Consider the following 101,373-nt stretch of genomic DNA (forward strand, 5'->3'; position numbering starts at 1 on the left):
GTTCTGCTAAATGTACACCATTTGACACTACTCCCTAACAGTGGAAGAATCTCACAGCCCCGGCAGGTAAGTGTCACACACACAGGCACAACCTTGGTGCTGGGAGAGAGGAAAGCTTTTGTATTAGTGCATCACGAAGGGGAGGGGGAGAAATCCCAACTGCTGCTGTTGAGATACCGGGAATATGGAATTACATTCCTAAATACAATTCTGCAAGAAAGGCAAAATGCATCAACTATTTCCCAGATTCTATTCCATGTTCACAGCAATGATTTTCACCTCATAGGAGCATCTAAGAAGCCCCTTGAGTGCACCATAATTCCTAGTATTTACAAACTAGATAGGAAAATTAATTTATACACTCATTAACAAATCATCTCTCCTAGGCTGAAAATGTAATTCTTCAAAGAAGCTATGAAAACAAAATTTGTGTACAAAAATATAAATATCTTTACAATCTGCAGGCCCTTCACATCCAACAGCTTAACAGTGAAAAGTATCTACAGGTTATTGAGTAAATGGTGGCAGAGAATAAAAAATACATCTTGTGACTCAAATACTGCCCTATTTCCCTGGTAATGAACATATCTGGGGGGGGGGGGGGTTTGCTATACACATCTTGTGCAAATACAGTGAGAAACCTCTGAGTACCTTTCCTGAATCCATACAGAAATGGAAGGTTTGGAAGAATATATTTACATAAACACACATACATATACACCTCACTTAGCTTCATTTTTGGATTATAATAGGCCTAAAAAAGTGTAACTTTCTTTAAAAAGTAACATTTCTTGTAAATGTATCAGAAATCTCTACATCTGTGAGAACTAAGGGGAAGGGAGGGAAACAAAAAGAGAAATGAGAGAAATTAACACAAGTTACTTAAGCAATACCTTTTTAGATGTTTGCGCTCGGGTACTCAAATGCATTTCTCCTGTCTGAATAGAACCTATGCCCCTTTCTCCTGTCCGAAGAGTTTTTTTTCTCATCCTGGATTCTTACCCCAGGAAGAATATCGTGGTTTTATTTTATTTTTTAATTGAGGAAAATGTTCTTCTTTATGTAAGCTTTAAGATTTATTGTTGAAATATTCTAGAGAAGAGTGTTGGCAGGGGACTAACTCTCTCACCAAATGGGAAAATTCTCACTTCAGCCTTCTGGGTAACCTACACCAGCTCTTCCTTCCTTCATTTAGGGTAACTTGTGTGAACAAGGTTATTTCCATCTCCTTTCCACAGGTTCACCACACGCTGTGGGCTCTTCAAAAACTAAACAGGTGAACGACCCTACTTCTGCATAGATAATTTGACTGGTATAAAAACTAGCACCCCTGATTCCCTTCATCTAGAAGCAGCCAAGTCTGTTCAGAAACAAACAAACATCGCAACCATCTGTGCCCATCAAATCTCTGCTTTCCTAGACACCACTGGAAGGATACCACACATCCATCAATGGTTACAGATCAGCTTCCTTCTTTTCATGGGGAAGGGGGGGGAGCAGGGTTAATACCCCAAACAATACTGAGGTAAAATATGTTAATGCAATTAAAGTTTCATAGCACTGATGTTTTAGTCTGGGACCTGCCCTCTTTCAGAACAGAATGCTGATGCCATACTTCCTCTGCAGAACAACAAGAACAAGTTGTGGTGACACGGGAAGTGGTAAAACTCAGACACCAAATTTCTGTTAAAGGCCTAACTGCTCCAGATTTTCCTTTCTGTCTCTGAAAAATCCAAGCAGTCATTTGCTTGCAGTATTTGGAGGCAAGGTCCCAGTACTGTTCACTTTTGCAACCACAGGTGCCAAAATGGGCATTGTTTTGTTATCTTGTCCTTCTGGAACACCCGTAGGTAAAGAAGTTTTTAACCCAACTGGTGTCAGTTTTGCAACCACTGGAGCCAATAAAGGCATCACTTTAGTTCCCTGTCCCTCTGAGTCTAATGGAAGATTTGCTGCTTTTAATCCAAGTGGTGCCAGCTTTGGCATGGGCCTCCACAAAGTGTCAGTACCAGCTTCTGAATTAGTCTTCATCTGCAGGACTGGAGGAGTCACACTGGGAGGCTCTCCCATAGGTTTTAAGGTTTTACCACTTCTACCACCAGCCACTGAGAGGTTAGGAAGTGCATCCTTCATTCCAGAGCCTATCACTATTTTCAAAATGTCTGCTTCACTTGAAGGTTCTCCAGAGTTCTTCTCTCCATCAGTTATGTCATCATCTTCCAAGTGAAGCAGCAGAGGACTGATGGAGCCACTACCCTCTCGAACTTCAGAAAGGTCCGAAGGTCTGAAACTGCCACCCAAGTGGCCAAACTGGAAGGATGTGCTATCTGCAGCGACTAGATCACTGGCTGCTCCTCGTCGAGTATCTAAGTCTCCTGGAGAAAAGTCTGAGGTCAGGGTGCTAGGCAATTCTGACATGCTCGAATTGTCATCATTAAGTTGCTGATTGAGAAAGGCAATTTCATTGAGAAGCGAAGTGAGAGTTTCATCAGTGTCATCACTCTCCTCAATGCCCCCCAGAATCTCATTTGGGTCCAGTTCTGCTTCCTCTATTGCAGAGGCAACTTTTCTCAACTCCATTTCTATCCTGGAGTCTTTGAACTCTTTAATCTGCAGTTTACGGAATGGAGAATCCTTTGCCTTCAACCTTTCTCCTCCCTGATCAGCATCCTTCCTTCTCCCTTGGCATCCAATGAACTCTCCGAGGCAGAGTTTTGTGGTAAAAGGCTCTTGAGAGTCTTTTGCAGAAGATGCATTCCGTAGTTGCGAAATGCTGTTGTCTTTATTTTCAAGAAAAACTGGTGTGGGTCCTTTGGCACTTTTCCCATCTCCAACACTACTGCCAGAAGATGCCTTGGCTTTCTCTTCAGAAAGAATGCCTTCATTCTGCCTGCTTTCACGGAGTCCTGTTTTCAAGGGCTGCTCAGAAGTTTGGGCACTTGCACCAGGGGTTATTTGAGAACTCTTGTTTCTATTGAGGTTTAAACTCATGCCTCCTTCAGCAGCCAATGATGTCACATTAACAATTTTTGGCATCATGAACAAATCTTCACTCTCTATGAAATCAAAGAAGCAAAACCCATCAGGATCAGAGTGACTCCAGATAATTTGTCCTTTCCCATATCATATGCCCCGAACAGTCTCTGCCATCCTACAAGGTTTAAGGCATCTGACCAAACACAGTTTTGAACTTTTACCTTATTTTACTTTTTTCTACAAATCTGAAGTTCAGTTCTATGCTGAAAACCAAGTCAGTATAAACAACATGGAATCCCAGTATGTTGGCAACTACCTTTCATAATTATTTCTCTATTAAATGTGTTTATGTGAAAAAGTTACTCTCCCCACTCCCAACTGTGGCCAGACCTGCAAAGTTAGCTTGGCACTCTCTCTCATATTGTCATCAGTAAGACCAGTTAAGCCCTCAGTTACTGGAAGTCCAATAGCTTCTGGTTATGCTCTGTGGCTCTTCTACAATCTTTTGCTCTCAAGTTCTCTGCTCTGGATGGCAGCAGGAAGTACTACTAGTATAAACATCCACTGCCTTCTACCTAGATCCTATGCAAAAAATCTTCTGTTAAGCCTTTCAGCAATAATCTGACACTGTAGTTCCAAATCAAACTAAACTTCGAACCATGACTTAATCAACAATAGGATGTGTTCCTATTTTCGTATGTCCCCCTCACAGCTAAGAACTATGAAAGTAAAACTCAATGTTAGTTATCATCTTGAAAAACACCAGAATCAAGTTCTGCCTCAGAAGTATTTCACAAGCCCAAAATGAGGATCCCTGAGTATAAAGCTTACCTGAACTGGGCTCTACAGCTGTTACTACAGCTGGTGGTACTGGGTTTCCAGCAACAGCTGACAGAGCAATGGGAATGGTGGAGTTAGTGAAGATTCCTTTCACTTGAACAGGAACTGGTGAGCCAGGTAGCTGAATCATGACAGAAGTAATACCTTACCCAGGAAGAAAAACAATCTTTTTTAATGCTGGCATAAGAATGGGAAGTAAAACATTACAGCTCCTAAGGCAGTGGGGGCCAATCTTTTTTGGCAGGCATGCCACAAAACATCCCCCCCACCAAGTGATCCTCCCTCCTCTGCCTGATTTGCTCCTTGCCCAACCTTTTGCTCTGCTTTATCTCCTGCTTCCTCCCTGATCTGTCATGTGCCACACAAAGGCTGCCCATGATACTTGTGGCCACCCTTCCCTTCAGTTAAGGCATCACTTGAAAACAGTAGAAATATTAACAATAGGATAACCTATTTCTTAATAGGATCATCCCTGTATTCTCCTGTTTACACTCAGTTTCACAGATTTTTTTGCCTCTCTTATTTGGAATAATCAAACAGATTCTACTTTCCTGATGACAAATGGTTTATATTTCATTGCTTAATATTTTGGTTATGTTCTCAGGTGTTTTTGTCATTTGTATCAGATTATACATACTGCAGTCAGATCCAATCCCACTCAGCAATTATAAACAGGCAAATGAATGTAAGGATCCTACTGCTGAGGACAAGTGTTATTTTAGAAGCTAAAACGTACGGATCATAGTATCACAGTACTTAGGTTCAGAAGGGACCTAAACAGATCATCAAGTCCGACCTCCTGCCCTGGGCAGGAACAGGTGCTTGGATCATATCAACCCAGCCAAAAATCTGTCCAGCCTCCTCTTGAAGACCCCCAAGATAGGAGAGAGCGCCATCTCACTTGGGAGCCCATTCCAGAGCCTGGCACCTGTAACTGTAAAGTAATGTCTCCTGATGTCCAGCCTGAAACTTCTCTCTAACAATTTGTGGCCATTATTCCTAGTAACCTCTGGTGGTGCCCGGGGGAACAGAGCCTCCCCCAATTCCCACTGGTCCCCCCCGATGAGTTTGTAAACGGCCACCAGATCTCCTCTCAGCCTTCTCTTGTGGAGGCTTAATAAGTTCAGGCCCTTTAGCCTCTTCATAGGGCCTGCCCTGCTGTCCCTTGACCATGCGAGCGGCCCTCTGGACCCTCTCAATGCTAGCCACATCCTTCTTGAAGTGCAGCGCCCAGAACTGGGTGCAGTACTCCAACTGTGGCCTGACCAGTGCTGCATAGAGGGGAAGGATCACTTCCCTGGACCCGCTTGTGATGCATCTGTAGATGCACAACAAGGTGTGATTAGCCTTACTGATTGCTTCTTCGCATTGGCGGCTCATGTTCATCCTGGAGTCAACAATGACTCCAAGATCCCTTTCTGCCACCGTGTTGACAAGAAGGGTGTTCCCCAGTCTATAGGCGTGTTGCTGGTTCCTTCTCCCTAGACGCCTGTCTGCATTGAATTCCATGTTATTCTCATCCACCCACCTCTGTAACCTGTCTAGATCTAGCTGGATTTGGTCCCTCCCCTCCAATGTGCCCACCACTCCCCACAACTTGGTGTCATCAGCGAATTTGGACAGCATGCATTTCACACCCTCATCCAGATTGCTGATAAAAATGTTGAACAGTACAGACCCCAGGACCGAGCCCTGGGGGACTCCACTGCCCACATCCCTCCAGGTCTACCACCACTCTCTGGGTGCGACCATCTAGCCAATTTTCCACCCATCTGACTGTGTAGGCATCAATGCCACAGTCACCAAGGTTTTTTAAGAGAATGTGGCGGGAAACCACATTCAACCTCACATAAGCAAAAGCTACAGCTTTACCACCAATTCTTATCTTCAGCCTGCCTGGTCCCAGGTGGCCTTACCTGGTTGTGCTGTCACAGTGTTGCTGGCAGTTTGAGGCTTTAGCTCAGCTTGCAAGAGTGTGGAAGGAACAGCTGCCATCTGTCCTGGCATTAGGGGGCTCTTCAATGTGAGTACCTGCCCTTGTGGAGTCATCACTAGGCTGGCAGTAGTTAATGTCAGAGGAGGGGATGTGGTTTCCTCTGCATATAAATAATGAAAATAAGTCATTTGTGACACTGAATTCTTGAAGACCTTCAACCTGTATACTAATGCAAGCTGAAAGCTAATCTCTTTGGGATTGATGGTACTATCAAGTACAGGTGGACACAATCCACATTCTCAATTCAGGACGAATTTTCTTGGATCAAATGTGTTAATAACTGACAACAATGATTAAATTCTAGAGTACCTGTACTTCCTTTGAGATTTGGTGGCCAAGTAGGGCAGGCCTATACCATACCACTATTTAAGGCTGACAGTAAAGGTTGCCTCTATTAACCTGACTCACAAGCCACTCCACCTTCTGTATTAGCAAATGCTGCACCCAAAGCATAAGCAGGAAGAGAACCGATTCCTAGCAGGGTGTCTTTCTAGGAATCTGCTTGTTGTCTGCTTCTATTTCTGTACTGTGGGATGTAAAGGGACAGATGTCAGGCACAAGTTATAGGATTACTGTGGGTAAACTTCTTGTTTTTTTGTGGCTGAGAATACCCAGGAAAGTGCTGAACACACACTGAGGGAGCCTAACAGGAAAGCTCAGCCACATGGGAACCTTCTGGGGGCCGGCTGGGCTGCTGCCAGGGTGCATCCTTAGCACAGATGAGGGCTAGTCTGAGCTAAGGGGCAGGACAAAGTAGCATCAAGTGGTAGATAAACCCATATATTCCATTTTGGTGTGCCTGCGCCCCATTGGTGACCTGATTCATTTGAAAAGCAGTGTCTGTTAAGGCCATGCCTGTGCCTTGCATCCAAGTGCGTGAAGGAGCATGGCACCTGCAACTATCCTTCTGTTCCTTCAAAACCGAATCCAGGAATTTATGGGGAAAGGATGGCAGATTGCGGCAGTTGCAATCTAACTATTTTAAGAACTGCAGCTGCACCTACCTGAAAATTAGATTAAGGTAAGTGTACAATTCACAGAAAGCAGAAACTAAAGGGGTTGCAGCTTGCTACAATAGGAAGGAACTGACAGGCAGCTGTGGACATCCTGTCCTCTACATCCCTGGCTCTGGGGCACTAAAGGGATTACAGGAACAAGCACAAACATGACAAACAGCTTTTCAAAAGAACCTAATCTTGCATGCAAGGAGTACATAACCAGGAGATGTGCAAGTCACCTGGACAATCACACACTCAAAGAAGAGCCAAAAATATCACCTTAATTTTCCTGTGTTGAGGCCTCATACCCCATATAGCCACTTCAATAAGAAGTCATTGTCATTTATGTAAGTTGTCCAAATGTGATAGATTTTACTTATGAAGGTACAGCATATTCATACCTTCTTGTTCTAACAGTTTCAACTTTATTCTGTGGGATATTCATGAATTTATAGCATGGAGAAAGCTACATCAGCAAGATGCACCCCCCTTCACCCGACTCAGTATTATCCAGTAAACTTTTTTCTTTCCTTTTTTGTTTTTTTTGCAAGCAGATCATACATGCATATTTCCCAGCCTACCTGTAGCCTGGTTTCCCTTCCTAGCAAGTATCAGCGGCTTCCCTCGCCGATTTGTTACAATCATTTGTCCCAGCTCTCTGGAGGAAGCAATGGATCCTTCTTGCTGTCTATCGGGCATGGTGGTGACAGAAGACTCCTTTGGTTCTACTTGTTTCTTCTTTTGCGCTTCTACTGCTTTTTGTTTGGCATAAATGTATTCTAGCTTCTTCAGGACCACTTCCTCTGTTTTACCTACAGAAAAGTTAATGGAGACATAGCACCAAACAGGCTTCAAATACTGTTTGCTCTCAAAACCAAGAATGGAAATGGAAATCAACTAGGTAGGACCCAGCAACTTATCTGCTGACTGTTGGGCCAGAGAACATCATTTACCTGCGATTGAGAATGCCTTATTTTACACAAGGTGTCTTATAAACGAACCTTATTTGAACAAAGGCAATTTTGGAGTAAACTAGTAATTTTTTCATGCAGCACAGAGCCACAAACTAAACTATGAGACCAATAGGTAACTATAAAGAGGAATAATTTAATTAGACCTAAGAAAAATCAACTGCATTCAAAAGCTTGTCTAAATCTAATCCCAAAAACGCAGCTGGTCCAATAAATTATATTACCCACAAAAATCCTTCTCTCTCATGTAAAATATAACCAAAACTAAAAAAATTGCATTCAGGCTCTTTCTTGATTGAGTAAGTCTCAGTCAACAGCAGCCTTCCAAATGAAGTTCTGGGGAGGATTACCAGTTTTAATGCATTTCTAGAAGAATGGAAAGTACCATATTTACCTTGATCCCACAATGAGGTTTCCCCCCTGCATTTAACATGGGGGGGGGGAACCCCTCATCTTGGAATCGAGCATGAGGTGGTAGGAGGAGAGGTAAGCTGCAGCTGTGACTGCCCTCTGCCTCTGCACCCCCTGCTTCTCTCATCAGCTTCATAGCTGGCACTGCTGCTACTGGGCTGGGCTATGGCCATGCTCCAGGCTGCAGTGCAGATGGTACCTGCCAGTGCAAGAGCCAAAGCGAAATTAAGGCAGGTGGGGAGAAGGGCACAGAGGCAGCCCCTACCACTGTTTTCCCTGCTGCAGTGGTGGTAGGGATGAATTTGAGACAATCCTCCAATAATTATAATGGCTGCATACGTGGAAAACTATAGTACATTTATAAATTTTCCATTTTCTAATTGTTGGGGGGTTGTCTTAGGCTCAGGTAAAATATGATAGTCTTGTTACCCAGACTTAACAGAACATAGAACTCACTTTGTGTACCTACATGAATACTAGGATCATCCTAAGAACAAGTTATTCAGCATGGAATATAAAATAAACTTGTGTTCACTGGACAGAGCTAAATTAATTATCTGGCTGATGCAGCTACTCTCAAAGTTATGGGGTTAAGAATATAAAAGTTCCTCAGGGAGTTGAAAGCATGCAATGGAAGGCAACAACATCAGACTTGTGTCTAAAGATAATCACAGTTTTTGAAGGCTATCTGAAGATGTCTCTATGCCTAGAAGAAACAAAATATTCAAGAAACAAAATATTCTTCCTTCTAGATGTTCTCAGTACATCAGACACTACAGTCCTAGAGCTCTCTAGCAGGGAGACATGGCCACCCTCTCCTTTGCCTGTGTAGGCAAAACAAATGGGGAAGACTTCAGAAGGATGACTCTATTCCTATAACCCGATGACCAACAGGCCTGAGTTCTGTCGTCAGTCCACTCCACTACAGAATTCATAGACTTCAGTTTGAAGCATCTCCTCACCCTTTTTATTATGCAAACACTGAATCTGTTTTCCCAAATACTTTTCAATCCTATCTCTGCCTTCTAAACTCTAAATCTAAGATGACCGGTCTCCCACTCAGTTGAATGTCTACTGAGGTCCTTTCTTTTAGTATTTCAGCCGCTTTGTCCCTAAAATGATCTTACCTGAAAGAGTGGATACTTTGCGGATCAACGCATCCTGTTTGCGAGTCAGTAAGTTCTTTTGTCCAATCAGTTTATCTGCCTGATCAGTCAACCCTTGAATTTCTTCATAGGCCTAGAAGAATACCAAAGCACCAATTTAGAGACTAACCTTATGCATAATGCAAAAAAGGGCAGTTCTCCTGTCCTCCAAACCAGTGATTCTCAACCCTTTTAAGACTTGGGGCATCTCCTAGTAGACTGAAAGCACCCTCGTTAGACTCGAGGCACCCCTCAGCAAATACCAGCTCTTTTACTTGTTTTTTGACAACAGAAAAATAGAGCAGTTTCTCTGTTGCAAACAACCCAGGAAACGCCACAATAGGTCTGAATGTTTTTAACACTATGGATTCCTATTTGAAGTCTTCGGGTTTATTTTGCGAATCATGTTTGCACACCTAACAGAGTTAGCATTGTGTGGTACCTGCGGCACCCTTGAAAAAAATCTCAAGAAACCCCGGGGAGCCATGGCCCCCTGGTTAAGAATCACCACTCTAAACAACTGCATTAAAAACAAAAAAAAATCTCCCTGCACACATTTTTACCGATATTATTTTGAGAAACTAGGACACAGTTGAACGCAAGCAATGCTTTTACTTCAAGTCTGTGCACTTCTGTAAAGAAAACAGCAAAGTCCTATGATTCTAACGTAGGGATATGCATAATTATCTATCCATGGCAATTAGGCTGGAAACCGTTATGTTTGTGCGCTACCATAAAAATTATGGTGGCACATAGCACAAGCAAGTAGATATCCATACCCCTTGTTGAGCTACAATGCTGAAAAGAAATTGCGGGTGCAACGTATGCCGTATGAGCTTGTGTCATTATTTTGCAGTGGACCTCTGCTTTACACCAAGAGAATGCAGGCAGCCCAGGACTGCCCACACTCTCCAGCTGCCCTGGGCACACGCCCAGTCCTGCATGCCCTGGGAATGGGAATACTATTTGCACACATGGAAAGGGAATTTCAGGGGTGTATAGGATCAGGCCCTAAAGCCTCAGGGTGCCTGCCCAGGATCCTCTATTGGCGGAAGCATGGCCTGGCAGGGAACCGCCTGGGAAGGGAGTCTGAGGGCATATTGTACTGCTGCATCCTGACTTCAGGTGCCCCTGTGTAAACTGGGAACCCTGGGTCCCCTGCTTGCAGACATATGCCCTGAGATTCCCCAGGTATACATAACATGCTGTCGCGCCTCAATTTGGGGTGTACCTCTGCAAACAGGAAACCTGGAGTTTGCCCATTTGCAGAAGCACACCCCGAGTCAGATTCTCCTGACACACATCTCTGCAAATGGGGAAAACCAGGGTTCCCATTTGTAGAGGTGCATCCTAAGCATCGTCTCACAGGATCAGGCCCTAGCCACTCCCAGAAGGGTCCTGGCCATGCAGGATAATGGACATCTGTTTTGCTCAGTGAAGTAGAATATCTGTGCCAGGACATCCCCACACAGCTATTCCGCTTTATTTGGCATTATCTGTTTACAGCCTTATGGTCCATTTGTTTCCTGCCATGTATGCTGTTCTAATCAAATCCTATGCTAAAATATAACATTTAATGAAGGGAAATCTCTTCCACATCAAACAGGGATAATTCTCTTTAGTATACATTAAAATGTCCTGGTTGTAGAAGTTGAAACTTTTACCAACTTTATTGTGTTAAATTAATGAAGGTAGTAATGAAGGAGAAGGAAGCTAAATTCTTCATATTTTTATCATGCGAACTGATTTAGAGGGGACATACATTCACTATTACCAAAGGATTTTTATATCCTTAAAGTGCTTCTAAAAGACAATGCCTACTACCCCAACCGACAGGGTTTTTTCTCCATTTGAGTTCTCACTGTAAAATACTTACTTGTTTGAGGATGTAGCACTTGGAGACCTTTGGAATGTTGTGCAGTCCCAAAGCTCCCTTCAGCTTCTCAAAGAGATCCCTCATTTCATTGCGTCGTCGACGTTCATTTGCTGTGTGCGTCTGGCGGTAATGAGCAAAAGCCTCTGCCTCACTCTTTTGCTTTCTGTTCCAAAATTGAGGTTTCTGTTGGAAGAGAAACTATGTGATGAGATCAAATAAAACAGGAATTCAAGAGCAAATGAATACACACCAAACTTACAGTCGCTACAGACACATTCCTAGGGTGTCTGTGACCGAAAGCTTACAATTAAAGAAATTTTTTTGCAAAAATCTTGTTAGAAGTGATATTTTTTATTAGACCATCATGAGTCCCAACTGCTTTTTCCTCTAGACCAATACAGCTACAACTTGGATACCTAGATAACCCAACATACAGCAAGTCACAACACTGCTAAATAAAATCATAACATTTAGCTACCAGCTCTTCACAAATGCTGATGCATCCTGAGAATATGACATCCCGTAGTCATCCTGTAATAACTGTGTAATACAGTTGAAGTAACCAACCTACATGCTTCATGGAGACCAGGTTAAGAACCTGAGCAGCCATTACTATTTACAGCAGGGATGGGCAATTATTTTGGGTGGAGGGCCACTTACAGAGTTTTGGCAAGTCATTGAGGGCTCCATGACAGGCAGCGAGGGGCAGATAAATATTAATTTTCTAAACTTTTTAGGGGCCCCACAGGCTGGATAGAATGGCCTGGTAGGCCACATTGGGCCCGTGGGCATCATTTTGCCCACCCCTGATTTACAGGCACTCAGTATATTAAAGAACCTCTGTAATGTAGAGACACTGCAATACAAGGTAATATACCATGGGTTTCATAAATATCAGCATGCACTTGTAACTTACTCCTTTTACTTTTTTTTTTTTTAAAACTCCCCCACGCAAAAAACCACAATGAATACTGAAGCTACCAAATCAAATTTTGGACAAGTGACCTTCTAACTGTTAAACCAATTTAATTTATACACAGCTGGAGGAGTATGCAGGGAATGGGGGGCAAACAGACAGCTCCCATAAAAATAAGGGAGCTCAGAAAACATATTAATTTAAGTTACAGATAATTTAATTAAAAATGTTAAAAGCAGGCTCTGATTAATTTAGCTGCCACGAAGTAAATATACAGCTAGCTATATTTATGTTAGTAAATTTGTTGGTTTTATCGTTACTTTGAAGGCTTTTGAATGCAAACTTTTTCATTCTGCAATACAGCACTGTATCTCCTGACAGACCTCTTCAAGCTAATTATGGAAGTCATTTTGAGTCTGTTCCAAAGCCCAAAGTCAATGAAGAGTCTCACAGATTTAAAAGACTTTTGATTTAAAGCCCAGTTAAGAGTCCTCTACCTTAACACAGTATAGCTATTTAAGATATCATTTTCAGGAATCCAGATTCCCTTTGCCATTTCAGTAGTCTTGTCGATAAACAATAAATCCCTTTTACCAAACGAAGGAAAACCTAATTCCAAAATTTATTACATTACACACCCAGCAAATTATATATGCTATGAAGAGAAAAATCTGTGACATTTTAAGAGTTAAAAAGATATAACAGCAGTAATTTCCTACTATATAGTTAAACTTATATCCAAAGCCCTCAAAAGTTAAGGTCAGGCTTTTCACTTGAATGGGATTTTAATTGTATGAGCAACCCCTACCTGGCTTCTAGCCTTGTTAATCGTAAGTTTAAATATCACACATTTATGTTTCTCTGGTTATAGAAGTCTATGTTTAAAATGGGAGATGTGATATTAGAAGGGGAAAAAAAAGGAGTAATTGTATACCTTAGTAGACTTTTCTGTTGTTTTCTCATCTGAGGAGCTGCGAATATGGTATCTGGAAGACAGCCAAAAAGTTTTTCCCAATGCTAATCATCTCATACGCTCTTTTGTCATTAACTACCCTCCCAACAGCCTCAGAATTACCTGTGTTTATTCCCTGAAAATATGTGAGACAAATGCTTACTGCTGCTAAGATCTTTTCCAAGAAAATAGGCTACATTTTAGATACTGTCATACTTACAAAAAGCCAACTTTCTAATAAGTGTAAAATAACCAACCATACAATGCAAACAGACAAGCTTCTATTTCTCCACATGAAAAAGATTGAGAAATAAGTGTCTGTCAGCAACATCCTCAAATATGTTAAATGTGAACTCCAGAGCCAAAACCAATGTTTGTACTAAATAAAAAAACAAATTCAAGAGCAATTGAATATACACCCAAGTTACTGTGTTATTATAGTCTCAATCCTAGATATTAAAATAAAAACACCCACGCAGTTCCCCAATATTTTCCGAGAATCTTTTTTGCTTAATATATTCACATCTAGTAATAAATAATATCTTGATTTCCCTGTTTTTACTGAAATATTTCTCAGAGGACAGGGAGGTAAGTATATTTTCAGATATGCCAAGTGATCACCAAGATCCTTTACAGATTTTGTCAAAATCTTTCATCAAAAGAGGATGAGATACTGCTAACATAGCACATAAAAAGGGGAGAAATATAACTATTTGGTCAACTAGTTCATTTTCAAGCACCTCGCTATGGGAAAAAACTGCATTAATGCTTTCCATTAGTAGAGAAAAAAGCATACTTCTGCTTGGAAGGTCGAATATTAGCAGCAGTGGCCTTCAGACGGGCAATATTAATCTTCTCTGAGAGTTCTTCCACTGTTTCAATGTCCACCTGCTCTTCATCCTCGCTGTACTCGCATGAATTCTGGAATAGTCATTTAACGAAGTAAGTATCTAATTCTGGAACAAGAGTTCAAGCCAAACACTTTTTTCACTTTAGACTCAAGAGAGATTATAATATTATAATAGGAAACAAGACTGGTTTCTGCCAAGAAACAGAGGTTAGACAGGGTTTTTTAAAATAATCTTAACCATGACTTTCAAGGAAAACAGCTCCCTCCCACCATTTCAGAGCAGACTGGGAGTGATGGCAAGGCCAATTTTTGCTATTTAGTCATTTAGTATAAATTACACAAAGCCTGCATGGAGGTAGAGTCTTCTAATTTACACTTTCAGATACAAAATCAGACTGTCCTTAAGATGGAGCCTTATTCATTTTGGACCTCTGCCACTGACTCATTCTTGCTCCAATTAAAATTAATGCCAATTTGGAAATCTATGGAGATAGCAAAAATTACTGTAACAGAAAGAGAAAAAAACTTGTCATTTTTTACACTGTCAATTTAGCTTCTCTTAATGCTTAGAGTCAGTTTTACTGTTTTTTGGAGGCCCATGACATCTCTCTCATGTCCCTAATTCTCCCTAATTCTCCTACACTATGCGAGGAACTCATGCACAAACTTTCTTGAGTTCATGCAAAAATGAGTGCTTGACCAGTCACTCTGGTGCTCTTAAGAACACTGGCCCTACAGTTATTTTTAAATAAAACCAACTCCAAGGCAGATCTGCTTTAAGATTATCCCAACACAGTAACCTAAAAAATCCTATTCCAATTGTCACTATAGAGATTAAAAAGCTGTGTGCCAGTGCTTAGAATGCTGGAATGGCAGTCTTATTCAGTGTCATACAAAAACCTCAAACTTTAACAATTTACAAAAACAGTCTTTATTCTTTTACATTTGTCATCACTAATTCAATTACACGCTAATATTTCCTTCCTTTTTTGTGAGAAATATAATTATGCCTCCATTCTAAACTTCATTTCACCGAAGTACCCTGAACCACTCTTCCTGGTCTTCTCTTGTCTCTCTCTCTTTTTTTCTTTCTTTCTATCCCTTCCTTCCTTATAGGGAGCTGCTTCCTCTCTTCTTTGAATTGTATACTTACCTAAAACCAATATAAACATTTAATTACAGAAAATAAAATAAAAATTAAGTAAAAAGACAACATGCATTGATAACAGCACAGAAAAGCGAGAGGTCTGCAAAAGCTACTGCTTTATTTCAATTTGCAATTTATTCTGCCTATTACTGTGAATACACAGAGCAGTACTGGTATTTTAACTAACTCTTCTGGCTGAAAGGGAAAAAAATGATGCTGGATTACATACTCGAGATATTGGTAACTGGCTATAGATTAAGGTTGGCTAGGGCAGCATAGTCAATATGAATACAGAACCATCTATAACTCCATAACCACTTGGTGCCTGCTAATATAGTACTTCCAATTATCAGTAAACCATAAACTAAATGTAAACCAACAGTATGCTCTTGTTGGAAAATAAATAAATAAGCCAACAGCATCCTGGGTTATATTAGCAGGAATATCATTTCCAAATCAAGGGAAGCAATTCTTCCACTCCATTCAGAACTGGTGAGGCCTCACCTGGAGTACGGTGTCCAGTTTTGGACCCCACACTTCAAGGACATGGACCACGTGGAAAGAGTCCAACATGGATCAACAAAGATGATTAGGGGCCTTGGAGAAGCAAAGACTGAAGGGGAATTTGACAGCATTCTTCAAATACCTGAAGGGAGACTGATTACAGAAAGATGGAGATGGACTTTTCTCAGTGACTGTAGGAAAGGGGACTAGGAGCAATGGCCTCCAGCTTCAGCAGGGAAATTGAGGTTAGAGACTAGGAGGAACTTTCTGACTACAAGGGTGGTCAAGAACTGGAATAGTTTACCTAGAGAAGCTGTGGAAACTCCATCCTTGAAGAGTTTTCAAGAACAAGTTGGACATAGTTGTCTGGGATGATCCTGCCTTCAGCAGGTGGCCAAACTAGATGACCTTGTAAGGACCCTTCCAGCCCTACTTTTGTATGATTCTATGAACTTACTAGGGGAACATGGCACTTAAAGTGATCTAACTTAGAACAGGCAAGGGGAAATAAAGAGAATATTTCTTAGCTGGTAAAGTCCTTTCTTCTAGCAGCATCTCCCACAGTTGTATACTACACACAGCTTGTGCTTCTGCAGGTTGCAAAACAAATTCAGCACCACTGCTAATTTACTGTACACTTGACTCCCTCATGCTGCTCTACCACATGAGTTAATACAAAGATTTTTATATATAAAACTCTCAACAGGATATTATTCAAATTAAGTAGCTAAAAACTCTTGCAACTATGCACAGAAACACTTCTGCCATCTCATTTACTGACAGTAAGTTTCCCTTTGTTACAGAGATCTTATATCGATGGCAAAATTGTGGGATACATTGCTAGCAGAAGGGAAACCAGCAGTATACATATTTCAAACCCTTATGAAGCACAGCATCTCCCTTAATTATGTACCCCCAACATGAAAGGCAATAAGCAGAGGTATTATAAGGGATGGGAAGAAACTGAAGAGAGATGGTCCCTCTTCCTAGAAAAAATGAGAAACAAAATTTAACTCTCCATTATGGGACACGATCACACAGAACAACTGGAAGAAGAGTTGTAGTTTAATTAAGGGGAGCCAGAATGAACTACATGGAGGAGACCTTCCACTGCATTCTGCACCTCCTTTGGTCATCTCAATCTCTTTAGCCAGGTAAAGTGCCTCACAACCACTACTGTAACCATAGGGCACAATGCCTGGTCTGGCATGTCTATGACTGCTTGGAGCAAAGTCCCCGCCAATGTCTGCCCTTCAGAAGCAAGGGCTGAGAAGGCGCCTCTAACTTCGGCTGATAGGCTGGCTGTCAAAGTTACTTATATGTTTCTAAGCCCGAGCCAGGTAAATTGATAATTTAGCCTAAAGGCTTGTAGGAAAATAAGATTTTCTTTGTAACAGGTTCACAGCCACTTCTCCTTAAGGGTGGACCTAAATATCTTTGGTTTATTTATTCAGTAACAACCACCGAGTAAAGTGGAAGGTGGATATAAAAATATTATGGCCCTTTAGGGGCAACTGAGCACTTTCTATTAACCTTCATTGTGGCCTCATTAATGGGCAGAGACAGCTTGGTACAGCCAGATTGCTGCAGGATGACAACTTCAACCATCTGCCCAGGCCGAAGTGGAATATTTTGTTTACAGAAGAATAGAGGAGCCTGGTTTCTTGAGGCTCATCCAGTCTCTAACCTGAATATGGCAAACCCGCTTAATCTAGTAAATGCATAGTCAGAAGACCAGGAGCACCTGGCAGAGCGACCTATCTACTGCATGCAGAGTATGGGTAGAAAGGCTAGCTAAGAACCACGTAGCTACTCAGATGTGAACCAAGGGGTCTGAAGGCCAGAAAAGTCCTTGAGAGGAACCTCTAGCCCTACAGTGCAGTTTCACAGGCAGAACTGTGCTTCATATCAAAACCAGATCAGTACCTCAGCCAATCCAACCTTTGCAAGCTATGTACAAAGACAGGACAAAGCCATGGAAGAGCATGTCACCATGGGGAGCATAAGCTGCAATGTTGCAGAAAGGAGTGAGGCATTCAGGTACAGTTTAGAGCACTGGTAATCAACCTATTTAGACTCCAGGCACCCTTCAGAAAAATTAGTTCTCATTTATTTTCTGACTACTAAAAAAACAGTAGAGCAGCGTTTCTGTTGCAAGGACCTCAGAAAGGCCACAACAGATCTGAATGTTTTTGACACATTGTATCACCTTTGAAATCTCTGGGTTTAATCTTGTGAATCATGCATTTACAACAGTGCTAACATTATATGGCACCCCGTGACACACCTGAAAGGATCTAAAGGCACCCGAGGGTGCCTTAACATCTTTGTTGAGAATCACTGTTTTAAAGATAATGGATGGGAAAACAGAAAGGAAATACTCACAGTTCTTCCTTCCTTCTTCTTCAGCCAATATACATCATGTCTAACAGCAGTGGGGCTTCTCTCTGATGAGCTAAAGGAGACCTGAGCCAGTCATGAGGGAAGAGAAAACTGAATGAGATGTGGATTTTGTAGAAAGGGAGAGTTCTCAGGGAGTTTTCCCTCTTTCTCTGGACCTCCTTATTTCTACAGTAGAAGACAACCCCCATTCACACCATCTTTAAAGCCTCAGGTTTTCTGGTTCCCTCATAAGCCTTTGATGAAAAAAATTATCTTTGTTCCCCCCACTGAGAAGTACTTCTCTCTAGTGACTGGGTTACACTTTAGCCTTTTTTTTTCTTTTTTGAGAAGTAGATAGAGATGTAATTTTTTTAAATTTAAGCTTAGTTCTCTATATACCATGCTAAACTAAGCTTGCCCAGGCAGACTTTCTCCATCAACACTATTAACAAAAAATTTTACAACTTTTGTGATTCTATGTTAAACTGATAAAAACTTGGTTACACATACTAGATCTTAGGTAGAAATGTGAAGCAAGTGAGTCCTTCTTATAAAAAGGACAAGAAATGTCCTTTGCAATTTGGGTTAAATACTGCTGCTTTCTGGGTACTGTTTTTCAGGATTTTATTTCCCAAACAATTTCAAAATTTGAAGAAAAATTATATGGTGTATATGGAAGTAAAATAGTAATCTTGAAACAGATATTACTTTTCTGTGATTTGCAAAGAGAAGAAAGCAGGAAGGTAAACAAAATATTTTTATTTGAAAATGAATCCTGAAAAAATGATAATGACTATCCCAGACTTCAGCAAAGGATCTCATAAGAGTATAATAAGGAAAGTAAAGCCAAAAAGGCTATATTCCAAAATACAACCAATAATTAAAACTAAAAACCTGTTCCTGCTCCACCTCATATACCAGTATATCTGCAGTAAAAAACAGCAAGTACAGTTTTGATTGCAGAGATCCTTTCAATATATACACAATTCAAATGAGTACTTAAAAATCTCTAACTTTCTAGAATGAACTAAAACTAGAGGCAGGGAAGAGGGGAAAAAAAAAAAAAAGAGATAGCTTATGTGACTAGGAGCAAAGAACCAAACTAGATAACAACACTGAAGAGCCACTGAACTTACCAACATATAAGGATTTACAGGTCTATGGACAAATCATAGGAGAAAAAGGCCTGGAAGGGACCTCAGGAGGTCTCTAGTTCAACCCTTTGCTCAAGGCAGAATCACCCCTATCTAAACCATCCTAGACATATGTTTGTCTAACACAGGGGAGTCAAACTCACTTGGCCCCTAGGAACCAGTCCACAGGCCACATGAAAAGGCATGGGGCTGGCCCCAGGGGCTGAATCCAGCCCTGTGCCACACTCCAGCTGGTCTAAGATGCACACACATGACAGATCTAGCACCTGCAGCACACTCCAACCAGTCAGGGACATGAAGTGATTGTGGCACCCATTCTGGCTAGTCCAGGAAAGGCGCAGTGCAGATTTCAGACTACCCAAAGCAGGCACTGGATCGGGCATGCTAGAGATGCAGGCACAGTCCTCCTCCTCCTGACATGCCCAATCCAGAACCCAACTCTAGTCGGTCTAGAACCACGCTTCAAGAAGTGCTGCATGCAGTGTCTGCTTTGGACTAGCTGGAGTGGGCACCACATGTGGCACAGTCTCAGACTGGCTGAAGCAAGTGTTGGATCCAGCATGCAAGGGGAGTCCAGGACTAGCCCTACGTGAGTGCCACATGCAGCATGCATTGTGAAATGAACGCTGTGTGTGGCATGTATCCCAGGGACCTGCATGCAGGGTTGGTCCAGTGCCTGCTGCATGGCATGTGGATCAACTCAAGACCCAAAACCAGCACTGGGGGGCTAGATGCTTATGGGCTGTATCTTTGGCATCCCTGGTCTAACCTGTAAAACTGCATGAACAACCCCACTGCACCAACTACCAGGCATCATACCCAAAACAACCTCTGCCACAACTTGCTAAGGGTAAAGCACAGGAAAAAGGCACTATCAGTGTCCAGCCACAGCAAACAGTTAAAAACATGCTCAAGAGATCCAAGGAAGAGGACTATAGCCCCCACTACAGAGGACAGCTAGTGCTGTGGGGGGGTTTTGCTTATCTGGCTGAAAATCCCTTCCTGATCTGAAATGTAGTGGTCAGTCTGACCCTAAGCAGAGAAGCAAAACCCTTTTGACCAGAACCTTTAGGTTTTTTAAGTCTCAGCAGAAGCATTGGTACACCTGTCTTAAATCCCAGCCTTTGACAGCAGCCAACAATCAATGCTTCCATGAAAGACGAGCAAAACCCTGGCTTCTGCAGAACAGAAAAGGAAAAATTCCTTTGTAGCAATCAGCAAAGCTCAGAAACATAAAAAAACCAAATGCCCTCCACTCTGCAACCTGGGAACCATGAACACAAATTCACACCCTGATAGACAGCCAGAATTCCCCTATCATCCTATGTCCTCCATAAACTTATCCTAGATCCTTTAACCTTCTTTAATAACCAAGCTGATTGTGACAGTCTGCTTTATTCTCCTGTGCTGAGCAGTCCTCTCCAATTTCTGCTTTGGACTGCAGAGCTCTTCCCATGATCTCTGGGCAACGCATATAGAAGTCTTTTTAGTTTCCACCTACTGCTCTTCACAGCATGCTCCAGGCATTGCTACTTCTAAATTACCCCTGACTATGGCTATTTAACCTCTTCCTGAAAGCCTCCAATGAAGGAGACTCTGCAAACACCCATAAGCAGCTTGTGCCATTGCCTCACTTTTCTAACCTCTCTCATCTTCCCTTGATATCCAATCTAAACCTACTCTGCTGTACTATTAAACCACTGCCACACATCCTACAGTCCTCCAGATATCATGTCCCCCATTCATAGCCTTTTCTGTAAGCTTAACATGAAAGCATCATATCCCAGCACATAATGGCAGTAAAAATGAATCAACAGGTACTCAAGTGGGTTAACAATCTGAGTGATGCTACTCCCCCTGCACGCTCTTTGCACAATGAACAGACAACCTTCATAAAGTACTTCTCTGTATATTCACATAGAGGACAACAGAGATAAAAAAAAATACTAGGCCTGAAAAAAACAGAAACAAAATTTATCTCCAGCAGACTTTCTAGGGGTTTTCAGAACTATGAAAACATGTTTGATGAATGACAGCAATGCATTTATTTCATGCCATTTTAAAGGTTTACAAAAGTAGCAAGCCATCTAATGACAGGACTTCACTTAAGTACCTACAGTGGTCATTAATTAAATATGCTTGACTACTACTAGTCATATTGAAAGCTCAGCACATAACTGATTGTTTACTCGGGCAGGGTTTTCAGCCTATGCTGAGCTGTGTTGCTGCAGCTTCTCTGTTAACAGTACCTAAAGCTAGTTATATCTAGAGGAGCAGCAATATGGATATACAGATAAAGTCTTTCACAATTCAAGCCTGTGAAAGAATTTTGCTCAAGATACTTAGGCAGACAGACACTACAGAGGGAGTTCAAAGATCCTTCATATTTGCTTCTAGAAATGAGAAAGGGTCACCATGAGAAGGCAGGAAAATGGAAACTGATCAAATACCTTTTTCATGATCCTAAAAACTGTTATGTTCTAAAGTGAAAACCTGACTTGTCTGAACCAATATCAAAGGGAAGGAACATACTGTGTTTCTATCACTAATCTGTCAATGTATCCCATTTCCTTAACAGTGAAACAGACAACTCTGCCTACAATCCTGTCTCTCAAACAGAACACATACTGTTAATAGAGCCAAGTACTGTCAAGAGTTTGCTTAACTAGCCTGAAACCAAAAACTTTTTGACCTGTATTCACACCTTTCAAAGTAATTAACACCTAGACCATTAACAGCTTAGTGAGTTTCTAGGCTTGCGTATCTTGACACATCATTAGCTTGTTGTTTTTCAGGGGGAAAAATATTTCACAAATCAAGATGTTGCAGTTTACAGTTAGGTACCCACCAGTTTTTCAACATCCACTTCCTCTTCACTCTGGAAGTCAGAAGCTCCATCCAGCATCTCATCAGCAGAATCATCAGTTTTTTCATCCTCCTCATCCTCATCCTCCTCTTCCATGTAATCAAGAGCAGTATCAGCAGTGGGTATATAACCCTTTTTGTGATGTTTGAGTTCTTGTGCTCTATCTTCTGGTGTTAGGAGATAATCTTTAGCAGATTTCTCAGTTTTGCCATCATTCTCTGCACTACTTTTATTTTTGGAAGTGGTTGCATGACTAGATATTTTGTTCCCAAAATCACTGACGCGTTTTGAATCGACCTTACCAGTTTTACCTTCTTCCTGCAAATCAGCAGTGCCTTGTCCTTGGTTAGGTGTGCCATGGCTTTCTTGGATAACCAAACTTTTACAGCCCTCATCACTTTGTACATGTTTCTCTCCTGAGATTGTATACTTCTCCCCTGTGTAACTGATCTCAGATTTATTTCCTTCTTCTTCCCTGATACTCTCTGCCTCTGTAGATCCCGCACATTCTTTTCTGACCTCTGACTGTGCAGCACTGTCTTCAGGTTTTTTCTGGTTGTCAGGAGGCTGAGTCTTCTGCTCCTCTTTGCTCACCAACTCTGCATAATGCTCTTGCTTCTCCTGTGGACTCTGTGGCTGTGCAGCATCCACAGTGTCCTTCCCTTTGTTCCGCAATTGTGCATTTTCCTCCTGATTAGCTTCTGGGCTCTCTGCCTGTTCAGAGTTCATTTGTTCCACCCCACAGCTCTTTAATTCCATAGCCTCTGCAGCCTCTTCCTGCTTCCCGAAACTCAGTGGACATGTAGTATTTGCAGGCTCATCTGCTATCAGACCGGTTTGTTCTGATACTTCCAAAACAGTTTCAGCATTATTTGAAACCTCCCCTGATGCCTCTTCAGAATCTACAGGTGTATCTTTCTTCTCAGTGACAACTTTATTTTTCTCACTGATGTATGAGTGGTCTGATGATATCACATCAGCAGACACATCATGTTGGAAGGTGGAAGTGTCATTTGAGTAATCCTCCAGCATCTCTGACTCTCTGTCAGCTGTTTCGGATGCAACAGAGTTTATGTCAGATAACATCATACTAGCTGCTGACTCCCCACTACTAGTTAACTGATCTACTGACAATTCATTTTCCTCTGGTTTGCCGTCTGACACTGTGACCTCCGATTCCATGACTTCAACCTCTTCTGGCTTTTCATCCTCTTGCTGCTTAGTAGGAATGAACTCCTCTTCTTTCTGGCTTACATTCTTGGAATCCTTCTTTACCTGAAGGGATGCCACATGATGTAGAATGGAGTTTGGAACAGACTTCTGTCCTAGGAGCTGAAGTAAAGCAAAATTGCCAGACTGAAGTGGTATGAGATTGGCAGCACTAGTTGGCTGACCTCCTGAGCTTTGGGTTACTTTAGTTTCAGAGCACGTTTGACTTGCCATGGTGCTGGAAGCTGGAGGTGAGATCCTCAGAGTCAGAGTGCTTGCTTGTGATACAAAACAGGGCACTGGTGGTAGGACGGATGATGCTTGAGTGACCAGATTAGCTGCTTGTGGAGACTTGGACCCCACAGTCTGTACTACTGGGCTGGCTACAGGGGAAACAGAAGACACAGGAGTGGAGGGAGTAGGAGATACAGGCGTCTCAAGAGGCTTAGAAGGTCCAGGCAACCGAATTCCTACAACAGACCCTATGTGAGAGATATTAAATAGTAATTACTATTTCCAGAAATCAATCTCTCTTTGTGGTTCCAGCACATGGTACTATATAGTAAAACAGACAATTATGGACCATAAACTTAGGTATAAGAAACCTGCTGCTGCAGAAGTGGTACGCTGCTATACAATTTCTGTACTACGTTTCCTTTTCACAATTTTTTTGAATCAATACACAATGCAATCATAAACACAACTCAAAAAAAGGACATAATGAAAATATTTTTAAAAATCTGAGAAGTTTCTTTTAAATCAGAAATTTCAAATGAAATTTAAAAGTTCAATTTTTTAATTTCCTGTTGGTAGAGAAAAACTCCTTCCTCCCTACAATTGTTAAGAGAAGAAAAGTGGAATTCCACACCCTCCACCTTCCCCCCAAACAGATAAAAGGGAAGTTATGGACAATCTCAGTTTGAAATTTAAAAAAAATATATAATTTTTATGAAAATGTGTTCAATTTAAAAGTTAATGAATGAAATACTGTTGAAATAAATTGACCAGACTAAGAGGTTATGTTAATTTTTTTTCTTACTCAACCTTAGTAACTTGTGCACTTATAGGACCCCAAAGGGACATTTTTAAAAGAAAAAAAAGAGAGATGCCACCGTAAGCACCAATTTTCTCTTGCTGTTGTTGGTGGCATGTGGAGTCAGCAAATGCAAAGCATTTTTAAAAAACCTCCCCCTTGCAGTATTTTTCTATTTCAACCCTTACCCAGAATCTTTTGAGGGGCCAAGGCCTATCCTTCCATGCAAGTAACATTCTGGCCAATTACAGTATCCAGCATGTGTGGCATAAGGGGGTGCCAGTTATACAAAAATTCCGGTTTCCTGAAGGCAGGGGTTTTTTGGCCAGGCATGGAGCAAGGGGGGTGGTGGCGGCGGCTGTACATGGAGCGGAGGATGGGGGGCAAGTGGAGCAGTGGCAGTGCAGGGTGGTGAGTGGCAGAGAGCTTTCCCAGCCACTTGCAAGCTTCTCCCCTCAAGCCCCCGTGTCCGGCTGGCTGGCCAGAAATTCCCGTTAATACAGTGTTCTGGTTACTTAAATGCTAGATAACACAGCTTTTACTGTACTGCCCCTCCCCAGTCAATTTTACCAGGGCTTGTGCTTGCTGTTCCTACTTTGACTGGTGGATTTTGATTCTCAGTTTGCCCACCAAAGCTGCATTTACAGAAAAGGGGGCAGAAAAGGAGAAATTATGTTATACAAACACAGCATTCTTGAGAAGCAGCAGGACACTGCTTCCTGTCATCTGCCTGTCTGTTCTCAATTTCCATGTTGTTAAGAGAAAACTCTTATTTACAAGTGAGAGAGACAGACCTGCAAGATTTACCCCCTGAAAAATACATTTAATCAGTCAAGAACAGCTTGGGCTTTTTACCTGGATTACGGACCATTACTGGCTGAACGTTGGGTTGGGTGCCAGCAGCTCGGAGCTGATGCAGTGGGACAAGCTGGATGATCTGTCCATTAGGATGTCTGAACAGGTTTACCCCACCAGGGCTCCTGAGAGGCTGCAAGACCATCCTCTGTCCCTGAGCAAGCTGCACATTGTGGAGGGGTCGCAAAGGAGGAGCACCTTGAACTGGAATCAGTAGTAATCGAGGTCCCACACGCTTTTCTGTTCCAGAAGGCAGCCCCTGGGGATTTGCAGTTGTAGTAAGAGGAGCAGCATCTTCTAAAAAGTTATGTAACAATAATAATAAAAAGACTGCAAGTTACAACACTTGTTGACAGAAGAAAGTCATTAGGCATTGGTTATTACAGATGTAGGCAAACAAAAATTTCAGGGACAAGAGTAGCTCTTCAAGTCAATGTCCCTCCAAAACTACTTTGTAAGTAATGTCATTAAGTTTATCCACAAAACATGTAACAATATGAAATCCATACGGTACAATTTTCTCCACACTGTTCTAGTAACACTATTCAACCATGATGCAGAAATATCAACCCTAGGAATGGCAGTTGGGGTGACATTCTAACTGTGGTGGCCCTGGAAAAATGCAAAAGGCAAGGGGTTTTGTGGATGATTTCTTTTTTTGGGACAAATATATAGTTGAGAGGGACACAGACAAGCTTTCTGTGTATGACGTACCCTTTTTCTGAGATTTAATATAAAAAGATAACACCCACAAAAATCTAATCCTAGGAATAACATTTAATTATTTCCATGCCAACTTTGTATTCTTTTTGCCAAGACTGCCAGTGACCACACCAGCTTGTGGGAACTGTGGTGGTGATGGTTTTGTGATATGGACATTTATTAGCTGGGAAAATATCTTGTAATGTCTCAGCTCATTTCACCTTAGCTGCTGAAAAATCATCAGGTAACTATTTTTTGTTCACTATAAGCCTATAATACTATAATACCACCAGCTTACAAGTGAAGCTCTATATCCCACTACTGTGCTCTTTGTTTTTTTTCCCCTCAGACTGAACTGGTTAGTTGCAGATTTATTCCACCTAGGAAGACAGAAACTGTAAGTCTTTATACTAACCATCAACCCACAGACCCCAAGACTTACCCGGTCTTGGATTCAGTGAAGGACCTGTATTAATCCCCGAGAGTATAATAGGAACAGAACCAACAGATGAAGTGGGCGTGGTCACCGTGGATGTCACTACTGCAGTTGTCATCACAACTGTGGAAGTGGAGGTGGTGGGAACAGGATGAGTAACTGTTGGTGACGTTACTACAGATTTAGGAAATGATACCGTTGCTACTGGTGTAGCCATCTCAGTTGTTTTTGCTATGTTCACAGTGGCAGTAGGTGTGCTGGGTGAGGCAGTAGTACAGGAGTTGGTTCCAGATGTTTCAGGAGCACCTGTAATGGCAATGCCGGGAGGAGAGTAGGTAGATTCATTAGCTCCTGTACGGCCAGTTGTGGTCACAGTAGTTGTTGCCACAGTAGATGGTGCCACAGTGGTAACACTTTCTAATGTAACTGGAGAGGTGGTGGTGGTAGCTGCAGTGACCCCAGAAGAGAGTGTGCAGTATACCGGAGATGGCCTTGAGGGAACCACGGGACTGACGACCATTAATGGTGTAGGCCTGATATTGAACTTCTGTGGCCCTGTCAGGGGCTGTGGTGTGCTCACTCCAGGAATCTTCTGTTGCAGAGCTCCAACTTTACTCATCACAAACTGTGTGAACACACCACCAGGTGAGGGTCGAGCAGCTGCAAATAAAAACTTGCAGGTCAAAATTGCAACAGGCTCCCTCTGCCGTCCATAAGATGCCACAACAGCAATTTAGCAAGAAGTTAGCCCCTAGTTCTCTTAAAGACACCTTGTATATAAACTGAAACTTGAACAGGCTTTGCATTACATCAAAATGTATATATATCTTGGCCACGAAAAGAATCCAGCCTTAAGGGATTGCTCTTTATTTGTGAAACTACTAAGAGAGAATTCACTTTCAGGACACAAAAGTATAAACTAAATGGTAGGGCAGACTCAAAAGGAATTCCCTAAGTTTTAAATCTATCTTATAAAAGCTTATTTTTGATATTTTTGTCCTATCACTGCTTCTCAGTCTCCATCCCCTTTCTATTGCATCCAGTCTTTTTAAAAAGGTAGACATTATTTGTTTGGTTTTTAATTTGGAAGAGGGTCCAGCGTAGTCCCTTCAAACTGCAATCACCTGCCTACAGTTGAGGGCAAATGGGATCATTTTTAACCAACTGGAATGCGTCACTTTTGAGAAGCTTCTTCCACATATATTCCACTCTTCACAGATCAGAACACTGATTCCATAGCACTCCAGACCCTATAAACTGGAGAATAAAACCTGGATATGCAGGAAAACAGTGCGCGGGCATTACTATTAGGCAAACTCAGTGGTAACATCTTAATTACTTACTGATGTACATGTGCACATGCACACATACCCACCATTCTTTACTTCAGCATGTCAAAACATTTTGCAAAATTAGATATGCACAAATTACTTCACCCATCAAAAAAAAATACAGCCATCTCTTTAATGTTGCACAGATATACAGTACAAATGTTAATTACAAGAAAAGGAAAACAATATCTCCTGTTTATACTGTAGAGAAAATTTAGATAAGAAAGAACATTAACCAAAAATATCAGAATTTTGCCAGGACACAGGTTGACATCCCCTTCTCTTGCAAAAGAGTTTCTTGGAATCTTTAATAACCACGTGGTTGGGCCTCTTTGTTTTTCATATCCAAAAGATAGCACTTCTAATAAGCAGTTTGCTCATGCCATGCTGGGGCAACCATTTGATTACCAATTCAGATGAATGAGCATCACAACACTTCTTTTAGCACTCGCTGTTTACTTTGGAAGGTCTCCCATCCAACTACTCACAACTCTGCTCAGCTTGTGAAACCCAATGAGATTACAGGCTGAGGTGGTATGGCTGCACTTCTGTAATTTTCTTAAATCGGATTTCCATGGTTTCTCTTTATGCTTCTTTGTTCTTTTATACCTCCCAGTTACGTGACACCAGAGGTTCAAACGTAATGCCAACAGTAGAAAAATAGCAATGCTTCAAAGAACCACAAACTAGATTCATCCCATTTCTTTCAACTCTTTGGTTTGAGAAGTTCTCACCATAAAGGCTGATGACAAACAATATTAAAGGTTCACAATCAGAAAAAAATCCCAGTAAGAACAAAAGCCCAAGCATAACACCGAACCAGTACTTTTCCATCCACTTTTTGTCTCTACTATTTCTTTTTTTTTTTTTTTTTTTTAATCAATATACTAGGGTATCGTTTCAAACATTTGTAAAACAAAATACTAACCTAAAATAAAGCTGCATGTTTTAGGTAAAGAGGTTATTTATTGCAGAGGCAGTTTAGGTAGCCAACTCCGAGAGCCAAACGCAGCATGCACTGTTGGAGAGAAATCAACAGCAATGCTGTACACTCAACTCTGCATTTTAGTGTCAGGCAATTTAAAAATATAGCAAGTAAGTTCCAACCTACCTATCTGTCTCTGTGCTGGGACATGAGCTTTCAGAGTCGTCACAGTGGGGGTTGAAGTAGTGCTGGTGGAGGATGTAGTTTTGGGAGCTGATGTTGTGGGCACCTGGACTGATGGTGTCCTGGAAGCAGCTGCCTTAGCATTGGATGCTACCTTGGAGATCACAGTACTGAGAGTTGAGATATCAAGTACTGTGGGTCGCAGCCTGCCTGTGATATAAGCAGCTAGCCGATTGGCTGGATGCAATGCCCCCATCTGTCCCAAAAGCAGTTTGGCCTGAGGGTAACTTTTACCATTAACCTGAAAAAAGTGGAAAAGGGAAATTCTGTGAAAAAAGTTGCTAAATTCACCACCTTTGGACAAGGTGTTTCATTCCCTGGGATCTTCAAAAGTGCTTCTGAGTGTAACCTTGTTATTCAGAATGGGAAGGGCTCATTTGCTTTCTGCTTAGGATAATTCCAAGCAATTTTTTCACATATTACCCAGACTTTAGATGTCATTCAGACTCTAGGAGACAGGACATTCACCAAAGGCCTTGGAGTCCAGGGGGGCACCAGGAGATAGAAAAGGAAGTGCTAACTTCGCTCAACATGTCATCCCTTAACTCTGGCTTTTGCTGCAGACTTCTCTATAGAGGATTTTTCAAACTTGATGGCAAAGGAAGTTTGGAATATATTCACTTTTTAAATCCTATTACTTTTGGTGGCTGTCAAGAGCCACAGAAGAAAGAATACCTGTTGTCATGCACGATGGGACAAGTCTTTTAGAGAGATAACCACCAATTCATCTTCATAACGTTATCCCTTATCATCCCTAGTATCACCTGATACAGTTATAGGGAAGGGACCTACTGAAACTGCAAAATCCAGCATTGCTCGCAAAAACAAACAAAGCAAAAAACAACTTACTGAAAATAAAATGCTGGCTCCGCAGAGGGAGCCAGCCATCCTGACGGTGCTGTGGCCCTGCCACACAGCCCACCAAGAAGAGGGGCTGCTGGTGCAAAGGGGACTCCAAGATGGATGCCACCCCCTCCCCCCACCGTTGACTGGTTGTGAGGGTTGTCATGTAGCCCTCAGCCAATCAGCAATGGGGGGCAAGGCCACTGGACCCCTCATCCAGAGGCATGGGTGCCCCCACTGCAATCGGTGTGTGAAAGAACCAGCCAGCCCTGCAAACATCAGCCAGCTGCTTCCTTGAGCTGAGAAGACCTCTAGCTACAGGTGCCATGCCATGGGAATTAGCTTGTACTCTGTATGCATAGGATTAAAAGAATGGATTATAACAACAGCTGCCTGAAAAAGAGAAGGAGTAAAATGTTTTGAAGAAGGTTATGCTAAATGCTTGTGGTCAATGGATTCTGTCAAACTTCAAATCTGCTAAGTTTTACTGATTACTTTCATACAACATCAACCTCTACAGTTCCAGGATAAAGTTTGAACAAACCCTACTTAAGTTAATATTTTAAATAAATGACTGGAAATCTTGGGTGCACAACCTGAGGCACCTTAAAAGGGCACTGATTTGCAGAATAAACAGAGTACTTATCCTCTTAAAAAAAAAATCAGGTATCAGAGTGGGTCCCCAAACCTGAGGCACCAAAGATCGCTTGCCACATTTGAAAAGCCTGGCCTAAACAGCTTTCACTGATGACCAATATTTTTGGTCATCAGTGAAACTAGATATTTTTGTCCAGTTTCTCCTTTGTCTGGCACTGTATTTTTAAGTCTCCTGAAGTTCTCACCTTCCTCTCATCCCAGCCCTGCCCCGATTAGCTTGTTCTAAAAATGTTCTCACAGCTTTCTGTATCAAATATGTATCTATTTATTAAGGGGCTTCACCCCACACAACTACTTTCTACAATTAGCAGAGGGAATCCGCATCCTACAGCTAATTCATAATACTGAATTTATAATATCAGTTTCCATGGAATAGAGGGATTTCAAGTTTAGGTTTATGAAATCTTAAGATCAAATACCTGATCTGAAAGCGATGAACAGACAAACTGATAGTATGTATTAATGATAAGGCATTTAAAAAAAAAAGGTTAATTTCTACATAATCTCTTTTAAAAGATCTGCCCCAGTATACATCTTCCTCTAAGCTGGTTTCTCCTGTGGTCCTTGGCAGCCATCAAGTAACAAGAGAACCAAGTTCATCTCTGACAAGTCTTCCAGAGCGTGAGAAAGACTTTAATAAAAATTTGGCCCCCTCCCCACAATAACTTAATCCCAAACACACCAACAGGACTTTCTAAAACTACTGTGTTTCAGATTTCTAATCACCATACCAGACTTTCTACTATTTATTGACTCTTAACTAGCAACCTCCCCGATACCAAGAATGCATGTGACAGATAGTCACATTTAATATTTTCTGTTTTTGCTCCTTGAAGGAATTCAGGAACCTCAGAGGAAATGGAATCTACTCTCCACAGTAAAGGCAGACGGACCCACCTGAATCAAGCCTGAGGGGCTCATATTAGCTTTGCGTTTGTAGGCGACCAGCTTTCCTGCAGGAGAAAGCCCTGTATAAAAAGGCAAACCTTTGCCCCCATGCAACTTCTCTTGTTGTTTGTCCAAGGTGTCTGCCTGCAAGAACTTTAGATTCTCTGTTTTTTTGCATGATGACACTTCACTATCAGGAGTCTCCAAGACAGGTGTCTCGGGCATCTCTCCCTTGTCCTGGTAGGATGGCATTGAGATTTTCACTTTGGAGGAGTAGCTGGGAGGACTCTTCTCATCGTGGGATTTGTGTTCTGAAGCCAACTCAATAATGAAGCTACCCACTTTGATTGACTGTGGCATGTTATTGTTGATATGCTGTGATAGGATGCTCAATATCTTATTGCGATCCTCCTCCCAGTTGCAGTCAGAGATAATCTCGATAAGTTTGGTTGGCCCACCTGGAGTGGTCTGATGAACATAGGAGGTGGAGGAGGATTCCCCCTCACTACAGGAAGACCACCAGCTTTTCTCTGAGAAAGAATTGAAACAGGTTTCTGCAATACTATGGCATTTTATCACCAGGACATTCAACATAGTTTTATTCTCCCCACCTCCACCCTTGTGTTAGCAGCAGGGAAACTGAAGTCAAAACACCGCTCAGAGCACCACTCCCTCCCTGCAGTGATACAAAAAAACCCAAACCCCAAACAAACAGTACAGACACACCGTCAGTACAAAACTAACAATGACAAAGTTCTTATGGTTTATCCCTTGCAGCCATACCACCTTTTATTACAATCCCATCATGTTCCACAACAAAGCTGGGTTGCTTCAGTACAACATGGATGCAAGACCTCCAGGCAAACACCAACATGCAGCAGGAAGTGGTGATTCAACAGGTAGCACTTTTCCCTTATAGTCAAAAAAGAACTTATGTCCCATAATGGCTTTAGGGGGCAAAGTACTGCTAATGGTGCTGGCTTCAGCAGTCTTTAATCTTCTGTTGTCATTAGAGATCCAATGGCACTCTTTGCAAACTTTATGGATGTTGAGCCCCGTGTCCTGGCCGAGTTTTAATTCTGGTAATTATTTCTGGCCTATCCAATCTCAACATAATTTTCAACCGGATATATTATTTTTCACATGTCATCCTTATATGTAGATTAATGCTGTAAAAAGATGCCACATTTCACTTCAAAGGTAGCTCTATTTTCATGGTAAATGACATGGTCCCTCTAGTTCATTGCACCCTTTGGGACACTTTGGGTTGAATGATAACACATGAATACAATATACTATACCAGGTATCTATTTAATCTAATTCTTTATGAACTTGAAAAACAAAAATGCAATAAATACAGTACACCAAGAAAGCTTAGTTTATTTAACCTTTCAATCTGAACTAAGAGGTTGCTGTGAAATAGCTCCAAATATGCAGATACAGGGTACCCATAACTCTAGTTGGAGTATTGTAAGGGATCTCACCAGCCTGACAGTATAGCTTGGTATCTGGGAGTGTAATTTAAAAAACCCTACATGTGTCCCATTGTCACTGCTGCACAACAGATGTGTGTTCAAAAAAGTCTTAGGATGCTAAGCATGCCACTATAATAAACTGCCATTTTAATTTTAGAGCAGCACTCAGTCTGAAGTAGATACTTAACCTGTTTCATGTTCCATGATACATGTCATGCTGCTTGGCAAGTCAGAAGACAGCAAACACAGTATAAGATTATTTTATTAAGAGGTGAAGTGTTGAACATTACAGCTGAAGTACCCTGGCATCCCTTGTAAACGTACCATACCAGATAAAGTGGATTTCAGATGGCCTTAGAAAAGTTCTAGGCATATCACCTCCTTTGACTCACCCTGCAAAGCAGCCTTCTGTTTCATCAATATCTACAAGGGTTTTTTAAACCAGAATTGTATATGCAACAGACGGTTAAAACTCAAGACTTGAATCTTACCTTCTGACTTATCAGTATCTTTCTCCATTTCACAAGTTTCTCTTTTAGGAGACTGATGCTCAGAATCATTTCCTAAGCTTTCCTAGGATTTGGGGTGGGAGGAAGGAAAATTCAGATTTTAAAATTAGACATTTTCTTCATCATTAACAATATGTTTCTTCATTAACATAAATTTAGTTTCCAACATTTCAGTTCTAATCTCAGGATTACTCTATTAATGGATATTTAAAGCATAACATAATTTCACATCTGGCTGCAGAAAGACAGAAAAATTCTTACTGGTACTTCAGAAACAAAAATTCAAAAAAATATTTAAGTGACTTAGGAATGCAAGTGCTACCTATACAAATAAGTTGGGTCTTTGAGACCACACATACTTCAGAAAAACATTATCCTACATGTTAACATGAAATGAGGAGGCAGGGTTGTTTGCAGACACCAACCTTTACGCTACAGTTCTTCAAATTACTGATATTCTGGTTCTTCTGTTGTTTTTTCTCCTCCACCTTGTGTTCATATGCTCGGACCCGAGCACAAGTCATCATACTCTCAAAGTACAAGTAGACAGGATCCTTGTCCTCCTCTCGAATCTACAAGCCAAAAAGAAGGGAACCACTTCATTTAAGACAAACATCAGAGCTGCAAAACTGCACATTCTAAGAGTATACTCCTCAACTTCCATGTCTCACTGAAAATGCCAAAGAGAGCTTCTCCTTTTAAAAGCCAACTTGCCTTCCTAGTACCATACCACAGCTTAAGTTTTGCTTCTGAATTAGGTTTTCGTCTGAATGAAAAATGTAAATGCCATCAGTTATTCAGCTTGGCCAAGTAAGTGATGCAAAGCATTCTGCTTTAATAAAACCTGCTGAATTCTGATCACAGCTGAAAAAGCTTGTCCACCTGTGTATCTGTAGAATGTTTAACTTTTCTCCATTTCATAGATAAAAACCACAAGACAGGCTTTTTTGACCACTAAAAAGCAAATTTTTTTTCTGACAGGCTAGGGAAAAAACCCCCCAAAACCCCAAATTAAAAGTTATATCCTAGTTTCGCAAGTCATTAATTACATGAACTACATTAAGTAGCTCGCAGATGGCTTCGATATTTATGTGACCAGCATTCTTTTTATTTTACAAAATGTGATTTTATACACAAGGTTTAAAATGAAAAAACAAACACATGCAGCCCTTTCCATCTATCTTTCCACTGCTGAATTAGCCTCAATACTGAACTGAACCAGCACAGAACTACCAATTTTAGAACTGAAAAAAAAATGGTTTAAATAACCTCACCATATGAAAATTTTGTGTGCAAAAGCAACTCTTTATGGACCTAAATATCACATGATCCATTTCAAATACCAAGTATTGCTGTTTGCAGTTTGAGAAGAAATGGTTTTTGTTCCATTTATAAAAGAAAAGTTTTGCTCATTTACTTTGAAGGTAGAACATTTTCCTTTCTTACCACTGGGTTGGGTTTGGGAGTGTACACTCGTCCTGGTTTGACCGTACTGGAAGATCTGCTTCGACTGCAGGGCAAAACTTCTGGGTTAGGCAGCACCATAGGTTTTGCTGGTTCAATGACAGATGGTGTTGGGATGTAAATAGGTTCTGGATCTACCTCACCTTCAACTTTTACCCACAGTGGGCAGTTCCTAACAGGCTGCTCTGGTTCTGTATCACAAATAGCTGAACAAAGAAAGAAAACATGTTTGAAAAACAGCATGTTTTTAAATGAAGAGTCTAATTCAATTTTCCAGCTATGAGTTCACACTGGTTGTTTTTCAGAGCTCACTCTTGCCTAGCTAGAGTGACTGTGGCTTGTTCACACCAACTAGAAGAAGGACAAAAGTAAGAGTTATGTTCAACTACATCTTTATTTACCAAAGGGTAAAAGCAGGAGACTGCTATCACCATCTAAAAGGTGAAACAAAGTAAAAACACGACAGAAAAAAATAAAGTTCTACACATTGTATAATTTTCCTTGGTGCTGTGTAACACAACTTAGATGTCTAAGACTTTATTACATTACTTTGAAGTTGGAGAATCAAAAGGTGTTCCATAAACTAAGTTAAGTGGGACTTTACACAACACTGCCATCAAGTTTTAAGAGCAAGAACAAAATTAAGTTGCATCACTTTCATTCCATTTTTTAGTGTTTAAGGAACAGCCGATTTCTTGATCTATTTTACTGAGTATACCTTAGGGGCCAGATCATCAGCTAGTGTGAATACCAGCACAGAACTACTGATCTGAATGGAACTACACAAACCTAAATCAGTTGAATATATGGCTGCCAATGTTCAATTATTCAGGGGAAGGATGTAGGCATATGGAACAAAGTAAACAGGACAGCAAGTAAGTACTGATTTCAGTAGTGACAAATCAGTATGTCATGACCTCACAACCTGGGTCTTTCAACAGGTAAAGTAGGCAAGTGAATGACTTTCTTCAAGTGCTTTGAATAATGCCTTGCTCTATTACATTTCAAACAGACAAAAAAGCCAACAAAAAATTGACCATAAAAAAAAGACCAACAGATTTCTAAGATCAACATAGTCAAAAGTAGAACTTATTTCTGGTTGGTATCAAGGTAGGTGAAAGTTGCATAAGGTTACTGAAACTCACTGTAGTATTTGGACTCAATCCATTTAATACTAATACAGAATAAAAATCCCCTGCAAACACGCACAGAGTTGGTACAACTTTACGCAATCACTCTTTCCCTAGTAATACTCACTGTATTCCACTTTCTTTCTCTTCTTCCTGTCTTTCTGTTTCAGCTCATCTTCCCCATCATGCTCCCCTTCCACCTCCTCTTCTTCTTGATGCTCTTCCCCTGGTGTTCCATAGAAGACAAGGCTTCCACGCACGGCCCTCTTCAAGATTCTCTTGTGCTTGGAACCACCTTTTATCAGCAACACTTTTCTTTTCAAACATATGCAGCCAAACATGCAGTCTGGCCTGCGGCAATGGGTAGGCTGTCGCTTCTCCAGGGCAAGACTAGCACAGATGCAACCCAGACGGCAGAAATCATTGTTGCAAGGAGGGGCTCGCCTTCTGATTATTTTGTGGATAGGTTTATTTTTAAGAGAAGCCTAAAGGTTAAAAATACATTTGAAATGTTAATGAGACAAACAGATGTATGCACACCAAATCTGCTTACATAAAATTTATTTAGACCAATCATACAACCACATGATAGACTGTTTGCAGTTTATCTAGAATGACAGAACAGAGAATAGCTGCATTAAAAGTCTGTTGACAGTACCCAATACTATATGCAAGACACAAGATGCAGAATAACTCAAGTTCCTACTTAATGCTATATCAAGGAAATGACAAGATCAGGGCTTATTTTCACTTGACTGAACTAAAGCAAAACTCATCATTCATTCAACCAAAGCAGAAAAGTTGACTTCAACCACATTGAAGAGGACATATTGTAACAGTGTCATGGATACACATCCAATGCCATTATGGGTTCTGTACCTCCAAGGATGGCTAAAATATTATAACAGTCTATTACAGGTTAGAATTTCCTTCAGCAGACATAAGGGTACATTAGGAAACCCTGATTTTAAAAAAAATGGTATGTATTCCTGACACTTTCCAATGTAACTATTAAAATAATATTATTTTAATTTAAATTAATTAAAACAATTTCTAATTTTAATTATAGGTCTCATTTTAATCATACCCCACATGATTAGGCCAAGAGGAGAATCTGAAAGTCACAGTAGGGTGTACCAAGACCTGTAAGCTTTCCCTGTGAATCCTTTTTTCCTGAAGTGACAAACTTTTTCTATACAGTCTGAATGAGTGAATTTAAAATCAGTCTCAAATTACACTGCCTCCAAGGACAGAATGAGAATATTCTCTAAAAAGAGGCCAAGAAAAGTTGAACTAAAGAACGTAAATGCTATAAAAAAGCTACTGCTTACCCAGGAAGTTACTAGCACCAAAACCTTACTATTTAACTTTAAGCATCAGGGGACAGAACAAGCTAGTATAATGGAAGTAACGGAAAGAATGAGAGCAGCTTACCTGAGCAGTGAGCAGAGTCGCCAGAGATATGTCCGCTCGTTCTTCTGTGATATAGGTCCGCGGTTTTCCATCCCAAAGTGCACAGTCCTCCAAGTCCATCAGCTTCACTTGAGATTTGGACAAACCTGGTAGACGAGCAGCCTGCTGCTGCTGTGCCTGACGCAGACTAATCTGCTTTGGCAACATGTTTTCATCTAGAGCTGGCACCATAAAATTATCTCCTTGATTAGCAGCACTGCTACTTGCTGCAGACTTAGTGACTCTCTCACCTGACCCTGAAAAGCCATGTTTTTGCTTCACAACAACAGGTGAAGGCAGTATAGGTTTGTAAGATGGTTTTGAGCGGCTGTTTGAAGCAGCCTGTTTATTCTGAGTCTTTGTCCTCCTAGAAGTAGAAGACACTGATAAAGGCTTGAAAGTGTAAGATGTTGATGGAGTTATGTTGGATTGCTTCTTTAGAACACTGTCCAGAGTTCGTACATAGCTAGTGCTCTTTGTTGGAAGCTGATAAACCACAGGAGAGGTGGGAGCACTAGGAGAGAATCCCAGGCTTGTTTCCATCAGCTTCCCTTCGTTTTCCAGGTATTCATCCAGTTTGTCACTATAAAATGCGGAGCGGTTCTTCAAAGAGCCCTCTGAGCTACTACCTGTATTAATACAGAATTCAAATACATATGACATAATTCCAAAGAAAGTAAATCACCAATTTTCCTAATAAATAAAGTAGATTAGGCTGCTAACAGATATCAAATTAAAGGCACAATCAGATCTGACATGCAATCCCAACAAATCGAATCTCTTACCATGCCACATATGCACAGCAGGAAACATGACCGTGGGATCAAGGATGAGATCTCAACCAGGTCACACTGAAAGTGGAGATAGACCCCAGAATCATGATCCCAGGACTATCCCTGCACTGGCAAGTAGTGAGCTTGGCTCCCATGTGTTTCTCCAGCTTGGAGCACAGTGTGATTGGGGCTCCCAACCAAGGAAACACATAGGAACCCTCCTGAAGTTAGGAGCACTGGTCATACATTTAAATTTAAGGCATGATGGGAACCAGCCACAAAATTATTATACACATTTTGTGTAATAACTTGGTGGCTTAATCCCAGTTTTATCACACCATTAACTGAATGACTGTGTTAACCAGTCAACCACATTTTAAGCATAAAATCTGCCTGGGGCCTCAGGGTCATATTCCTTTATTCCTGTTCTAAAATTTATATACAACCTTAGGGTATGAAATGGATAATCATAGTCTAACATGCGTAAGAAATAAGGCCTAATGAGTCCTACAATGCAGCTAGCAATCAGTGGACTCTCTGATATGAATGCGTGTGGTTTTTGGAAGCTTCAGACCCTGGCATATAAAATGTTACATCGCACCCTGAGAAGATAGCTAAGACAAGCTATCTGGAGTACCACACACTGATATGCAGTCTCGTCAAGCTACATGTTTACACTCAAGATGATGGGTGGTAGTTCCAATCCATTACAAATTGATACAAATTCAGTGGTTTCTAGCAGGTTTCCAAATATGATTATTTGTCAGCCAAACTGTCAGGGTTCCCAGTTTATGAAGTCTCTCTACTAAGGTTGCAAAAGAACAATCCAGAAAAGAATTGCAAATTGTTCCCTCAAAGTATAACCTGAGGTATTGTTCAGGTAAGGGCTTCCTCTCTTTCAAGCTATTTATTCAGAACTTAAAACTGATCAACAACAAGCCTATCATACTATTGGTTTTAGCCTGCCTCAATCATTCACATAAAAAATTATATACTTTTTTATCCTATCACCAAGTGATTTACTCTACATTGGAAAGCTAATTCTCCAGACCACGGCAGTACGATCCAAATGTGTTACGGATGTACCAGTGATATCGTTACAAAATAGTGAATTCTCTGAACACAACAGTTTCTTTTCCAAAAATTTCCACTAAAAATTAAGATAAATCAGTTAAAATACAAATTATTTGATTAGGACACAAAGAGAGTCATGATTACTACAGATCTACACACTAATCTATCCCTTACCTTCATTTCTAGAAGCACCATGAAACTTCCCTCGCCAACCCTTGATCTTGGTGAAATCATTTGTCTTCCCTGTCCTGGAAACAAAGGGAAACGCACCATCTGGAAAAGAAAGCCAGCCACAACTTACAGAAGTCAAAGAAGTCATAGAGAAGTAGGCCTGGAAGGGACTTCAGAAGTCATTTAGTCCAACCTCCTGCGTGAGGCAGGATCATCCCTATCCCAGTCATGTCATACAACCATAATTTAAACTACATAAGACTATCCTCAACCCTAACACAACATAGACCTAACATCCTAACCAGCTGCAGATAAAAGCAGGGGAACCATAGCAACTGATGTCCAGCATTTATAAAATGCTGTCAATATCCACCAGGCTTGAAAAGGAGGGAACTTTTCTTGAAAAGTTACTTACTTGCAATGACACATCTTCAAATAAAAAAAGCTGGATTCTGCATATTCATACTTGTGGGATGTGTACCTGGGGTTGAAGCTTTGGAACCTTAAATTAGCAGTTTTAATTTATGTCCCTCTTACGATTAAAAACGAGAACCTTGCCCCAACTAACAACTGACATCCAACCTGATTTTAAAATTTTTACCATAGATATACAGTTCCCCTCCATCATTTCAACTCTCAGTAATACAATTTAAAAATCATACATTACCCACCTGGAGAACTTGGATTGGCTCCTGGGTAGTTCCACAAAGAGTAATTTGAATAGGAGAGTGGCAGCTGCACACCCAAGTATTTTAGGTCAATGCTCAGTGTTGGGTCCACAGAGTTCAACTTCAGTCCCACTGCACGAAACAAATAGCAGTGAAAAAAATATCTATACAGCCACCTAAACCAGGTGTTAGTTCAAGTTAAGAAATTTAAGAGATTCACTGCCTTTAAGTAATAAAAAAGTTGCAGATTTGAATAGCCCACATTCATTCTAGGTTTTACTGGATTTAGAAATAGAAGAGACAGGACCAGGAACAGACGCGTAGTTTGTGCTGCGGTGGCGGCTGTGGTGCAACAGCACCTGCCAGATCACTGGCTCTGGCTTGACAGCAGCCATTATTTTTGTATACCACTCTCCCCCTTTTTTCCCCTGCATCCAGGGAGGCATTCAGGGTTGGTACCCTGCTCAACCTCCTTAGTTACACCACTGCTCAGTGGTTTCAGGTTTCCCAGACTTCAACTCATTTACAGTCTGGATGCTGCATATCCAAAAGCATGGCTACACTATTAAAAAGTAAACTGTTTAGGATTAAACGAAAAGAGAAACAGATGGAAGCAACTTCTATTAGCTGTGCCCAACAGAACTTAAAAGTTCCCAAGGCATTTAAAAAGACAAAAGAATTAGCATCTCTTTTTCTGGCCAACATTCCTCATCTTAAAAACTGACAGGTGCCAATAACCAAGGGTGCATGTAAGATATTGGTAATTTTCCTGCTGGACAGTATAGTGTTCCAAGATCCACTGCTATGCACCACCGCACACTTGTGTAAACAGTGACAGTGGGAGGTATATATATGCATACATTCTAATGCACTTTTTATGAGAAGTACTGTAAAAACGTAAGACAATTTGTTATTATGGCTAATACATTTACAGTCACTGCACTATCAGTGTCTTACTGCTGGCTTGCTCATTCCATGGTAAAGCATTACAGATACCTCCAATATGAGAAACACACGTTAATTTTATTTTTGTAGTAGTTAAACAGCAAAAGAAATTTAAAGGAGTTAATTATACAGAGGAACAAAGCAAGTTGCTGGCAAAGAGGAATTTCTAGTCTCTGCTGCCTTTCCACTTCCCCATGTGCTCTTCCTCCAAGAATCTTCCCTTACCAGATATAATGTTGGGCAATAAAATAAAAAGTATTCCATATACTTTCACTGAACTGTAAACAAATGAAAGCAACTTGGGAGCGTGGAGGGGAAAAATTACCATAATATGTACAGGCAGAATGTAGGGCAGGTTAGCACCTTAGAAACTAACTAGCTCAGAGGCATGAGCTTCTGTAGGAAGCAGCCTTTGTCAGATGCTTCTGCCCGACTTCAAGCTAAAATAGCTAAATACCTCTCATGACTTATGAGGTGTACCCTGGAATAGTTCTAGATTTAGATAATTAAAGTGACCTGACATTTGTGCATGACACTTTATATTGGAATATATGCATATTAAATTGTACTGTGGATTTTTTCTTGTGAGAAGTTCCAAATTAAACAAGCAAAGAACTATCATCTCAGTCCAGAAGAGCATGCAATTTCATGTCAAAATTAAAAAATATATAATATCTCTCTCTATATATAAAACTACAGAGAACAACATGTATAAAATAAATCCCACTTCACAAGAGAACAGAGCTCCCTCTGGATGAGCAAACAAAGGAAACATCTTTCTTAGAAAGTCTGTACTGTATGGTGCACTATTCATGTGCTTCCAAGTTTAAGCCTGAAAATCTGTATGTATTTTAGAAATTAAAGGTGTTACAAAGACTAAAGTTATGCCCATATGAAGTGGCCTCTGAGAAACAGCGGTCAGTGTTGACCCACTGTAGATGAGCATGTACTTCATGCACACAGAATGGAACACTTGAACAGAAGTTTTTCAGGGCCACACATGTGCCTCTACTTCTCATGTTTCTAGGCAAACCTAGAATAGCTGTGACCATCTCTCAATTCCCTCACAATCAGAAACCTACGACAGCTACAGACTCCAAAAAAGGTGGAATAAAGTGCAATTACAAAGACCTATGTTGATAGCTGAAAAAAAAAAAATCAAGCAAACTTTCCTCAAGCAGAAGGCAGGGTAGTATTGCACCTTACTAACTGAAACCTATCTTCAAGTTTTTTTCAAATGTGCACCTCACCACAGATGACTGGCAAGAAATGTTCAGTATGAGGGAATTCCAGCTGCATTAGTTCAACATTAACTGAAGAAGCACTTTCCTGGATTCAGCAGCGGACCTAGCAATACTAAACACTGAATAAAGGTCAATGGGGTTAATTCACTTTGCTGTGCCGCAGTTTCCAACATGGACACTTTCCAGGTAACGAATATTAGGCTTGCTCTGGTGCTCTGTGGTTTAATACTGAATAATTCAGGTACACCAACCAGCTAGCTAATGTGGGGAGATATCCTAAAAATGGAAAACACAATGTATGGACATACAAACTAATTTACTGCAGGGTAAAAAGGGGAGAAGGGCTTTACCACACAGCAGCTGCTCTACCAGTAACTACCTATGTGTATGTACTTACCCTATGGGAAGTGGAAACAACTATGCTATCTTGGCACTCAACCAAAAAGGAGTACTCTCTCACGGGCTACATCTCCAGTTACCAAAGGATGAAAACATATACTGACAGTTGCTTTGGAACAGCTGATGCATAACAAAGGCCCACCCCACGTTCATCCTTTGGTAAGCTGCTTGTATGTCTACATCCTCAATATTCTCTATAAAGATGCATCTTAACCTAACGGCATAGCTAGAAACAGATGAAGAGTTTTCATAATTTCCTATCAATGTAATAAAGCTTACTTCTGAATAACTGATTCATGCAACTCCCCTTCTCCTGGTGTGGGACAGTTTCAGGATAATGACTAGTAGATTTTAGGTTAGATGAAGTTTTGAGATTAACATCTGAGGATGCAATTTTGGTGATGGCTTAAAGCTGCTTTATTCTTAAGGACCATTACATAGCAAGATTCAAACCAAATGCTTGAGAACTCCCTTACTCCTTGGAGCAGAGTACTAGCCACTGGAAAGACTTATTTCCAGAGTTAGGTGAGGCAGGGAACATTCCAAAAAATGGTCAAAGGGAGAAAAATCCAAGACTGTAAAAAGGACCATGCTTAAGTCTTAGGTATGCAAAAACCCTTTGATGATAATGTCAGCAGAGGGGAGAGGTGGGAAAAGGAGAGAGAGAAGAACTGATTGCGACTGTATGAGTAGACGGGAAACTAACATTAGTTTAAGATAGACCTTCACAGAACTGAACAAAAGATCAATCTGTTTCAAGTACAACAGGAAGTTGAGATATTTCAATAATAAGCTCTTCACCAAGGCTAGGTAAGTACTGAACCACTTTCCATTTAAATAAATAAATCTTCCTACTCTTTAACAGTATTTTTTGGCTTTTGGGAAGAGCTGGCCCTTTGGGGCTTTACAGAGACTTCCTTCCTACCATTGTCAATCCCAGGGATTCCCCCATATAAGATATATCAACTCTACAATGGACTCCACAGGCATTCCTACAGTGATAGCATATTGACAGTCTTGCTGCCCTAATAAGTTATTGTAGACTCATGGGAGGAGGAGAAGTGGCTGCAGCAATTGGCAGTTGCAGGACTGGCCGTGGGGGGATCCCCCCCCAGTTGACAGGATCGGTTGGTGGGACTGGTTGCAGGAGGGGCACGTGCCCCCCCTAAGGTGGCACCAGTCGCTCATGGGTATGAGCTAAGCAGATAACCCAGACTCAAGCTTATCCTTGCCTGGACAATCCTCCCCACCCCTACTTCCCAGCCACTTTCTAAAGGGGTAAGCCCTGTGAACTCAGTGTTTGAAATTAAGTGGCACTCAATTCACGAAGTTATGGAAGGGCGCTTCTGATCCAAAAAGGCTGACAACCACTGGCCTATATAGTGTGACATGGAAATACTGCCCAGAAGATCTGCAGTGGGTATTTTGAAGAACAGGGAGGAAGCCCTGGCATACTAGCTTGAACACTCCTAAAGCAGCATTATGGAACACCATGCTTTCTTGGAGCCAGAACCCTTAAGTCTGACAGTGGTAGGTTCCCTAACCTATTTTTAATGAATTAAAATAAATAAATAAATAAATAAAATCAGAAGTCTCCTCCCAATGTTTTTTTGGTTCCTTCCATCATTTTGGTTCTGCAATAACATGAAATGAAACAACCACTTTCACATTCATTTATTTTGTTCAATAAAAGACCAAATCTTACTCATACTGGCACGGTCGGAGATGAAATCTGGCAAGTGGTGTTACTTCACAGGTATGAATACTAACTAGGACTTAGTAGTCTCCAAGTACTAGTCTGCAGCATCACAGCTGAACTCATTTCTATCCCAAGAAATGGCAACTGCATCAGCAGAAACTAGCCTCCAGGATGCAGTCCTAAAGATGAAGAAGTGAGCATATACCAGGGTTTACCCCCATACTAAAAATACCAGCAAATGTTTCAAAGATCTAGAAAACATTATTTTGGCAGGGACAGCCCTAACTAACAAGCTCCAAGAAGAAAGGGATGGAAACGGAAAGAGACAATCAAAAGAATAGCTATGACACACACCAGTAGGAAAGCCTGGTTAACCATTCACAGGCTGAGTAATGACCCAAAGAAATTACAGCAACACCAGAACAGCACAGCCAACCAGGTGGTTCACCATCTTCTGCTCAATGGTAAAGCTTTGAACAAACAGCCTAAAATACAGATCAGACAAATAAATTGATCTGGAAGAAAATCATTTTAGCCATACACAACGAATGAACTTGATGCTGGAATAAGTTACTTGAAGAATAGCAAAGCTGGACTCGACAACATGCATGCAGAGCAGATCAAACACTTTGGTTCTGCAACCAAGTTATGGGTATTACACCTTTTTAACAATTGCTCATCGACCTTAAGAATACCTAAATTATGGTAACCAACCTGTATAATAACTCTATTAAAGCCAGGGAAGGATGCCTCTGGCCTACAGAACTTTAGCCCAGTGTCATTTCTGTGCCATCTTTACAAATGCCTTATTCTCAATCATCTTTCACCTCATATCAAACACCTAATACCAGAAAAAGCTGGATTTAGATCAGGTAAATCCTGCACTAGCCAAATAATAAACATCACCTAGAATATAAAAGATGGATTTGAGAAAGGGATGATAACAGGTGCTGTGTCTGTAAACCTATCAGCAGCATACAATGCAGTCAGCCACTGAAACCTGCTTCCTAAAGTCTACAATATGATATACAACTACCACATAGTGCAGCTCATACTACTTCTTTTGGAGAATAGATGTTTTTATGTAGAACTGTGCAAGAAACAGAGCCACTGGAGATAACGAAATGGCCTCTCATCAGGTAGTGTGCTAGCACCAATTCTTTTTAACATATATACCAATGATCAACCCATACAGAGTAATACAAGGAGCTTCATACATGCTGATGATCTATGGACCACATAGCAAGAGAAGGATTTTGCCACTGTCAAGAACAGACCGATGCGTGCACTGAGCAACCTCTCAGATCACTACAGTAAGAACCAACTTCATGCCAATCCAACCAAGATGCAGGTTATAGTTTTTTGCATACTCCAAAGAATCAAAGTGGAAATTAATCATCACCTGGGATAGAATTCTACTGATTAATCACCTGAACCCTGTGAGCTTGGGGTTACATTGGACTGAACACTTACCTTCAAAGCATATGTACAGAAGACAAAAGGGAAAGTCAGCACTCACAACAACAACAAACTTCAAAAGCTGGTCACCACAAAGTGGGGAGTGAAACCTGTTCTGTTATGAACCACTGGTATTGCCTTGTACTACTCCACTGCAGTTTGCATGTCCAGTATGGGAACGATCAGTTTATGCCAAGAAACTAGACCCAGTTCAAAGCGATGCTGTTGTGAAATAACAGGATGTCTAAAGCCAACACCAAAGGATAGCCTGTACTTATTGGCTGGCATTGCACTACCTGATATCAGAAGAAAGGTAGCAAAGCAACAAGAAAGACCATGGCAGATGGCAGACCCCAGACATCCATTCTATGAACACACAGAAGTAACTAAACAGCATAAAATGCAAAAGAGTTATGACCAGAGTTGTGCCATTGGATACAATGGCTGACAGGGAGTTACTGAGATTATGGAAAGAAAGATTATATGCAATCAGGTGCTCTGAAACAGACCCGGACCCCAGGAGGACCTTCCAAGATGGGTGGATCTAGATTGGCCAACATGGTGATGCTGAATTGCCTGCACAGAAACTGGAAGATCAAAAACAAACATGATCAAATGGGGCTACTCCAGTAACATGAATATATGTGAGTTCAGTGAAGTGCAGACTCTGGAGTACATGCTCATTTGCCAACTTCTTGGTGAGATCTGTACAAAGGAGGACATTTCTGATGACTGAAAAAAACCATCTAGGTTTATGACAAGGACACTAGAGAAGAACAAACAGCCTGAAATCAGAGCTGCTAACAGACTGCGACTGAAATGCAATACGGTCCTCTTGTGATGTTCACTGGGAAACTGAGCAGAAAAAGAGGGAGAAAGGGCTTATTTCTAAGCATGCTATTATCGCCTGCTGGGGTCTGCCCTTGATCAACCAAGCATCTATATTAAGATCTATATTTTCATCTCCTCTTGAGATGTGCTACTAAACCTAATGTGAAAACACCTGGGGCACGGAAAGTCTAAACAGCAATACCTTGTACTGCTAAGAATTGGGATAAGACGACTTGATAAGATCTTAGGAATTTCTTGTGGGCCAGACGCATGACTTTAGAGTACACATCCTAGAAGTCAAGAGTCTCATCTAGTCTTGAGCCTTAAGAGATGAGATGGAAGCAGGCATTATGATCCTGAACCACACAGCACATGCACCTATTCTCTCTCTTCATCTTATCCTAGACCCAAAGACCTGCTCTCACTTGTACAGAGTGAAAGAAAAAATAAGAACAGAAGCCTTTTCCCATTAGAGAAAGATACTTGCGTACAAATATCACTTCCATTTGTAACATGCTTTACTGAAAGGGGTCCTCAAAAGAATGGAGAAGAGGAAACAATGTAGGAGTTAAGGAGAAAATATTATAAGTTGGGAGAGCTTTGAACAGTGATGTCTACAGCACATGTGTTAGCCGCAATGAACACTAAGCCTGTGTGAAGCAGCTAGTATTCACTTAGGATTTGGCCACTTTGGGGGACAGTGATTCAATTCAGTGCTTTAAATCACTGTCCTGAACCGATTCAGCCAAATCCGATTCAGAGATTCACCCTCCACCGAATCAGCTAAATCTCTGAACTGAACCAGCCCCACCTCCTGCCTGCTCTCCCAGCCCCGTCAATGGCTGCCCCACCCGCCCCCAAGTCCGGTCACTTAAAAAAAATTTTTAAAAAGCCCTGTACTCAGAAGCTCCTGCCAGACGGGGGGTGGGGGGGAATCCTGCTACTCCTCACTGCTCCGCGCTGCCAAGAGCCCCCAGATGCCCCGGCAGCTGCTGCAGCAGCCAGTGAGTGTGGTGCCTTAAAAAAAGCGCCGGGGTGCTGGGGCTGGGCAGTGCAGCAGGTAGGGGATAGGGTCCCATGGTCCTCTCCCCACTCCTGCAGCCCTCCTCCTGCACCCCACTAACAAGCACGGAGTCCGGGTCCCACTCCCTGAGGCTGTGAGCAGGGACTGCCTGAATAGCTAAACCTTCTCTGAAGCTTTTCCAAAATGATTCATAGGCTTCGAATTGATTCAGACCTTTTTACTGGTCTCCTGATTCGATTCGGGTTTGGAGATTCAGCCACCAAACCAAGTCAGCAACCAAAGATTTGCACAGCCCTAATGGACACCGAATGCCTTACAGAAAGAAAAAGGGTAGCTGTGCAAGGTAAAGACAAGTCCACTGACCCCAGTTTGGCTCTCAATGCCCCGTCAAATTAGTTGCCTCAAGGAGATCGGCTAGCCAAGGAGGCTGGAGACAGCTATGCTCTAGAGTCCACTGTATTCAGCCGGTAGTCTGGCTGCTGACGCCAAAATTAGAACAGTATGCTCTCCTTGCCAATACTTCTTTGGTCTTCCAGTTGCCAATACTTGCCCCATCTTTGGCTGAAGTCTTCCAGGACCTCTATAATGGCTCTTATCATGTGTCATATGAAAGAGGTCTGAAGCTACAAGCAAAACCATAGCCATTATAACCAGGCAGTATCAAGAGGTGCATGCAGAGTATCTCAATCATATGGTCCTCCTTGATTACTTCCTTAAATTCACCTTTGTTTTCCTGCACTGTATTAAATTATCTTCCCAACCTTGTTAACTGTATTTGGCAAGTAGTGCCTGGTAGTCTGTCACCCAAAGAGGCTAATGAAAATGTCTTCCGTCCAAAAAAGTTCAAATTTTAGACTTCATCCTTAGGCATGCCTTTGGGAGACTTTGCAAGGCAATAAAGACTGCAGCATCCTAGATTTGAATGGGTGCATAAGTAGTCAAAGCCTTCCAGAAGCACAATCTTTCTTCTATGCTTATTCACAAGTTGGAGCAAAAGGTGCTGACGTTTGATGCAGACCAGTAGCTGGTTCCAGGATCACCTTGTTAATAAGAAGGACCGTTCTTGGTAGTTAGTTTACTGGATAAATGTAATCGCAATATTTAGGCTCCCTACAATACAGGACAGTCCTGGAAAGCTTTGAAGTCACTCACCAGTGTAGAATCCGATACCATCTGGCAATTAAGATGCAGTAATTCCTTCACTATCTCTGGCTCAGAGGGATCTATATCTGGTCCTGGGGTAGGCAAGCCTGGTTAATGATACCACTAAAGAATAGGCTCTTCTTCTGGAACATGGAAGGAATTGCTCCTGGATGTAAAAGATAATGGTCCTCAGTAAGGCTAATGCAACTAAGATGGCATGCCCTGCCATACAGATACTGGCCTGGTTGGAAACCACTGATCCTGTCTTACTCACAATCCATATGGGGCAGATGTCTAAATGGGAGCTACGTGGGACCTGCCTTATGGTAGACGAAAAGGGTCCTTACTCAGCACTGATGAGAACATCTCCTCTGAACAGCACCTTTGGAACCCGACATGCTGGTTCTGGTCTTCCGTGAATGGAGTGTCCCTGGAGGGATGGACATTTTTCCATGGCATTTCAGGGCACCGCAGATCTCCACCATATATATCAATACCAAGGTCAGGACTAGATCTTTTGTTTCCTGTGTCTTTCCAATTCCAATTGAGGACTTCAAAAACTCAAGTCCAGATGCTGAAAAATGTACTGAGGTCTCAACTCCAACAAAAATAAATTTAGGCACTTTAATACATTTGAGAATCTGGACCAATGTTTTGGGAAGACTCCTTCATATTGGAAGGTATGTTTCAGCTCTCTCAAGCTCCATGATTTGGCACTGCCTTCATGTATGAGCACCTATAGTGATCCTAGCACCTGGCCAGTCAGGCCATGGACAAACGTAACATTTCAAATGCTCCAAGTGTCTCTAAAGTGCTCCAAGAAGGGAGGGCACAGACATATGTGCCTAATGAAGTACTTAAAAAAACCCAGGAACAATGTTCCTGTGGAAAAGCTGACATTTGGGAGAGGTTTAAAGAAGGCGGTGGGAGGGGGAGAAGACTACTGCCTCATTCAGGGTTAAAGTTTGAGCAGCTTTAACTTTATTTGTATAATTCCCTGCTCCTGCACACACAACTGTTAGAATATAATGGCTACTGTTCTAACAGTACTGTTGCACTCCCTCCCCTTCTGAAATTGATTCAAGTATATGGTTGTTCATGCCCTTTGAAGCACTTCACTGTGAAGCATTCATGTTAAGGCTTGGGCCTTCCACTTGGACAAGACAGGGAACTGGTAGATCCTCCAGGATTCCACAGTACTACGTTTTTCAGTCCGTCTCAGGATCATTGATCCTAAGATTGGCAATGTTGAGGAGTTTGCTAATGCTGAGATGATTGTCATAAATCCCCTCCAAATATACACATAGCTCTGTGAGACGAGAGGGCTCTCCATCGTCTTTTTGCTGTCCAATCCTGAAGTCCATTATATACTCAAAGAAACACTACCAGAAACTGGCATTTTTGGGTTTGTTATTTTACAGACTCAGAAATGATGGTCAGAAGTAACCCTCCAAACTTTAGCATATGCAGCTTAAATCAAGCATCCTTGGATTTTCAGATCCTGGGAAAAAACAACCTAGATACAGAGCAGAGCATTAACCTAGAATGTGACTACCTGCTAAGCAAAAGATAAACTAGTTATGTCCTCCCTTAGCATTGAGACCAAGCAAGCCTTAAAACATGGGGAATAGGTATCCCAAGTATACCTGTATCTGATGTACCATCATCCTGGTACCAAGGGCCTGCTAACATTATATATAGTAAGTTTAACTTTCTTTCCCTTCACCAATACAGTAACAATAGGCGCTACATAAAACACAAACAGTACAATATTTTTTGTTTATTTTTAGCTACCACATGGATCATACTTTACACATAGCACCTGCTTTGATACTTGTATCAAGTCCCAAAAATCACAAGTTTGGAAAGGGTCCCAGAAAGTAATACTGCAAAATTTTTAACCAATTTACAAGCCAGCTATCACACTATTTTACTGCTTTATTACCTAGATACACAATGCAGGCTGGATTTGGAAACTGGTGTCATGACAAAGGTGAAAATGCATGTTTATATAAAGTGGTCAATGTTCTTTTTCTTCTTTTTATTTTTGGAATGAGGTTGTATCACAAGTCAGGGCAGCAGGCAGGCTCAACTGCCTTCAGCTATCAAGTGTGCCTGGCTGCCAGTGGCTTAAATACTCCCAGCAGGCCCCAGTCACATGCATGGACATGGCTGCCTGCTCTTTCAATTCCCAGAAAGCTACTCAGGACAGATACATATTTAGCTCTGAGATTCGGACTCCTGGTTCTTACCTTTGATCCTCATGTCCTAGGTCCTGTCTGTTTCTACAGTCCTATGTCCTACTTGCTTATTCCTGATTTCCTGTTCCCTGAGCCCTGGTTCTTGGCTTCTTCCTAGCTTTATCCATGTCCTGATTCCTGCCTTGCTGGCTCCTTCCTCCAGACCCCTGTGATTCCAGATGGCCTTGCTGGCTCCTTGACCTCTGAATTCCAAACTCCTGTTCAGACATCCAGCTCCTAGCCCCTGGCTTAGTGTTGCCTGGTGACCACCCATCTCCCAGTCCCAAACAGCTCCTGCCTCCTGTTCTGAACCCCACAGTCAGCTTTTGGATTTATTCAAGTGATGACCTACCTCCTGATCCACTGACTATTTTAGAACAGTGCTTCCCTGACCTTGTCTGTCCCTGTTCCTCTAGGCTGTGACCTCCTAGGGTTCAAAACCAACTGTTTACCTCCCAGTCATACTCCTGACAGGCTGTTTGAAAAACTTGCTAAAGTCTAGGGGGAAGTAGTAAGTCAGATACTCGTTAGATGCCATCTCACTGCTAGAGATGGTAAAAAGAAATCAAGGAAGGGTTGCACCCAGTTTTGCCCTCATACAAGGGACCAAGGCAGTAGGATCCACACTTTTGGCCTCTTCAGTGCACCGAGATCAGGTTTCCACTGGGTTAAGGCAATAGGAGGAAAAAAAGTCCCTGCCCTGAGGGGTGTAACATACAAACACATACAAAACAAACCTTCCTGAAGACTAGGATGGATCACTTGCTTGTGCCTCAAGGACTTTAGATCTTCCATGAGTTCTTTTTCAAGATGGCATATTCGTGCTTCACAAGCTGCTCAGGGATTACATTATGACAAACAAGATGTTATTGCATGTACATGAAATAGCACTTACCATCTCATGTACATACTACATTGTTTATTTAAATTAGTAATGGCCAAGCACCCCAAAAGTACAAAGCATAAGACACTGTCTCTACTAATCAGCCACTGCTGTCACCCAGTACCATCAAATTGTATCACCAGTGATATGCAACAATAATGAATTTGACAGCAGCTCCTGTAGGCCAAACCTGCGAAGCCAGCACTAACCCTGACTCCTGCCCCTTCTCCAAGTGCTGCCCCAACTCCCATTACCAGCACCCACTTTAACTCTGCACCCAAGGCTCACATACTACACACCCTGGCTGCTAGTACCACGTGTGGTCATCAATTTATAGAATCCTCTCTCTATGTCCTTATACATTCCCCTTAGTATAAAATAAACAACCTTCTCCATTTTCAGGTGCAAGAGAGGTACCTGGATCACTTGAAGCTAGCATGGGGGTCCGTACGTTCTGTGACTCTTCTCCTCCAGCTCTATCAACAGTGTGAATATCAAGTGCTTCCTACATGCAAAGAGAACTTCAAATAAATTTAAAGTGCCTTAAGTTAAAAACACTAATCGAGAAACAGACTGGAACTTTATGACACTGAAGGCTGAGTACTAGAGACATTTTGCAACGCCAGCACCGCAATTTTAAAAACAAAAAACCCCCTGACCTTGGTTTCAGGGATGCCAAAAAGATACATTTTCAGCTTGTGACCATTTATAAGCTATAGGAGCAATTACCCCATCCTTTTCACATTAATTTTTTGAAGGAGACAGAAGGAAGAGTAGTTTACCTTTGATGCAAAGGACACAAAGAGGACTCCATCCACATCCTCAAGATCTGGCTTAACATCTGGAAGGATATTTCCTGGTCCAAAAGAAGCATTCTTGCTTGTCACTGCGGTCTTTCCCAGGTTTTTAGGGGGTCGTCCAGCCTTGGAGATCTTCAGTTTCCGCGGCCTTCCTCTTCTACTTGGGCCTGATGACACAGAGTTTTGATTAGTACCAGTGCTCTTCTGGGACATGGAATTCTTTAATACTCTTGTTTTTTTTCTTCCAGTGACATGTTTAGCTGGAAAAGAGCTACCTGCAGAGCCCCTGGGATTGAGATTAGAGGATTTAGATATGGTCCATTGTCTCTCTTTGACTGAATAGCATTTCTGTAGCACTTTGTTTCCAGGAGACATTTTTCTCACAGCTACTTTCTCAGTTTCCATGGCCATGCCTAAGCAAGAACCCTTGTGATTTTCAAAATAGGCAGGCAAGGAATCTAGTATTGCACTCAAAGAGGATTTATCTTTCTTACATGAGAGCATGGTCTCTGGCAGCTCAGAGATTTTCACTGTACTCTTAGTGACTGAACAGGGCTCCAAATAAACTACTGGCATCTTCCCACTATCCAATTTTAACATTTTGGCTTTAGCAACACCTGAAGGGCTGGTTAGTATCCGTTTCCTGGACCTGACGTCTGCTTCTTTTCCATCGAGCTCGCTGTGTTTCCTTAGTTGTTTCTCTAGTATGGGATCATCATCACTGTTGGAATACTCATCGGTTTCCTCATCTGTATCTTCCTGTTTCACAGTTACTCCTTCTATGCATGCACTTGACCCATAATCATAGTCATCCACTGGCTCCTCTTTAACAACTACATTGAAATGTCCATTTGGGTCCAACGGAGATGCCACTCGGGAACTGCTTTCATAACTGCTCGCAATGGGACTGGAAAAAAGGAGTAAACAAGGAATTTGAAATACACAAACATAAGACACAAATTCAGAAGTTATCCTCTTCCAGTTGTATTTTCCTTCCCTAAAAGGAATCATTCAGTACTACAAGGTTATTGATGTTGGGTCCTACTTTAAACAGGACAATTATTTTTCTTTTTTATGATATCACCACCTCCCATAATCTTCAATATCTTTTGTACTTCAGAACAGTACTGAAGTTGGTTGAGTTTGCTAGTGACCTCCAAGTAAAAGCTGGTGGTTAGGAAAAGATTTCATTTACATGTTTACACTTTTTGAACAATAGCAAGCATTCAAGGAATATTATTAGTATGTCACCTTGTTTAAGGTTTTTCATCACCAAGGCGGCAATAACTGTTCCCTTTCCTCCTATTGTTAAAATCACATCTAAACATTTCTACATGGGAAGTTAAGAAACAATTAAAACTCTGAAGTCAATGCACTGTAACTTACATGCATTTAACGTCAGCATTAGGGCTGTGCAAAGCTTCAGTAGCCAAGTCGATTTGGAGGAGATTCAGTCCAATTCGGCAGCCGAATTGCTGAATCCTAATCAAACTGGGAAACCAATTAAATGGTCCAAATCGATTTGGAAAAGATTTGGCACCACTTTGGAAATCTAGACTAAACAGGCAGCAGTCCTCACCACGCTGGACAGAGCTACCCCAGCTGTTAAGTCTGTTGTGTGAGTGGAGGGAGGAGGGAAGGGGCATGGGGGGCAGATCAACGGCCCCTCAGCAAGGGAGGGATTAGGGTTGGGGCTGGGACAAACTACCCAACTATGGCAGGGGGGCATGGGACTCTGGAAGGGGGACGGGGGCGGTGCAAGATGCGGGCACGCCAGCACTAGGAGAGGGGGCTATGCTGTGCTGCCACTTGCCCAGCTGGAGGAGCGGGTGCGATGCAGGCACAGCTTGCTCCAGGCAGAAGGGGGCAAGCGACAGCAGAGCATAGCCCTGATCCCAGCACTGCTGCACCCATGTCCCCCTGCCATGGCCGGGCAAACAGCAGCAGGGCATAGTGCAGGATGCAGGCGCAGCAGCGCTGGGAATGGGGGCTATCCTTGCTGCCACTTGCCCCCTTCCACTCCAAGCGCCTGCACTGCACCCCCGTTCCCCTTGCCCCAGCTGGGCAAGCTGCAGCAGGGAATAGCCCCTGCTCCCAGCACTGCCACACCTGCATCCCACGCTCCCCCACCAAGGCTTGTCCCAGCTGCAGCCTCCATCCCTCCTTCACTGTGGGGCGATGATCTGCCCCCCACCCCACACCTCTTCCCTCCCCTTTCCACCCACTACAACAGACTTAGCAGTTGGGAGGCAGCTGCATCCAGTGTGGTGAGAACTGCTGCCTGTTTAGTTTATGGCCAAATCTCTGAAGTGGCACTGATCCTTTGGATCCGATTCAGCCAAGTCAAATCGGGATAGCGATTCGAATCTCTGAATCAAATCACTGTCCCTCCAAACCAACCAAATCTGAAAGAAATACTTGCCACTTTGCACAGGCCTAATCAGTGTGAACAACTTTATGCAGAAGTGACCTTCCTTCATTGTATTCATCGTGCCATTTTATTTCTGAATATAAGCCTCCACTTAGGGCACTAACTTATGCCTATGTGCATTAACTTCAGTTTTAGTTAGTTAATCTTAACTTTGAGTGTGTCCTTGCAGACAACCCCTAAATGTAACTGGTGTTTTAACATTACCCATAAGAAATCTCACCCTAACTGCAAGTATGAAAGCCATTGGGCTACTCTCAGTTCTACACTCAGTTCACCAATGCAAGTTCAAAGCAATTCAAATGATGCTGAGCTAGAGATTAAGTCAACTGACTACATGGATTTAACCAAGTGCCAGCCAGAGAGAGAAGTATCTGGTCCACAGTTAGACATTACAAACCTAACTGTAGGTGCAATCCCACCCTTATCCAATGGGTTGTCCTGGAACAGACAGATATTTCTAGGGGTGTACCAACAGAGATGTTTCGGGCTGATAGGGATAACTAATTTTTAGGGAAGCATATCGGTCAATACCGATCCGATTTCTGATACAGCATGGAGAGCTGTGTGCAGTTGGTAAGTCTGTTGTGGTGGAAGGGGAAGGAAAGGGTATGGAGGCAGATCAATGCCCCCTGCAGTGAGGGAGGGAGGCAGGGGCAGACACTGCCCAGCAGGGTGGGGCAGGTCTGGGATGGAGCTGTGGCTCATCTTGGTGGGGAAGGGCTCCTGCCACTGCACGTACCCCAGGAGGGTGCTTACACAGTCAGATGGATTGCAGATTGGCTCAAGGGTCATAGTCAGAGGGTGGTGGTAGACAGGTCATATTCAACCTGGGGGGAAGTGGGCAGCGGAGTACTCCAGAGCTCGGTCCTTGGGCCTGCGCTGTTCAATTTCTCCATCAGCGACTTGGACGACAAGGTGAAAAGCAACTTGTTTAAATTCACCGATGATACCAAAACTTGGGGTAAGGTGAGCACACTAGTAGGGAGGGAAAGACTGCAGCAAGACCTGGATAGGTTACAGGGGTGGGCTAACAAAAACAGGATGCGTTTCAATACTGACAAGTGCAGGGTGCTGCACTTGGGCAGTAGGAAACAACAGCACACTTACAGAATGGGAAACTCCCTTCTTGAGAGCAGAGAGGCAGAAAGGGATCTTGGAGTCATTACTGACTCCAAGATGAACATGGGCTAACAATGTGAGGTCACGGTTGGCAGGGCTAACTGGACCTTGTTGTGCATCCACAGGTGCATCTCAAGTAGAGCCAAGGAGGTGATCCTCCCCCTCTATGCAACGCTGGTCAGGCCACAGCTGGAGTACTGCGTCCAGTTCTGTGCACCCCACTTCAGGAGGGATGTGGACAACATTGAAAGGGTCCAGAGGAGGGCCATCCACATGATCCGGGGACAACAGGGCAGACTCTACAATGAAAGGCTGCGGGACCTAAACCTGTTCAGCCTTCACAAGAGAAGGCTGAGGGGGGACCTGGTGACTGTTTATAAACTCACTGGGGGGGGGACCAGAAAGGTTTGGGGGAAGACACTGTTTCCCTTAGCGCCCCCTGGCATAACAAGGAATAATGGACACAAATTATTGGCGAGTAGGTTTAGATTACACTTCCGCAAGAACTACTTCACAGTTTGGGAGGCAAGGAGCTGGAACCAGCTTCCAAGGGAAGTGGTGCTGGCTCCTACCCTGAGGGTCTTTAAGAGGAGGCTTGATGCCTACCTGGCTGGACTCATTTGAGTCCAGTTTTTCTCCCGCCCAAGCGGGGGGTCGGACTTGAAGATCTACAAGGTCCCTTCCGACCCTACTTCTATAATTCTAGGGCATGGGGGGCACATGCCCCCAGATCTACACAGGGTGGGGCAGCTGTCGCTGCAGGCTGGGGCCACACTGGGCTCTTCCTGGCAAAGGGGCAGGGCCTGGGCTGGGCTGGGCTGGGCTTGGGTTAGGCAGCAGCAGCACTAGGAATGGGTTACGGGTGGGAGGGAGGTGCAGCCAGCCCAAAATCTGCCATAACCCCAACTCCCCCTCCCAGCACCACTGCTGCCTGCCCCAAGCACACCCTGGCTCAGCCCCCCACTGGGAAGAGCCCAGCGCATCACCAGCCTGCAGCTGCAGCCTGCCCTGCCCTGTGCAGATCTGGGGGCACATACCACCTCCCCCCAGAGGGTGTGCGCAGCGGTGGAAGCTTCCCCCCCACGCTTCCTGGATGAGTCACGGTTCCATCCTGCACCTGCTGAACCCCAACTGGGCAGCGCCTGCCCCAGCCCCACTCCCTCCCTCACTGCAGAGCCCCTGATCTGCTCCCCCACGCCCCTTCCCTCCCCATCCACCACAACTGACTTACCAGCTGGATGCAGCTCTCCAAGCTGCTGATCTATGCTCCTCACCGCCTACATGCTGCATTGCAGCTGCATGCATGCACAGCCTGTTTACTGGCCTATTACTGGCCACATCAGGCCGATTTCCAATACAGCAAATCTTCATTATAATGATACCAATCCAATATCACACCTGTGTGTCAGTACACCTCTAGATATTTCATCCATTTTGCTATTACTGCCAAAATCTGGCAGTAAGCTATGGAAATGAAGCATAGCTGAAAAGTATATGCGGGAGTGGAAACACATATTAAGCAACATACATTTCAGAGAATAATATGCTGAACTTCATCACTAAACCTAGCCCTCAATTATTTATAGGCCAAGACTAATATTTAGTTTCTTTTTGTTTTGTTTTTTAAATGCATTTTCAGGGAAAATGGCAGTGCATGGACTTTTCAGACCTAACTTTTCTGGGTACAAATAATGTGTTTATGTAGCCCAGCTTTTTATGAGTAATAATTACTGCTTATCATCTTTAAAAGATAACAAATTGATGATTTTTCCCTGCAACAGCTTTCCCATCCCAATTAAGGATTAGCACTGTGCTCTACCCCACACTGATATCGTAACCTGAAAGCATACTACATTTTTCAAATTCCTGATAATGCACCATGTGAGGTGAAACAGTCATCATCTGAACACATAACAAAATATGGTCAATTAATTTATATGCCTTATACAGGGCAATTCTTCCCTGCCCCAATAAATCCTCAGTATTTTTCTCTTGCGTATACGCCATCAAGAACGACTGCTGTAAAACAAGTCCAAATTATCCCCAAGAAAGTTAAGGAGAAGCAGGAGTGGCACCATGGATGAACTGGTGGGAAGCAGTACATGCAGGAAAAGAATTGAGCATGGGGAATCATCATCAGACTACTTCAGTAAAAGGATGGAAGAGATCTTTCTGAGCAAGTAAAGTCAGAAAAACAAACACAAAGAAGGAAAAAAAACACAAAAGGGTGCAAGGGAACATAAGGAAATCAAACAAAACATGTTCTACAAATAACAGGAAAAAACAGTTAACATAACCCAAGACAGAAGGAAGAGAAAACATAACAAAACTACCCTCCTGTCCAGTGCTTTAAGTCGTACAGTAAAATACCAATACACCACCACTATATTTCTTAAAAAGTATGCTACAGTGTTTTTGGCAACTGGATGGTATTTGGGTTGGTATGTTTAACTGCTATTAGGAAAAATGTCCAAATCCTAGATTATTATTCTATTAACAGAAATTGGCACATACATACCCTTATACAGAAAAAAAAGCAACTTCTTTCTAAATACACTGGAAGTACGTGCCCCCCATAAACATTTTTTTTTATTAATATATTTAATGTTCCAGGTAACATCAACCAAATCAGTTCCAAGTCATATCAATTGAGCAGAACCCAATCGTTCCAAAACCCACACTGATTGAGCAGGCAGAATTTAATCATTCTAAACACCGTGTATGGCACTACAACCGGTAAGTATCTTTTGTCCCAAGCTTTCACCCTGGGACTTCAGATACTCCCAAATCCATTAGCAGGCATCCTACATGCAAGCCCAAGCCCAGAAGTCTTGGGGCTGCCCCCACAAGATGTAATATTAGACCATAAAGAAATGCATGAAAAACATTTCCAAATTCCTACTGCCTTGAAAAAGCATTTTCAACCAGGGTGCAAGAAGGTACATGGCAGGAGTGGCCACATAAAACTGCCCCACACACTCTGCCTGCATTAGGGGTCTCTAATCAGAGTAAAGCAGGCAGCAAAACTGCTTTGTGCCATGCAGCCCTTCCTAGTCCAGCACCCCCTATACTCTACCGGGAAACAGAAGCATGGGTAGATCCGTCTGGTCTGCTTCTGTTTCCAGGAGGAACACAAGGGGCTCTGGAGCAAGAAGCATAAGGCAGTGCCTGCTTTAGGCTGATTTGAGAGCCCTAACGTAGAAGGAGTGCATGCACATGGCACAGCCTTTCCCAAGCTGGCTATGCAGCAAGTACGCAACGCAGTTTCTTCTGGAGATACCAGAACCTGGTTGAGAAGCACAAAGCTAAGATGAGACAACACGAACAGTGGTTCTCAGTGCGGGATGCTCCCACATATAAAGGAGTAGAGGTGGGGTGCCACAGCCCTAAAAAGGTTGAAAACCACTATCTTGGAAAAATGAGGAGTCTTGCAAAAACATAAAAAGCAGCTATTAAAGAACTCTTAAACTGTGATTAAAATCCCCCACAAGAAAGATTAAATTTCTAGGAGACATTTTACTTTTCACAAAAGTGTACAGATATTGCAACCCCCTGCCTCCAATCCATAAGAGTTATATGTGGTTCCAATAATACCTTGATTTAAAATGCCAACGGACTGACCTTAAATTAAGGCCTTGTCTACATAAGAAAGTTGTATTCATTTTATGTAAATGAGTACAACTTTCTTAAACTCTAAAGAACTTTTACTGAGTCAGTGCAGACTGTTTTATGTATAGTAAAATTAGTTTAAGTGTACCTTATATCAAATTTAGCTTGAAACAGTAAGAAACTGATCAATACAAATAAAAATAAAACCCTTTTCTAAGCAGAAATCATTGAACTATGTGCTGATATAACATAACATGCTTATAAACATCCTTTATTGTTGATATGATTGCTAAATGTTATCATATTTGATTTTAGTGTGTCAATTGTGGACCTACGTACAATATTTTTTATAGATTCATGATTTGATTTATCACTATATTTATACTTTAACCATTTATACTATATTTATACTTGATTCCGTTAATTCTAGGAGTAGGAATAATGTCTGTATTATGGTTGGCTTTATTTTATTATTATATTTGTATTTCTGTTATTTTTGCTTAAATTTATTTATAATTACAGTTGTATGTTTGTCATGTTGTTTTCAGGAGCAAGGCTTTTAGCCAGAATCCTTAATAATAAATTGAACTGAATGTGTTTATAATCTGTGCACTTAAAATGATATTACTGCAAATTAAGTAATTGGATTATATATAGAACTCTCATTTAGACAAGGCCTTACGAAAACATATTAGAAAAAGTTTTAAATCATTAGGTAGATGCAATTTTGTAACAATCTTCCCATTCAATGCATTTACTATACTTTTGAAACCAAGATCCTATTAGATTTGACAAAAAAAAAAAAGATTACATTCCTTGTATACAGTTCGTAATTCAAAGAAAAATCTATGGAGATGCCAATTACAGCACCATACCCTCAAGGCTAAATCATATTCTGAATTTAAAGGAGATTCAGTTAGGTATAAATTAAAACTTCCTATTTCATCATCCCTTACTTTTTATATACTAATACAACCTGAGAATTTACAAGGGATTCTTAAATAGTTTATTAAAGTTATGTTCTTCAGGGAATGTAATACCTGTGTCAGCTTTCTTTGGCATTAAAATAAGAGAATTCCACTGCCTCTGCCTATACAGATAAAAATTAACTGAAATATTATGTACATGCTGTACTTGAAAAAACTAGCTTAACTAATTACAGTCCACCTCTTAAATTTAGGATGAAAAAAAACTTATTCCAAAAGCATAGATGATATTTTGCTCTAATTGTCTAGGTTAAATATTTTTTTTAATACTTAAAGAGACTTCTACCACACAACTTCAAATGATTATAAACACTGCAAACCAAGACTCTGTTGGGGCATGTACACAGTTAATTAATGAGTGACCACAAGTCATCCATAACCCACAATTTAGGAACCGTTAGTATACAATATCCCTTTTTATATTATTTTAATGATAAATCAGAAGTGTGACTCACGCTGAAGGAGAAAGATTTTTAATTCTTTCTTTGGAAAAAAGACTTCCATAAGTCAGCATATGTCACCTACTTCTATAAATTTATGTTATCTGTTGTTGAAAAAGGATCCATGTCAACCTCGGTCCCACAGTGATGAAACAAAGTTCCGGGTTCCAAAATAGTTAAATGTCCACTCTGCTTAGCCTACTAGAGGAAAATTCTGTCTATACTTTTAGAATAAGTTTTTCATCCTAAATTTAAGAGGTGGACTGCTGAAAAAAAGTGTCAAGTTTGAACAAACCTTCAAACAATTTTTCTAAATGAAAACCCAGTCTGCATAAAAACTGCACGAATGGTATAATTTCGATAAAGGCCTTTCAGATGCAAGGGAACTTCAGACTCCTTGAGAGATGTATTTTGGATGTTCAGCCCATTCTCCTTGCAATTACACAAGACTACTGATATGGCCAAAGTAAAAAAAAAGCCGCCCCATAAATCCTTTGCGTCCGAGTCCCCAATCATAGGCCAGAAGACTAAAACGTAGAGACATACATTAAAATATTTGAGGTTGATATTAGCCTAGGAAAGGGAGGAGGGATCTTTTTTAAGAACATTTTTCAAAGTCTGAATGTATTTATCCCAAAAGGATACATTTATTTTTACATGGATTTTTGACAAGCAATACTGAAAGCAACAAAATCTATGATGACAAGAAACATCTCTAATTAACATCTTCCTATTTCACCTAGAGGTACTCTAAAAAAAAATAAATAAATAAAAATAAAACCAGTACTTTAGTTGGAAGATTATAGATTCAGGTCACTTGATGTAGGGGCTTCTCTCAGATGTTTAACTTTAAAAAACACATAAAAAGTGTAGAGCGAACTTATTTTAAATTTGTATCAAGTCTGGAAAAAGCTGTAATGAGGAGAGCAATTTCTTAGACCTCCATGTAATTCCAGTATTATTATAAAATATCACTACAGAGCTCAAAAGCTACCAGTCTTACAGTTAAAAACTCACTCAGCGATACCCTAATGCAGTGGTCTCCAAAGCAGGGTGCACATGATGATCCATTTGGGTGCAGGAAGAAAATATTAGAACTTCTATTTATATAACTATACATATATTGGGGGTGCATGCTCAAAAATTTTTTTACTGACAGGGGTGCATGATCAAAAAAGTTTGGAGACCACTGCCCTAATGAACAAAGAAACAGCCTCTGCAAGAGCAACAAAAGAAACTGTGAAGGGACACTCAGTGTTTGGGAACTTTTCCTTGCTCTAAAAGTCAGTAAAATCCTGCTGGAGTGGCTTTACCAATACACCATACATTGAAAAACTCTTTTCTACAAAAGTGGCTTTTTGCAATAGGACTACATGCATTTTGGTAGTCCTATGGTATTGACTCCATGAACTACTAGGCCACTAATTGCTGCACTGCCTTATAGAAATCTACCAGAGTCCAGTGTGCTTGGGATAACCATCCATCCCAGTTGGGCCTGGACACTCCCAAATTCCAAAGGCCAGTCTCGGCCAGTTGGTCAAAAGTCACGGGCTGGAGTCCAGTGAGGAGGCAAAGCACCATGGTGTACTGGGCTAGCAGCCAGGCACAGGCAGAATTCAGGACATATGGTCACCCTAACTATGGTAGCACCCTACGCGCTAGCAAACACAGCAGGAAGCTTGTAAATAAGGAAGAGAAGTTACTTTTCCCTGCAGATTTCGGCTCCTTTCAGTGATCTGTTGCCACAAGCAGATTGGTAGTATGTACAGATCTATAGAACATTGCTTAAAGAAACCAATGGGAGGCATGGAAAAACAGGGGGGTTAGACAGACTGTATTGATGCACACATGTAATAGGAGCTGGTAGGAACACAGGTCCACTGTTACAGGCCACATAACTAATGGAAGACAGTAGAAGGTGCAGGGAAATGGTTGGTTGGGTAAAACCACACTAACATGTACCCTTGAGGGATGTGGAAGGAATACACGTGCAGTACACAGGAGCCTCAAGCAGCCTTTAAAGGAAAGTTGATAGGTATAGGGTGACAGGTTCTGACCTCCAAAAATCTGATTTATCTGAAGCATTGGGGAAACAAAAGTATCGAGACATGAATTTTCATCCCCTAAAACTTTGCTGACAGAGGCTTACAACCTAAAATTATCCTGGATTATCAGGCCAGCTAAGTTTTCAATATAAGTCCTCCCACCACCAAATCACATCACATTTTATTGAGTGCCCAGCCAATGACCAAAAATTAAATGTATTCCTACCTTTCAGATACTTCTTGCTTTAACTTTGGCATACCACCAGAAGGCATGTCAGCATCCAGGAAGCCTAGGAAGTCCCGTTCTGCATTAAAGGATTCTTTCTCCAAGTCTATATCTGATGGATTCTGACCACTGAATGAAGACTCTAAATCCCTCTGCTGTGAATCTAATCCATCAGCTTCCATGGAACGACCACGATTGCTGGGAGAGCTGGAAACACTACCTCCCTCCTGTTCCGAGTTATTTTGCTTTATATCACGCTGAGGTCTACTGTTCAGTCCATCGTCTCTGAATCCTTTAGCAAAAGGGTTGTAGTCTATTTTCAGTTGTGTAATCTGAATGTTCTGATAGGCTGTCACAGCAAAGAATTCGGTCTGTGGGAAGGTAAAGGTGTGGACATCAGGGCCATTTAGCTGGATAACTTCTGTGGCTTTGTCTGCAGGTACCAAATGAAGTCGTGGCAGATAGCGGTGCATGGAGTGCAAAATAATATGTCCTTCCTGGTCCAGAGTATTATTGGTAAGCTTGAGTTTGTAGAAAGACACTGGCTGATGCATCCAGTACTGACCAGTAGAAGGTGACTCTGGATGAATAAACACTCGCCCCAGAACATGGGGCTCAGCCTTCCCACTGGGCTCCCACCAACGACCATTCCATTTATAGCGGTGATTGTCCACAGGAGAGATGTCCATGACTAAAATGTATTTCTGGTTGGAATCTAGGCCTGTAATCCAGTACCGGCAGTATGGAAACATACGCCTCCCCTGCTTGGTCAGAATCATCTCAGTGTTGCGATGGTAGAACTCATTCCACATACTGTTGTTATCCAAGGTGACAGTGATGCCCCCTGAGACACAATCAGCTGGAAGACAGGTCTTGACTTTGGATTTGACTGGATTTGTCACACTGCTGGCAAGAGCACAAGCATCGCGATTTGCTACCAGAATTCCTTGATCAGCTTTCCCATTTCCTTGCTGCTGTTTCAAGATAACGAAAAAAGTGGGTGCTGCACCAGACACAGTCCCACTTTCCCGGTTACCCAAAACAAACTGTGGTTTCTCCATGATGGACACAGTAGTAAATTCTCTTAATTTAACAGCAAGTTTTTCACAGATTTTCTGGCAGTTCTCTTCCTGTGCTCACCATCCTGAAAACAACAAAATCAACCTAATTAATCACAGTAAATGGAACACAATATAATTCCTCACTAAAGGAGAGGAACTGAGTCACAAGAGAAAAGTACTCTTCATGATCTCTCACTTCACCAGCTTTATCAACCAAAAGAACATTAAGCTTGCAAATTCAAAGACAAAATTAGAAATCAAAGGTTGTTTGTACAAACTTAATTTGGACCCCTTGCACTATGATAACCTTTAATTAAATGTTTACATACTATTTTCCCCTCAGAACTCCTGCCTTTCAATAGGATATACAGCTAGCTTCAGAGAAGAAATAGGACTATGTAATGAACGTGGCTGTTATCTGCAAGACCTCTGCTTTACATGCTGAAGTTGAAATGTTGGTGTTGGACGAGGTAAGAGTGTGTCGAAAGAGAAAATAGTTTTGTGGTTAAGGTAGTTCACTGTTGTCCAAGAGACTAGAATTTAAACCCGTTTCTACACAAATAAATCTAAACCAGACTTTACACAGATGGTCACTACTTGAGTGTTCCTTATTTTCTAGGTATCTGATTTAAGACTCTGGATTCTGATTTACAGAAGTACTGAGCTTTCAACTGAAAATGAAGTCAATGGGAGATGCATTTGAACATATAAAGTGCACTTTAAATGGCACCAGGTTCTAAAGGTCACAAATGGAACATCCAAAATTAACAGGTACTTTTGATTTTCATCTCTCTGCTTCACTTTCCCACCCACCCCTTCATCTAACTCAAGACTTTCAAAAATAAATCCATTAGTGTCTCCGAAGCATTTGTGTATCATAGTGAAGAGCTCCACACATAATCACTTATTTCTTTACAGGATTTCCTATCTTCAGATCTGGGTGTCAATATTATGCAGTAAAGGCAACATGAGGCCATGCACTGAACAATACTGAATAGCTGTTTGGTAAACATTGTCCGTCTTGTGCACTGAATGAAGAGGGTCCACTGGAAAACTATAATACAGTCACATAATTGTGCTATCAGGGTTGCAGAGGCAGCCCCCCCCCCGGAATTCTCAATTTCTGTTTTAGGGTTTGATCTTACTACAGTAATATTGTTTTAATGTAGGGGTTTACCATGCAATTTTGAAGGTTTTCTCGGATTTTTGTGTTTTTAAACAGCAAACTAGAAAATTCAAAAGAAAGTCCATCATGCAGAATCATTTTGACACCCACCTGGGCCATCACCAGATTTGGAACTTTTAGAACCTCAGAAGAGAGTATCACTTGTGGTATCATTAACTACTAGCAATAGCAGCTCATCATCCTCTACGTGGGCTGGCCGCAAGACGGGTAGAAGGAACACACACATGAATCTTGGATTCCATTCTTGGTTCTGGAAGATAGTTTGGTCTAGTGGTCACAGACCCTTCTACACAGTCTCATCCAGCCTGATCCCTTCTGCCACTATCTGTGCATCAGTTTCCCCCTCCCCCCTCAGCTGTCTCAGTTCAGTCTTTGCCCCCATTACCTTAAAGCCCCAAACTACCCTCTTTCATCCAGGCTCCCATCCCCAAATCTATCCCTCTGCATTGATTCAGCTTTTCTCTGTTTTCCTTAGAGGCCAGAACATTTCCTCCTCTCCAAGTCGTCTGGGTGCCACCAAGAAGGCGGTTATCACAAAGAAGACGGTCTCTTTTCTCTCAGTTCCAGTGCCTTGTACCAGGGCAGCCACAAACATACAAAGTGTAAATAATGTATTCAACTACCTGTCATTCTTGGGAATGACTAAATCATGTGTTTTTCCTGGAACTTTCAAAAAAGTCAGCCCAAGGCAGGTTTTAACATGGAAAACTTCATTCCAAAATGTATAAGCTACTGAAACAAGGTTTTACAATGGGAAGCTAGAGAAGATGATAACATCTTCACCTATAAAGAAATGTAACTGGGACCTCATGAAGACTAATCATCCAAATGAGAAAAAAAAAAAATAAAAAAAAAAAATCAACAGTACTGTTATAATTATCTCCTACCAGTATACGGAAAAGAGGAGACTGAACATTTGTCTACCTGAATATACAAGGTTTTAACCTTTTATTCGTCCATGAAGAAGCAAATGTCTGTTCCTTTGCACAAAACTGAACAGCTGCATAATATTGTTCTGGAAAGTGACTTTAATTCTCATAGTCCACACAAAACTTCAAGACCTTTTCACTCCAAGACTTTACCATCATATTTTCCTTGCATATTACTTGAATTGAATCAGTACAAGTCTATTCAATATTGTGTACATGCAGGGTATAAAGAAAACAAAGGGCAGAGGGCTGGAGGTTGAAGATGCTGCCACCATAACATCACTTGAAAACAGCGGTGCCTATTTCTAAAAATCCACCTTAAATCCAGACAATTTATATGCATTATATGTGTTACTCCACACAGACAACACACATAGAACCCTTTAAAGCAGAGCAAGTACAAAATAGTTTAGTCCACTTTTCGAAGTGTGACATAACAGCTACATTAAAGCAACTTTTAAGACTAATAATACATTTTCATTTTAGCTGCTTTGAGTCACAAATTCTTCTGGTTTTTATTTTGTTTTGGGAAGAAAAGAGAGATAACATTTTTTCATACCTTAAAATATTTCCAGATACAGTTGGAGTTCAAATTACACAATGCTATATGTAATGCTCAGTTCTGTTTTGAAAACGCTGCCCCAACTCCGCAATACAATCTGTGCAGGTGGAGACCTGCAGGGGACAGAGCAAGATTGGGCCTTTGTAAAATGATTTAAAAATTTTCATATGAACGATGCTATTGAAATGCAGGGAGTGTTATTAAGGTCACATCCTTAAAAATAACAATAAGTTAAACAAACAGGCAGTTAGACTGACTGGCTGTCTGCTTATTTAAAAAGATACCGTGTGCTAATGAAGAACTCTGTATTTTATCATTACAGAGATCATTATTTTTATTTATACACATACATACCAGTAACAAACAATACTAAAATATGTCATCCAAATATATCTCGTATAACATGACATAAAAGATGTGACGCAGGTTGAATTATGCTGTGATGTACTAGCATGTATGCTGGTATCAACTCTGTAATTTGGTTCTTAAAAATGTGTTTATAGGTTTAATACAGTAAGGCATCAATTACACACTGGAGATCTTCATTACATTAATGAGAAGCAGGCTAATGGGAAAAGAAGGGACAGATGTGCTTTTCTATAGAAATAGAGCTCAGACTTTTAAAGTGTGTGTGCGCAAACACGTAGAGGTACAAACAAACATAAAAATAAAAAAACTGCAAGTTTACATTAGTATATACCTACATATCCCATACAGAATGTGGAGCTCTTCATTTTAGCACACAATGTCCTTTTTAATAAGCAAAATATCATTCAGTCCCTGTGTATGCACATATATGCTTGGTGTGTTTTCTTTTGTCTTTCATCTGAGTGTTTGCAGGACATGACCACCTTAACACTGTACATTTATTTATTTACAAGCTCAATGACAAATGATTTTGCTACCAAAAAAAACAAAACAAAAACCTCGCTACTTAAAAAAAACAACAAAAAACAGCATCTTATATTTGAGAGTTCACACCCCAGGTGAGGAAATTCAGGAGTTAAACTCTTCTCCGCCACAGGTGCTCAGATGCTCTGCACAGACTGACAGAGACAAAAACCAGTAATAAACACATGAAACGTGTGGAAAGGGCCTCGAATGGAGCAGCTGAAAATTGATTTCCCCTAGCTTTCAGGAAGCCTGTATGTGGCCTGACTTCTGCTGCCACTATAAATAGTGGCTTTAAAAAATTCAGCCAAGCCACCAATGAGGAAAGCCAGAGGGGAGTGACCTGCCCTGAAAAGAGGAGGTTGTGGGAGTGCCTCGCAGCTGGCTCATAGCAGCTGCCCACCACCCCCAGCCCCCAGCCTCAGGCGCAGCGCAGTCAGGCCCACGCGGAGGCAGGGGCAGGAAGTTCCCACCAGCTTCCGCATCAGCGGCCCGGGAAGCTGATACACGAGGCGGCCTCGAGCGTGTTCGTGCGGCCGGGCCGGGCCGGGCCGAGCCCAGCCCAGCCCAGCCCAGCCCGGGGGAGGGGCAGAGGTGACGGGGCTCGCCAGTGCCAGAGACAACCGCCGCAGCCTGCACGTAGGCGGAGAGAGGGGGAGCGCGGCCCCTGCGCTCAAGTAGCCACCCTCGCACCGAGCAGCAACAGCGGGCCGCCTGAGTCCCCGCCTACGGCTCTTCCGGGGGCCGCCCCTCCCCCCCACGGGCTCGCTCTACCCGGCCCCGCCCCCCACGTGACCCCGCGGCCAGGCGCACCAGGAGGACCGGGGGTGGGGAGCAGGGGGGTCTCCGCGCTCGCACGAGGTCGGACGCGGCAGCTGCGCCCCGAGCCGCCGCCTCGCGCGTTCCCCGCGGATCGGCCGCCACACGCATGCGCAACCGCGCCCGGGCCCTGCCGCCTCGTGGCGGCGCCTGGTGTCAATTTTCGCGGCTGCCGCGGCCGGCAGGAGGCGCGCGGGGCTCGCGCGCGCAGCGGAGGGCAGCGGGGGCGAGGCAGGGCCCAACACAAGCGGGGCCACCGCGCCCCCCGCACCGCCGTTACCGTGCGGCCACCGGGCCTCCGCGTCCCGCCGCCCGCGCGGACCGTGTGTCCGCCAGCTGGGGAGAACGTGCGTGCGCACCGCCTGACGTCACCGCGCCGCCGCGCGCGCAGGCGCGCCGCCTGCCCGCGTCCCCCTCCCTCCCGCCTGCCGCCTGTCACGTGCCCGGCCCGAGCCCGCGCCCGCGGCCCTCGCTCCGCTCCCCCTGGCCGCGGCGGCGGCTGCGTGGGGCCGGGCGGTCGCGGCTCTCGAGGCGCGGCCGCCACCGGCCTCCCCTCCCCGCAGCTCCCGGCGCCTCCCCTGCTGCGTGGGGTGCGGGCGACGAGGCGGCGCTGCCTTCGAAGCCCCGGCGGGCCCCGGCCCGCCCCGCAGCCCGCGGTGGCAAGGGGGAAGGGAAAGGGCCACGCCGGCCGCCGGCTCCGCTCCCCGCGCGGGGGTCCGGGCACGGCCCGCCCCGCGGCTCGCCAGCCGCCGCCGACAGGGGCCAGGCCCGCCCGCGCTGCCGGGCTCGCGTCCGACCCCCGCTCCCAGGTCCTTCCGGCCGCGGGAGCAGCAGCCCTTAAACCCCCTACCCGCGCTGGGGCTCGTGGCTGCCACTGAGGAGGTGCAAGTGGCGTCCTGCAGAGGGCGGCCCGGCCCCCGGCTTCCCCGCCGGGCAAGCAGCAAACAAGCAGGTCACCCGCCCCTGACAACACAAGACTTCCCGCTCGCTTCGGCGCGAGACCGCTCTCGCTGTAGTCCGGGCCGGGCCGGCCGCGGGGCGGCGGCCCCCGGAGCAGGCGCTCGGACCTAAAGGCTGACGCTGGACGCGTTCCCGAGGAACTGAAGGCAGACGCGGCTTTTGTTAAATCACTTCCTTAAGTCACTGAACCTACTAGAAGGCAGAGACCGACCGGGATTTACCCTCTGCACCGAGTCAGTCACACTGCATTAAATAAATCAGTTCTCTATGTCAACTGAAGTATTTAATTAGAACTCTTATAAGCTCTTAGATTTCCTCCCAACAAAAAAGTCTCCTTGGCCTTCTCTGGGCTTGGAAGCTCCTGTTCATTTTTTCCTAGATGGCTAACAGTTTGATATGCAAGGACTTGAGTGTAAAGCAAAGCCTACTGAAGCTGGTCTAATAAACAATATCACATCTACCTGAAGAACCTTGTCTGCCCTAATCCCACTGAAGGAGACCAGGGCTGTGCGCAAACCTCCCCAGTGTTCCCATAAATACATACAATCTTAGCATTAAATGGAGAGGTGGGGGAAACCCACGCAATGGGTAAGGATTTTTTAACTGTTTATTTCATCTGCCAACCTGTGGACAGAACTCCAAACAAAAGAGCATCAGTTTGGCTTTTTTACCTTTTAAAACCTAGCCACAATTTTGGGAAAACACAGTCATTTATCAGGGTGCCAAAATGTCCAACTTAATAAATACTGAGAGGCCAAGCTACCAAATCAGCAAACCTGAAGCTTGAGATGGATAAGAGGCCTACTATAAGAAGGTAGCCACCAAAGATTCCTTCAGTTTTGGTAGCATAGTTATCCCATCATTGCTAAAATAATACTGAGGAGCTGGCCAATTTAGGAAAGGCCAGCCCTCCCATGACTTTATAAACAACAAAACTTTATCCATATGCTTATGGGCACATCCTCTGGACTCCAGGAACATCACAGAATAAAGAAACTGCACAAACAGCCCCTCCTCTCCCGACAACAGATGGATATGCATCAGAACAAGGGTTGTTAGTTGTAGCAGTGTTGGTCTAAGGACACAGGCAGAGAAGGTTCTTTGGATAAATGCTGTATCTTTTACTACAGCAATGAAATAGTCAGAAAAAATGTTCTTTGCAAGCTGTCAGGCAGAACATGGATACACCTTGACAAGTAAAGAAATATTTATGTTTTAGATTTAAAAAACAAGGAAGGACCAGCAAAGAAATAGTGAAAGGGAAAGTGCGAGCAGACTTCTCTGTTGTATACAGATTGTTGAAGTACATGTCACATTATCACTGCAGGACTCAAATGTCACATGCTTGTTCAGGTACTATTAAAAAAAAAAAAAGGGAACTTCCTCTTGGTCTACATTACTGTTTATCTTCACCAGGAAACCTTCCCCCCACCCCCAAAAAACTTCTAAGATAAGGCAAGGTATGTGAGAAGAACCATCCAAACCACAAGAGGCTACCAACATTGAGTTCAATTTCTCCCACAATTCAAAAATCACTCTCTTAAAAACTACCAGAATTATTTGCACCAACAATTATTTTCACTTAGTTTGAAAAAGGGGGGGAGGGGTTTCAAGAAAGTGTTTCAGCAGCTCAGATGTACAACAAAGAATTTTAGCTCATATATAAAAAACGAAGCCACTAGGTCAGGACTTGTAGGTCTCCTTTCTGTTATCTTAAAAAAAACCAAAAAAACCATTTCCCTCTAATATTTTATTCCTCTCATTTTTTTCTTTATATGTCCCGTTCTCTGCCCTTGAACATTCCCCTTCAGTCTCATCTCATCTTTCTGCTTCCTAGCTGTTTCACTATTTTCTCTTGTCCTGTTTTCCTACACTTCAAAATATTTCTGCTCCCCTCAAAAGTTAAGTGACAGAGTAAGTCTAAGATTTAATTTAAATTAGCAAGCTGCTTAGCATAAATTCCTCACTAGTTTTACTTTACCTGTGAAAACTACAAAAGGAGCAATGAAGATACCTCTCAGCTATTTTTGCTATTACATGGTCTCATCCCCTTATCTACACTACAGCTCACCTTACCACTGCCTCCAGTGGTGAACTGCAAGTAAAAAGTTTGCTAATGTAGAGACAACATAAGGGTCATGCTATTCTAATCCTTTCTTTGGTAAGGAGGCAGTCTAAAGCAATACTGGAAGAAGCAGCAAAAGTATTTAGGGCACTAGGAGTAAAGGAATGAGGAAACAGGTCCCCTTATAATGTTAGGGTCTGCTGACCAGGGAAAACTGACCAGACTCTACAGTCCCCTATACTAGTAGTGCCCAACTTTTTTGCCTTGTGGGCTGGATGGGCACTTCCCAGTCTATCCTGATCTGGCACATGGGGGCAGGCAAGGCCCAAGCCCACTGGCTGCATGGGAGAAGGTTGGGGGGCGGGGGAGAGAGACCCCCAATGCCTGACCTCATCTCCTCTGTCCACTCCCCCATGCAGCCAGAGTGGGCCTGGGCCTCACTTTTCCCAGTGTGCCTAATCAGGATAAGAGGCGGCAAAAACCCAACCCAGCCCAGCTGTCACCTGGCTGGGGGGCCAGGGGGAGATGCAAGGAGAAAGGGACATCCCAGGCCTTATCCTGCCACAGTAAGGACTTGGTCATTTGGCAGCAGGGAAGGGAGCCCCACAGGCCAGATACCATAGCTCTGAGGGCTGAATTTTGCCCTCAAGCCAGGTGCTATACCTATTTTACAATACATTCTTTTGTAGATAATGTTCCAAGAGGACTTAATGATTTTGCTTCAGAAATAAAAGTCACTGTCTGCTCAGGGAGTTATATTGGAATAGCCAAGTAATATGGAATAACTCCACTTGGTAGGTTTCACATGTGAATAAGGCTTTGCCATAGGAGTAAAGCTCAATGTTATAATTTATGAGTATTTTGGAAGTTACAGAACCTCTCAAATCAGTACAGAGTTGTTAAAGATGCTTCAGTGAAATTAGCCCTCCCTACAATCCATGTTTAGCAATTCATATGGTACACCTTAAAGGCAGATTAAGCAATTTATCAATAAAACAGTGCAATTATTGTTAAGTTCTCTACATACTTTTATATGAAGTTTTAAGGCACAGTCCATAAACAAGCATCCAAAGTACAATTACTTGAAAAGCTCCATGAGGAAAGCATCTTAATACTAGTATGACAGCTTTAAATCCATCCATAAGAAGGTGTAGGGTTCTGGACATCAATAACAACCAATATTAAAATATATTATCCAAATACCTCTTTTATGTCATTTATACAAGATGTGTTGTAGCTTGAATTATGCTCTAAATGTATCAAAATGTATGTTATCAACTCTGTAATTTGGTTCTTAAATTATTAACTTATAACACAATAAGGCATGAATTATACACTGGCGGTCCTCACTACATTAATGTGAGAAGCAGGCAAATGAGGAAAGAAAAATCACATCTGCCCCTATATAAATACTCAGAGCTCAGACTTCAAAAGTAGAAATGCTCTAAGTTGATCAGATGCACAGGACTTTTACATCTGGGCCAGAAGGGAGTTACCAAAAATAAATGCTACCCTCCGGCTAGTTGATGTCACTCAGTGTTCTCCTGTTTTTCATGCTGCATACATGTTACCAGATACTATCTCAACCAGACACATTTCAGAGAACTGACTTGTTTCTGAAATATAAACTAACTTGGGGAGGGGAAAGGAATTTCTTTTTGTAATGTTTCAAAATCACTTTTTCTTTTTTTAACAGGCCTATTACCATACCCAGGCTAGAAACAAATCACATGTTTAACACCACTATCATGACACGTGACCAAACACGCACATACTTAAAAATTAAACTTCTTTTATAATGAAGTGGACTTTAAGTATTCAGTTACTGTGGTACATAATAAGCAAGGGTTTTTCAGCAGTATCTTTTACTGGAAAAAAAAAATCTTAAGTTGGGAGAGAGCTTTATGGCACAAAATGCCCTTCCTCAGGTCTGATAAAACAAACACACAGGTACAGCTTAATCTAAACACCAGATAAAACATTGGCTTGTGTTTACACTCCATATGTAAATGGAAACAGTTATTTAAAGGAATGGAAGAGGGCTATATACAGGGTACACAAGAAAATTTGTATTCATCTTGAAGCAATGTTGCAATTTTAAGGATTTACTTATTATATCTTACCCTGCCCAAAAGGACTCAGAGCAACTTACAACAAACCAAACTACAAACACCCCAAAACCCAAGGATTTCACCCATCTCCCCAGTCCCAAGCACATTTTCCCACTCCCAGTCCCACCCCCACCTTCAAAAAAAATCACCATAGCTGTATCCTCTGCAGCAGTGGTTCTCAACTTTTTGTCCCAGGACCCATTCGCAAACATCAATGGCCAGTCCCAACCCAGTGCCTTTCACTCTTGACCAGCTGCCCCCACCCCCAGCCTCCAGAGATCAGTCTGGAACTCTGCCAGCCAGCAAGGAAAGACCCACATTTTTCTCCTTTAAAGGAGAATCCATTTTAAAAATCTGTTTGAGACCCTTTCGTATATTCATGCGACCCACTTTTGGGTCGCAACCCACAGGTTGAGAAACGCTACTCTAGGGTGTGCTAGAGAAAGTTGCAGTGGATCTGCAGGTACACTCCCCTTCCCCCCACCCCAAAGTAGGGAAGAAGACTCAACTGTTGATGCCACACACCCTGGTCTCAAGTGCTGGAAAAGCCAAAGAATCCAGCAGCCGGACAGTCTGGCAGGCTGTGAGACTGTTCATCCAACTCCCTACTGTGAGTCCCCTCTCTGTTTAAGAAGTGCTTCAAAACAGTTCAAGAAAGACTATTTTTTAACACTTCAGAGGATGTCCAGACAAGCGCACACGTGAAGTATGTAGTGCCACAGATCCGTCTGTGGTGCCACACACAGTGCACACGCAGGCATTCCCTGTGCTGCTAATCTACAGTGGGAGAGATTTTTTGGCACTGGGAGATAGATCCTGGTGTCAAAAAACCCCCAAAACATAAAACCCTACCCTGTAGCAGAAAAAAGCAGGGCAGCATATGTGGTGAGAGCATGCACCACCACCTGGCCAGCTGGAGCTACACTCTGGCTGCCACCCAGGCTCCCTGTTGCCAGACTGCCATTGCTGGAGCCCCAGGAGGCCCTCAAGACCCCATTGTGCACATGTATCTCTACAGCTGGCCTTCGAAGCATTTCAAAAGCATTTGAAATGCTTTAAATATTACATCTGTCTGCAGCCTGGGTCAATTAAAGCTTTAACTCTAAGTTATTGGATAACTTAAATCAGTTTTTGCATTCCTGACAAGCAAATGAAGCATCTCTGCATGAATGCAAAAGGCATTTACGACTTATTACAATTTTCTTGACTTGTCCAAGACAGGTAATTTAAGAGCACCTTGTGATGTGTGAGGGGGGAAAAAAAAACTAATACGCTTTAGTCACTTATCTTTGGTCACTCTGGCAAATCAGTATACAACATGCTGCAAGCAAGGTTCTTAAACTGACAATTTAAGTTCAGCTATATTATTCACTCATGTTTTGCAATATATTTGTAATATAAACACATTTAAATTCTACTTCTGATTTTCCCCAGGAAGTGGCAATGATTGCAGCAAGGCATACATAAGCACAAAACATAGCCCAGCACATTTAGCCAATGAGTCTTATTATTACACAGACTCTGACACAAGAAACTGAAAACCATACAGAAATTAGAGCAGAAAACTGCAATGGAATAGACAAATCTGATGTCACCTCAAAAGTCTAATTTAAATCTAAATTAAACTATAAAGCTTTTTAGGCAACTGAGAAGCTTCAAAAATGTTTTGTACTGAGGCCTACAGGGAGACATCACAGCTGCATACGCAAATTTAAAGAAAACATTTTTCATTTAAAGAAAATGTTCAGCAAATTGTTCAGGAGAAAACTGAAGGCCTTTACTTCTGCCATTCAATAACAGATTTTTCAGAGGAAGGGGAATTTTTTTAGTGAATTTGGGACTAGTAAAAGGTCTGAAATTAACAGTCCTCAAGCACGGAAACATCTTGTATCTTCAGGCTAAATACAATATGGGCGTTGTAATCAACTGTCATAATTACACAAGCAGGATCACCTCCAGCAGAATCACCACACCTTAAATAATTGAACTTTGTACATCTACAGCCAATAGCAGTACTTTCTGTTGCACTGATTTGTGGACCCCTGTACACTGGAGATCAGAGTGAAATGAATGACTCATTTCATATCAGACTACTATATAGAATTTGGGAGGAAAAAAAGGTTTCCCCTTGCCATCTCAGTGGCATTTGCACACTGACCTAGAGATGAGGCAGCATATCTCTAGGAGTATCCTATTCCAGCAGTACTGAACCTGCAACAATGTGGAGGCAGTTCTCAAGCATGAGTCCTATAGATGTTAGTGAAGAGACTTAGATCTACCATAAACAATGCAAACTATAGGGCTGGGGCTTACAAAAGTGTACACAAGGCAATGGACAAGCAGAACACTGGTTTTCACCCAGGACACTGGTGTTTGGTAGTTTCTTCTTCTTTTAAAAAAAAAAAAAATCTAGGGGTGTGTACAGAGGTACTCCATGCACATTTTACAGTGCTATAATTTAGAGCACTTTTTACAGCACTATACAGTTACAGTTAAGTATGACAGAAGTGTAGTGTTTGGTCAGGGGGTGGAGGGGCTCTGATCCTCCCTGCACTTTCCAAGCTAGGAGACAAGGTGCATTCCACAGCCTTCTTGGGCTTCTCCACTGATTAGAAATTTGACAAGCATACAGAAGTTATTTAAAGCACTGTAGGGACCTAACAGATGTACAGCTCCCTGCTTTAACTCATGGCACTTCACAAAGCCTGCCATAATTTAGGGTGACCTCACCCATCACTGAGCAGATGTTCACTGTTACGGGAAGAGAAGGGGGGAAATTGAGCTGGCACTCCTTCACTGGCTCAACTGCAAAGCTGCCTGCCTGCCTGCAGCTTCTCCCTGGCTAGCCCTGCCCCCTCTAGCTCCAATGCTATCTGCAGGAAGGGAGGGGAGATGAGGGACCTGCAGGCTGAGGTTTGCCTGGAGGCAGGGGGAAAAGGGAGAGGGATGGGGAGGACATGAGGCAGTGGGGCTCCAATCCACCCCTCCCACTCCAGCTCAGGCTGGGCAAACCCCAGCCCGTACCTCCCTCCCCCTTCCCTTCCTGCAGACAGTACCCAGGTCAGGGCTGCATCAGCCCAGCCCCAATCATGCATAGGAACTAACAGAAGTTACCTAAGATGCTCTGCTTTGGAGCACCTTCATCCTATCCCTCATCAGATGACGGGCAATTTGTCATGTAATCAGCCACTTTTAAAGTGCTCTGCAGCTGTGTACTTCTGCCAGGGCACAGCTGTAGAGCACTTTCAGGGGGCCAAGCGCATGACAAGCATCACTTCTGTCAGCAACCCAAGTACAGCACTTTGAATTTAATATCTCATTTAACAAGGGTTAATTAAAGTGCTGTACCCATTTTTGAAGTTCTATAAAGCTATGCACTTCTGTTAAGTCATGGCAACAAAGCCTTTTTAAAAAGTGGCAGAAAAAGCAACTTCTGTACACACGCTAGTTATCTAGATGCTCTTTTAACTGTGGCATTTACAAATATCTTACATTCTTTTCATCAACTATTTGATCAGAAATCACTGGTATGATTTCTGCTCAGGAAGTCCATGCAATTTTTCAATAAGCTCTCTCCTCTCTATTTTAAAAAGTTCAAAACAATGGACTAAAAGGAGAGTCCTGCTGCTTATGCTACTGTGGCAGTAAGTGGAGTGGCAGGTCACACATAAAAATTACACAATTCTCACCCATTTCAGACTCTTAATAGCTAGTTCCATCAACAAGAATGTACGAGGTGCACGAGCTCTGAAGAAGGCTCATTCAGAAAAATACTGTCTGAATTGAAGAGAGCAGACAAACTGAAATAAAAAAAACCAGGAAGGGGACTGTGACAGGGCACCTAGCGTGACTGTCACTTTAATAAGAGAGAAGGCTTTAGAAACAGCTCAGGCAACAATCAGGGAAGACACCTGACTGGGCAGGGCTGGGCTGGGGTTCAGGTATATAAAAGCCCAGAGCCTGCAGTAGTAGGCAGGCAGCTTTACTTTGGGTGCTGACACAGAATGAAATCCTGAGCAGGCTGCTGAGAGAGTGATTCTGGCTCAAGTACACCTGTAGGACTGGGGGGTTGGCTTTGGAGACAATGGACCAGCCCCCATTCAGTATGCCCTTGTGCTGGGGAGCATCTGGAGGTTTGCGGAAGGGACTAAGGGCAGGTAAAGAAGTCTCAGCTGGCCAGGGAGATAGGGGCTAGAGGGCCCACCCAGACAACAAAGGGCCAAAGGACCCAGAGAGAAAGAGCAGAAGCTAGAGGGCTTGAAAACAGAGCACAGGGCCGAAGGGTCTGGGGAGCAGGTAGGGCCAGGGTGCCCATAAGTCTCACTGGCCTAAGAGTGGGACCAGGGCTCAGTAGGGACCAAAGGCCAAGAAGGGCCACAGCTGGAGGTGGGCAGAGCTGTAGAGTCCATGCATCTCAACTGGTCTAGGAGGTACCAACAGTCAGGAGGGCCACAGCCAGAGACTGAGGGGACCAGAGTCCCTAAAGCCCAGAGGACCTGGTATAAGGATGAACAGAGCCCATAGCTCAAAAGGGCAGTTATGACTTAATTAGCATGTGTGACATCTGAAAGGCAGGTGCTGGGGAGGCCAGTCCACATAATTAGCCCTTAAGGTAATGAGCACAGACCAAACACCTGTGTTCAAGTGTGAGACCAGACTTGGGGAGCCATGAGGCAGCCTCCCACTTCCTAAAATATAAATACATCAAGGTGTGGCAGGAAAGTGGAAGGGGAGATTGCTCAAAGAGAGCAAAGTTGATAAGGGTTGAGAGGGCTCCCAGGGCATCGTGCTACCTGGAATGGGAGTCTGTTACAGAGATTAACAGAAAAATAGCTCACTGGTATTGAGGACCAAGTAACCATTCAACAAATTGTTACCAGAGAATGACAACTCAACCCACTAAACCTCTCCCCCCGCAAAAAAGGCTTTGGTAGGCTCTCTCTCTTTACCACTCCTCCTTAGCTGATGGGAAAACAGACTATACCTTGTTAGTGCGATTGGAAAAAAAACTGGAAGAGCAGTCTTTTCATGAAAGCCCTAAGCTGGTGTCAAGAGATGGGAACTGTACTTTCTTCTTCTTCCTCAACATCATCACTGATTTATTCCATTTAATTTCAGGGCAGTTATTTCCACATCTCTGTTTCTCCTTCTATTAAACAGAGATAATGAGGTGTAGTGTTTACAAAGCACTTTTAGATCACTGAAGGCTTTCAGGAAGGGTAAAAAATTACTCTTGAAAGATGTGTCAGATCAGAACACCATTCCAACATAAGACAGTTTAATTCAGCTCTCCCCTGTTGCTCTACTCCTCATGTCCAAAACTGGCTTTTCCAAAGGTAGGGGTTCTTGCAATGGACAGCAGATTCTTTCCTACCAGAAACACTTCATTTATTTTCTCTTGGTCTACCCCTCACTTTCAGATCTTCTCTGTTCCTTTTCCTTGCTGTTTTTTGGTGTTCCCCTGTTTATTTTCTTCATTTTCCTTAACTTATTTCCATGCACTTCCTCCCGAACCTCAACTCAAAAAAATGAAGATGATTCTAACGGTTGGACTACCCAGAAAACCCACAATCACAGGAACATGATAGTTCAAGACAATGAGGGGCCAACTCTTTTGGCAGGTGTACCACAAATTAAGCCCTGTGTTCTCCTTGTGCGCCATTCTGATCCCTTTTCCCCCTACTTGTTCTGCTGCTCTGCTTTAAGCTCCCTGCCCTATTGGCCCTGTGCTGCCTGCTCCCTCCTGATCTGCAGGGAGGCTGCCCATGCCACGAACTCACCACCTCTGGTCTAAGACATGCCATCCCCCACTCTTCGCTTATTCCTCAACTTTTTATGAAGGAGAGACTACACCTAACCATCACTTGATTCTTATTAAGTCACATCCACCACAAATACAGTTATGAAATTGACCCAAGAAAGAAAAAGTAGATCGAATCATAGGAAATCAGGGTTGAAAGGGCCCTCAGGAGGACATCTAGTCCAACCCCCTGGGGCTCAAAGCAGGACCATTCCCAACTAGATCATCCCAGACAAGGCTTTGTCTAGCCAGGTCTTAAAATTCTCCAAGGATGGAGGTTCCACCACCTCTCTAGGTAACCTGTTTCAGTGTTTTACTACCCTCCTAGTGTGAAAATTCTTCCTAATATTTAACCTAAACTCTCCTTGCTACAACTTGAAACCGTTGCTCCTTGTTCTATCATCTGCCACCACTGAGAACAGTCTAGCTTTATCCTCTTTCAAACCCCCCTTTAGGTAGTTGAAGGCTGCTATTAAATCTCCTCTCCTTCATGGTTAAGAGTTAAGTATCTAATCCTGTAGGTGCAGGATTCATGTTTTTCTTCTTTTTTTTTTTTAAAAGAACAAACCTAAAAAAAGAATAAGGTGCAGGTGATCCTAGTACAGCCTGTGCCAGCCCCTGAGTGCTTTTGAGAGGAGGCAAGACAGCTTCCTTGCTGGACTTGGGCCTAGTCAGTGGGAAGCAAATCCTGCACAGAAATGCTCCAGGTGAGACTGGGTGGAGAGAAGAGGGGGAATCCCCAAGGAAAACTACTGCTCCCAGATCCCCGCCCTTCCCCAAGGTGAGGGAAAGGGAAGGGACAGGAGCTGGGCAGCAGGCTGCGGTTGAGCTACTGCGTGGCGGCCGCACCCCTGGCTCCGCGCCTCGGCGAGGAAGCTGCTGGAAAGGCGCCCGGGCGGGGCAGAGCCGTCGCACGAGCCGAGGCCGAGGTCGCGTCGGGGAGCGCTGCCCGCGAGGCACGTGAGGGCGGCCCCAGGCGCTACGGCTCAAGCGAGGCCGCCAGCCCTGCCCGGTCGCCTATGCGGCGAAGCCCCGCGGCACCTCCTGACACAGCCGCCTCCCGGGGCCGGGCCGAGCCGAGCCCACCTCCCACAATGCCCGGATGCAGAGCCACTCCGGCCCCTTCCCCGCCCCCGCCGGGGCGCCCGTCACGTGACCGCCGGCCCCCCGCTCGCAAGAGGAGGAGGAGAGGGCGGAGCAAACCCAGCCCCTCCTGTGGCCTCAACCGCGGCGCGGGCAGGTTCCCGGCTGCGGTCACGTGTGATTGGGCCGCCGCGGTCACGTGACGCGCACACTGCACGGCGCCTCCTCGAATAAAACTTCAAAATGGGGGAGGAAGGGCCGGGCCGGGCCCCGCCGCCAGCACCTACCTGCTTCCCGCCGCCGGCTCTACGCAGCACCGATCCGCCCCAAGGCCCACGCGCCCCACTCGCGGCGCTGGAGGCCCTCGCGTGCCGCGTGCCGCCGCCCGCCCTCCTCATTGGCTGCTAGGCCCGTCACGTGGCCCACCGCGGGGTGCCGGCGCGACGCGGCAGCCTGGAGGGAGGAAGCAGGCGGCAGTGACTCGCCAGCAGGCTGCGAGGCGAGGGGCTCCGGGCACGCAGGCAAACTGGCCTCGCGACGCCCTGGCGAGCGCGCTCCTGATTGGCTGTGCGTGACGTGCGTTCCGGCCCTCGGATTGGCCACGCCCTTCCTGCCCTTCCCCCGCCCTTCGCGCGAGGGAAACACGCTGTTCTCGCGTGGGCCGAGCAAGCACGCGCACCTCATTGGCTGGCTGCGGCTGCGCCCTCTCGCCCCCCCCCCCTTGGAGCGTTGCTGGGGCGGGGCGAGGAAGTGGTGTTCTCGAAATATCACCGAGGCCTCCGGACCACCTGTCCCGTCTGAAAGTGGCACAGCTCTCCCGCCGGGCAGTGGCACTGCGCACGCGCCGGCCGCTTACTGCCGGCTTGACACGGCCCCGCAGCACCTGTCCCCACTGAGCCCCCCCAGGCAGGAAGCCTCCTGCCATGCCGGAGTTGACAAGATGGCAGCCGTGGGGTAGACACCTGCACCTATTGACACAGCCACTTGCGTGTGTGGCATCAACACTCAAAAGGACCTGTTTCATAAGAAGAATGAATAATCCAGAGGGGCCAGTGTCCACCGGCAAACCCGGCATGACCCAAGCCACAGACAGCCTCTCCACACACTGCACCAGCTCGGCAAGCGGAGGTGCCATTTGCATTGAATCTCTGGCATAAGTGTCCAGGACAACATTTGTTCTCCGGGACAGAGAACTTCTTAAAAACACAGGCTGGTTCACATGTGACCAGTCACTCGCATGGAAGAATTGCGTGGATAGACCAGACACCCGCCATTGTGTCTTTTGAGCATCTTAGTTCTCTGGCTACAGAAATAATCTGCTGGGTGGCAAAGGTTACAACATACAGGATGAAAAGAAGCAGGAAAAAAGCCCGTTATAGCCAACACAACCAAAAAAATGAAGACTTCTTGGTACAAAGAACACTTTAACAAATGTCGGGTATTCATTAGCCATATTCATGTAAAGGAAAAAGCCATTGGAGCTCATGGTAGAGGTGATATCTTTTATTCAACCAATAAAATTTTTGCAAAAAAAAATTCTGTAATTGCAGTTAAAGACAAATTTTGTTTAAAAATCTTGTTTGTCTAATAAAAGCTATCACCTAGACCATGAGTCCTGATTGCTTTTTAACAATGGTCAGCATTTCATTGAAGATTACACCTAGCTTATGTTCGCATATAAGCGTGAGGAATCTCAAAATTACTACTTAGTAATAAATTCTGGCATTATTTTTGAGCAAAAAATGTCATGGCAAAGTGATTATTATATCTCTAAAATGGAAATAAAATCAGTTTCATTATATTAATTAGCAATCTCTTTAGTTGTGAAACAGATCTACTGACAAGAAAACCTGGAGATAAGACAAGCTGTCTTCATGACTATTTGTCATTGCAGTTAATGGAAATCACTTTCAGACATCCGGGTGTTAGACGGATGGAAGAATGCGTGTTCAAATTTCTTAAAATATGGGCATAAGAAGAAAGGGGTTTTCAATAAGGATATTTAGAAACTCATTTCTCTCTGCCTTTGTTTGACATATGTTGTTGTTGGCAGTCCCTTGATATGAGGATGACAGTTTTCCAGTAAATAGGGAAGCCATCAGTGAGTCTGTAGGTGACTGAGGAAGCTGATCTGAGATCCACACGTTCACCTGTAGACATGGCAAATAGTTCTGAGAGGAAGGAGTAGATCCTGGTGATGTCCGGTCACAGCTCTTTCCCTTTGTCTTTCTCATCCATCCACTTCCATAGCATGGCAAGTTTGCTTAAAATGATTGATGCCTTGTACATAACAGTGCCACTGGTGACAGTTTAGTACTTGAGTCCCCAAGGTGTTGATGTTACTATAGCATTTCTTCAGATTAGCTTTTACGGGGTCTTTAGGTGTGTCTACACAAGATGCTGTGTCACAGTTGTTACTGCACATTTATTTAGTATTTACTAGCAAGTACTAAATAAATGCACAATAACTGGAGTTACCGCGCAGTAGCACCAGCAAAAATCTTTTAGGTGACGCTACTGCGCAGTAGACTAATAATACTGTGCAGTAGCGTATTAGTACTGTCTGTGCTATCATGAATGGCTGGTGCCTCCTGAGACTGGGGATACCATTTGTACCCCAGCAGGGACCACCCACAGATGCCAGCAGAGGTGTCAGCAGTAGCAAGTGGGGACCGCCTGCAGATGCCGGTGGGAGGGGTGGCAAGTGAGACTGCTTGCAGCCGCATCGATAGCGAGTGCGGGGCAGGTGGTGAGTGGTGATCAGCTGCAGAAGCCTTCGGCAACTTTGGCGGCAGCCAATCTTGGGGGGCACATGCCCCATGTGCCCTCCCTGCATGTCACCTATGTGTACTGTGATGCTCTGTTGCACAGTATTTTTAGTAACTGTCTCGTGTAGATGTGCCCATTGAATGACTTCTTTTGCCCACCTCTGAAGCAGTGACCATCAGGGAGTTGGGAGTATAATCCTTGTTTTGGGAGCCGGTTGTCAGGAATCCTTATAACATGTCCTGTCCAAGGGAGTTGGTGTTGCATAAATGTGGCTTAAATGCTGGCAGTGTTTGCTTGAGCAGAATGCTGGCATTTGTTCTTCTGTTCTCCCAGCTGATATGGAGGATTTTCCAAAGACATGGCTGATGGTAATGCCATAATAAAAAATTCATAAAATAGTAAAAAAGGGTAGAGTGCATTAAAAACCGTGGAGAAAATTCCAGAGGTAACCAACATCACAAATACAGCCTAATGCATGCTTGCATTAAAATCCTTACTGTCTCATTTCAGCATTTTTGATAACTAATTGAAAAGAATGGTCTCTTTATATTGGAATACTTAGATGATAACTTAGAATGTTTAGATGATAACTTAAGGAAACTTTCTTGTTATGAAAAAACTACCATATACTGAGCTAAATAAACTCAAATGCCAAATGATGCACTTTTCTATAGGCACCCAAACCTAAAACGCCTATGCACCTGCTTAACTTTACACCAATGAGGAGGAATCTCATTGGCTTCAACAGAACTACTCGTATAAAGTTAAGTCTGTTTTTTAAACATTTGCAAGTCAGAGACCATAGTTATTAGCTGATTAATGAGAAACAGATGCCTGTTATTCATATACTAGGATGTCTAATAATTGCAGGCCATATCTTCTTCAACACAAGAAAATATATAAGAATGATATATTCTATATTGTGAATTATATATTTATTTTTATATATACAATATATATTTATTTTATACATAAAAATAGAATGCTGTGTAATGAGTAAGGAAAAAATATTTTAAAAATCTGCAAAATTCTAGTGGAAACAGAATTATGAGTAATAAGCAACATGGTTTTATAACCAGTAAATCATACCAGACAAACTCAATTCCTTTTCTAAGAATGAAGCTAAATAGGCAAAGAGAATGCTATTTCTCTATCCCAATTTTAGTGAAACATTTTATCATCTTGCTAAATCTTACCTCAGCACTATTTCAAATTAGACTGGCCACAAGCAAGATCACATGGAATGAAAGCTAGCTAGAAAACATGAAGAGTGATGACACAGGGTACTGAGTTCTAAGAAAGTGTCTGTGGTTCTGGGATAAATTTTCAAAAGTCATAGTGACAGTTGTAAAAGAGATGTTTGGCTTCAACCTTCCGTTGAAATGAATGGGAGTCAGGGTTCTAAATACCTTTGAGGAACCTACTTTAAGAGCCTGAATCACAAATTTTCAAGGGTGACTTATGTACCTAGTGGTTACTTTAATAAAACTGGCCTTTAAATTCCATTTAACTCCCAATATGGGACTTTAGCACCTTTGAAAATTGAACTTAGGCTCCTAAATCCCTGAGACAATTTCAGAAAAAAATTCCCTGGCCTATACTATAAATACAGCTGGGTCAGGGAATATAGTTGTAACACATTGCCTAAACTAGCTGTATGCATTGTTTAAACATTTAGTATAGACTGGACCTGTACTGAATTTAGCAATCAGCTTAACATCTTGGAGGCACCTCTGATTAAAGAGTTTCAGAGGCTTTAGTCCAGACTGGGTGCATCTACATGTGTTTTACTGCAGTTAGACTAATTGGCTCTGCAGTAAAGCATCACTATCTGCATGTGCACCAGTATTAGAGCACAGTAAATAAGTTAACTCTGCCATAAGTTAGTACTGTTGGGGACACTACTATTTCATAGTGCAGTTACTTACTCTGCCAAAAGGCACATGTAGGTGGTGATGGGCTGGCTGGGGCGCAAGGATGCTAAAATGCAGGGGGCTGCCTGCCACTTAGCCCCTCATTTTAGAACCCTCATACCCCAGCCAGCCCTTCTGCCTCCCAATGCTGCCACCCAGAGCCTATGGCTGACCCCCCATGTCCCTGCCAACTCTGCCCCAGCTCAAAGTGCTGCTGTCCCAGGCACACATGGATGCTTTGCCTGGGAGCAGTGTACTATGGTGCAAAGTGTGCCAGAGTTTATTTGTCTGCATTAACTGCATGTGTAGATGTACCTGCTGAGTGCTACTTTTTTGGGGGTTTTAACTTTCCCTGTATTGCAAATTGGAGTCTTGTTTGTAACTAGGTTAAGAAAAAGATAGCCAGATCTAACCAGTTCTTTTACGTAACTGCTTCTGTAGTATAAATGGGGCCCATTCCACAGGGGATAGATGTTAAACTCAATTTTATTTAACACATATTTTATGTTATCAGGAAGAGCAGAGGAAATGTCATATTAATTACATTCACAGATTATGTTGAACTGGAAAGAGCTGCAAACCCCCAAAAGGCCAGAAAAGTAGGCCTTACAAAAGCTAGAATTATTGGCAGAAAATGCACTCTAATACAGTCTGTGTGAGTAAAAGATATCACTAATTTTTGGGGGGAGAAAACACCTATAAAGCAGCAATGATGCAGGAAATCTAGGGAACATCACAAGCAACACATTAGAAACTAGGTTGCAGTAAGAACATACGAAGTGCCATAAGCCCAATATTCTGTCTCCGACAGTGGCAGGAGTGGATGCTTTAGAGAAAGAGCATTAAACTGGATATATCTAGAGGCATCTATCCCCTATTCATTACCCTCCTTGGCATCTCCCATTATTGGTTTAGAGATGACAAAGGAAACATTTCCAACCCTTCTATTCAACAGCTATTAATAGATCTATCATCCATGAATTTGTCTGGTCTCTTTTTGAACCTGACTATACTATCTACCTCTACTACCTCCTGTGGCAATTAATTCTAAAAAGTTAACTATGTGTTGTATTAAAAAAAATCCTTTCTCTTTTTAATGTTAAACCTGTTTCCTATTAATTTCAATGGGTACCCCCTAGTTCTAGTATTCTTTGATTTGGTGAATAATAGATCCCAGTTCACTTTGTCCACACTTTTCATGATTTTATAAACCTCTATCATATCCCCCCTCAGCTTCCTCTTTCCACACTAAAGAACCCTGGCCCTTTTAGTCTCCCCTGTAATAGCAGTTACTTCATACTCCTAATTATTTTAGTCACTCCTCTTTGCACTTCTACTACATCCTTTTTGAGATACAGAAACCAGATCTCTTCACCATGTTCAAGAAGTGGATGCATCATGTTCTCTGTTTTGTTTTCAATTCCTTTCTTAATAATCCCCAATGCTTTATTGGCTTTTTTGGTTGTCACTACACATGGAGTGCAGTGAACTATCTATTTTTAGTGAACTATCTATAGTGACTACAAGGTCTCTTTCCTCAGTGGTAACAACTAGTTCAGAACCCATCATGGTTAAAGCTGAAGTTATTTTTCTCCATGTGCGTTGTCTATTACTTGTTGACATTGAAGTTTGTCTGCTAATTTTTGCCCACTCACTCAGCTTGGTGAGGTCTTTCAGGAGGTTCTCTCTGTCATTTTAGGATTTGACCACCTGGAATAATTTGGTGTCATCTGCAAACTTGGAGCTTTCTCCAATGTGCACCCCTATTTCCAGATCACTCATGAAAATGTTTAAAAACAAGGGATCTAGTACAGATTCTTGCAGGATCCCAGTTTGACCTCCCTCTACCCTGAAAAGTGACCAATTAGTCCTACCCCTTTACTACCTATCTTTTAATCAGTTCTCAATACACAAAAGAACCTTCCCCCTCGAATCCCATGACAACTGTTTTTTTAAAAGCCTTTGGTAAGGGATCTTTATAAAAGCTTTTCAAAAGTCCAAATATATAATGTCAACTGGATTCCTCTTGTCTACATGCTTGTTAATAGGGCTGTGCAAAACAATACTCTTCCATTTCGACTTGCGTTTCGATGGAACAGCATTTCATCTTCAATTCGAAACTGCTGTTCCATTTTGTTTTGTTGAAACAGTTTTGCTGTTTCGATGCTGTTTCGACATTTCACCCATAGGCTATAATGGGGAAGCTTGAAACAGCCTATAACTTTGACATTTCTGGCCTGATTTGGATGAAACTTGCAGGAATGGTCGCCGCTTCTGAGGGCAAGAAACCTGCTAAGTTTCAAGGAGATAGGTGTAGGGGTTTCAGGGAAAGTGTACCTCAAAGTCTTGAAAGCAAAAAACTCATGGCACATGTATGTGTTAAGCCACAGTGGGGTCAAAACTGCAGGCTTGCTAGCTCCAACTGAGGCCACAAAGCCTGCCAAGTTTCAAGGAGATAGGTGCAGGGGTTTGGGGGAAACTGCACCTCAAGCTGTGGACAAGCAAAATTCATGACATGGGTGACACTGTGTGTGTTAAGGTGCAGCAGGGTGAAAGCTGCATGCCTGCTAGCCCCTGCTGTGGCCACGAAGCCTGCCAGCTGTCAAGGAGATAGGTGCAGGGCTTCTGGGTTCAGGGTCCGTGCACCTCTGGCTGCTAACAGGCAAAACTCGTGTCATGGATGCTCGTGGGACTGTCTGTCTTGGGGCACAGGGGGTGGAAACTGCAGGCCTGCCAGGCCCTGCTGAGGCTACAAAGGCTGCCAGCTGTCAAGGAGATAGGTGCAGGGGGAGTCTGGGTTCTGGGGCCCTGCACCTCTACCTGCTGACAGGCACAACTCGTGACATGGGTGGGTGACACTGTGTATGTTAAGGTGCGCCCTCACTCAACTGACATCAAGGCAGAAAGCAGGGCAGTTCAAACAATGCTGCCTTCTTTGCAGTTCTTGCATCCCTCCCCCAGAGGGATTGGAAGGGACCTCAGGAAAGATGACAGTCACTGGCCAGCTACACAGTCAATATGAGAGCAGTCCTTCCCTCCCACCTTTCCCCTCCCTCTCCTTACTTTAGTTTCCATTTCCCTTCAGGCAAGCACAGCTTGAGCTTCAAAACTTGAAACATTTTGAAATTTTCTAAACGTTTCGACTTGCCTTGTTTAATTTTGAGGTTGTTTTGAATTTCTCTGTTTCGTTTTGATTTCACTGTTTTGAACTCGAAACAAGTCAAAACAGCATCCACACAGCCTTGCTTGTTAATGCAATATGGCTGCAAAAAAAGTTAATTCAGTTTGGGTCTTTAGGGGCAGAAGTATCCTATCTCAGAGAAGGAAGGTCCTTATATTTTTCTGGTGTAATATTTCCTAGAAACTGCATCCAGTTCTGGGATATTAAATTTTAAATGTCTCTATGAAAAAACATGATTATGTCCAAAATGACTGGTAAGCCAATGCAAAAGTATCCTTCATAAAAGTGCCCCCCCCCCGCCCATTGTTCCTAATCTGTCTTTCCTTTGTAAACTGATCAGATTTTCAAAGCAAAAAAGAGGGAGCCATGGAAGGTTTATGTCATAGGACAGTTTGGGGGGGGGGAACTACAACGATTGATAGGAAAGTGAGGAAGAAAAGGTGCACCTCTTCTCCCATTCCTGTCATTTCAAAATGAGACATCATGGTCAAAGATAAAACGAGAGAAAAAAAATTATTTTTGTCTCTATGCATTCAGCTTCCTGGAGAAGTTAACTGGAGCAAACTGAGATGTGAACTGAGCACAGTCCTCACTAACACTCTGTGTAGATGCTGTGCAATAATTACAAAGCTCACTTATTCTACTTTGAAATGACACTTTGCATGTTAAGAGTGTTCCTGCGAGTAGTTAGCATGAAGTAGCTGGAATACAGGTTTCCCTCGGTTTATGCTGTGCATATGTTCCCAGAGAACGGCACATAAATCGAATTTGCATATAGCCAACCCACTTTACAATGTAACAAATAGGGATAGGTTCCCATGGCAGCAAGAGAGGGAGGGAGGCTGGGACTAAGGAAGGGGCAGGGGGAGGGGTGCCACTCCCAGGGCTGCACAAGGCACCAAAGCAGAGGGAACAGAGCGGCACTCACCCCAGCCCTGGCTGCAGCTGCTCCAGGAACGGCCAGCGCCAGGTGCCTGCAGCTGCTGAGCAGCACTGTGGTCCACGTGTCCCCACTCACCTCTGCTCCTGGGCTGTGCCATGCCCTGGTGCAGGCAGCTGGTGTCAGGGTGAGTGCTGCACCCCATGGCGCCCAAAGCTCCGCTTGTCCACACTTACCTTAGCCCATGCTGGAGCAGCCCTGAGAGCAGCTGACACCAGCTGCCTGCACCACAACACAGCACAGCCCAGGAGCTGAGGTGAGACAGGTGTGGGGGAACAGGCAGAGCACGGTGTAGCCCAGCAGCTGCAAGCAGCTGGCGCCGGCCGCTCCCGGGGCCGCTGCTACCGGGGCAGGGGTGAGTGGGACCACAGCCCTTTCCCCTCCCCCCACAGACTTACCTGCTTGGGCGGGGGGGCATCTATGCTGAGATTTGCTCTATAAGAGCAAATTTACCTCTCATATAACGAATTATAGGTCTAAATATGCTCATCACATAAGAGCGAATTCGCTCATAAAGAACCTGCATAAATGCGGGAAACCTGAACTGGAAATTCACACCCTAACTTACTGCACAATAAATTCCCCTTTGACAACAAGCCCCATGACACCTTTGCTGTCTCAGTTATGATCTGTTCTCTTCCCTTTCTCTCCCTTTCTTTGCCTTTGCAAACACCCTTATCTCCCATCCTCTCCATTCCCCTCACTTACCCTTATTCACGACACTCACACAACATAGCTACCAGTTGACCTTCCCACTTCTCCCCACATAAATTCCCATTTATACTCCAGTTCACTCATTCACCCAATATCTTACAGCTAATTTTCTATCCTCTTCTACACACTTCAACCCTTTTAACCCAACTGACCTAGCTTATCTCTGGCTCACAATCTATGCAGGTCCCTTTAACTCCCTCTTAAAATAGCCAACTTCTCAGAAATTCTCTTCTACCTGAGGCCACGAACCCCAGAAACTCTTCCTGTCTTCACTCAAAGCTCTTCCTTTCAGGTTTTAAAACTATTTTCCTTACTACAAATGTGCTGATATTTTTATATTTGATATTAAAAAGCTATATAAAACGTGTGTGTGTGTGTACACACACACATATATGTATATGTATGTATGATTTTATACAAAAATTTATTTTAAATATCATGTTTATTAATTAACAGCATGATTGTCAGGAGCCCAGAAGCGGCACTGGTCTCACTATATTAAAATTCAAAATGAACAAACAGTGCATCTGAGAACTGGAGTATGCTTAGTGTGGGGGCTAGCTACATCAGCTTATAATGTCAAATAACTTGTGCACTGAGCACCAAAATTCATTAAGTGTTGGTAAGCATGTTCTATGAGGAACAATAACATGATGAAAATTAAAATATATTTTAGTTAATGATTCTGTACAGGCTGGGGGTTTCAGGATTCTTGACCTAATGTATTTTGAAATATTGTGATTCTATACCTACTAGTAAGTGGGCAATAAATCCATTAGGGGAGTTGTATTCTGGGTGTTGTTTGGAAAATAAAGGCAGCTGCTGTGAAAAAACTGAGCAGAAATCAGGACATCCTTTTAGAGGAAAAATGTCACAGATGGTTTTGAGTGGGTTGCTCAGCTGATAGAATAAGGGGGAGAAAGGAAGTGTGGTTCAGTGGAAAAGGGTGCTAAATCTAGTCTTTGCCTACGGCTGGCGTTGTATTGCCCCTAGTTTTTTATATGGCCTGCTTATTCTTGATGCTGGCAAAATCTGAACTTTGACAAATGTAGATTTTTTCATCAGTAATGTCCATTTATAATTATTCACAGTATAGAAATAATTGCATTTTTTAATATCTTACATTTAAAGAATGTTGTTCAAGTTGCAAGGACAAACACACAAAAGTTAGGATATACTAAAATCAAGGTTGCCCATGTAGCTTCTGGTGTACTGAATGAGTCAAGATCTTGTGGGAAAAATAACGTGTGATCATTTAATGAAATCATCTAAAGTGCACACACAAGGGAGTCAATAAAGGATGCACAGGAAACTTTAAATCTGACATTTTCTAACTATCATGTGCTTGACTTTGCAGCCTCAATGATGTCATTTTAATCATTTTTAGTATATAATTCTCTAGGGTTTTTTATTGAACAAGTTTTGTTTTTAAAAGGTTAGTTGTATAATGTGCAACTATAACAATTGCAACATTGAACCCTGAGCTCTCAACACAGACTTGTATCACCACAACTCCAGGACTAGCTATATTAATGGCCAGCTCTGGAATCAGGGGCTAGTCTGGAAAGGTGCTTAGGAGGAAAACTTGCCCACAGTATGATAATCTCTCCTCTCTGCCTAGGAATTAGGATACTTTCTGCACCATGTAATGAGAAATAAAGTGTCAGAGCCATATGCTGGGTTTAAGGTGTGGTCAGTGGGAGTTCAGCCTAGTTCATTTCCTGGCTACCACAGGTGCTGCTGCTTCAGTGGTGACATAGTCCCAGCCATAAAACATTCATGTGCTTAGCTATTATTTTGGCAAGCTGCTGAAAATTCCCCACAGACCAAACATGAAAGGAGGGATTTTTTTTTAACAATTTAGATTTCAACCAAACATGAACAAAATTTACATAGGTCATGTCTCTAGTCCCTAGATTTTGTCCCTGCAAATATCAAAGGCCTGCTGCTAACACTGAAGACATTACACATGGAGACGTTGTCATGAAAAATGTTAGATAATCTATAGGAGTTCCCCTCTTCCTCTGTAGCAGAGGTGTCAAAGATATGGCCCATAGACTGTATCTTTCTACCGCGCCAGGATATGTGTTGGATCTGGAATGCAGGGCCAGATGAATTTGACACTCCTGCTCTATAATATAACTGAGGCACCAAGTGGTGGTGGTAGTCCCAGATTCATAATCACTGCACAAGTCTGGGTCATAGATTCATAGACATTTGGGCTGGAAGGGATCCTGGAGGATCAACGAGTCCAGCCCCCTGCCCCAGGGGCAGAAAGTCATCAGGGATCATAGGATCCCAGCAAGGTAAGCATCCAAATGTGTCTTGAAGGTGTTCAAAGTGGGTGCTTGAACCGCCTCCAGTGGCAGTCTATTCCAAACCTTGGGGGCTCGGACAGTGAAGAAGTTCTTTCTTCACTGAATCGGTCACGGTGGAGTTTGTGACTGTTCAATCTTGTCATCCCTTGGGGAACTCTGATGAACAGATGTTCCCCCAGATCCCGGTGAACACCCCTGATAAACTTATTGGTGGCCACCAGATCACCCCTGAGCCTGTGTTTTTCCAGGCTGAAGACATGGCACTCAGCCTCTCACTATAAGGTCTGGTTTCCTGAACTCTGATCATGCTCGTGGCTGTCCTCTGCACCCTTTCAAGTTTCTCCACATCCTTTTTGAATTGTGGAGCCCAAAACTGGATGCAATACTCCAGCTGTGCCCTCACCAAGGCTGAGTACAATGGGAAAATGATGTCCTAGGATTTGCTTGAGAAGCATCTGTGGATGCCAGCCAGCATTTTGCTCGCTTTACTAGCTGCAGCATCACACTGAAGGCTCATGTTCATCTTGTGGTCAGTCATGACCCCCACGTCCCTTTCATCTGTAGTGCTAACCAGCGTAGCACTGCTGAGCCTATAAGCATGTTGCAGGTTTTTCCACCCAAGGTGGAGAACCTTGTATTTTTTGGTGTTGAACACCATCAGGTTCTTGTCTGCCCATTTCATGAGCCTGTCAAGATCCGCCTGGATCACCCTCCTGTCCTCAGGTGTGGATGCTTTACCCCAGAGTTTGGTGTTGTTGGCAAACTTGGCCAGTCTGCTTCTGACACCAATATCCACATCACTGATGAAGATGTTAAATAGTATAAGCCCTAGGACAGAGTCTTGAGGGACCCCACTGGTCACAGCGCACCAAGACAGTTGGCTCCCGTTGAACATCACCTTCTGGCTCCTACCATGGAGCCAATTCCCCAGCCAGCAGATCGTGGTGAGGTCAAGGCCACAGTTAGCCAGTTTATCCAAGAGGTGGGATACCAGATCGAAGGCTTTTTTAAAGTCAAGGTATACAACGTTGATCTCTTCCCCCTTGTCCAGGTAGTAAGTCACCTGGTCATAAAAGGAAATGAGATATGGTCAAGCAAGACCTAACCACAACTCAGGTCCCTTCCGACCCTAGAAACTGTGAAACTATGAAACAAACCCATCCTGGGTATCCCTCAGGATACTGCCTTCAGCTAGTCTGTTAAGGATGGCCTCTTTAATAATCTTTTCCAAGACCTTCCCCAGGATAGAGGTCAGGCTGATGGGCCTGTAGTTTGCCGGATCTACTTTCCTCCCTTTCTTAAAGATAGGCATGACATTGGCCCTCTTCCAATCATCAGGCACTTCACCAGAGCGCCAAGAGATCTTGAAGATCTGTGCCAGGGGCTGAGCTATGATGCTCGCCAGCACCCTGAGCACCCTTGGGTGTAACCCATTAGGGCTGGCTGATTTGAAGGTATCCACCCTGTCAAGGTGTTTCTTCACGAGGTCAGCTTTGATGGAGGGCAAGGAATCTCCCTTGCCTGGGCCTCCCTGACCCATAGTGGGCAGGGTTGTCCCATGGGACTGGTGAAAACCTGACGCAAAGTACCCATTTAGCAAGTTCGCTTTTTCCTGGGCATCGGTTGTCAGTTGCCCCATCTGGTTTAGCAGGGGCCCAATGTTGCCCTTGCTTTCCCTCCAGCTCCCCACATATCTAAAAAAGGACTTTTTTATTGTCTTTGATATTTGTAGCTAGCTGGAGTTCCATCGCAGCCTTGGCTTTCCTGGTTTGCTCTCTGCAGGTCCGGACCAGAGCAAAGGTTGTTCCAGTCCTCCATCCTTTGTAGATCTTCCTTTTAATGGCTTTTCCACCATTTTGATACAAACACTCCAAAATCAGTATTAAGGTTCTCTTTGCTTCTCTATACCAGCAACAGTCACCAAACAAGCATTGTTCTAAGAGCTATGCACATGCCTATTGACATCAAAGTGAGTACACAAACAAAATATACAGTTAGTCATACATTGCCTATTGAAAAGATACAAAGGGCCAAGTCACCTTTAGCAGATCTCTACTGAAATGAATGGAACTGCCTTGGTGTTAAGTGAGAAAATGAAATTGTTCAAGTTTAAGCCAGCTGCATGCCTCCTTTCCCAGCAGCCCTGGGTTTTTTAATCTGTATATTTGTATTTCCTCCTCTAATCATTCTGACATTCATTAAGAACAACCGAATATTTGTCTAGGAATACATTTGATAGTGTCTTTTAATGTGTGAAAGGTGCCAGCTAACAACTTAAACATTTCCAAATTCAGGTGATTGTTTTTCTCATGCTAGCTGCTAGCTTATAATTGCTATGAGAGATCATGCAGGCTTCTAGCATGCAATAATAACTCCTTTACTTCATCCACCAGTCTGTTCTTGCTCTTTCAAATTCCACATGTATGCCACTAGGGGCGTTCACAATGCCTGGCAGCTTCTTTTCTTTATGGTTATGGCTGCTTCTTCCTCAAAGCACACTGTTCATTGGTGCAGAAGATGTAATTTTTTAAAGAAAACCTTGCAGATGGCCCATGGAAGTTTTGAGGCAGTTAGCTTACTTTTCTGATGTGTTAGTGGCGATCCAAGAGAGCAGATCTTTGAACATTTCTCTGGTGATGCGTGCTTTCTGCATCTCAGGCGGACTGGTACATTTAGATGAGCCAGCCTTTGTTAGCAAGGCTGTGTGTTGAACAGACTCCTACTGTATAGTCAGCATCTTGAAGGTTTCAGCACAGTCTGAGATTTTTGACCCTTCCCAGTGAGCTTTCTTTTTCAAATGAGTACAGAGGCAGCATTTCTTCTTTGTTTAGGGCAGCAGAAGGGACACAAACACAAACCTTTTCCTCATACTTTGCTTTGCTCCAAAACGAATGAGGAGATGTAACATTGATTTAGTTTGAAAGAGCAAACAATAAAATCTCATATAGATGTTTATTCTTAGCACTGGTTGATTTTAGTGCAAGAAAATCCACCTGCATATTCACAAACATTATTTTCACACTCTCTACTGGCCTCTGTTTACATACTAAAGGTGCTGATTTGGTTCTAGAAATAATTCCTGTAAATGATTTTTTTCTGATTTCCCAGAGATGTGAAAATTAATTTATAGCAAATATTTTAGTTCCATAAGAGCTATGGTACTAAGAGCACTGGAAAATATACTGACTTATCTACATAGCTCTTTAAAATAAAATTGATCCCTGCTCTTTTGCCCTCTTGAGCTGGCTGTGTGGGTGAAAAGGAAGTACTAGATAGGCATCACCCCTCACTTTGTAGCACTGTTTCCCTAGCAAATAGGCTCTTCAGGAGTCAGAGATTTGCCCTTTGATAATCCACATGCCAGCCCAGCAAAAGGAGCAGTGAGAAAGCTGGTAGCAGGAGAAGTGACCAAAGCACTCCTAAAATCGAACAGCGTTCTTCTTCAGGATTCTTGAGCTTACAGATAAGAAGCCTCAACAATACCCAGAGATGCATGGTTCAATTTTAAAATTACTGAGAAAAACACCCTGATGCTTATCTAAGAAGAAACAATTGCAAAAACACAAAATCTACTCTTTTTATTCCTGGTTATAACAAAATAAGTGCTGACAGAGTCCGGTTTGCAGAATAAAGATATTAAATTGATTAGGCATCATCTTTGGCATCACTGTCTTCAATGGCAAGCCAATCATCCAAATTCTCTTGTGAATCAGCTGCTCTTTGGACATTTTTTATCAGGGATATAGATCTGGATCACTCAACCGTACAGCTTAGCGTGAATCACGGGCATGTTTCATGCCATAACTGGCACTTGTTGACATATTATGTAATACATAATGTTCCACATGTGCATCAGGCAGATTGTGCAGCATATCCATGACCACAAGAGGCCAGAATGGTCCTGTATGGATTATTGGACACAAAACTACTATGGCAATTTAACTGCAAAAAGCTTGCCTCCCCCACAGGCATTATAAAAACCTGGACAGCCCAAAACATCCAGATTGGCAGAAGATTACCTGAAGGAACCCCCAAATATCTAAAATTGTTAAAAAAACAAAACCAAACCAAAACCAACCCCCCTGCCAAAAAACCCAAAAAACAGAACAACCCAACAAAACAAAACAGAAACACTCCAAGAAGTGACACGTTTCAGCATCCTACCAACTCTGTGCTACTACATTGGCTTATGTGCAGGGCCTGTTTGTCCTCAGGGGACAGTAGAGCTAGTATGAGGATGAGTTTGGGCCCATTATGTCACCTCGTGTCCTCTGTTGATAGGTCTTAGTTCCCGAGGCCAGCACTTAAATCTACCTTCTGTAGACAGAAGCAAATCACTTCTTTGCTGCAGCTACCACTGTAAGAGCAAGAGGTGTGCCTACAGGCTCACAAGTGAATCTTGCACTGCTTGTTGAATTGATTTCAAACTGAATTTTAAATATAGGTTAATAATAATTTCTTATCTCACAGAGGTGATGTGAGGATAATTTCAAGTTTGTGAGCTATTGCTAAGAGATTTTGTGCACAGGTTTTTCATAGATTCATAGATTGTAAAGCTGGACAGGACCTCGGAAGAGCATCAGGTCCACCTCGTGCACCGAGCAGCAAAGACAACTGGGGGTCATGTGGCCCCAGCAAGGTGACTGTCTAGTCTCCTCTTGAAGATTTCCAGGGTAGACGATTGCACCACCTCTGGAGGGAGTTTATTCCAGAGTCTGGATATGCTCACTATGAAGAAATTTTTCCTAATGTTGAGCCTGAATCAATCTTCCAGGAGTTTGTGGCTATTACTCCTGTTTTTCCCCTCAGGTGCTCACCGACCCCTTGATGTACTCCCTTAGTGTAGTGGTAAGGTGCCACTAGGTCCCCTCTTGGCTTTCTTTTCCTCAGGCTGAAGAGTCCCAGATCCCTCAGCCTTGCCTCATCTGGCTTGCTGTGTAAGGCTTGGATCTTAATACATAAAATGTGTATTAAGATCTGAGCTCGCTTGGATTTTAATACATAAAATAATTATTCTGTAGATATTTTGGAAAGGAAACAAAGTAACCACATCACAACTAAAATAGCTAAAAAACGAACTGAGGGACAAATAACAGGGAAAATGCCAAGAATTAAAGGTGGCAGTTACAGAATGTGTTTGGTAATTACTCTTTTTGCTTCCAAGTCTGTTTCAGTGGTGACCTTGTAGATGACTCAATGAATAGTTTACATTGTAGAATTCTCTTTAGATTTTACCTATATAAACCAGAAAGCGACAGCCAAATCAAATTACATCCTGTTGCTCCAGGGAAGCCAGTAGGGAACAGAACAGCAGCCAGGTCAAAGAAATGGAACCTCCCCATTTCAACTGGAGGACAGGGTTTTCCCATCTAACAACAGTTATGCTATTATTTCTTTACCATTTATTCTTGCTATATATATATTTCTGTACATAAACATCATTATTACAATTCTCAGACAAGCTTCTGCTGAACAGGACAGTCAGTAAAACTGGTTTGGACAGTATGCACTCTAGACTACCATGTCGAACGAGGAAGTGGGAGATCTGTATAGGCCCAACACTCCAGCTGGATCATTATAGGAAAGGTCTTTGATCAGTCGCAGTGCTGAGAGCTCCATCTGGTCTTGCACGGCCTCTTGTCAGACAGAACAGCTTCAAGGGCCTGACTGAAAGCCCATAGAATTTAACAGGAACCTTTCCAGTGACTTGGGTAGGTTTTGGATCTGGCTGAATGAAGGCTGAGTTCCTCTCTCAGTGATGCTGTTACCTCACTTCAGTAACAGATCTGAAGGGGTACAGCAGAGCTGGGCCACATGAAAGGTGTTAATTTTACACAGAATATGTTAAATGGGATTTAATGGGCAGAAAGCCTGGAAGGACAAAAACAAGCCTGCTGGTACATTCAGAAGAATCTGTAGGGGGTAGAAAAAACCCACTTGTAATATTTTGTGAGAGTTTTTACCTCTCAAACTGCAGAGCATTTAATCAATATCTCATGATTTCTAAAAGCCTCACACATCCAGTTGCTTTTGCAGGCATCTTAGAGAGGAGGATAAATAATGAAATGGGAAAGAGTTGAAGACTGTGGGTCAAATTTTACTCCTAGTTAAATTAATACAATACCATGGACTTCTGTTAGATGTAACATTTCTAGATACAAACCCCCATACTATAGGGCAAATCCCAACCACCAGCATGAGCTAGGAGGTAACTTCTCTTTAAGGGTATGTTATTCCATAATTTTCCATGCTATAGTTTCTTGCATCTTTCTTTAGATCAGCTAATACTGACCAGAGACAGGACACTGATCTAAACTGACTTATTTATCTGATCTGGTCAGGTCATCCTCACGTTATTAGCTGGAAACAGAATTGGGATAAAAAAATGTTTAAAGTAAAATTTCAGCAGTTTTAAATGTGTGTTGTTTTTGGGTAAGTACAGTTAAGTTATGCTAGAACTGATAGTACAGCAGGTCTAAGCCTCTGCTTTAAGCTTCTTGTGGTTTCTGTTGTAGTACTTCAGTTGAATACTACTGATTGTTACTGATATAACATGAAAATCAGACTTCCATGATATTAAATCACACTTGTTAAGGTGAAAAAGTATGAGGCTTAAATACCGATTCTGTCTTTGCAGGTCATCTTCATACAAGAGAAGTCAGAATGTGATTTCAGGGATGTCTAGTTGAATTATAGATTGTGAGCTAGATTCTCCTTGCACAAAAGCTGGTTTTGATACCTGCAATTTTAGTATAGTTACTCTTGATTTCTCCCAGAATAAGGACAGAAAATACAGGCACCTTGGGCAAATCTACATGAGTGCAGTAGACTAATCTACCGTGCAGTAAAGTATCACAGTCTACACATGGGGGGCATTTGCTGCACAGTAAATTAGGCCACAGTGCAGTTAGATAGTACCTGTAAATACAGGTAATAGATTAACTGCACTGTAGTTACTACATAGTACCGTGCTTGTGGATGCTGACCTGGAGCAAATTTACTTCCGGTCAGCCATGGCATCAGGGGACCACAGAGGATGGGGAGCATTCTGTTCCAGGTCCCGATGCTGATCACCTCCTGACTCCCCTCTCAGGAGCTGGGAACTGATCAGCACCAGGACTGGGAAGCTCTCTGCCCTCTATCCTGGCTCCCAGTGTAGAGCTGGGAGCTCCCGAGAGTGAGCAGGGGCTGGGAACTCTCTGGAGGTCCCAGTTCTGTGCAATGCAGAGCTGCTCCAGGGGGTGGGTGAGGGCTGGGAACCCAGGTAGAGCAGCTGTTGGTGAGCCCCATGCCCTGCCGCTCAGCAGGGGGTTGGCTGGAAACTGTCCCACAAGTGAGTCAGGTGCCAGTGAGCCCCCTGCTGAGCAGGGCAGTATGGGGCTCACCAGCAGCTGCCCTGCTTGCAGGACAGTTCCTGAGCAGGGAGCCCACCCAGCAGGAGGGTTGCTGGTAGCTGCCCCACACCTGGGACAGATCCCCCTACCAGGCAGAGAAACCCTGCCTGGAAGGGCGCTCACTGGCAGCTGTGTATCATGATGTGCACGGAGCGAAGAGAGCTCTGCTGGCTGCAGCTGCAGCTGTCTCCCAGCCCCATGCACATCAGGTCCTGCATGGGGCTAGAAGACAGCTGCCACTGCCGCTGGCAGAGCTCTCCTGGCCCTATGAGCATTAGAACTGGCTCCCATACCCCTTGCCAGTTCCTGGGCTAGCACCCAGGGGACGCTGGAGCTCCTCCTGGGTGCTGCAGGGGGACAGAGCGAATTAGGAGCAGCCCGGTACCAGGCTGCTACCATTGGGTGAGTCCAGACAAGTGCAGTTGTGTTGTATGTGGAACCACAAACATGTTTGCAGCACTACACACTGCACAGTCCAGTTTTCCCCACGCTGCATAGGCATATTGCCTGAGCATGCACTGTGCCAGGTTTTTTCCATGTTGTTTTTTGGATTTTTTTTACCCCTGGATATCCTAGATATTTGCTAGATATATTCAGACAAGTATCCCCAAATGGTTGAATTTTGTCATTTGCAAATCAGTGGGAATGGATTACTGTAACAGAGGACAATAGTTTGGACCACTGAGTTCCTTTGGAACTTTATTGCTTGTTCTATAAGAAACTGTTGCCTCACAGATATGTGACTTAAAATAAAGGACCCCTAACAGCTGCTGCATAATGGGCATGTCTACACATGCTATTAATGTGCTTTAGGCTTACTGTGCAGCAAAATATTGCACAGTAAGCCTTCCATGGGAGCACATCTACATGTGCACCCTATTGGGACCAGATTTGCTCCCAATGGGTACGTCCAGATGTATATGGAAGTTTGGTTCCCTGGGGACAAGTAGCGTTGGCGCACATTGTGCTGCCACTACTTGTCCCCAGGGAATGCCTGTGCCACATACACTTTGGTACATGGCAAGTTGCCCCAGGTGGGGTAGGGGAGGCTCAGGCCAGCACTGTGCTGGCCCCAGCAGCCTTACTTGGGGCCCCGAATGCCACTTGGGGCTGCAGCTGCTGTGATTCTGCTGTGTGGAGCCTGGCTGACAGGTGCAGTGTGGCTCTGGGGATCTGGCTCCAGAAATCCAGGGGTCAAAAAAACCTGCAGGAAAAAAAAAACAGGGCAACTTACGCTATGCCAGTGCAAGCTGCTGAAAAGCACAGCCAGGCTGTCTGAAGCTGCACTGTGACTGCTTTCCAGGCTCCATGCAGCAGAAATGATCCAAACTG

The 101,373-nt window shown here is 43.0% G+C and overlaps 1 protein-coding gene across 10 annotated transcripts; it reads right to left on the reverse strand.

Annotated features, from left to right (window-relative positions):
• Nucleotides 1-601: 601 nt before the first annotated feature.
• On the reverse strand, nucleotides 602-84,219 carry MGA (MAX dimerization protein MGA). 10 transcript variants are annotated; one of them, XM_090033374.1, is made up of 29 exons: nucleotides 69,074-69,154; nucleotides 67,081-67,196; nucleotides 65,683-65,842; nucleotides 63,346-64,489; nucleotides 53,107-53,396; nucleotides 52,472-52,656; nucleotides 52,107-52,194; nucleotides 51,544-51,639; nucleotides 39,827-39,955; nucleotides 39,159-39,257; nucleotides 37,120-37,766; nucleotides 35,813-36,170; nucleotides 34,538-34,761; nucleotides 33,517-33,663; nucleotides 33,074-33,155; nucleotides 31,116-31,636; nucleotides 28,662-28,959; nucleotides 26,226-26,879; nucleotides 25,082-25,378; nucleotides 21,967-23,675; nucleotides 17,968-18,048; nucleotides 13,878-14,002; nucleotides 13,064-13,115; nucleotides 11,214-11,396; nucleotides 9,320-9,431; nucleotides 7,392-7,622; nucleotides 5,733-5,912; nucleotides 3,808-3,960; nucleotides 602-3,056 (listed from the first exon to the last, which is right to left on the reverse strand). In XM_090033374.1, exons 4-29 carry the CDS (start codon nucleotides 64,404-64,406, stop codon nucleotides 1,741-1,743), a joined length of 9,318 nt encoding a protein of 3,105 aa, XP_089889500.1. In that variant the 5' UTR covers nucleotides 64,407-64,489; nucleotides 65,683-65,842; nucleotides 67,081-67,196; nucleotides 69,074-69,154; the 3' UTR covers nucleotides 602-1,740. The 10 variants fall into 10 exon arrangements, with proteins under 10 accessions (XP_089889500.1, XP_089889494.1, XP_089889499.1 ...); XM_090033368.1 differs by lacking the exon at nucleotides 69,074-69,154 and adding an exon at nucleotides 81,100-84,218 and having other exon boundaries at nucleotides 52,472-53,396; XM_090033373.1 differs by having other exon boundaries at nucleotides 26,226-26,525; nucleotides 52,472-53,396.
• Between the last annotated feature and the right edge of the window lie 17,154 nt (nucleotides 84,220-101,373).

This window comes from Crocodylus siamensis, chromosome 2 (assembly GCF_052110815.1).
Source record: "Crocodylus siamensis isolate JL-2025a chromosome 2, ASM5211081v1, whole genome shotgun sequence".
NCBI lineage: Eukaryota > Metazoa > Chordata > Crocodylia > Crocodylidae > Crocodylus > Crocodylus siamensis.

Coding starts and splice junctions, on each gene's coding strand:
- MGA (XM_090033371.1), bottom strand. CDS start 64,406: ATGGAGAAACCACAGTTTGTTTTGGGTAACCGGGAAAGTGGGACTGTG. Junction 25,379..26,225: donor TTCACTGAATCCAAGACCGG/GTAAGTCTTGGG, acceptor ATAACTTTTTAG/AAGATGCTGCTCCTCTTACT. Junction 3,057..3,807: donor AGCTGTAGAGCCCAGTTCAG/GTAAGCTTTATA, acceptor TTGATTTCATAG/AGAGTGAAGATTTGTTCATG.